This window comes from Mauremys mutica, chromosome 24 (assembly GCF_020497125.1).
Source record: "Mauremys mutica isolate MM-2020 ecotype Southern chromosome 24, ASM2049712v1, whole genome shotgun sequence".
In the NCBI taxonomy this organism is placed as follows: domain Eukaryota; kingdom Metazoa; phylum Chordata; order Testudines; family Geoemydidae; genus Mauremys; species Mauremys mutica.
In genome coordinates this window covers 6260539-6398515 of record NC_059095.1, presented here as the reverse complement: position 1 = coordinate 6398515, position 137977 = coordinate 6260539, and the positions used below count along the sequence as shown (strand labels likewise).

General features: G+C 57.3%; 4 protein-coding genes across 12 annotated transcripts in view; 2 read left to right on the top strand and 2 right to left on the bottom strand.

The window, feature by feature from the left end:
• Nucleotides 1-7572, top strand: part of TLE5 (TLE family member 5, transcriptional modulator) — a 20695-nt gene extending 13123 nt beyond the window's left edge. The window contains exons 6-7 of one of the 2 annotated variants that reach the window (XM_044998808.1): nucleotides 5225-5299; nucleotides 6292-7572. In XM_044998808.1, coding sequence (XP_044854743.1) covers nucleotides 5225-5299; nucleotides 6292-6510 — 294 coding nt within the window. In that variant the 3' untranslated portion in view covers nucleotides 6511-7572. Of the gene's footprint in view, nucleotides 1-5224; nucleotides 5300-6288 lie in introns of both variants that reach the window. The other variant, XM_044998807.1, reaches the window with a different exon arrangement.
• A 20916-nt stretch (nucleotides 7573-28488) lies between these two features.
• Nucleotides 28489-62339, top strand: LOC123355936 (transducin-like enhancer protein 2). 6 transcript variants are annotated; one of them, XM_044998804.1, is made up of 21 exons: nucleotides 28489-28629; nucleotides 29505-29882; nucleotides 30087-30172; nucleotides 30923-30986; nucleotides 32762-32806; nucleotides 36480-36542; nucleotides 36824-36898; nucleotides 37505-37691; nucleotides 41917-41933; nucleotides 48433-48534; nucleotides 50102-50146; nucleotides 51093-51233; nucleotides 53203-53344; nucleotides 55704-55864; nucleotides 57031-57107; nucleotides 57687-57936; nucleotides 59830-60077; nucleotides 60243-60390; nucleotides 60516-60666; nucleotides 61111-61187; nucleotides 61647-62339. In XM_044998804.1, exons 2-21 carry the CDS (start codon nucleotides 29859-29861, stop codon nucleotides 61752-61754), a joined length of 2211 nt encoding a protein of 736 aa, XP_044854739.1. In that variant the 5' UTR covers nucleotides 28489-28629; nucleotides 29505-29858; the 3' UTR covers nucleotides 61755-62339. The 6 variants fall into 6 exon arrangements, with proteins under 6 accessions (XP_044854739.1, XP_044854741.1, XP_044854740.1 ...); XM_044998806.1 differs by lacking the exon at nucleotides 28489-28629 and having other exon boundaries at nucleotides 29257-29882; nucleotides 37508-37691; XM_044998805.1 differs by lacking the exons at nucleotides 28489-28629; nucleotides 29505-29882; nucleotides 30087-30172 and having other exon boundaries at nucleotides 30729-30986; nucleotides 37514-37691.
• A 4768-nt stretch (nucleotides 62340-67107) lies between these two features.
• Nucleotides 67108-92600, bottom strand: LOC123355863 (transducin-like enhancer protein 1). Of its 2 annotated transcripts, none has more exons than XM_044998668.1 (21): nucleotides 92450-92600; nucleotides 91228-91354; nucleotides 90354-90493; nucleotides 89594-89657; nucleotides 88872-88916; nucleotides 82854-82916; nucleotides 82537-82611; nucleotides 79235-79421; nucleotides 78385-78401; nucleotides 76726-76830; nucleotides 76497-76541; nucleotides 75896-76051; nucleotides 74401-74539; nucleotides 73291-73475; nucleotides 73130-73206; nucleotides 72563-72812; nucleotides 69385-69632; nucleotides 69081-69228; nucleotides 68805-68955; nucleotides 68113-68189; nucleotides 67108-67838 (listed from the first exon to the last, which is right to left on the bottom strand). In XM_044998668.1, exons 2-21 carry the CDS (start codon nucleotides 91249-91251, stop codon nucleotides 67731-67733), a joined length of 2304 nt encoding a protein of 767 aa, XP_044854603.1. In that variant the 5' UTR covers nucleotides 91252-91354; nucleotides 92450-92600; the 3' UTR covers nucleotides 67108-67730. The 2 variants fall into 2 exon arrangements, with proteins under 2 accessions (XP_044854603.1, XP_044854604.1); XM_044998669.1 differs by having other exon boundaries at nucleotides 67110-67838; nucleotides 82570-82611; nucleotides 92450-92599.
• Nucleotides 92601-113789: 21189 nt separating this feature from the next.
• PLPP2 (phospholipid phosphatase 2) lies at nucleotides 113790-126735 on the bottom strand. Of its 2 annotated transcripts, none has more exons than XM_044998709.1 (6): nucleotides 126565-126735; nucleotides 118277-118428; nucleotides 117570-117847; nucleotides 117331-117388; nucleotides 116767-116943; nucleotides 113790-115878 (listed from the first exon to the last, which is right to left on the bottom strand). In XM_044998709.1, the coding sequence occupies exons 1-6, from the start codon at nucleotides 126614-126616 to the stop codon at nucleotides 115744-115746; spliced, it is 852 nt and encodes a 283-aa protein (XP_044854644.1). In that variant the 5' UTR covers nucleotides 126617-126735; the 3' UTR covers nucleotides 113790-115743. The 2 variants fall into 2 exon arrangements, with proteins under 2 accessions (XP_044854644.1, XP_044854643.1); XM_044998708.1 differs by lacking the exon at nucleotides 126565-126735 and adding an exon at nucleotides 118534-118859 and having other exon boundaries at nucleotides 118277-118447.
• Nucleotides 126736-137977: the final 11242 nt, after the last annotated feature.

The following is a 137977-nucleotide window of genomic DNA, read 5'->3' as shown; positions in this document are numbered from 1 at the left end:
TTGAGTGTTCTCTGCCTTCCTACATGTTAAGGCTAAAATACCTGTCCTTTGTGCAGCAGCCACAGACAAAGATGGTCTCTGTTCTCTCTCAGTGCATTTCCCATGATTGCTGTTTCTGTGAACTATGGTTGAGGCACGCTGGCAGCTAATTAGGAGGATGGAGTGTGCATTTTAAAAAAAACCCCTCCATGTGGCTGTTCCTTAATATTTTAGCTCCTTTGCTTCATTAATTAATATACTTGCTATCTTTAAAAAAAAAAAAAAAAAAAAGAGAGAGAGACATTAATCGGAGAGGGAGGAGGGCATTGGGAGAGAATCTGGCACCTCAATTTGATTCTGACTTAGCAGTCTTGGAGTGTTTTCCTTTGCAATACAAGTCTCATAAAATGATGCGACACGCAATGGAATTGTGTCAAATCTCAGAGGGGCAGCCGTGTTAGTCTGGATCTGTAACAGCGGCAAAGAGTCCTGTGGCACCTTATAGACTAACAGCATAAGCTTTCGTGGGTGAATACCCACTTCCTCGGATGCACCGACGAATGGAATTGTGGTCGGAATTAGCCATTGGGGTGGTCCGAGGGGGGGTTACTTTGTTCTCCTCTGGGGGAGAATTTAAGGAACTTTCAGATCAGAGCTCTCTAGTAACTTAGGCCCAGTGACACGTTCTCTGTCTGATGGCAGGGCTCTCCCCCTGGCGCTGTGCCAAGCTTGAGAAGAATCTACTGGCTGGAGATTATATTTGGAGTTGTTTTTCTTCCTCTTGCCTCCTCCATGGACCAATTACAATAGTACCTTTTCTGAATAGAGCGGTCGCTGTTCCTGTTAGCATTGGGGCCGGCCCTCCCAATGGCTCTCTAAGCCGCCTGTCACTCAGAATTTGTGCCCGGGTCACGTTCTAGGGCAGAGAGCGTTTGATCTCTGGAGAAAATATTGAGGTGCTTAAACTAACCAGTATTTCTTCCTTGCTGCTTTTCATGGGGGCTCTGAGGCCTCTAAGCCTGGAGTCTGCTGCATGGTCCAAGTAAAGGGTAAAACTCGCCCTGGTGTTGCACAGGGACCTGTGTCCAGTTGGAGCAAATTCTGACCCCTCTTCCGTGGTGCTTTCTTGCATTGGAAATGGGATTTGGGGGGGGGGTGCATGGGGCCTCCAGGTGGTAGAGTCCAGCTGTACTGGGGATCCAGGATGGATAAAAATCCATCATTTCTTTAATAAAAAAAAACAATTTTTTTTATTTCAATACAGTTTATTCAAAATTTAATTTAAATTAATTTAAATAAATTAACACTTTTGTCACAATGTCAAATTTAAGGCCTACATTTACTCTAGTCTTGTTAAAATAATTTAAATCGTATTAAGCAGTACATATTTGCACCTGAAGTCTTAAAGTCAAACCACTGAACTGGTAACAGGCACCAGCGAAGTACCTTTAACCAGGGTTTGTTGAAGTGCTAACTCAGCTTTTCACTGCTGTAGCATCTTCTGCAGGCTCGGGGGGAGCATTGGCTTCGTTTTAGTTTATTCAACTTATTCAGTTCGGTGACTAGCTGGTTCAAAATTGAGAATTGCAATTGGGAATTGGAAAAAGCAGGAATGTTTGTTGAGAACAGAAGAATGGTCCCAGGCTGTCAGACCAAAGGTCCATAAGCCCAGGGTCCTGTCTTCTGACAGTGGCCAGTGCCAGATGTTTTAGAGGGAATGAACAGAATAGGGAAATTACCAAGTGATCCATCCCCCCGTCGTCTGGCAATCAGAGGTTTAAGGACACCCAGAACATGGTGTTACATCCCCGACCATCTTGGCTAATAGCCATTGATAGATCTGTCCTCCAGGAACTTATCTAGTTCCTTTTTGAGCCCAGTTATTCTTTTGGCCTTCACAGCATCCCCTGGCAATGAGTTCCATAGGTTGACTGTGTTGTGTGAAGAAATACTTCCTTATCTTAATTTTAAGTCTGCTGCCTAATTAATTTCATTGGTTGCCCCTGGCTCTTGTTGTGTGAAAGTAAAGTGTTATTTATCCTTTCTCCACACCATTCATAATGTTATAGACCTCTAGCATATTCCCCCTTCATCATTTTCCAATCTGTGTATAAAAATGAGGTCTGAAAGGATGAGATCTGCTAGTTCTAATATCTTGAATGACATGGTGACCAGAAACAATCAGTTCAGTTCACTAACTACAGGTAATACTTCATTTGTTTAATAAATCCGTTAGTTTTAAATGCAAAACATGGTTTGATTAAACGTAATTTTTTCTCACATATCCTGCCCATTTAATGTATTTTTATTTAACTAATAATTTTTAAAATGTTTTTGTACTTTTTAAATTTTGTATTTCCACCCAAGTGGAAGAGCTTGACACACCACAGTTAAAAAATTAATCATCTAGTAAATAAGAAATGAGTCATTCACCATCTTCTAACATAATAGAATTGCTTAAATAAAGGTGAATAGATACAGTATATCATCCTGGGTGGCAAAAAGAAGCACCTAATTTAGGCTATGTTTAGTTGCAAATCAACTTGTTACCAGCCAATAAGAATCCACTTTCTTTAGGAAAATAACTTGAAAGTACAGATGCAAAACAAGATTAAAATGGATTATTGTAATCAAGGGTGCTGCTTGCTGATCTAAATCATGATTAAAATTGATGATTTTTAAATTGTTTTGGTTTAAATCGATCTACCCTACCAAGCCACGTGCTGGTAGGGGAGTTTGAGGTCGGGGCAGTGGAGACAACTAAGAAGGGATAAAATAGAGGTCTATAAAATCGTGAATGGGGAAGTGTTGTTTACCCCTTCACATAACACTAGAACCAGGGGTCACCCAATGAAATGACTAGGCAGCAGGTTTAAAACAAACATAAGGAAGGTACTGCTTCACACAACGCAGGGTCAACCTGTGGAACTCATTGCCAGGGGATGTTGTGAAGGTCAAAAGAATAACCGGGTTCAAAAAGGAGCTAGATGAGTTCATGGAGGATGGGTCCATCAACGCCGAGATGGTCATGGACACAACTCCATGATTTGGGTGTCCCTAAACCTCCCAACTGCCAGAAGCTGGGACTGGATGATGGGATGGGTCACTCGATAATTGATCTATCCTGTTAGTTCCCTCTGAGGCACCTGGCACCGGCCTCTGTCAGAAGAGACGCTACTGGGCTTGATGGACCATTGATCTGACTCAATATGGCCATTTTTATGAGTAGTCCGAGGCAACCTCTGTCACCATGTGTGGTGGGAAGGTGAGGGAGTGGAGAGCCCCATGCCCCTAACTATGCTAGTCAGAAGATGTTCCCCCAAGTAGTAACAGGCCTGAAACAATACATGGGCCTTTGAGTGGGTGCTCTGCATTGGCTGTGAAACATAACCCAGGAGTCCGTTCGTTGGCCTAGGCAGAACTCGGTTGGGAAAGTGTGGGCTCGTGGCTGTGTTATGGAGAGGAATGCCCTGCGGTGAAGGCCCTGGACTGGGATCCAGGAGCTCATGGCTCAGTTCCTGTCTCTGCTACAGACTTCTTGGGCCTTCCCTCTGGGTGCCTCTGTTCCCCAGCGGTGAAGAGGGGATAACACCTGCCTGTTCAGCTCGTGAGCTTCTAGGGACAGAGATTCTCTCACACCTATCTCCCTAGGGCCCTGGTTTGAGCTGGGATGCGTAGGTGCTCCCATAGTGTGAATAATAGCCATAAGAACGACTGGGTGTGTAGCTCTGTAGGGGAAGCCAGTGCTAAAGCGTTCAGGCTTGGGGAAGCTTCCCGCTCCTCCGTTCCCGCCAGGGACGGCATCGGTACTGGAGCGGAGAACCTGGAACTCTCTCACCAGGAAGCAGGACATTTGCAGCTTCCTGACCCAGTACAAGCCTGGGCCCCGGGTGCTGTGGCAGCATTTTGCCCTTGGATTCCCTTTCCGTAGCATGTGGGTGATCCTCTGGCTTTTAACTCTTTGTGTTGTGCTTATGCCATTTAACGGGCCCCTCTTTCTCTGGGGTCTGTAGGGGGCTGGACAACAGACCCGGGTTTGGTCTGTGGCTGCTGGATCTGTTTGTGTTGAGATGGGCTGGCGGGGGTAGGGGTGGAAAGTCTTGCAGAATGGTGCCTGCGTTCCTTGGAAATGCAGCTGAAGTGATTGGGGAGGGGGAGGGGAGCTGTTTCAGGGTGGGGGAGGGGAAGGCGGCCCACTGATCGGCAACTTCCCTCCCTGAGGCCTCGCGGGAATGTTGTGATAACCCGACAGCCGCCTGCCATCCGTGCGGCACGGGCAGTGGCCTCCCTTTGCCCCTCTACTGCTCCCGCCTTTGCCAGTCTCTCCCCCTTGATCTGGAGGGACTGTTACGTCTAGGGCTGGAGGCTCGCCTGCTCTCTGCTCTCCAGCCGTTGAGGTGCCAGTTAGTGCCCCCCCTTGTCTCTGGTTTGCCCACTCTCCTGCTGTGCACCTCCCCTGGGCAGTTCGTCTGGTGCTGCGGGCGGGGAGGGGTGTCACACAGCGGAGGGCTGCTCGCTGGCAGCCAGGCAGAGTCCTGGGGTCTGGGTCATCCAGGTGGGGCAGAAGAGGGGAATCGTGCCCTGCCAGTGCTGTGTGTTCTGTAGGTAATAGTTGGAGATGTGCCTATCTCCTAGAACTGGAAGGGACCCTGAAAGGTCAGTGAGTCCAGCCCCCTGCCTTCACTAGCAGGACCAAGCACTGATTTTTGCCCCGGATCCCTAGGTGGCCCCCTCAAGGATTGAACTCACAACCCTGGGTTTAGCAGCTCCGTGCTCAAACCACTGAGCTATCCCTCCCCGTGAAGGCCGTACGGCGCCAGGGCTGGCGAGCGGGTGCCTTGCCCTGGTTCGGAGTTCACATGTGCAGCTACAAGTAAACCCAGAGAGGAGCAGGGGCGTCCGGTAGGAAAGAAGCTCGGCTCCTGCAAGCAGAATCTCTCGGCTTGCTACCCCCAGCGGTGTCGGTGTGTGGGGACGCATCCTGCAGCGCACGCTCGGGGGAGCGTCTCTCCTGCCGTTCGTACACAGGGAGCATTGCAGGATCAGGCCCTTCTACAATCTCCCTCCTCACCTGAGCCTCTCTGAGGACAGGGATTAACCCAGGTCGGGATGAGTTTAACCTGCCTGGCAGTGCAACCTGCTGGGGGAACCTAGGGCTCACTGGCCAGGGCTGGACCCGAGTAACCCCCAGTGATTTTAAATGACTCAAAGGGTGTCTTGTTTTTCCCCTCTTCTCCCTCCCCAGCACCAACAGCAGGTCCTGGGAGCCATTGAACGAGCCAAGCAAGTGACCGCCCCAGAGCTGAATTCCATCATCCGTGTACGTGATGCGCGGTTAGGAGCGGCTGTGGGGAGGAGGGGAGCAGCGTGGGGAAGGGAAGGGGCGGGGGGGAGCGTGAACGCCAGGCTCAGATCCCTTTGGCTAAACGCGGCGCAGGAACCAAGTGACGCCGCCTGAATTCTTTAAAGCCGACAGGCCCTGGCATGCCGCAGGGTGTGGCCAGAGTGGAGAAGGTGTTAGCTCTTCTACAGGGGGACTGGTGGGGCTCTGAGCTCCGTCTCCCTGGCCTTTGCCCCCCTCCCCGCCCGAACCAGCGCAGGGTCTTTGCACACCCGTGTTGCCAGCAGCACGCCTCCCGTGCCCCCCCAGCCCCGCTCACCCAATCATACACAGACCCCACGCACACGTGTGCCCTCTGCAGCGCATTTCACCGCCGCTGAAGCCTGCTGGTTGCAGCTCTGCCCTGGCCAGGCTGGGGTGTAGGCGTGGCATCAGGCGGGCATGGCCCGGCCAGCGCATGGAATAACAGGGGCTGAGAAAAGACCAACCTGGGCTGTGTTGGGCCAGGCCATGTTCTAAGCTGCCTCAGCCATCAGCAGCGGAGCTGGGTTCGAGCACCGGGGATGGGAGCATCTGGCTTGGCTCCATCCACGCAGCGCAGGAACAGGGCTGGAGCCTGGCTCCCGCACAGGGTCAAAGCAGGAGGCAGAGGGGTGCGAGTCAGTTACAGGGCCCTACACGGCTGGAGCAGCCTCTGCTTTTAGTTCTGGAGGCCGCGGGTTCAGTCCCAGCTGTTGGCCAAGATGGCACTTTGGCCCTGCTTTGAGCAGGGGGTTGGACTGGATACCTCCTGAGGTCCCTTCCGGCCCTGAGGTTCTATGATGAAGCCCTGTTGTAGCTGGGTTACCCAGAGGCAGCGGCTTCCCCAGGGGCGAGGGGGCCCTTAGCGGGAGTGGGGGCCGCACGCTTTCCAAATGACACATGACCCTCTCTCGTCTGTCTGTCTGTCCGTCCATCATTCTCTACAGCAGCAGCTTCAAGCTCACCAGCTCTCGCAGCTCCAGGCTCTGGCACTCCCCCTGACTCCACTGCCTGTGGGCCTCCAGCCCCCTTCCCTCCCGGCTGTCAGCGCCGGCACCGGGCTCCTCTCGCTGTCCGCCCTGGGCTCCCAAGCTCACCTCTCCAAGGAGGACAAGAACGGTCACGATGGGGACACCCACCAAGATGACGACGGGGAGAAGTCGGATTAAAGTGAGGGGGTGGGGGGGGGGGGGAAGAGGGGTTCAGTAAAAGATGCAGTATCGCTCTGGTCAACGCTCCGCAGAACTGCAGTAGTCTGTACGGTGGCAGCCCGCCAGGCACACAACCCGGGTGGTTGCACCAACCCCCCCCCCCCATGCCCACGATGTATGGGGGGGGGGTCCAAGCATCCATCTCCTTTGAGAACGGAATAGAAATGGGGCAGCAATGAACGCCCCCGCTACGAACACGGGGCTGTTAAACTCCACTCTCCGCCAGCCCCCAGCTCCCTCGGGCCGGGCCGAGCGCTGCTGTCACCCGTTGATCTGACCCCGGGGTGTGCAGATGGGCCCAGCTGTGTCTGGACTCCGGGTACTGCATGCGAGCCCAGTGGTACCATTCCCCCTCTCCCCGGCCCCGGTGCGTATTCCCAGATACAAACCCGTTCTCCATCCCCGTGGTCCCTGCCCCTCCACGCCCCGACCTCTGTAGCTTTCGCGTGCGTCTCACTGGTTCGGGCTCTGTTCCGTCTCGGCACCCCCACCTGCACTAGTGCCAGTTCTGCACCTTGCTGTCCTGCATGTATCCCTGTTAAACCAGGCCTGGGAGCACAATACTAGTCCAGTGCTCTCAGGCGCCAGGTGTCTCTTTTCCTGCTGCTTCTCCACTTCTAGCTGGAGCCCCCCCCCGCCCGCTGGCCCTCCTCAGCATTGGACCTGGCTGTCTAAGATGGTGGGAGGAAGGGAGGAGCGGGGGGGAGGGGAGAAATCAGACCAGCTTAGAACCTCCCTCCGCTTCCCTGTCCCTCACCGTTTGGAAAAGGATACTGCAGCTTTCTCTGTTTCTATTTCAGTGCGCTAGCGTGTCTTTCTTTAAAAAAAAAAAACCACAAAAAACAAAATGGAATTAAAAAAAAAAAGAATCTCGTGTTTGTATATAGTCCTTTAGAGAGAAATCTTGTTTGGCTTTTTGTGTTTAATCACTCAACCTATACGAAGAGGAACTGAAAATGCTGTATTGAGGATGTTACTAGCTGTGCCTTTCAAATAAAGAAATAAGAAGGTTGGTTAAAACCACGACTCCGCTGCTGCTCTCTGGGCCCGTGGTAGATAGCAGGGGAGAGGGAGGGTTCTGTTCTACCCCCTCGGGCAGACGCAAAGGACCTGGGTTCTGTACCTGACTGGTTGTGTGGCAGTGAATGGCCCTGTTCTGTGCCTCAGTTTCCCCATCTATAAAAAGCGCGTGGGCCTTCATCTTATGGCTGACACAACTGAGATCACTGCCCTGCTGTGTATGTACAGCACCCAGCACCTAGTGAGAGGCGGGGTCTGTCCCAACGGGCTTAGACTTACACACAAGAGAGGGAGGATGGGAGGAGGAAACAAGGCGCAGAGAGAGGAGACGACTCACCTCGCAGGTCAACAGCAGACCTGGCACGAAACCCCAGACTCCTGTTCAGCGCTGGATTTGCTGGTCGGTGCTGCCTTTGCCGGGTGCTCGGAGTGGTGGGCGAAGAACACTCCGAAGGCCCCGATCCTGTGCACACCGCAGCGCTGTCACGTAGCGTCAGGCTGTGAGCGCTCGGTGTCACGTGAGCGGCCATAGGAGTCAGAGAGGCCACCTGCTCCATTACCCTGTCCTCAAGAGGGGCTTCTGCTGGGAGTCTCAGAGGCTGGGAAACCCTGCCCCAATTCTGCACCCGGCCACGTGTGCTCTTCCTGACCCCCCAAATCAGGGCGACAGCTGAAGTTGGCCTTCCAGTGGCAGTGAGATTTCCTTGTGTCTCTGAGAAGAGTCTCTGTGCCGTTAGGGTTTTCAGAGGCGGGTAGGGAGCCTGAATCCCCTTGATTTGGGTGGTTGTCACAGGAGTTAAATCTCACCAGCCGTGCGTGTGAAACCGAGCAAAGGGTTGATTGCAGTGCTTAGATGAACAGGCCGTGCAAGAATTTGCTTTCACAGGCTGGCACGCTTGGTTCGGCCAGGAACCGCGCTGGGCGCGCTCTGCTCTCCGGGCTTCAGGAAAACCTCCCCCGCTCTGCGCTCCCACTCACCAGGGCACAGCAGCCGCCATCTGGCCTCATACAAGCCATCAGCCCAGGGGCCTTTTCGCTGGCAGCGGGCGGAGTTCTGCAACTGCACCGCGTTGTCAGCGTTCACCCCGAGCCGCCACGCTGTGGGAGAGGCAGCTGCAGCTGTTGGTGCTTTGGGTGAAACAAATGTCCCCGACACAGGGATAAGCCGACAGCTTCCTGCAGGAGCAAGCCGAAAAGAAGATAAAGCGGGAGGAGCAGGCGACTTCCTGGGGAAAAGCAGCTGATGCTAGGGTTGGCCCTGACCAGGTTCTGTGATGAGTTTTCTTGAGGGCTGGATGTTACAGCGCTGGGCTGCTGGAAGGGGCTGGTGCAAATGATCTGTGCTGTCCTGCAGCTGTTTATAATATGACCTCTACAGCTTACGCACGACTAGTCCCCTCCATGAAATGCTGCAGGCCTACCTCCCCCTTACTCCCAAGAGGTGCTGAGCATCTCCTCACCTCTGGACAATCCAGACCCTCGCTGCCCTGGGGCTGGGATCACGCTAATGGAATTGGCTGCTAGCTCTTAATCGTAGCTGTCCTCTGGCTCCGATAACATCTCTCTGCTCTTGGTATCTCTTAGACCAGCTGGCTTGGGGAGAGTCCTGCTGCCTGGCGGCACAATCTCAAATCAATAGGGGAAAGCTGCCAGGCCGGGCAGCGGGGCAGGCTCAGGCCCTGGTAACGCCGTGTGCTGGCTGTCAGGGAGCGTGAGCCACCAGGCCTGCAAACCGATCGCATTTAGCAAAGATCATCCCCTTTTAAGAAGATTGGTCCCATTTGGCGAGGCAAATCCTGAGGTTCATCGAGTGCAATATCCTGCCTTGGGCTGCTTCAGAGAACGGTGTGTGCATGTGGTGGAGGGGTGTAGACCATAATCCACCTGGCAAATTGTGCAAGAGGCTGCATAGTAAACATGGGTCCCTCCCATCCCGTTCCCGTGGCGTTTGTTAGGCTCGGCCTGAAAAAACAAGGTAGGTTTAAAAGACCAGTTTGTGTCTCTGCTGCTCTAAAGGAGATTGTGCACTTAAAAATCCCACCACTGCCTGAAACAGTTTTTTCTCAATAACCTCAAGCTTCTCTGTCAGCGATTTCAGGGGAGGGTGGCTTTGTTTTTTCATTTACATGTACCCTGTGCATTCGACAGCAGTTTGCACCCGGAGCATTTCATCATTTCCCATGGAGTGTGTGACGGTCACATGTGGGGGGGGGGAGCTTTCACACGCCAACAGGGGAGAGAAAAAATGTTTTAAAATCTAGGGAAGTGGGTTTGTCAAATTGCAGTAACTGTCGAACCTGAGGCTGCTCTTGTCAGGTTCAGAAATGGGGTTTAGATGGCAGGTCCTCGCTGTCCCTTTCACAACTGCCTTGCAGGGCCTTATACTCCATCTGTGGGCAGAGCTCCCTGCACCGGGGGGGCAGCGTATGGCCCTGTATAATACTTGGTCCAGGGTCAATCAACCACATGCAGCTATTTTCTGTGGCCTCCTTTTTTTTTTAGTTTTTTGGAACTGTTTTTTGTTTCGTTTTATGTTACTAGAAAAAGCAGAAGGGAGATCACAGAACAGCTGAGGGTCCCCAGGAACTGAGTTTTAATCCCAGCTCTGACACAGTCTCTCTTTGTGGCCTTGGGTGGGTCACTTAACTGGTCTGCATATGTAAAATGAGGATGATACTTCTCCGTCCGGAGGACTAATTAGTTGGTGTTTGTAAAGATCTTGGGAGATACATGCTATATATGTGGTGTAATGAATGGCAAGTGTGTACACCGCCCTCTGCTGGAGGGAATCAGAACTGTTCCACTGTGCGTCCTAGGCCCTCTACAGCTAATGGCAATTCTCCTTTAGCTCAAGTGGCCAAGGCATCTGAGTTCTATTCCATCTGGCTGTGGTATATGGCACGGGAGCAGCTGTGCTCAGTAGCCAAGTGTCTGTTATTGCATTAATACCAGGGAATAAAAAGGGAGGGAGGTGCCTTTCCCAGCCACTAGTGGGTATACCCCTGAAACTGAACAGCAGAAGCAGAAAGGATTCCTGCGCTCTGGAGAATCTAATCTCTAATCCAGCAAATTGGTGCTTCCAAAATCAACAATTCCACCCATACAAGGAAGTGTTTCCTTGTTGGAACTGCCAGCTGCTGCAGCACTGGCTGGATCAGCCCCAGTGCATGGAGGCCTTCATCCGCCGGGGGCCTGTTTGCTGCCCCGGTGCATTAGATAGGAGCCACCGGCTGGGCACAGTTTAGGGACTGATGTGAAATGAGTTTTGAAGGGTCTCAGTTTGGCTCCCAGGGGACAGTCAAAGCACGTCACCAAAAAATCCCCATGCAAATTGTGCCTGCTTAGTCCTGTTGTCAGCAGCTTGAGTTGAAAAGCCAGGGGCTCTGTGGGCCATGGAGGCAAACCTGTGTCAGGTTCCGTTAAGCTGCAGCTCCGTCTGTATCTAGTCTGACAGCTGCGCCGTGGTCTTTGCTACATCCAGGAATCTAGGTTTATAACCAACTCGGCGGCTTCTGTTACAGCCACGTTTGCTAAAGCAGTTCCTCTAGAAATAGCTTTGGGGACTTAGCTGGCTTTGGGGATGGCTCGCACCAGGCAGAGTCTTTCACCGCTAGGTCGCGGGTTCAAATCCAGCCTGCGGGCAGGTGCGACCGGGTGTCATCACCTTCCAGTGGCTGATGGTGAAGTCAGCTTGGTATGTTTGCAACCCGGTTCCTTGGAGGGGGGTGGACAGGTGGCTCCATTACAAAACTCAGTGGCGTTGGGATGAATTTGCAGCCTCAGCAGGTCAGTCAAGGGTTGAATGAACAAGACAGTGTTTACTGTGATCTGCGGGATCCTGACAGCTCTGGGGGAAGGCATGTGGTGTTGCTACCTATGCTGTATATAGAGCGTCAGTCTCCAGGGGCCCCGGGCCCTAACCCACTTTAAAGAGAGAGCCATCTCTGGGCAGATGCTGTGCTCATCTGACATTTCTCTTCTCTTCTGAGCGTGATTTCTATGGGTGCCTATTGATTTCATGCCTCGGGCTTTCCCACCAGGGCATATGACTTCCCAGGCTGGTGCTAGCTAAGCACCGTGGGTCTCTCCGGTGTTTCTCTCTCTTTCTTTCTGGTCGGTTTTTGATCACTCAAAGAATGTTTGTCTTGGTGGCGTCTGAAGGCAGCTGGATTTTCTGAGGCATTTCTCAAAAAAATAAAAAAAAATTCACCCTAAAATCTCCCCCTTCGCTAGCTGAAACCAAGGAGACGTGTCACTCTGGTTCCAAATGAGCTCGTCCCTCTTGGCCTGTTCTCTCCTCAGTACATGCTCCTCTCCTGCCCTAGTGCAAGAGGCAAATGGCTGGATTTTTCCAGCGCCCTGTTAGTGTGATTTAAGACTAGCTCTTGGATTCAAGGCAGCTCTGCTTTCTGAGCAGGAGGTTAAAGCACGAGCCGCTTGTTAATGTTGAAAGAGGAACCCAGGCAGACAGGTTGATAAACAGCCCCTGGCACCAGGATCTTTAAATCCTGCAGAAATGCAGCTCTTAAAGGGACCCCCCCCACCCTTGTTTTTGCTTCGCTGGGCTGTCTGGCTCCCAGCACCTCACCTTTTGCTGTGTGTGTCTCACCTGGGATTTATTTGGCATGTCTGTAGTGCCTTTAAATGCAAAGGGCCTCGCAACCATTCTCCATAGCACCAGTGAAATGCAGCCACCTCTGGGGTGGAATGTGGGAGGAGGGGAAATTTTGGCTGGAGACACCCGGGTTGACCCTTGCTCTTAGGAAGAGCTCCCGGGGGATCTCTGACATGCAGGCAGCACTAACCAGTGCCCAGTTTATCTATCATAGGAGGACAAAAGTCTGAGCTGCTCCAGTCAGGATCGGAACCTGTCATTTCAGGGAATCCAAGTATGTCAAAACTGCTGCTTAGAGCTGGCTGGCTTTAGTGCTAGCTGCGTTTGAGGAAGGAAATGAAGCCAGGTGAGTACAGAACGGAGCCCGGGGCTTTTTGCTGGAGTTGATGTTTCTGATCCTAGTTAGGGGAAAGGAGGCAGAGCTGAGAATAGAATCCAGGGGTCTTGGCTCCAGTCCAGTCCAGGAGCCAGTGCTGTGAACACGGACAAAGCCGGTTTCACTGGGTGGGCGCTCAGAATTGCAAAGCAGAACGTTACCCAAGCTTAGGTGAAAAATACAGGGGCAAATTTTCCTTCTAAATGCCACAGTGAAGATCTGAAACTCCAGAGCTGTAGCTTGCAGGTAAATTTCTCTTCAGTGAAGAGAGGAAAAAAAGAATTTAACTCCTTCCCACCCGCTGCTTCCTGCAGTTGCTGCTGTCATGGGAGGCAGCATCCGGCATTCAGGGCATGGACATCAGAACACCTGGGTTCTCTGCCACTGACCTGCTGGGTGATCTTGGGCAAGTCACTTCCTCTCTGGGTTTCTAAGTGCCCTCCCATCCCTTTGTCTGGCTTGTCTACGTAGACGAGAAGCTGTTCAGGGCCAGGACTCTGTTTTGCCATGTGCCTAGCACAGTGGGGCCCTGCTCTCAGCTGGGGCCTCCAGACACTTCTATCATACCAATAAGTAATGCAGCCTCTGCTTCTCCAGGTGCCTCTTCTCAGAGCTGTCTCTGCTGCCCCTGGCTTTCCTACGAAGATCATACGGTAAGAGGTAAGAGTTTTAGAGGAGACGGTGCTGGTCTTGTTCACCACTGGTTGGAATGACCCATAGTCCTGTGCTGTTTGTATGGGGCTCATCCTATTGGTGGAACATACTTAATTGCTCCCTGGGATGGGCAGAGCACAGGGCTAGGGGCCAGGAACTCCTCAGTAGTTAATATTTGTATGGCCATAGTCCCTGGGGGCCTTAGTGCTAGGCACTGTACGTACATTGAAAGAGACAATAAGAATGGCCCTACTGGGTCAGACCAAGGGTCCATCCAGCTCAGTATCCTGTCTGCAGACAGTGGCCAGTGCCAGGTGCCCAAGAGGAAATGAACAGAACAGGGAATCATCAAGTGATCCATCCCCTGTCACCCATTCCCAGCTTCTGGCAAAATATAATCCCTGCCCCAAAGCGAACAAGCTACATAGACACAACAGACCCAGGATGGGAGGAGAAACAGGAACACCAGAGCGGGGAGGTGTCTTGCCCGAGCTCACCTGCTAGGTTAGTGACAGAGCCAGAAAAAGAAGCTGGTGTCCTGGTTCCCAGCCAAGTGTCCTCCCCTGGGACACACTGCCTCTTGGTACAGCACTACACCTGCAAGAGGGCGGTGGCGTAGAATCCAAGTCTTTGCTCAGCCTAGTGCCCTACCCACTGGCCAGCGCTGCCTGTTATCCTGGCTCTGACACTGACTCCTGCTTGCAGCCTTGGGTGAATCAATTAGACTCGGCTGCCTCGGTTTCCCCAGCACTGTGGCAGGGATAAAAGCGCCTCCCTGCCTCGTTAGGGGATTAACATGTGCAAGACGGAAGCAGCAGCAATTTGTTTGTTTTAGGAAGCAGCCTGGCCTAGTGGATAGAGCACTGGACTGGGATTCAGGAGACCTGGGTTTTATTCCTGGTTCTGCCAGGGCATGATAGGTGACCTAGTGCAAGTCATGGTCCCCTCTCTGTGCCTCAGTTTCCCTATCTGTAAAACAGGCATGATGAGACTGGCTTCCTTTGTAAAGCACTTTGAGGTTTATGGGTGGAAAGCGATATATAAGCAGTGCTTAATTTCTGCCAGGGCTGAGCCACAGCACCTCTGGGCCTGGCGGTTCATAGCCCCGGCACCTCTGGGCCTGGCGGTTCGTAGCCCCGGCATGTCTGGGCTGCCACGTCAGTTATGAAAGTAAAAAATTGCTTGAGCCCAGCACCTCTTTCATTACAAATTAAGCCCGGCATGTAAGTGCTAGGAAGTGGCAGCAGTTGGGTCTTGTGGGTTTTGTCACCATATTCCCTACTGTGGCCTCCCTCTCTAATGACTGAGCCTGCGAGATCCCTGTCACCTCTGCAGCAGCAGCTCCCCTGGGTGCCTGGGCTGGGGGGTGGGGGGGAGACATCACTTTGCTCTCAGCTGCCTTGAAACGGTGCCAGAGGCCACAAACCGGGAGTGCTTTGTAACGGCGGGAGCTGGCTGGGGGGGAACGGTTCCTCCTTCCCAATTCATCACTAATGCAGGAGCCGCCAGCCCCTCACGGCTGCGGCGAACACGAGATAAAAGCTAAAAGAGGCATCAATAATTAAAACCCACTCAGGAGCCGGTAAGTGCAACCAGGAGCAGATCGAAGGGAGCGCCGGAGGAGAGGCGCTGGCAGCTGCTGTGCTTCTTTAAGGACTCCGGGCTTTTTGCCTCCTGCCTCTGCCCCCCACCCCTGGAGTGACGTGGTGACAAGGTGTCCTGGAAGTGTGACAGCTTGGTGGCTGGGCCCTGCCTGTCTCCTCTGCAAGGAGGCAGCGAGCTCCTTGGCCAGCATGGCAGGAGCTGAGAATTTAGCTTCCTGGAAGTAAACAGCCTCCCGGGTCCTATTAGCAGCAGCAGCTGGTCTGCTGGAGCAGCCCTGGGCCCTCGGCATGGCCGCAGCCACAAATCCGAGCGCTGCGGGAGGAGGGAGCCTGTGGCATTAAAGATCAGGAAGAGGTTCCGAGGTCGAGGTTCTTTTCCCAGGCCTGCTGCTGATTACTTTAATGGGAGGCAGCGAAGTCCAATGGAGGGAGCCCTGGACTAGCACTCAGGAGACCTGGGTTCTAGTGCTGGCTCTGCCACTGACCTGCTGGGAGAGCTTGGGCGAGTCACATCACCACCCTGTGCCTCAGTTTCCCTTCCCATCCTGTGGTTGTCTTGTGTAAGCTCAGGGCAGGGCTGTGGAGGTCTCTAAGGGCTCTCAAAGTCAGTGTTGGCTGATTGCCATGGTGGAGAGGGCTGTGTGGGGCCCTTCCTGGGTTAGAGGGGAGTGCATGTTAACAGCCCCGGAGACAGATTGTTAGCAGATTGGGGGCAACGGGAACTCCTGTCTATTGGTATAACACAAGAACTAGGGGTCACCCAATGAAATGAATAGGCAGCAGGTTTAAAACAAACAAAAGGAAGTATTTCCTCTCACAACGCACAGTCAACCTGTGGAACTCCTTGCCAGAGGATGTTGTGAAGGCCAAGACTATAACAGGGTTCAAAAAGAACTAGATAAGTTCATGGAGAATAGGCCCATCAATGGCTATTAGCCAGGACGGGCAGGGAGGTGTCCCTAGCCTCCGTTTGCCAGAAGCTGGGAATGGGTGACAGGGGATGGATCGTTTGATGATCACCTGTTTTGTTAATTCCCTCTGGGGCACCTGGCATTGGCCACTGTCTGCAGACAGGATACTGGGCTGGCTGGATCCTTGGTCTGACCCAGTATGGCCGTTTTTATGGCATGTCTCTACCTTGCAAGGAGCAAGAAGGGAATCCCATCTCCACAGGGCATTGTGTCCTTGGCCCCTCTGCTCAGGCTGCCCACAAAGGGGTTCATTAGTGCCAGGAGAGCCGTGCCATGTGGATAGCCAGCTGCTGGGCTGAGACCCCCAAACTCATCTCACGCGGTCCTAGAAGCAAACTTCAGCCGCTGCCAGCCTGGGTGGAATTCGAGCCAGCAGCTTGGAGGCGAAAGGCTCTGTGGAGAGCGCGTACGTACAGTCAGAGAGAACTCGTTTGTCCCGTCTGCCATCTGCAGCAGGGAGCTGCCTCCCAGCAGCCGTCCAGGTGAGACATCTGCCGCAGGCGAAGGCCGCGGGTCCTGAGGTCTTGGTGCCGTGCTTACGGACCAGCCAGACCAGCCTGTAGGATGGGGTGTGGGGTTAGCACCTCCCCACTGATGAGTTTCAACAGCAAAGCATCTGTGAGTGCAGCATGGCTTGAGCATTGGCCTGCTAAACCCAGGGTTGTGAGTTCAATCCTTGAGGGGACCATTTGGGGATTGGCCCTGCTTTGAGCAGGGGGTTGGACTAGATACCTCCTGAGGTCCCTTCCCACTCTATGATTCTAACATGAAGCTACATTGAGAACAGGCCTGTCCCAGTGGCCAAGGAAGGACTGAATGGGGCAGGGTATGGGGAGTCTCTACAGGTGTCCTACAGCCCCTACTCGCATGGAGCACAATGCAACCAGCGCGCTGGATGCTTTGAGTCTAGCCAATGGCCAAGCACCCCCCCACCCCGGCAATGGCTCCATGGTGGGCAGGGAGAGAGGGCTTTGCAGCAGTCGCGGAGGCTACTGCAGCCACAGGATGGCGCCTCCACCCCCACACCTGCAGGCCACACCTGCCGGCTCTCATAAACTTTAAGGTCAGAAGGGACCACTATGATCATCTAGTCTGACCTGCACAACGCAGGCCAAAGAATCTCCCCACCCACTCCTGTAACGAACCCCTGAGCTATGTCTGAGCTATTGAAGTCCTCAACTTGTGGTTTAAAGACTTCAAGGTGCAGAGAATCCTCCAGCAAGTGACTCATGCCCTACGCTGCAGAGGAAGATGAAAACCCCCCATGGCCTCTGCCAATCTGCCCTGGAGGAAAATTCCTTCCTGACCCCAAATATGGCGATCAGCTAAACCCCGAGCATGTGGGCAAGACTCACCAGCCAGCACCCAGGAAAGAATTCTCTGTAGTAACTCAGTTCCCATCCCATCACAGACCATTGGGCATATTTACTGCTAATAGTCAAAGATCAGTTAATTGCCAGAATGAGGCAGTCCCATCATCCCAGCCCCTCCATAAACTTGTCATGCTTAGTCTTGAAGCCAGATATGTCTTTTGCCTCTGATTCCTTGGGCTGTGCACGCAGGTCCTGACCCAAAGCTCAGCTTCCCCTGGGCACCAGTGGCTCTGCAGCAAGCCCTGGCGAGATCATGCAGAGGAAAAAATCCCGAAGGAGCACGCTGGGCCCTAGGATCAGTGTCGAGGGACGCTTTGTACCCAAGTCGCCTGCAGGATGCTGGAGAGAAAAGCTTGTGTCCAACGTCATCAAACTGTATTTCTGTCCTGAAAAATTGTATGTATGGAGGCCCCAACCGAAATCAATGCCCTGTTGTTCTGGGCATCACAGACAGACAGACCCTGCCTCAGAGAGTTTACAGTTGAAATAGCCATGGGTGGGAGGGGAAACTGAGGCACAGAGCAGGCAAGTGACTTGCTTAAGGACACCCAGCAGGTCAGTGGCAGAGCTGAGAATAGAACCCAGGTCTCCTGGGTCCCAAGTCACTGCACTAGCCATTGCCGTTCGATAGCTGCTGGCCCCTCTACTACCGAACTGCTGCGACTGAGCCAGTGACCAGCCCCCCTGCAAGTGAAATCTTGCCTGCAAGTGGTTCAGCCTGGCTGTCAGGAAGCACGTCCGTGCCTCGACTCCCACATGCTTCTAAGCGAACAGGGCACTGAGCCATAGCTAACCATCGCTTAATCTGCCGGTGCCTGATCTGAGACCGCTCCTCAGCCGGACGCTCGGGAAGATTACGCAGTTATCTGATTTGGCTTTGAATAGAGTGGAGCCCCTGGCCTGTAATCGAAGTGAGTGCACGGTGGGTACCATACATCTAATATTCTGTTCCCACCAAATCTGCTGTGCTCAGGAATCTCCTGCCGACTCCCAAATGCAAATCAACTGAGACTCCGGAGATGATCGTTGTAAATCTGATTTCACGGACTTAGCAGAATTTTTCATTCCCTAATGGGGGGGAGGGGAGGGTGTTTACTGGTATTTTAACCATAACCCCTTCAGCCCCAGGATTACCTCCCGGCTCCAAAATCATCAGCAGAGGGAGGATTTTCCCACCAATTGGTTCCCTGTAAGTTATTTTTCTAAATGAATTTTCACCAGGGCAAATAACTGCGGGTATATCTGCTGACACGTCACGACCTCAAGCCACCCAATTTGCTATTGAATGCACCTGCCAAATTGCACTCACAGTTAATTTGCAAGCACAAAATCAAGGCCCTTAAGATCTTGCGCTTATTTATCACGCGTGGCTTTTTGCGAATGCTTGTGTTTGGATTCTCTTGGAAAGGTTGAGGGACAGCGAGGACACAGCTCTGGGTTCTGTTCCCAACTCGGCACTGACCAGCTGGGTCACATCTCCTCTCTGGCCTCAGTTTCCCCTCCCACCATAGGTCTGTCTTGTCTATATAGATTGGGAGCTCTCTGGGACAAGGTTTGTGTCTCCCTGTGTATTTGCACAATGGGGCCCTGATCCTGGCTGAGGCCTCCACGTGCTTGCGAAGAATAATAACGGGTGTTGAGTTACAATGAAAATGGGTTTGTGCAGCAGAGTTTAAACTCCCAGCCATAGTCTGGATGGCAACCAGAGTCACTTCCATTCCGGGCCGGCTCTAGGTTTTTTGCCGTCCCAAGCAAAAAAATTTTGGCTGCCCCCAACCCCAGCCCAGGGCTCTCCCCTCGCCATCACTGCCCCTCCCCCACCCCAGTGCTGGGCTCTCCACCCCACCCGCACCCCCTACCACCCCCCACCAGTGCTGACTCTGACCACTCCCCCCTTGCCGCCAGCTGGTCCGGCACTGGCAGGGTCGGGGTACGCAGCGGGGCTCCCGGGCGACACCTCATCCCAGGGTCCCTCCAGCCAGGGCTCCCGCCTCCAGGACCGGCCGGGACCCGGGAGGGCAGAGCCAGCCCTCCTTCCATTAAGGGATGCCCAAAGACCTGCCGAAAGGAGACCCCTTGTGTGTGGCCGTGAGGCCGTTCCCCCCGGCATAGGGACAGGCCCAGCACTGGAAATTTTCCCAGGTGGGCAAAGCCTAAGAAGAGAAGGTAGGTCTCTGCTGCAGGAAGCGTACGCTCATTATCCACTGGGATTTGCCCAGATCCCAGCCCTCGGCCGCCAGCTGCTTTCAAGCAGGGGAGAACTCTGGGTGAAGAGCAGCTTTGCAGGGCTGCGCTAGGGGTCGGTGCCAGCCGCTGGGGCTGTGTTGCGCAGGAGGTCTGAGCTGGAGAAAGGTAAGGAGGAAGGATGATGGATTTGGGGACGGGGAGGGTGTGTATGGCAGGGGATTTCTATTGCACCGGATCCGGTGTGAGAGGAGCTGGGAACTGGCACTGCAGGGGAGAGCCCGGGTGTGTGCGTCGGCCATTTCTATTCGTATTACAGCTGCCCCTAGAGACACCAGTTGAGATCAAGCCCCTGGTGTGCCAGGTGCTGCACAGACACACAAGACAGCCCTTGCCTCCAAGAACCTACAGCCTAAAGATGGGATGGGCAAAAGGTTGGGAGCGGAGACAGCAGCCCAGCAAGGGGAAGTGACTTGCCCAGGGTCTTCTAGCCGGTCAGTGGCGGAGGTGGGCGCAAAGCACAGGTCTCCTGCTTCCCAGCCCCATACCTTATCCACTGAATCTTAACAAGGGGCAGCCCTTACCGGCTCAGAATGGATGGGGCATCCAGCACCACCACGCTGCCTCCATGGCGGGGTGGGGAGGGTCGGCCCGTCGGGTCTCTCCAGCTGGCGTGCGCAAAGGGGGTTCGTGGTAGCTGACAGCAAACGTTCCTTCTGTCCAACGCTGTCACTGAGCCGCTGGCATGGCACAGAAGGAATCCTGCCAGCGCCCACCCAGCTTGGCACAGGCCCCAGCTCTCTGGCGCAGGCTCTCAGCAGGTTGAGCAACATCCGTGTTCTTGCAAGGGGGGCTTGGCTTGACTTTTGGCTTTCCTCTGGTTTTCCAGATGAGCTGCAATAAGCAAGGCTGGGTTTGGGGAGGGGGGAGTCTAGAGGGATGAAAGCCCAAGAGGGTGCCCTAATTTGAATAGCCCGTCACAGCTGGAGACCCTGACAGACCTTTTGTGCTAGGCGCTGTCCATCTGCACAGAGACGGTCCCTTCCCCAAAGAGTTTATACCCTAAGCAGAGAAAGAGTAGGAGGATTTGTTACAAATGGGGAAACTGAGGCACAGAGTGTGTGTGGGGAGGGGAGACTTGCCCAAGGTTATGCAGAGACTCAGAGCCAGGAATTGAGGCCAGATCTCCTGAGCCCTAGCGCAGGACCGTAACCCCCAGACCCCCCTTCCTTCCACTGTGGGGTGGAGCGGGGGCCAAGACAGAGCCTTCCCCAGCATCGCGTCTCCTGGCCCGGCTGTTTGAGAGCCAGCTAGGGTCCAGTCAGATTTCGAAAGCAGCAAACGAATCGTGTTGAATCAAGCAGGCTGGGCCGGGGATCCCGCCCCCCAGGGTCACCAGAGCTGGGGAGCAGAGAAGGGTTGAGCCTGGCTTGCCTGCAGCTAGGGGCTCACCTGGCTGACTCTTCAGCTGAGACGATGCGCAGGTACGTTTGGGAGATGCTGCAGCAACCGTTCCCTGCCAGGCGATGGTCATGGTGGCTGTTTGGTGGGGGCAACATTTCTTAAACTAACCCAGTTTTGTTTGGGTGGGATTCAGAGTGCAAAGCCCAGCTCAGGAATGCCCTAAAGGCCAGGCAGGGTGGTGGATCCGGCTTGTTGGGTTAGAGAAGGGCTGTTTTCAGCACAGGCCGCTGGATCCTGGCTTTGATTTCAAACACCCCCGTCGGTCGGACTCGTTGCTGACAGACAAACGGACATAGCTACATGCAGGAGGCCGCATGGCTAATGGACAGAGCACTGGACTGGGATCCAGGACATGGGGCATCTATTCCTGGCTCTGCCACTGGATGACCTTGGGCAAATCATTTACCCACCCCGTGCCTCAGTTTCCCCACCTGTAAAACAGAGCGAATGATAATGATGTCCGGGGAAAGGGTTCCCATATCTACCGATGATAAGCGCTAGGTGGTTTTTATAGTCTAGTTCCAGTGCACACTGGCCCAAATTACTTCTGGACTCTAAACTAACCTGCTTCAAGGGATGAACCAATCACTGCATCAGGGGTTTTCTTCCTCATCCTGGTTACTCTATAACTGCCTATTTCAGGGTTACTTGTAACTTCTTCTGAAGCATCTTGTACCAGCCAAGGTTGGAGACAGAATAGTGGCTAGAGCTGGGTTTAAAATGCTTTTGATTGGTTGGTTTGGTTTTAGAAAAAGGTTTTAGTTTTTGTCAAAATATCCCACAAAAATTGGTTTGACCACAAAATCCCAAACTGAAACATGTTCACCTCTCCAAAAACCAAAACAACCCCTCCTCCCCTTCAGATTTTTCGGTTAATTTTTTTTTCAGTTTATAAAAAATGAAAAAAGTTGACAAAAATCGGTTTGTGATTTTTTTGGGAGGGGGTCAAAAGCTGAAATTGTCCCGTGGAATTTTATTTTCAACAAAACGCCATTTTCTGTTAAAATGACGCAACACAAACATTTCTGCCAACTCTACCAGTGAGCTCTGCTTGGTACGAGGACGTCTTTGCCCCACTGAAGTCAACAGAGTTTTCATCTCTTATGCCGGCGGCAGTTAATTGTAGCTTATTGCTAGAGGTCGGTGCTGCCTTCGCTCCTGAGAAATGTCCAGGGGGGATTTTTTAATGAAGAAAAGGAAAAGCAGCACGAGGTAGGAGTTTGCTGGGCAGGCAGGCAGGTTGGAGCCACATCTAAGCATTTAACTGCTGCAAGGAGAGCCGCTGTGTTGCACTGGAGGGATGTACCTGGAGGTGAAGTGGGGGAAAATACCAACTGCTTTTTAGTAAGACAGATGGATTTAACGCAGTGTGTGAGCTGAAGAACTCCTGTGTACCTCTGCTGGTCCGATAGCCTCCATCATGCGTTCGACCAACCAGTTATGCCACAGATGCACTCTCGTGCCGCCTGGCAGCCCTCGTAGTCTGGGCAGGATGCAGTTACCCAGCGATTTTTCGGGGAGCCGATTAACCCTTTTGTGTCTGTGCCAGGCTACAGAAATGGGCCGGCTGGGCATGCAGGGAGGGGAGCTCCGCGAGAGAGGCAGGCTTTCCGTCCAGCAAGTGTGAAAGGACTTGTCCTCTTCTCTGCTAGGATCCCTCACAGGTTGTTGTAGGAGAACGGGCAGGGCCCAGGGGCGAGGGTGCATGGACACATAGTCCGACCCAGTCCCTGCCCTAAATTGACAAGCCTGACCCAGGGTGGGAGAAAGAAAGGAGCAGTCTCCCTATTTTACGTATGGGGAAACTGAGGCACGACAAGATGATGGGGCCAGATTCTGAAAAGCTCTTGGCACCAGAAGAATGGGGCAGCATTTAATAAACCCAGCGTACCAAGCTGTATTCAGTGACTTGACCAAGGTCACTGAGGGCCTCCGGGGCAGAGCTGGCAATCAAACCCAGATCTCCTGAGTCCCACCCCTGTGCCCTAACCCCCAAGCCCCCCCTCCCTCTGCTCTGTGTTCTGTGCACACCCATGCCAGGCCCCGGTGACCTCGCCCCCAACCAGCCTTGCTCTGAGCTGGGGCGGACGCCCGCGGCGGTGGAAACGCCAGCTCCCATCTACACTAACGCTCTGGCTGTTGCTGTTGCCGGGGCTGCTGCTCCGGCGGTAGCAACAGCGGGTGATTTTAGGGCTGGGGGTTTGGAGGAGTCTTAGCCTGTATGTTTGTCAGCTCTGCCTCCTCCGATAGCCTCCATCCTGCGGCAAGTAAATAACATAATTAATAAAAGATTAGGAAGAAATGTGGCACATTAAATATTTAACCTCCTGGCTGCCTGTGTGCGGAGGGCCAGGTACAGCTGGCTCCTGCAATATTTAAGGTCCCCTCCCGCCAAAAGTGGAAACTCTCCAGAAGCGTAGGCCAGCGCGGAGTGCAGCGCGGGCAGGGCGGCTGAACCCTTCCAGGCGTGGGGGTGCCCGGTGGGGGTGCATGGGGCTGGTGGGGGAGATACAGGCATCGGAGAGGGAGAAAAGACTCAAGGCGGCTCCAGCTGGGAACTCAGCTCCTTTCCACAGCCAGGAGCTCTCTCTCCCTTTGTGGCTGGCAGCAGAGCCCCTCTCCACGCCAGAAACCTCAGCTCCTGGGTGCCTGGGAAGGAACTCAGCCCTTTTCCACAGCCAAGAGCTGTCACCTCCCCCCAGGGTTCTGAAGGCGGGCACCCGTGGCAGCCAGCTTGTCTCTCCTGGGTGCGTAGCCACTCAGCCGGTGCCCATGGCTGGGAATATCTGCCCTTTCCAGGCCTGGGAACGACAGGCCCTCATCATAGCTGAGGCTGGCCACTCATTCCTTCTGGGACCTCTGCTCTCCGTGGCTAACAACGTCCCTTCACGGTACAGCCACACACCCACAGCAGGGCAGGGTCGTGCCCTGGCCAGAGCGATGGATTGGGTGCCACAACAGGTCTCTTCCAGCTCTAACGTTAAGGAGCTTTGATTAGGCGAGGAAATGTCTAGTGGGCAGAGGAGAGGGCTGGGAGCCAGAACTCCTGGGTTCTAGGCCCAGCTCTGGGAAAATGTGGGTCTAGAGGGGGGACTGGGAGCTGGAACTCCTGGGTTCTAGGCCCAGCTCTGGGAAGGAAGGGGTATCTAGTGGTTAGAGCATGGGGATTCTCAGGTTCTGGTCTGAGCGCTGCCCCTCACTCACTGCTGTGCCCCTTGGGAATAGCCCTTTGCCTCAGTTTCCCCTCATGTGACACAGTGAGAGAAATCCTTCCCTGCCTCCCAGGGGTGCTGCAACACTTAACTGATTTGAGTTCTCCCCTGCCGAAGGGCTTCAAGGCACAGCAAACTTTTGTTATTCCAGGAGCTGAGACTGGGGAGGGGAGCGGCCGGGCTTCGACAGCTCCGTGCATTTCAGGATCATCCCTGCTCTCGAGCCCTGAACACAGTTTTAATTGGACGGCAAGCCCCAAGAAATCAGCGGTCGGTTAGCAGTGGCAGTAAAAGGTTTGTTGCGTATTAGCCTGATGCCAAGCCAAGTGTGGTTAATACCCTGAAATCCTGGGAATTTACGGCGGTCAGGAGTGGTTGCTGGGGCGGTATTGATGCTACATCCCATGTGCTCGCTGGCTTTCCTAATTGCAGCTTTTCTGTTTACAGCGAAACATGCAGAATGGATGAAATCATCCCTTGGAATCTTTTTGGTAACAATTCTAGCACTTTGGGGTTTGTTTTTTTGGTTTTGTCTAGGTCTCCCTGCCCTCGTCTCTCTCCTCGGGGGGCGGGGCGGGGGGAAAGGCCTCCCCTAAACAGACACATAGCATCTTCCATCTGTCAATCTCTCAGTGGGTCTATATAGCATTATCGTCTTTTCAAAGCTGGGGAAACTGAGGCATGGGGACTCGCCAAAGGGGATGCAGCACATTGGCGGCAGAGTCTGGAATAGGACCCAGGCATCCTGGTTCCTGAACTTTTGATCTATCCACTGGTCCTTTCTGGCTTGATGGGGTGAGATGACTCAGTCCCTGTGCCTCAGTGGTTCTCAACCTTTTCCATGCTAGGACCCCTTTTCTGTCTGGACTGGGACTCAGGCAACCTGGGTTCTATGCTCAACTCTGCCACTGACCTGCTGGATGACCTTGGGCAAATCACTTCCCTGCTCGCTGCCTCAGTTTCCCCATTTGCAAAATGGGGATAATGATGCTAACCCCCTTTTGTAAAGCATGTTGAGACCTCCTGATGAACAGCATCAGCATGGTATAAAAGCTAGCTATGTTATCTAATCCAGGTTTCAGCAATATGGGAAGGGCCAGGTAGTGATCACCCCCTGGCCCCTGGGCATAACGGCCAGCATGGGAACCTCCGCTGTGTGTCCTTCCATCTGTGGTCTCTCTGATGAGGCTGAGAAGAAGGGAGCTAACAAGGGCTGACTGTGGTGGGGGGCTTTTCCCCATTAGAAATTGGTCTCAGAACCAACAACTTATTACATGTAAGCAAACCATCCAGCAGCCTGGGTTACACAGGAGGGCAGCTGCGGTGATCATGATGGGCCCTTCTGGCCTCAGAGTCTTTAAAACAGACATCAGCTGGTACCAGTTTTTGGTCATTGCCAACCAGTTCCCCTTTATATATTGATTGGAGTATTGCATAATAAGGCTGCACAGGACTCATGTATACAAGCCTTTTAATCGGCTCCCTGTGTGTTACAGGGGGTTTCAGATTGTCTGTGCAGGGGAGTCCCAGGAATTACATGAGACCCATGGCTACCTCCTAACAAGACCATCATAAAACGGTCACATTTCTGTAGCCATGGGGTCGGCAGCCTTTCAGAAGTGCTGTGCCGAATCTTCATTTATTCACTCTAATTTAAAGTTTCGCGTGCCAGTCATACACATTAACGTTTTTAGAAGGTCTCTTTCTATGTCTATAATATACAACTAAACTATTGTTGTATGTAAAGTAAATAAGGTTTTAAAAATGTTTAAGAAGCTTCATTTAAAATTAAATTAAAATGCAGAGCCCCCCGGACCGGTGGCCAGGACCCGCGCAGTGTGAGTGGCACTGAAAATCAGCTCGCGTGCTGCCTTCGGCATGCGTGCCATAGGTTGCCTACCCCTGCTATAGCCTTTTGCACTGCTAAGGCCCCCACCCCTACAACCATGCTTCACAACTACAGCCAGCCACACAAAAGCAGCCACTTCGTGGGTGGTGCCTGGCCGCTGGCCCATAGCACGCCACACAATACTGGGAGGAAAGTATCAGAGGGGGTAGCCGTGTTAGTCTGTATCCACGAAAGCAATGAGGAGTCCAGTGGCACCTTAAAGACTAACAGATTTATTTGGGCATAAGCTTTCGGGGGTTCTGGAGAAGTGGGTTTTTTACCCCCAAAAGCTTATGCCCAAATAAATCTGTTAGTCTTTAAGGTGCCACCGGACTCCGTTGTTTTCACTGGGAGGAAAGGACATTTGGTTTTTGGGCTGGGGGGCTGTTCTTATGATCCCAGCAACCTGAGGATCTTTAACATCCCTGCAGCTGGGACAAGACCTGTTTGTAAGGGGGGGCCGCGGAAGGGAACTCCAGGGCTGCGTCGACCCAGCTGTGGGTTGGAATTTTTAAGGTTCCAAGGGGTCGGATGCTCAGATCGCTCCCCAAAAAGGTGGTTCTGTCTTTGGGGCAGTGTGAAGGGAAGAGACAAAAGATCCGCTGGGTTTTTACTTTGCTTGTTTTCACTTTGCCAGGGAGGGAGACTGGCTCCGTTTGCTTCTCCTTCTGCTGCGGGTGCAGCCCAGTGGAGAGGGAGCTGGGATGTGTGTGTGTGTCTGCAGAGGCCCTATGGTGATGGAAGGTGCTGTGCTTAATGTTAAAGGGATGTGCTCCTCTCTGGAAAGCCTGATTCATGGCCAGCAGGAAAGCCTTGCTCAGTTAGATCAATGTGCTGTAATTATACCATCCAGCCACTTCGGGTGGGGATGCCGAGGAGGGAGCAGGGCCCACGTTACTTTGATTGACAGGGCGGAGGAACTAGTCGCAGGAGCTTGTGGGCAATGTAGTTTGCAGCTGCCCTGCGCTTTGGGGGTTGCTAGATCAGGGAGTTAATTTGTTTGCCAAGAGGGGGAGGGGGTGGAGCAGCTGGCTCAGGCACAGAGCGAGGACAGCCTTGGCCCTAAAGAACTGCCAGGCGGGGGCCAGCTAGGGAGGAGAAGGACCCTGTCAATAAATCATAATCCCTAGCTCTTATCAGCCGCAGCTCGCCCATCACTTTCCAAAGGGGCTCAGGCTCCTTCTCCCCCGTTTACAGCTGGGGAAACTGAGGCACGACCCAGCTGTTCTCAGTCTGTCCCCAAAAGGACACAGGCCCTATAGGCGCCGTTTGGGGGGACAATGCCCCCCCCCGGAATGCAAGCCTAGGGCCAGTGTGGAATTTGCTCCTCCGCGCATGGGCCCACTGGCTGGACAGGAGCGTCTTCCCCCAAATCTAGAAGTCAAACTACGCCTTCGATAGGCCCCCGCTGCTACCTCACCCTTAGCCCAAAGGCCAGGAAGCAGCGATCGATCCCCCTGCGTGTCTGGGTGTCTATCCAAGCAGGATGACATTGAGCAGGGAAGGATGCTTGAAAACTGAGACTCCCTCCTTCCCTCCCAGGAGCACACCAGCCCCCGGCCTGTACAGCCTCCAACAACTAACTCTGGGAGCTGCCCCAGCTGCAGCTGTGCCTTGGCAACTGGGGGAGGGGGGAGCAGAGAGAACTACAAATCCCAGCCTGCCCCGGGGCTGCTCCCTCCCCCACCCCCGGCTCACTCCTGTTTATCCTCCAGCTGCTCTCGCTCCTGATTAGCCTCTGAAGCCTTTGACATCAGAGACCCATGTGGGAACGGGCGGGGCCGATTGGCTGGCGCTCGCAGCCAATGGAAGCAGGGCCCCAGTAGCAGAGGCTGCAAAGCTGTTTAAGGTGGACCTAGGGGCTGGTTTTCTCACCAGCATGAAGGCTTGGGTGTAATAATAATAATTAATAATGATCCTGCAGGGAGTGGGGGGGCCCTTCTGGAGGATTCTGCTTCGGGAAGGAGAAGGCATCCATGGCCTGGCTTTTCGGGCGCCGGGAAAGCCAGGCTGCCTCCCTGCCTAATAGTCCGTGGTTGTCATTTAGGGGGACTCTCTCCTGTTGGAGTCACACACATGCATGTATGGAGAAATTGCTCCTTCCAGCGGTGCCAGCAGGAGGCGCTGTAGGGAATGCCGGCGGAGAGGCCGTTCACGCGTCTCCGGGCTCAGGCCCTGCCAGCAGGAGGCCTGGGAGGGAAGGGTGCAGGAGAGGTGGGTGTGGGGAACTTCCAAGTCCCACCTATGTCAGGTGTAGCTTCACTCAGTAAGAACCATGCTACAAAACCCTCCAGGGAGCCAGGCCAGTCTGCTCCCAGCAGGAGGCGCTGGACGGAACGGTGCAGATGGCGCAGCGGTGGAGTGGCTAACCGCCTGTGCCGTCCTACCGTGAAAACCAGCTCTGAATTTTTTCTTTGTCTCTCCAAGGAAACCTGTCCCAGCGGCCCAGGGAATGCCCCTAGACTGCAGCCTGGCTTGGCTCACTGGGTCAGACAGAGGCTTTAAAACCCTGAGTGTATTTTATGATTATATATTTATGATGCCTTTACTGCTGTGCGAACAGCACGTGCTATTTCCAGTGCCCAGTGTCAAGCCGTGGGCTGGCGAGATGCTGCTGCATAATGCCGGCAGACGGTTCTGCTGTCCAAAGGGCCAGGAAGAATGAAACCAGGCGGATGGAGGCAGCGTGGGCTCCCAGAGGGCAAAGTTTATTAAGGTTGGCTTCATTTGGGTCAGGGGGGCTTACACCCAGGCCCAGATCTGGGCCCACCTGTCTGAGGCACTGGCAGTGGGGCAGGATGGATCTCTGTGGGAGTGGAAGATCCCAGAGGCCAGTGGGGTGGGGGCCCTGTATGGAGGAGAGATCTGGGGGCAGAGGAGGGGAAAGGGGGATGGGCTGGGAGAGGCTGGTGTGTCTGGGGTGCGAGGGAGAGACTCTGCAAATGGGAGCGGCACTGGAGTGGGGGGACATTTGGGAGGGGTCCCCATCATTCTGGTTGAGGCAGCCCAGCCCCACACTTAAAGGGGGGCCCACGCAGGGATATAGCAGAGCCAGCTTGGAGCTGAACAGCCCAGGTGACGCAAAAGGCCAACGAGGAGGCCAAACACCCCCCCCCCCCAAATCTGGGGTCCTGTCCTCAAAGGCCAAGCAAGCAGGAGACTGAGTGGGGCAGGCAGCAAGCGACCTGTCCTCCCCCAGCCCAGCAGGATGTGGGGGAGCCGCTCGGGAAGTGGGAGCAGCTGCTTCCCTCGGTTCAGTTTTCCTTCCCACCACGAGGGCGAGGAGGGAGGCGGGCATGGAGCAGGGGCGTGTGGTGGGGGGAATCTCCCTCCCGGGCCTTGCTGCCCTCTGACACCTCTAGCGGGTGGGAAGCGTCCCTGGCATGGAGCCCAGAGCCAGCGGGCAAAGCCCCTGGTGCCACCTCCTACCGAGAAAGGACCACCTTAAGGATCCGGTTGGACAGACTCCCCTGCTCTGCCTTTGCCTTGCCAGGAGGCAGTTTTCATTCTAGCCAGGGACCGCTATTGAAATCCGGCCAGATTTTCTACTGACCTTCTGTTCCTGCCTTTTTTTTTTTCTGGTGCTTTAAGACAGATTATATTTCCCCCCAGCCCCGTGTCCGATGGGGGGGCCGAGGCGACCCGGCCAAGCACGACCCACTGGGGAGGAATTCTCTCTCCCCTTTCACCCGACGGAAATGTTCTTCGCCCCGGCTGAGCCGTACCCACAACAATAAATAATTGTATTTCAAAAAAAAAAACCCCATCAGAGGAAGATTCCAATATCCGTCCGTCCGTCCCTCCCGGAGACAGGATTCCTTCGCCCTCTGGTTCTCCCGGTGACCAGCGGCTGTTGGAGAAGTTAAAGAAGCAGCCAGGGTGGGGAGGTTAAAGAGGGTGTTCTCCCTCCTCCGGTGGGCATCAATTTTGGGCAAGTCCCCCAGGATGTACCCACAAGGACGGCACCCTGTAAGTACCATCCTGGGCTCCGGGTGTGCCGGACGGGCTGGGGGTGAGGAGAGGGGTTGGATTTTGGAATGGGAGGAGGGGGCTGAGGGAGAGGAGAGGATTGGGGTTGGAAGGTGGGTCAGGGCAGTGCGTTGGCGATGGGGTGGGCTGGGCTGGGCTGGCAGCAGCGTCGTTGTTACTGATCCACTCTCGGCTCCGCTTCAGTCTGGGCAGCCCTTCAAGTTCTCGATTTTGGAGATCTGCGACCGGATTAAGGAAGAATTCCAGTTCCTGCAGGCTCAGTATCACAGGTGAGGGGCAGGCCGTGTGGGGAGGAGCGGGCAGGCGTGGGGGCCACGGGGAAGGGACCGTCCTGGGGGCGGGTGAGAGATGCAGACAGACAAGTGTGTAGGATCACAGGGAAAAGGGGGTTGGGGTTGAGAGAGTGGTGCCCAGGGTTACAGGGAAGGCAGGGGGTGATCACAGAGGGGCGATTCTGAGGGTCCTAGGTAAGGAGTTTGAGGCAGGGCTGGGCTATGTTGCACTCGCTTGCCCTGCCTCAGAGGGGGAGCTCCGAGGGGTCTTGGGGTCACAGATCAGGGAGAGGGAGCCGGGGGGTGGGTGGGACAGGCAGTTCAGGGGATACACGTCAGGAGCGCGCCAGAGCTGCGCTCAGGGTCACAGGCAAAGTGGGAGGAGGCAGGTTCGTTTTCTCAAGCCCCAGCAAGGCCTTGCTGGACTCGGACGGTGTTACAAGGGGGACAGCGATGGGAGGGGAGCTGGGACCAGAGGGGAGCTCAGGGGAGTGGGGCTGGGTGGGTGACAGGCCAGGGGCCAGATTTATATCGTTCCAAGCCAGGCTCCAAGCCGCTGACCAGCTGGTGGAACGCCGCTGGGGACGTGAGTGGCACGGAGCGATGGCACCCGACTCCTGCTGCAGGCATGGCCCCTTCCCCCACAGCGGGGCTGGGTGGGAGGTGTGCAGGGTGGCCCCTGCAGCCAGCACCCCTGGGGGTGGAGGTGGATCCGGGGCCGCAAATGAAGACGGTTTCCCCTTGCAGTCTGAAGCTGGAATGTGAGAAGCTGGCGAGCGAGAAGACCGAGATGCAGAGACATTATGTCATGGTAAGAGACCCTCCAATGGCCCCAGGGGCCTCTAAGCCCCCGCCCCCCCTGGCCCTGTAATCATCCTACTGGAGCAGGTCAACAAGCCATTCAGCCTGAGAGCTGGCCTCCAAGGACCGCCACTCCTAGCTGGGTGATGTTGCACTCGCTTGCCTATGGGTGCTCTCCCAAGGGGGTGGGGGCGGGGAAGGGCACTGGTCAGGAAGGAGTTAACATCTATTCCTAGCAACGGTTGGTTCCTGCCGCGCCGTCTGCTGCCGCTGCCATGATGCCGTTAGATGCTGGGAACGATGCCATTTTTTCATTTGGCCTCGTAACTATTGACGTCCAACCCTTCCAGGTGGAGAGGGGGTGGCTGGAAGCAAAGCGAACCCCGGGGTCCTTTCGTACGACCCCTTCCAAAGTACTGCTGGAGGATGAACTCTGACGGGGGCTTCTTGAAACAGCCATCGCGGGGTTAATCAGAATGGCTACTTGCCACTGCCCATAATTCCAGCAAATTATAGGCCTCTGGCGATCGGCCCGGTGGGGTTAGGGCTGAGGTTGGAAACGGGATAGGGACACAGGAATTGCCGTGGTGAATTAAACCCAGGGTCTGATTCTAGCCCAGTATCTTGTCTCTGACATTACCGGCTGCTTCAGAGGAAGGTGCAAGAAACCCCTCAGTAGGCAGTGATGAGACAAGCTGCGTCCAGGGAAAACTTCCTCCTGACCCCAATAGCTCGGGGTTGTGCATGCCCTGAAGCATGAGGGTTTATTTCCTTTCCAGAACATTCATTGATTCTTTAATCTTTACTGTTGTCACTCTGGCTGTCCCTGTTCATACAAATGTATGATCCCTGTCCAAATCCTGCCAAGTTCTCAGCCTCAGTGACTTCTTGTGACAAGGAGTTCCACAGGCTAAACTGAGCTTTGTCTGGAGAAAAAAAAATCACTTCCTGTGATCAGTTTTGAATTTTCCCCCTTTCTGTTTCATTGACTGCTCCTTTGTCCTGGTATTATAACAACGGGGCAAATCAAAGATCCTGAGCTACCTTCTTTAAACCATAATATACCTTCTCCAGGTCACCATCCTGAACTCATGCTAGGTTGTAAGTGACTGAAAAATCATTTCCATTTGTGATATGAGTTTGGTGGGTCTCGGTCCAGTCCCTGGTGGGCAAGTGCCCCTCCCACCATCACGAAAACCCATTGTTGCCCTTGGTGTGCATTGCCAGAGGGAGTATTGCCCAATGGTTAGTGCTGGAGCCAGAGAAGTCAGCCCCTTAATCTCTGGGTGGCTCAGAGTCCAGCACTTAGTGGTGATTAGCTGTGGCAGGCCTGGATTAGCTTGGGGTGTGGAGACTGAGCTCCCCTCCAGGGACAATGCTGAGGAAGCTTGCCCAGGTGGCTACACACAGGCCTTCAATCTCCAGGGCTGGGGAACCATCCCCCTGTCCTCGTTTTCGTCCTCCCTGCTTAGCTGAATCCTGGTCCTGTGGCCCCTCCCTCATCTGAAGGGGCGGGCCTTCTGTGGGCCCCTCCCACCTTCCCAGAACTGAAAGAGGCCAGTGCCTATCCCCCGATCTGTCCCTCAGTCAATAAATCTGGGCCTGACCCTGGGAAAAGCGAAACCCATCCCTGTAATTGACGCTGATGAAGTTACACCAGGGCCAGTTTGGCCGGGGGGAGGGAGCCATGTGGAGTGGCTACCAAGCCCTGCTGGTAGCTGGTTTGTCATCTGGTGGCGAATGGGGAGTCCTCTTCTAACCAGCTGTGCTCTGCTTTGCTTTCAGTACTACGAAATGTCCTATGGGCTGAACATTGAAATGCACAAGCAGGTGAGTGAGGTGGGCTCTTGGTTAGCTGGGGGGAACTGGAATAAGGATACAGGAGCAACCCCCCACTATGGGTGCTCAGCATCTCTGAAAACTGTTCCCCAACCCCAGGCAGACCGTTCTGTGTCTTTGGGGTGGGGGCTGAACGCGGAGCTTAGACTCGGGGTGGGGGGGCGCTGGCAGAATTTGCTTAATCCCATAGGACTGCAGCCTGGTGATTGGAAACTGAGGTTCCCTTGGGGGCTGGACCTCCAGTCTGCACAGGGACTTGAATTCAATAGGCAGCCAGGTGAGGAGACCAGTGCAGGGCATTCCCAAGGCACTGTTAGCCGGCCAGCCACATACCTGATTCAGCGTGTCAGCTCCTGCCAGACCATGGACCCCTTCACCGCTGGCCTGTATGCCAACTTGGATGGGTTCCATTTGTATTGGTAAATGTCGGCAAGCGTCAATTTCACCCCGCGCACGCGCACACCCCAGCGAAAAGATTTCCGTCGCTGATCCTCTAAATTTACAGATGGACAAAGGAAGAAAAATTCAGCCTGAGAATTTTGGATTTAAGGCTGTTCCCTTTGTGGATTTTGACAGGTGGTGTTGACAGGTTTTGTGTTCGAACGGTTCTAAAGCTTTAACTTTCTGGATCTCAACATCTACCATCATTAAATATTGTCTGGTGCCCCCCCCCCCGCCACCTCCCCCACAATTTCCTGCAACTGTGAAAATGTAAATTGATAAAAACCAGGGGGTCTGGGGGTGCTTAAAACCCCTAATTTTGTGCAACTGTGAACATTTAAATCGATAACAAATGCAAAATGCACATGGCAGAACCTCTGGGTATGATTATGAATTACGGAGGACCCAGAGTAAGCTACTGCCCTTACCCTGAAACGCTTGCAATCCTAACAGATAAGACAGACCCAGGGGAAGGGATCGAAGACCTAAGCAGGATGATCAATGTGATGGCTGCAGGTAGCATGGTAGCGCCGTGATTTTTCTTTCGTTGAATAATGTTTGGGGGGGTTTAGTTAGGAGGGGATCAGCTAAAACAGAAAGACGAGGGAGGCTGCGAAGGAGAAAGGTGTGAGGGGCAGGTGTGGAACCAGGCTCAGGCGGAGAGTGTAAGCTGGTGGTTATCTGTGTGCTTAGGTGAAGAACCTAGAGATGGGCCGGTAGGTCGGCACTTGCTGTCTTTGGGTCTTAGCCAGTCTGAGGGGGGCTAAGGGGCAGATTTGTTAAGGTACTTCGGCATCTAAAGACGCAGCGCCATTGATTTCAAGGCATTTCTGCAAATCCCACTTGGGGCCAATTTTCATCTGCAGGCACCAAAAGACCTTTAAAAAATCTGGCCCGCGGCCCCCTAATTAGGCCTCAGCACAGTGGGCATTAGCACCGCTGCGCTCTTAGGCGGATGGTTTATCTGGCACCTCCGTTACAGGGAAAGCTGGGAGTGAACAGCAGGGAGCTGGAGAGAAGGCCGAGAGGAACTGAAAATCAAATGGATCTTTTTTTTCTTCCCTTCCCAAAGACGCTGGAGTGTTTTTCACCATCCCGGTCTCCTTTTGTTCCAGCTGTAATTTGCTTTCCTCTTCAGATTTATCAATCTAGTCATCGCAGGGCTCTCTGCCAGGGAAATTAGTTTGGAACGGTGCCTGACAAAGTGGCAAGTCGACTGCCATATTTCTCCAGCTGGCTCAGCCCTCCAAGTTTGCTCCTTTTGTTAGCAGGGTGGTGCGGGAGAGTCACTTTCATTCTCAGCTTCCTAATTTACTCCAAACTCTGGTGGGATCCCGAGATCCGGCAGGAGCCCCGGGAGCTGAACGAGAACAAACCATATTTGTTTGTTGCACAAGGCAACGAAGCTACAGCGAGATGGAAGGGAGTGTTGCCAAGTGGTTAGAACAAAGGAGCCTGGGAACATGGACTCCTGGGTTCTAATCCCAATCCTGCGAATGCATATGGGAGTGGGTCCCAGGACTCCTGGGTTCTATTCCCAGTTCTGAATGTGTGTGTGGTCTAGTGTTAAGAGCAGAAGACTGGGTCTGCGGACTCCTGGGCTCCAGTCTTTAGCGGCGGGGGGAAGTACGTGTTAGTGGTTAGAGCAGGGAGTGGGCGTCAGGACTAGAGCTGCAGGTGAGGAGTCGTGCTGCTTTTATTTCCACTGGACTGAATGAACCCCATTTGGTGTCTGGTTGCTGCAGCTCAGGTGCCCTGTCACTGGTGGGTGTCAGGAGGGAAGGCTGGGTGGAGTTGCCTGTGCTGTGTGCTGCCCTGGCTGTGGCAGACGATGGCCGGGGCTGTGTTACTTAAGGGGCCTGGCAGATTTCCTTTGTTCTTCGCTCGCGAGTTCTCTGCACCTCTCTCGGAGAGTCCTAGAAATCTGAGACGGAAAAATAGAGCAGACCAGCTTGTCTGTGTCCCCAGGCGAGTGCCAAGGTGGATTTGCTGCATGAGGCATGTGCTTTAAGTGTTATCGAGCTCTGAGGCTTTCACCGCTTCCCTTGGGAAACTGTTCTTGTGCAGGAGGCAGGGGGCTGGGCGCGAGGCTGGGAGACGGGAGACCTGGGTTCTACCCCTTTCCCTGCTACTGACGCCCTTGGAGACTGTGGGCAAGTAGCCGCCCCGCACGGTGCCTCGGTTTCCCCCTCTGTAAAACGGAGATGATTGTGTTGTCTCCTCTTCATAAAGGGCTCTGAGATCAGTACATGGAGGAGCCAGCTGAAGGGTGAAGTGTGATCATGCATCTAAATAAATACCAGGGCATAAATCATGTCTGGGCAGCCCACTGGTTTAGAGATTCCATGAGTGGGGGTGACCGATCCAGCCCAGTGCAGGGGGTGGAGCAGATGTTTATATCCCTCGCTACCGCCCTGTAGGGAAGAGCCCCAAATCTCTCAAGCAGCCTGCCAGGAAGAGCTCAGTGTCGGGTGGATGAACTGCTTTTCCCTTATTTTGAACCCACTCGAACTCACTGTGGGTTGGAAAGTTTGACTTCAGCTCCAACGCTCTTGGTATCACGTTCCACTTGGCAGGGAAGGGAGAGAAACATCATTCCGAGGAGCCAGGCCTCTCGAGGGCGGTCCCTCTGCTCTGGCCAGGGGCCAGCCAAGCTTCGGGGCTCTTCTGTGCCCCGCGCTGAGCACAGCCTGTCCTTTGGCTAGGAAGAGGTTTTCAGTTGACTCGGCCGTGAAAGAAAAGACAGGTGTTAGGAGAGCGAGGAGAGCCAGGGGCTCAGGAGATCAGGGTTAAATCGGGTCTTGTAAGGTACTTAGTCTCTCTGTCTGTTTCCCCATCTGTGCAACGGCAGTCGTAATGCTCCCCTCCTCCGAGGGGTGTCGTGAACTTCGTGTGTCTAGGGGGCAGACGAGAGACCCCCTAGGAAGTGTCCTGGGTGAAGCCTGTGAAATCCAGTGCATGTAATACCCCGGGGACGTGCCCTGCAAAGTCCCCACCAGGACTCAGAGCAGGGATCCCTCGAGAATCCATCCTGGTCCTTCCACCGAGCCCCGCTGCAGGCTGGGAGGGGAGTTTGGGACTTTATCCCAGGCTATCAACACAGCTCCTAGCCCTGAGCCTTCCTATGGAGCCTGGGCTGGGGGGGGCGCTTGATTTAAAGAGCCCCCGTTCTTCTAAGCAGCGCTAGCGCCTGGCATGACGGAGCTGCCTTTTGCCCTTTCAGGCTGAGATAGTGAAGAGGCTGAGTGCCATCTGTGCCCAGATCGTACCGTTCCTGACGCAGGAGGTAAGAGGGCGAGCACCGGGCTGCGTGCGGGATGGGTAGAGTCGTCGCACGGTGGAGGAGGAGGACACTAGGTTGCACTGGGTTAAAAAGTTGTGCTGTGTAAGAGGGAGATCCCCAGGAGGGTGAGCGCCTCTGGGGGTGTTCCCCCTGGGAGGGTCCCCTGGACCATAACCCGGGAGGGGGCAGCTCCGCCTCGTCCCCCGGAGGCTCGGTTGTCTTTTCGATGGGGCGTGAGCTCACACCCGGCCGGGCTCCTGACCTGCCGTGCCTTCCTTTCCCAGCACCAGCAGCAGGTGCTGCAAGCCGTGGAGCGGGCCAAGCAGGTGACCATGGGGGAACTGAACAGCATCATTGGGGTGAGTAGCCCTGTGATGGGGGAGGGGAAGGGAGTTCTGATCAGGGAATTTGGAGCCGGGATGCCCCTGGCAGGGTAACCCCAGACCACAGCTCCGGGCTGCCCCCACCCAGCTGGATGGATGCTCCCTTGTGTCTTCCTCCTTTGCAGCCACGTTGAGCAAGCCAGACAGTCGCCTCCCCAGTGCCCCACCGGCAGCAAAAGGCAGGAAAGCCGGGTGGAGGGGAGGGAACATCACGGCCTCAAGGCGGCATTGGGTGGAGACCAGGAGCCTTGTGTCAGCAATGGCCAAACTCCCACTGACCTAGGAGCTGCTCTGGGCCCATGGCAGGTCTCAAGGGGGGCTGCTGAAATCGCGCCGGGAGCCTTGGGGGTCATCCTGCAGCAGAGAGGCCTGATCACCCCCCACCTCCGAGAGGGGGTCCCTGTTTGTGCTCTGCCCGGGGCACCGTAGGCCCCAGCTGCTGTGGCTCGTGGCTGCAGCTGGGCAAAGGCTCTTGGGACCGCTTCGGGGCAGGTAGCGGGGCTAGGGGGGTTGGGTGAATCGGGGGGAAGGGGGCTTCCTGGGAAGGGCGTCTCCCCGCAGCCCTGGCTCTTTCTCCTTCAGCAGCAGCAGCTGCAGCACCTCTCCCACCATGCGCCTCCCATCCCGCTCACCCCGCACCCTTCGGGCATGCAGCCTTCCAGCCTGGCCGGCGCCTCGGGACTCGTGGCCCTGTCAGGGGCACTGGTGGCCCAGTCTCAGCTCGCTGCAAAGGAGGACAGGGGGGCTCAGGATGCTGAGAATAACAGAGGTAAAGGGCAAGGGCCTTGCATGGTGCGGGAGTGGGGAGGGACAAGGGGCAATTAGCCCTTGGAAGCCTGAAAGCTGCCCCTTCCTCCTGGGGGGCAGAGCCGGGCTGGCTAGGGTGTGGACTGGAGGGGAAGTGATTGGTCCCTAAGGAGCACTGCCATTTGGTGCCAGCCAACAGCCCCCCCACCAGGGGCCTTCTGCAAACCACAGCAGCGAGAGCAGACGTCGCCCCACTCTGCCCTTTACCCAGGGCTCGCTGGTGTGCGGCAGCTGCCGGCTCCGGCCAGGAACGCGCCGGGCGCGGCGAGTGACAGATAAAGCTAATTAAGTCTCTGGAGCCTCGCGAGGTTGGCGCTATTTTTGACGGAAGGAACAGCTGCGGCACCGAGTGGACCCCGGAAGGCGCGCGCGTGTGCAGGACGCGTGCCTGGTTGTGTCCGTGAAACCCGTGCACAGGACGCGTGTGTCTCTGTCGGTGTGGCCCATGCATGCAGGGGTGTATGTGCCACCGTACGTGCGTGGATTTGTGCACGCACGTGAGTGTGCGCTCGTGAACGCACACGCAAAGGCGTGTGTGACGGGCTCCACTGGAGCGATCGGCGGAGCTGCTGCTGTTTCTTTGACGCTTTGCTCCGTCCTGTTATCCAAACCGCTCCTTGGTCCTGTCTCCAAACGGTTTGGGGGGGACGATGCCATTAACAGCCTGCTCTGTGTGGCTGCAGCCTCTGCACGGCCACTCGGGGACCGGGGGGGGACCCCTATTGGCTAAAACCCAGCTCGTAGTCTCCTCTTGGGAAAGCCGCCAAGGTAGCACAATGGGCCCCTCCTGGATGGGGGAGGAGAGTGGGGGATGGAGCCAGGGGGTGCTGGGACCCTCGGGTACCAAACAAGGGCAGGGAAGATGCCTGAGAATCAGCTTCCCCGAGCCAGGTGGAAATCAGGAAGGAGGGTGGCCCTGCTACACTGTGTGTGACATCCACCCCCTGGGCATCTCTCTGGGCTCCAGCAGCGGCTGCGACCTCCAGCGTTGCCCCTTCCATCTTTCTCGGTCACGTCCTGTCATTGTTTTTTTTTTTTTTTTTTTTTTTACCCTTCTGGACTCAGCCCAGCTTGTTCTCTGGGTCCACCTGCTCCCTGGGCAGAAATTGCTTTGAAACTGAATGAAACAGCCACCTCCACCTCTCGCCTTCTATGGCTCTGGTCCTGTGTTCCTCCTCTCCCTGTCCTACGCTGGCGTTTATCTTAGACAAAGCAGGGATTTGAGCCTGGGTGTCTCGCCGTCCTGGTGAGTGCACCAGGCTGTTCTGGGGTGAAGGGAATCCATTTCCCCTGCCCCCCTTCTTGCATGTGTGTGCTTGTGCTGGCTTTCTCTCTTTTCTCATGACAAAATGTAGAAGGGTCTCGGTTTTGCTCTGGTAACAGAAGGAAACCGAAGGTTGAAATGGAGTTGTTGTTTTCCAACCAGCCCTAATTTTTATACCAGCATCACAAAATGCTTTACAACCCCTTACTTACTATCTTCATCATCATTAAATTAGCTAAAGGCTAATGTGGGTCATCACAGTATCTAGCTCCAAAGCGCTTCTTATCCATAGATCTCAAAGCACTTTGTGACGGAGGTCTCGCTACCCCCATTTTACGTATGGGGAAACTGAGGCATTGGGTAGTGAAGAGGATTGCCCAGAGTCACCTGGCAGCCTAGTAGAAGAGCCAGAAATAAAACCCAGGGCTCCACGCTGGTGCTCTATCCACTAGGCCATACTGCCTTCCAGTAGGGGCAGTGTATGTTAAACGTAGGTTGGGGATAGCTCAGTGCTTTGAGCATTGGCCTGCTAAACCCAGGGTTGTGAGTTCAATCCTTGAGGGGGCCATTTAGGGAACTGGGGTGAAAATCTGTCTGGGGATTGGTCCTGCTTTGAGCAGGGAGTTGGACTTAGATACCTCCTGAGGTCCCTTCCAACCCTGAGATTCTATGAGTGTGTTCTGAGCCCTGGGGGTACGAGAGATGTTGTTGTGATTGATTTAAAGGAAACAAAAAGGGTGATTCAACCATTTGTTTTGTTTCTCTACACACCGGTCCCCTGTAATGTTAGCAACCCAAACACAACAGCACTAGTCCGGTTTATGAGATGCCCGAAGCGAAACCAACCAGTCTAAGGTCGCTGCTCAATTGCAAACAAGGCCTTAGATTGCAAACTCTTTTTTGTCTTTTCAATAAGCGTTACGGTGCTTCGGCCCGTTCCCTGATGGAGAGCCCTCAGGTGCCGCGGCTATATAAATAAGAACAAAAAGGGTGAAAGGGAAACGATGTTTTTAACATTATTAAAAGCAAAACTAGACCATTGTCAGCGGCATGGGTGGCACCAGCAATCGGGGGTGAGTGTGTGTGTATACACCCTCTGCACACTGTCGGTGCACGCTTTTAATTTGGACAGTGTCTCTTTAAGGGTGCCCCTCCCCCCCCCCAAAGAAAGACAACAGTTGGGAGAGGAGAAAAGCAGGCTTTACGCTGTCTTGCTTAACCCTTTGAGAACCAGACAGGTAGGCCTATGGGTGCTTCAGGAGGAAGCTTGTCCTGTGGATTGCTGGGCTAGATGCAGGAGACAGTAGGTGTCCTCCTAGGGGGTGGGTTGTGCTGGATTAGAGGGTCCCTTTTGCCCTTAAAAACCCGTGCAATGCTACACACGTCGAAGGGGTAATCCTAGCATCTCGGGTGAATTCTGCAGGAGCTGGTATGATTAAATCCATCCTGCGTTATGAGATTGTAATCCCCACCCCCCCCACCCCTCTGTGCTGGCCAGTGAGTCCTGGAGCGGTTAAATATGTTCAGAAACCCCCATCTTTTCATTTCCGTCTGCTTCATCCCCGAGCATCTGTCCTCCTGCCAGAGAAGATTGGGACTCTGCTGGGAGAACCCATTTATCCTCTCCAAATGCTGATGCGATCATTACCAGCCAGGAGCTTCGGGGAGCAGGCAGCGTTGTGCAGACAACCTCCGGCTGAAATTTGCAGTCAGACCCCTGGTGATCTCGGCTCATTTGAGGAGATGGTGTTTGTGTCACATGCGTTGCATGCAAAAGAGGCCTGGCCGAAGCCTGGGAAGAGGGAAGGCACACACAGGGCCTGTGGGTATGGGGATGCACCTGGCTTTTTTCTGCAATTGTGTCCAGCATCTGTTAGCCTGTCTCCCTTTCGCCAAGGTATTGTGTATCTGCCTCCTGCACCCAACCTCCGTTTTCTCCTGCCCCCAGGCTGAGTATCCTCAAACTTTGGGGAAGTTCAGACCCTCCCCTTGTAGCTAACGGTCGCAGAAGGATGGTCCAGGGCAGTGGTTCTCAGCTGGGGGTTCGCAGACCCTGGGGGGGACGCAGGGATCTTCCGGGGGGTATTCACTTAGTTTCACAACAGGCTACATAAAAAGCAGTAGCGAAGTCAGGACAAAGTAAAATTGCACACAGACAACGCCTGGGTTATGCTGCTCTGTGTACTATACACGGAAATGTACGTACAATATTTCTATTGCAGTTGATTTATTTTATAATTATATGGTAAAAAGGAGAAAGTCAGCCGTTGTTCAGCACGAGTGAGCTGGGACGCTTCCCTGATAGAAAGTAGCAAATCCAGGCTCCATGGAGATTTTGCAGTTCCCGTATCGGTCACGAGTACGAGCAACATCAGCCCTGCAGCCCGGGCCAAGGATCAGGGGTTCACGTTGTCCTCCACCAGAGAACATTTGCTATTGTTTTACATGGACTGTTGCTCTTTGTGGTACAAGCTGCTACATCACAGCTCTCAGGCTTTGGGGTTCTCTGAATTCCTGCTTGGGAGCTGTGCATCAGACTCAGATGGGTGCGTCTCAGACGCTTACCTGTGATTATGTGGGGTGACCGGACCTAGTCCTCCCTCCAGGGTAACCCTTGATGCTGGAATGAAGCCCAGTGGGTGGAAGGATCTAATTCTATTCCCATGTGATCTGGATCATCCATTCACTAGTGCAAGGAAAGGATTGTGCCCCGTAGCCGGGTTGTCAGGAATGTCTCTGTCCAGCCTTTCCTGGCTGATAGAGAGCCCTGATTACTCTGGGGACGTACAACCCAAATCAGACCCCTGCGGCTTGGGCGTGGCCATGTGACATCAGAACTAAATGAATCTCTTTGTTCTCCCTTTGTGTTTTCCCGATCTGGGGCTCTCTACGCACCTGTGTCTGCCTGCTGGCCGGACCCCAGAGCGCACGCCAAGCCGGGTAAGCCATGGGCCGGAGGCCTGGAGGGGACCTGTCTGGGCGAGGGTGGATTTAGCTTAAGGGAAGCATGGACGAGGGCTCGTACTGAAACCACAGTCTTGGTGCTCTGGCAGGGGGGGCGCGTCTCATCCCCGCCCGGCCTGCAGTGATCGGGAGACGTGAGGTCAGCTGGGCCGTGCACAGGCCTGGAAGCTGAGTTTGGATCCCAGCTCTCAACCTGACTCCGGGCAAAGAGGCCCCTGGCTTTGGGTGCCCAGTGGGGCCCTGGAAAGCAGAGGCCAGCCACAGTGCAGGGTACTCTGGCCAGGCCACAGGTGGGAGGAGGTTTGGTGCATGGGCCGTACACCGGCAATGCCGCCGACGTGGCAGGTGGATTCCTGGGGGCCACCCTTTGAGGCCCCAGAGCAGCAGAGAGAATGGAGGGCTGAGGGGTCGCTCTGTTGGTGAGACAGGCTCAGGGCCACCCAGAGGATTCAGGGAGCCTGGGGTCTTTGGCGACAGGGAGCCCCTGCTGCCGAATTGCCGCCGAAGACCCGGCACTTCGGCGGCGGATCCCAGGGTGGAAGGACCCCCCTGCCACAGGTCTTCGGGGCACTTTGGTGGCGGGTCCCGGGGCACAAGGACCCCCCCGCAGTGGGTCTTCGGGGCACTTCGGTGGTGGGTCCCGGGGCAGAAGGACCCCCCCACCGAATTGCCGCCGAAGACCCGGAGTGAGTGAAGGACCCTGCTCCAGGGCCCCCGAAAAACTCTCGTGGGGGCCCCTGCGGGGCCTGGAGCTTGGGGCAAATTGCCCCACTTGCCTCCCCCTCTGGGCAGCCCTGGACAGGCTCAGCCAGACTCCGTCTTTTGGTGCTTTCAGGAAGAGCCGTGAGGGGCGTCTTTTCTCCAAGCCTTGCGCCCGGCTCCCTTCTCTTGTGGTTGCACCGGGATTCCCAGCAATGGTTTGTTGCCTGGACTTTTCAAAGCAAACAGCCCCGAGATACCGCTCCCGCTGCCCTTCGTTTTCAATGCCAGGGCTGGAGGCTGAGCCGGGGCTTGGGGGAGGATTCGCGGCTGGAGGGGAACCAGCGGGAGAGAATCCGGGATGTTTCTGCAGCGCTCGGGGTCCACGTTTAATTTGCTTCTGTGGACAGATTATTTCCAGGGGCTGGGGGTGGAGTTGTATTAAAGCCCTATTTGGAGCTGGTGTCAATTGGCATCACTCCGTTGACTCCACGGGAGCTGCTGCTGCCTCCGCCAGCTGGGGATCTGACTCCAGTGGGATGCTCCCCTGCCCCGGGGGGCGGACCCCAGGGACTTCAGCGGAGCTAGGCTGATTGACAGCAGCTGGGGATTGGGCCCCACTAACTTCAATGGAGCTATGTCGGTTTACACCATCCGGAGATCCGGACCCATTGTGGTAAATGTAGGTACAGCTGTTTGCACCCGCTGAGGATCTGGCCCAGAACTGGAATTTGCACCAAGGAAGCAAAGATCCTTGATGCATTCCCCAAAAAGCTTTGCTTTTCCCTCTCGGGGGTGAGGAGGGAATGGCTGGCTCGGGGAGGGGTGCACAGGGTGGGACTTGCACTCAGATCTAGCCTGTCTGATGGCCTTGCGGAGTGGGGGATGAGTCATGGGCCCGTGTTGGTGGAGAAGGATGATGGCCTTGTACTAGTTTGTGCCGGTGAGTCACTGCCCCGCTCGGTGCCTCAGTTTCCCCCAGCTGTCAAACAGGGACTGTGATCCTCACAGGGCCGGTCTGGAGGCTCAATTGTCTGTGATTTCCAGAAGGAAAGAGCCAGGGAAGCGCCAAGGGTGATTTGTCCTGGGAATGAAGGCGAAGGACCATAGAGGCTGAATTCCCCTCCCGTTCCGATCTCCAAGGCGGGTGCTCGCTGGCAGGAGCCGGGGGGCGTGGGGGAAGTTTGCCGGAGGGCTGCCCTGGGCTGTGGACAGAGGAATTGGATCTCCCAGCACTAAAGAGCTGAAGGCAGATCCCTTCCCCTCCTCTAGAAACCAGCCTCGCTCAGAGCTGGCCTGATGGAAGGGAGCCCGAACCGGCCAGGGGCACAGCGCCGGCCTCACCCTTGTTTGTTGTTCTGTGCAAAGTGTCTGGCGCTTCCGCTGACACCGCCGAGCTGGGAGCAGACGGGTCCCAGCTTGTCAGGCCAGCGCCCTCCTTCCTAGGCACAAAGGCTGTGTGCAGTGCTGCAGTGAGACGCACGCTTCCTGTCCCTCCCCCAACACACACACACACACACACACACACACACACACACACACACACACACACGCTGAGAGCCTTTACACACACACACACACACACGCTGAGAGCCTTTACACACACACACACACACACACACACACGTACACCCCGAGAGCCTTTACACACACACACACACACACACCAAGAGCCTTTACACACACACATTCACACACACGCGTGCACACCCCCGAGAGCCTTTATACACACACACGTACACCCCGAGAGCCTTTACTTACACACACACACACACACACACACACACACAGAGCTCATAATTCAAAGCTGCAGTGACTGTCAAGTACACACAGTAATAATCATGGCCAGGTGCCTGCAGGTTGCAATGTGTCAAACGGGGTGCATCCATTACACCCTTGTATCCACTGAGGGGGTTTCTGGGAATTGGGGGGCCTCCCCTCCCCCACAGCTGTACTGTCCGCTCGAGCCAGCCCCATAGGAAACAGGCATATTCCTATGGATCCTGACGTCAGAAAGTGTTACCTGGGGTATCTCCTACTGTCCTCTTCACCCTACTTAAAAGCGCTACAAAAAGCACACAGGAAACCCATTCACCCACCTCTAAAATGCAGCCACCTCTGGGGTGGAACGTGGCGGCCATTTAACAGCGCCCCAGCAATGCCACGCGGCAGCTCAGGATGGGAAGTGGATCCAGATGAAATCTATGGGGAGCTCTAAGCAGAGTTGGGGAGGGATCAGTGCTCGAGTCTGAGCTGGGAATGTGCCAGATAAAGGGGTTCCTTGCTGGGGGATAAAATAACCCCCTCACCGTGACAGGTGTGCACCTGTTGGGGGCAGTTTAATGATGGGGGTGCTCAGACCTGACTTGGCCCGTTTGCCTGCTTGCTGAGGCAAGTGTCTAAAGGTCGAGCTCATCCCAAAATAGCCTCTTACGTCCTTGCCGAGGAGAGAGCTGTTCTGCCCTGCTCTGGCAGCGATCGTCTGCGCGGTGTGCTGCCGTAATCCAGCCTTGCCTGCCAATGTTGTCGCATTCCTCCACACCACAGGCTGCACCCAGCCACGCGTGGGTTCGTGCGTGGCCCTCGAGGACTCCAGTTAAAGCCGCTCCCTTGCCTCTGTGCCTGGCATCAAACCCCCACTTAGCGCGTCCCTAGCTCTAGCCAGCCAAGGGTCACGGAGAGGGAAACTGAGGCACGGGGCAGGGATAGGACCCACGTGTCTGGAGCCCCCAGTTCTAGGCTTGAACCACTCCTCCTGCCTTTCAAGCTCTCTCTCCCTTTGCGTGGGCTCTGAGCGACAGCCCAGAGAACTGGTCTCTCGCCTGAGCCGTGTCCACCTGTGAAATCCAAGTGACTCCACAGGAGCCTGGTGGGAGGAGGTGTGTTCTGATCTCCCCAGTAGGGCCAAAAAGACCCTATTCAAATGTATCCCAGATTCAGGCATCTGTCCTGGTGGAATAGGAGGCTAGGGAATGCTTCAGGGCAGAGGGAGCAGGCACCGGCAGGGGCTGGCGGTGCCTTGGTGTTAAATTGCTTTGTGGTTCAGCCTTTTTGGTCTGTAGCGAACGGTGGAGGCAGGGCAAGGAAGGGTTAAAGATCTCGCTGTGCCCCTCAAGCTGTCCAGTCATTTGCATCGATCCACCGTGAAGGATGGTCTTGTAATTCCTCCGAGGATGAGCAATGGCGTGGGCTGGACCCGTGATGTGCTAGGCAGCCAGCGCGCAGCACCGTGGTTACTGTGCCACAGCAGGTGGATTGATCCAAAAAGGGTCGATTCCAGATCCTTAGGCGTAAGCTCTTTGGGGGCACGGACGATGTGTGTTCATACAGCACCTTGCACCGTGGGGTTCTGGGCCCTGGCTGGGGCTCCCAGGCATTACTGCAGTACGTAAGTGGGGTGGACTGGGGGAAATTCTGCCTGACCACAGCCACGGCTCTGCTTGTGCCCTGAAGCCTGAGGATTGATGGCCCTTTGTCCTTTTCATCTTGGCACGTTGCCACCGGAGAGGCCAGACAAGTGACTAATCCCTGGAAGCTGTTTGCATTCTCCGACAGCAGGGAGTCCCGTGCATTAACTGTCTCAGTTTACTAGTGGGAGATCTTTGCTCCAAACAAATGCCAATTCATGGAGAGGAGGGGGGTGGGGAATGACCAATCTTAGGCCAAAACTTTCCAGCCTGGCCACTGATTTTGTTTTCAGATCTAGGTGCCCCAGGGCCTTATTTTCATAGCTCCTGGGCACCTACAGCTTGTGGGGACCTCATGCCCCAGGATGTCTCTGGGGGAGCACCCCAAAGCCCAAGCACCCTGACGCCAGTGCCCACTTCGAAACCCCTGCAGACCAGGATCCTCTCAACCTAAGCGGGTAGATTAGATTCCCTGTAACGCCAGTGTCAATCCAGTGTCACTCCGGATTATACGCCAGTTCCACCGGGCTCAGAATCTGGCCAAAGCAGGTGCGTGGGGGTGGGGGGAGGAAAGAGTTGTGTTTATTATTATCGGAGGAAACCAAAAGACACGGTAGCAGGGGGAAAAGGGATTGAAGACGCCCACGCAGGTTTTGTTACAGTCAGATCCACACCAGGCCAGTGCCAATGGGGAAAGGGATGTACTAACTGATCTCCAGACCCCACCTCCCTTGTTCCAGCGGTGAAGGGGTTAAGGCGGGGCCGTGCCGAGTAAACAGGAGGCTGCTGATGGGGATTTTCCATTCCTGTCATGCCTCATTATCTCCCAAAGGGGCAAAACTTCTTTCAAGTCCAGGGACTAAGGGAGGCCGCTGTTATTGGACGGTGGTTTTCATTTAGCCAGTATACAAACATCTCTGTTAGAGCTGGTCTGCAGAGAGACCACAGCGCTTCCTCCAGTGGTGGGGGGGAGAGGGGTGGCCCAGCTGCCCCCCTCCCTTTGCTTCTGGAAAATGCTTCTTTAAGTAGGTCATTTACGAGGCCCACCTGCCGCACACAGATCTGTTTGCATGTGCCAGCTCCCAGCGGCTGGTATCTCTCCTTGAACTGACCCCCCCGTCCAGATGCACTGTGGAAAGGCATGTGGCCTTGTTGGGCTGGGTGGATTTTTTTTTTTTTTATTTCTCCGTCTTCCTTCAGTGCAAGCACAAAAATCCTGCCAGCCCAGCTGTGGAATGATTTACTGAAGAAGTGACATGCTGGCAGCTGAACAGTGTTCGTGCCCCAAGGTGGCTGAGCCCAGGAGAGGAGAGATGTTTGTTGTTGTTTTTTAAGGAAGGCGTGTGGGGAGCAGGCAGATCTCAGTCTGGGCAGTTTTACGGGCTCCCGGCCAGCGCTGGATGATTCTTGGCCGTGGGAGCTAAGGGCAGAACGTGAAACTGACAAAACTCAGCAGCTGCTCGGTGCCTTTTCAGGGAGATCTTTCATAAACATTCAGTGAATTAAGCCTCCTGGTCTTTGCCTCCCTCCTCGGGAGGCGAGTAAGGAGCATTATCCTGATTGTGCAGATGGGGAAACTAAGGTGCAGAGAAGCAGTTTGCCTGAGTGAGTCGGTGATAGGGAACCCAGGAGTCCTGGCTCCCAGTCCCTGCCACTCTGGTGCTCCTGGAGTGGGCAGTAGGACCCAGGAGTCGTGACTCCCTGATCCACGCTTGACCCTTAGACAAAATCCCCCCTCCCTAAACCAGAGGTAGCCCCGCGGAGTCCTGACTCCTAGTACCTCCCCCCCCCCGCTCTAACCCGCTAGACCCCACTCCCTCCCCAGAGACAGGACTCGTAATACTCGCTGGCTGCTCTAACTGGGAGAAAACCTGCCTCTGCCTTTGAACGTTTGGGGTGTGAGTTTGCACAGTGCCAATCTGAGAGTTTGGGGGTGCGTCCGGGTAGGGGCAGGGTCCCAGGGTGCTAGAAAGGCAGCTGGAGGGCGGGGGGACTGAAGGCATGAGCCGACCTCCCCTTTACATCCTGCTGCCAAGAGAGCGGATAGGATGGGGGTCTGGTGCCAAGCAATCCCTCCGCCCGCCGGCTAGCGAGGGAGATCGTGTGAGCGGCAGCATTTACGAGACCCAAAGCCTCCACCCTGGCCTTTGAAGGGGTTCAGATGCCAGAGGCCCATGATGTTAATTCCCCACTCTGAAAAGAGCGAGGCCACACAGGCTGCCGGCCAGCCGCAAAGCTGGCAGCTGCGGGCCGAGCCCCAGTCCCCTTGGCCTCCGGGGAGGAAGCTGTGGGAAATGGCTTGGCAGCTTCTGGGACTCTCCACCCTCGCTGTGCATTAACTCTGGTCTCCTCTCACTTCCCCTGTGCAGAGCATTTCTGCCTCCCCTCCGGAGAGCCTGCAGGGCGAGGAGCGCCCGGGCGGCACAGGGCTCAAACGGAAACGGGAGGAGAAGGACCTGCCGGGACATTATGTGAGTGCAGGCAGGGAGCGTGCGACACCCGGATCCCTGCCCCTGGGAGGATGGGCCGGGTATTGGTGCGGGGGCGGGGGGGCGGTTCTGGAGGTGGCAGAGGGCAAGGTCTGGGTTTGCCATGCAGTGATGTGAAAGGCAGATCCCGCTCCTCTGGGGCTGTTCGGAAGAACGGGTTAGACACACCCCTGTCCGGGATGGTCTTCAGTTTACTGGGTCCTGCTTCAGTGCAGAGGGCTGGACTTGTCGAGCACTCGGGGTCCCTTCCAGCCCTGCAGTTCTGTGATTCTGTAGCCAGGGCCGCCGAGAGCGGGCTCAGGCCCCGGTGAAAACATTTTTTCGGGCCCCCAGCAAGGGCGGACTGGCTAAACAGGGCCGATGAAGCCGGGAAAGCCAGGCCCCGGGCCCACTTCCGGACTGCTGGGCCCTGGTAATTTGTACCGACTTTCTCTCCGCCCCCCGGTCCATAGCAAACTCCAGCGGACCAATGTTCCACTGCACCAGGCCGGGGGGCTGCCCATGTGTGAAGCTTGAGGCCCCCCCTGAACCCCCAAAGGGTTTCCGAGAGCCCCAGGCGGGGGCGCTTTTCAGCCTGGCAGTGATGGCGTGGCAGGTGGCGTGTTCACTGAATTGGGGACCAGCATTCTTTTCCCAGCTCTGCCACTGACCTGCTGGGTGACCTTGAATAAGTCACAGCCCTCCCCCGTGCCTCAGTTTCCCCCTCTGACCTTTTTCTCTCGTGTCTAATCAGACTGCAATCTTGCTGTCTCTCCTTAGTTGTATGTACAGCACCTAGCGCATTGGAGCCCTGATCTCAGTTGAGAGCGTTCGCCTCTTTTCAGTACTACTAACAATTCTACACTTGCCCAGACTGTTGTTTTTAATGTTGCCCGGATGCTATGGGATTTTTCTTCCAGATTCTGCAGGAGATTTGGGGGCAAAATCTGGGGGATGATGATGATGACTTTAAAAAAGAAAATTCGGTCCGGACCCTATGGAGATTGGAAATGGCGACTCTGAAGAGGCTTTTTAACTAAAAGGGACCTTTCAATATTGCTTACTAGCTTTAAAGTGCTGCAGAAAAATATTTGGGAAAATACCTTATAAAAGAATTCCACAGGGAGCCCTTAAATCCGAGGCATTTCTGGGTCTCTGCTCTGTCTGACGCAGCCTTTGCTTGTGTGGGGTCTGATCCAAAGCCCATCGGAGTCACCAGGGAAATGTTCCACTCACTTCCTTGGGCTTTGGGTCAGGGAGACGAGCCAACAGAGTGGAGAGAGAATAATAATCCTTAGGGTTTATCTAGTGTTTTCCAGCCGTTCGCGTCAAACACTTTACAAAGGACATCCGTATCATTCTGCCCATTTTCCAGATGGGAAAACTGAGGCACAAAGAGGCGATGGAACTCTCCCATCCAGCAGGCCAGTGGCAGAGCTAGGAATAGACCCCAGGTCTTCTGAATCACAATCCAGTGCTTGAGCCACTAGGCAGCACTGCCTCGAAGATCTGCCCTGTGTCGGTATTTTGCTGTTTTAATTGTTCCTGGCTCTGTTTCTCCCCTCGGCAGGACAGCGACGGGGACAAGAGCGATTATAACCTAGTAGTGGATGAGGTGAGTGAGAAGTTTTTAATTAAATCTCTGAAGGCCTTGTTTAGACACACAATTCATATTACTTTACTGTTACAGCTGCAGCCTAGGATGGAGGCAGTTCTCTCAGCTGCGCAGAAAAGGGAATGAATTATGCTGGGGTAAAAAACACATTTGGAAACGTCTCTCCCCGAACTGGAATAATGATACTGGTCTGAAATCTGTGTATAGAGCAGGTCTAAGATGGTAACTGAAGGTGATTCTGTTAGAGAGAGTTGCGCCTCTGGTGGTTGTATCACAAGCCTCGTGATATTTGGTGTTTCGGGGGAAGCCCCAGTTCCGGAAGTCACGTGACTGTGTCAGAATCTCAGTTTTCTTTTTTAAAAAAAACCAAGTCGGTTTCTAGCCTTCCTGACTGTGGAGAGAAGCTGGGAAGCGTGACCTCGGAAAGACAAATAGAAAGACCCCCAGAGCTGTTATTTTAAAAGAAGGAGTCTCCCTGGTCGGCCAGGTCCATGGGTTGACAAGCTGGAGGCTCCTGTCCCTGAGTGGAGACTCGACTGATTTGCAAACAGTCGTTTTGTCCGGCTGGTTGATTATATTGCAGCAAATCGGCGGGTGTCCCCCAGTTCTTCCCAGTCGCTACCCAGCTGCCTGTTGCAGCCAGTTGGAAAGCACCCAAAGCATTAAAAGAGAGAGAATTAATATGGCTTGCAAAATTCCCAGTGCGTTCAAAAGCAGAGGCAATTTTCTCGTGTCCTCCTAGGCTACATCTGCAAAAGCAGGTCTGGATCCTGCTCCACCACCTGTGTGACTCTGGAGCGTCTGCATTCGGCTCTGCATTGACCCCGGGGTGTGGCACGAGGAGAGCTGTGCTGCTGGCCGTGCCGTCCCTGTGCAGTGGGCACATGCTGGGCCCCGGTTCCCTCCTCTCTGAAGGCCCTGTCTGCTTTTCTCTTCCCCGCTGCAGGACCCACCCTCTGAGCCCAGCAGCCCTGCCCATGCACCCAGCACTAAGCTCCCACCTGCCCGCAGGGACATGCCCGAGAGCCCAGCCTCCCTGGCCTCCAGCCGGAGCACAACGCCCCTCAAACTGAAGGACCAGAGCCTGGTAAAGCGATGGGCTGGCGAGCTGGAGAGAGGCCGTGGGATGGGGGCGGGGGTCAGCACCTACCTCTGTATCCCAGGGCACTGCCCCAGGGTGTCTGTCCCTGCTGCAGCACATGGGGTGGGGAGGGGGAGCCCGGAGATCCTGGCCAGTGGATCTGGGATTCTCTGTCCCTGCTTAGGGGGCATGTCGCAGGCAATCCAGCCTGGAGGATGCACAGGGGGCTGCCCCTGCTGGAGCTCTGGATTGGGGAAAGGGATGCTGCCCCCCCGCAATCCCCTCCCATGCGCCTTCCCCCATCACGCGCAATTCCTTGGGCTTCCCGTCTGGTCCTTAACCCCTCAAGCACTTAACGAGAGAGCTTCTCGCCACGCCCTCTCCCTGTCATCCTATTGCTCCCTGCTCGCCCCACGTCTTCCCCTGGCTGCCCCGTCCCTGCCCCCTCCAGAGGGGAAGAATTGCATTGCACTGCCTCCTATCCTGCTGCAACCCACGGCTGGTTCCAAGCCCTGGAGGGGTCATAGACTGGCAATGGGGTGAGAGGGATTGTGCCAGGTGGAGAGGTGGCAGTGGGAGCTGTGTGTGGGGGCACAACAGACTGGGGTTACTCCTCCTAACAATCCGCGTCTGCCAGGATCCCTCCCTCCTTCTCCACCACTGAGGGCCAGCCGGAAGCCTAGGAAGCAACCTGGTCCCCAAAGGGTTAACCCTCCAGACCACACTACGCTGGAGTCAAACCCAGGGTCCGTGTGGCCCCTGGAGGTTCTCCCGCACTCTAAGGGTTAACAGCAGCCCAGCGAGACAGAAGGGTTTGGGATGCAGGCAGTGTGTGGGCTTTGCCGTGCAATCAGCAGGCAGCCTGGCCTAGTGGTTGCAGCAGGGTGGGCTCTGGGAGCCAGGACGCCTGGGTTCTGTTCCCACCTCTGTACTGACTCGCTTCATGTCCTTGGGCCAGTCAGTTCCCCTCCCCGGGCCTTGCCTCATCCCATCTGTACAGCATGTCTAACGCGCCGTGGGAGCATGAGGAGGCTCTAATTAATGAGTGTGCATCAGGTGCTTGGAGATCCTTGGCATGCTGATTAATTAATTAATAACGAATCCCTGCTATCGCTAGCGGGTCTCCCGCACTGCCTTGCAAGGGGCGAGTGTCTTTGGAAGGGAGGTTAATACGCTGGTAACTGGAGCCTGGCTCTGCAGGTATTTTCCATCCGGCTGCCTGCAGAATTCCCCTGGGCTCCTCCGCGCGCTGTGCAATCTATCGATTTGCCCAGCATCAGCCTGATTCTCAGATTGAAACATCAGCGGGAGGGAAGCATGGGGAGGGAGGGTATTGATTGCGCTGTCATTCCCAGCCCAGCCATCAAGCGGAGGCCCGAGAGAGACTTACCAGATTCAGCGGGAGCAATCTGTCGGCTGCAGGGCTTTGGGAGCCCTCCGTAGGGTTGCTGGCGCTCGCTGGCATTTCTCCCCGGGACAGTCTGATTAGAGCAGCCGAAATGCCCTAAGTGATGTGAGATTCGCGGGCTCCGCATGGATTTCTGCCGGTCTCCACAAAATCCCAAGGAGAGCAAAAATGGACATCCCCTTCAGTGAAACACCGGGCAGGGTGGGCCTGATCCTGGGGCAGGGGCTGCAGACTCTCTGTGCAAGTATTAACCGGAAGGGGGTGTTCTCTAGGGGGTCAGAGCAGGGGGCTGCGAGTCAAGACTCCTGTGCTGTCTTCCCAGCTCTGGAAAGGGCTGGGGTCCAGTCTCAGGGGTTGAAGTAGCAAGAGGGGCTGGGAGCCAGGACTCCTAGGTTCTATACCAAACCCGGGCATGGAATCTCTCCAGGAGCTTGGGTGAATTACATCGCTGCCTCGGTTTCCCCACTGGGGTGTGTGAGGTTTCACGAATGTGCAGGTAGCGCTCTGGGGAGGCCTTGGCTGGGAGGCTCTAGAGCAGGGCAGGGCAACATCTCCTTTCCATTGCAGAATGATGTCTCAGCCAACACTCCCACCTCCAAGTCCTCCAGCTCCTCTCCTCCACGGGACTCCCTAACGCCCGGCCCCGGGCCAAGCTCGGCCTCCCATCTCCGGCAACTCTCCTCCAAGCCGCCTGCCACGGACACTATCAGTGAGTCTCTCTAAGGCATCCGCGTCCTTCTGAGAAACTGCCTGGCCTTGTAACACAGCATGTGTGTGTGCGGGGGTGCGTGGCAGCTGCTGCAGTTACCACGAAGCTCTGGGTCAGTGGTGGATTTCCACCCATATCACAGCCAATTTTATGGAAGCGCTTCTGCCGTGGTAATATGGCGAGTGGGTCAATTACACCAACAGGTCCACTGTGTTAAGCTGCTGAGAGCCTGCTGTGCAATGCAAGGCCCTCCTTGCTTCTCAGGTGTGGGTCCATAGTATGGTTTGTGTCAACCTGTGGAACTCACTGCTGCAGGAATTCAGTGTGACGAATACTGTGTCTGGCTTTTGGAAAGGGTTCTGCATTGTTTCTGACTCGTAATATTTCTGGCTATTCATGTGAAAACAAGAGTGATCAAAGCGCATGCTTCAAGACATTGGCTGAAGGGGTCAGGAAGGATCTGGCAGATGAAGGATGCTCTTGTAGGTACGGCGCTGACTGGACAGGGACTCAGATCTGGATTCAGTTCCCAGCTCTTCCACAGACTCCCTGGGTGGCCCTGAGCCAGTCATTTAGGCCCAGATCCTCAAAGGTACCTAACTCCCATTGATTCAGGTGTCTAAATACCTTTTGAGGATCTAAGCTTTACTCTCTCTCTGCCTCAATACTCCATCTGTGCAAAAGAAATCATCAGCTTTTCATCTCTTTTGATGTGTCTACACGGTGCCTAGTTACAAAGGGTCCCTGGTTTTGGGGGCGGTGAGTTATTTTGATCTAATGTATTTTCCTCCCCACCAAGGTGTGTATTGCTCTGTAGCCCAGGTGCCTTTGGAGAGTTTTCATCTCCTTCTGACGCATCAGATACTGGCCACTCCCAGAGACCAGGGCCCAGTGCTGGATTTTTCTGTGGGTGCTGGGCGTGTGTGTACCCTGAGGCTACGTCTACACTGCAGCTGAAAGGTGTCAGTCCCAACCCCGTCAGAGTTCCTCAGAACGTAGTAGGTGGCTAGACTGAGCCGCTGCGGCTACGTTGTGATTTTAGGAACCAGGAAAGACAGAGAGAAGCAGACGGAAAACAAGCAAACTCTTACACTGGACACTCTTGGGCTTGTGCTAGGAGACAGGACGGACGCTCCCGATCTCCCTTCTCAGGACCATTCAGTATTTTTGAGACTCCAGCCTGTGCCCTCCGTTCGTCTCCTCTCGCAGGTGATGCTCCCAGTCCGTTCAATCTCTCTTCCTAGGAGAGTTTTTCCAGGTCCTCCGGGCCCGCTCCAGTTCTGCAGTATCCCTTTGGAGATAGGTTGGCCGGTAGCCAGAAGAAGCCGCACCGTTGACGTATTACTCCCTTGAGTAAGCGGTGCAGGGTTGGGCCCTGCAAGAGTTTGTTGTTTGTTTCACAGTCGTGCCCAGAGGCCCCAACTGAGATCAGGGCCCCGTTGTGCTGGATGCTCCACAGACAGCAAGAGACACGGTCCCTGCCCTGAGCTGTATAAGTGGGGATCACTTGAAAGCCCCCAGGGGTGTGGCTCAATGTTAAAGGCCAGCTCTGCCTCTCTGGGTGATGCTGGGCGAGTTACTTTGCCGCTTGGTGCCTCAGTTTCCCCATCTGTAAACCGGGAGCATTACCCGTGAACTGGTGTTTGGAGAGCGCTTTGCAATCCTCCCGTGAGAGGAGCCGTGGAGCATCAGGGGGGGATTTCGGCTAATAGAAATGCGTCCCGGCTGAAAGCTGGGTAGAGGGGGCGGAAACGATTTGATCAAGACTGGCAGTTTTCGAAGTGGAAATAGAGCACGAATTTGAGAAATGAAGCCCTTGTCTGTGCTAGAAAATTACTCGGATGAGGGGATGGAAATCGATCTTGATAAACCAGGAGAACTTCTGAGATGAATGCACCAGGATCAGCTTAGAACTCACTTGCGCTGATTTAGCTTAATTCAGTATGAGCCCAGTTTAAAGGGATTTCGGGGCCTCTGCATCAAGGGTTTGAAAGGCAGCATGGCTAGGCCGCTGGCTCAGGACTCCGGAGACCTGGGTTCTATTCCTGGCTCTGCCGCTGATGCTCAAGGTCAGTTGTGCCTCAGTTTCCCCTTTGTCTGCCTTGACTAAGACATTTGAGGCAGCAGCTGATCTGATCTCAGCTGAGGCTTCGTGGTGCTACTGTGGTACAAATATTACCTACTCACAAGTTCCTGGCTTCCAGCCTTGGCTAGCAGAGCTGGCTCTTGGCACTCAGGCATTTAGATCCACTGGTCCCAGGTTCAGTGACCCACCCTGGGGCGTTACGCTGCCATCATGCAGGTAACCAGCGCCCAGGGGTGCTGCTCAGTGGCTGCGTCTCTTCTCTCGAACCCCCAGCTCTGCGCAGCCCCCTGAGTGTGCCCAGCACCTACGCGTCTTCGTTCGGGATGGTGCCCCATGCCGCCATCAACGGCGAGCTGGCGGCCCCCAGCTCCTACGTGAGCATCCACCTCTCTCCGCAAGTCAGCGGGACGGTGCTGTACGGACGGTCCCCTCTGGTGAGTTGCGCACGGGCCGGGGCGGAGGCCAGCTCAGCTCCAGCCGCCTCCTGCAAAGGCCCTTTTCCCGCCCCCGCTCCCCAAAATCCCATGTGTGCAGGGGATGGAGAGTAGCAGTGGTGACCTCAACAGGGGGCAGCTCAGTGCAGGGCATGGGCCAGTCACATACAGTGGGGCACCTTCAGGGCCGGATTAACCTTTTGTGGCCAAACGTATCTGTGGGCCCCCAGGGAGGCGATGGAGCATGGCACGAGGAGGTCCGTCCCCAGAGCGAGGGGCCGGCCAGGGGCAATGGGGCAGGGCATGGCAGGGGCGGCCCCACTCCGCCCAGCCCAGTGCGAGGGCACTATTTACAGACCGGCAGTTGCCAGGCGCATAGTGGCCCACCCGGCCCTGTGCTTCCAGCGTGCCCCTTGTCCTCGGGGGCAGGCCCGTGCCATGCCACACGGCTCCCTCACCCAACATCTCCCCCCCACTCCCAATGGCCAGAGCCCCCCTGGATCCACTATGGCCAGCACCCCTCCAACCCCCGCACAAATGCACAGCGCCCCACGCACCCCCCCACCCAGCGCCCCCCTGCCCACAGAACCCCCACTCCCTAGTGCCCCAATACACACATTTTCCCCTCTCACACCCCAGCGGCACTGGGCACCTTTCTAGTAGAGGGAGTGTGTGTGTGTGTGTGTGTGTGTGTGTGTGTGTGTGTGTGTGTGTGTGTGTGTGTGTGTGTGTGTGTGTGTGTGTGTGTGTGTGTGTGTGTGTGTGTGTGTGTGTGTGTGTGTGTGTGTGTGTGTGTGTGTGTGTGTGTGTTGCTGCCATCGTCAGCAGGAGCAGGTCTTGAGCATCGGCCTGCTAAACCCAGGGTTGTGAGTTCAATCCTTGAGGAGGCCACTTAGGGATCTGGGGCAAAAATTGGTCCTGCTAGTGAAGGCAGGGGGCTGGACTCGATGACCTTTCAAGGTCCCTTCCAGTTCTAGGAGGAGATTGGTTGTGGCCCCTGGTGTCAGCCGCTGCTCCCTCCCGTATATTCTTGGAGGAAACAGGCTGCAGAGATAGCCAGAGAGGTTGTCCTAAGCCAGGGCGGCCGGACGCTCGTCTGTAGGCCCAACTCCTGCGGCCCCTTCCCACCATGCCGCTTTGTGGACCAGATTCCCTTTGCTTTGCAGGTGGCGTTTGAGTCTCACCCTCACCTGAGGGCGGCCGCCGTCTCCTCCTCTCTGCCGGCCATCCCCGGTGGGAAACCGTAAGTGCAGCCAAATCTGTGCTGGGGGCTTGGGATGCCCCAGGGGGAGGTGGTGGGATGCAGGTCACCGAGCCAGGCTCCCACCGGCCCACGGCAGAGTTCTGCACAGGAGCTTCTGCGTGAAGCCGGTAATAAACAGGCTAAGGCCGTGCTGCAGCCGGGAGGAAGGATGGCCTAGTGGTTAGGGCTCTGCCGTGAGACTCCAGAGCCCTGGGTTCAATTCCCTGCTCTGGCTGTGACTGAGTCGCATCATCGCTCTGTGACTCAGTTTCCCATCTAGGCGCTGGGGTTTACAGCCCTTCCTCTTGGGGTGGGGGCTGTGAGGGCCAACCCAGTAAGGCTGGGAGTAGCTCAGCTACTACAGTAATGGGGCTGGGTACCTACCTGCCTGGAGAGGCCCCCTCCTTGTCTAGCGTGTGACCCCCACCCTCCCTGGCAGGGGGAATCCTCAGCACAGCCAGCCGGAAGCTCCGGGACAAAAGTGAGTGACGGAAGCCCAGCCACGGAGCGTAACGCCCAGGAGGGCTGCGTCCCTTTAAGGCTGCCAGCACTTACCTGCCTCTCCCCCTCCCCCTGCAGCGCCTATTCCTTCCACGTGAGCGCCGACGGGCAGATGCAGCCGGTCCCCTTCCCTCCCGACGCCCTCATCGGCACCGGCATCCCCCGGCACGCCCGCCAGCTCCACACCCTGACCCACGGCGAGGTGGTCTGCGCCGTCACCATCAGCAACTCCACCCAGCACGTCTACACAGGGGGCAAGGGCTGCGTGAAGGTGTGGGACGTGGGGCAGCCTGGGACCAAGACGCCCGTGGCGCAGCTGGACTGCCTGGTAAGGGGACGGGGCATGGGGATGAAAGAGCGTCCATTGGCTCCCACACAATTCCTTGCTACCCTTGAGGGCCAGATCCCTGGCTGGGGAAAATCGCTGAGGATCTGGCCCCGTATGCCGCAGCAGCCGAAGGCACCGGTCCCGTATCGCAGTCGATACGCACTGGAGATTGTCACTAGGTTTGTTGGAGTGGCACCTTTGCCAAGGCCCCTCTTGGCTGGTGGACTGGACCACAGAGTTTGGACTCAGGATCCCCGAGTTCTAGTTCTGGCTTTGCTGCTGTGTGCCCACCGTGGGCTGGGCTCTGTGTGTGTGAAGCCCTGCCTCAGTTTCCCCCGTCGAGCCGGCAAAGGAACCTTTCCCAGGTGGTGGTGGGAAATGATCTGTGTGTGCGTCGGCTGGGGCCGTCCCAGGCCTGCTTCCCCAGCACGTCGGGAGCATCGGCGGGGACTGGAATTGCTCCGTCGCTAGAAAACCCTCATCAAAAGGAAAAGCAATTAATAATTGAGCTGCCCCCCGGGGGCCCGGCTCATTAGCATGCCAGAGCCTCTGGCGCTCCTGCCATGACTGGAAGGTGCTGTGGAGCGTGGCAGGACGGCTCACGGCTGCAGCACTGGGGGGAGAGGGGGGGGCACTTGCTCTCCTCCCATCTCTGACCAGTTTTTGTCTCTCATGCCCCCCCACACACACACTGGGGCATTTCCGCTTCCGAGGCCCCCATGTGCAATGCCGTGACGGCGCCAGCAAGCGCAGGGGCGTACGCCAGCCTGCCAGCCAGGCCAGGGCAAGGGGCGCCCCCGAGGCTGCTTTGGAAGGCAGGGGCGATCGGGAAGAACTCAGGCGCAGAACCTCCAAGGTAGTTCGGCTCCTAACGCCCTGTGAGGAGGCCGCAGGCCGGGGGGGGAGCACGGCCTAGCGTGGAAGCTGGTGGCCTCAAATGCCTGTATCTGAAATGCCTAATCCCGGTGGAACTTCCTTAAGCCCCAAGCTCCCAGGCGGCGGGTCTGGGACTGAAGCAGCAGGAGCTTGGGGTCACTTCAGCGCTGGGCCGGATGCTGCGGTGCTGGAGGTGTTAGAGGGGGGCTGGGCAGGTTTGGCTGACTGTGGTATGTGCTGAGAGCTCCCTGTGCTTTGCACTGCTGTTCAGAGCCTGCGTGGGGCGCTCTCTGTCTCCCCCGGGCCTCAGAAGCCCTGACCGTCAATGGGGTGGAGGGTAAAACAGGCCAGTCTCTGTGACTGGGCACCGACACCCGGGACAACGAATGGGCTTGTGCGTAAGGCGTTGGCCGGGGCTTCAGGAGATCCGGGTTTAATTCCCGGCTCTGCCACTGATTCCCTGTGTGACCTCGGGCGAGTCATTTAATTGCCTGTGTTCCAGCTGTAAACCCCTGGGGTCAGAGCCCAGCCTTTGGGGGGGGTGTGTGTGTGTGTGTGTGTGCGCAGCACCTAGCACCATGGGGCCGCTAGGCAAAGAATAAAGCTCGTCGTCAATGGCTTGACGCTGAGACCGGACCCTGGGCTGCTTTGCCAAGGGCCCTAGACTCTTGGCAATGGGCAGGACACTGGGTGAGGTTGGGGGGAAGCAGAGGTGGGGAACTGGGCTGCTTTGGAGTAAGGTAGAAATTGCGTCAAGGCCTGGAGCGCTTTAGAGCCGGTGGCTGAGCCCTGCAGGGTGAATTCCATTGACCTCCACTGAGTCCCTGGCACAGGCGCCCCCCCGGCAGGACAGGCGGCACAGAGAGGCTGCAGGCCTGCAGCCGGCCTCGGGGGTCTGATCCAAAGCCTGCTGAAATCAGGGGAGACTTTCCACTGACCCTAAGGGGCGCTGGATCAGGGACCCCCCCACTCCGCAGTGACAGGTTTTAAGGCTGCTCCTCCCTCTCCCTTCCCCAGAACCGCGACAACTACATCCGCTCCTGCAAGCTCCTCCCGGACGGGCGCAGCCTCATTGTGGGCGGGGAGGCCAGCACCTTGTCCATCTGGGACCTGGCCGCGCCCACCCCCCGCATCAAGGCGGAGCTGACCTCCTCGGCGCCCGCCTGCTACGCCCTGGCCATCAGCCCCGACGCCAAGGTCTGCTTCTCCTGCTGCAGCGACGGCAACATCGTGGTGTGGGACCTGCAGAACCAGACGATGGTCAGGTGAGCCCCCCCCCCCATCTCGCAGGGCCTTCCCTGCACAGCCCCCCTGGGTCAGGATGCAATGCGGTGTGGCTGGCTAGCGCTGGAGAGGGGAGGTGCCCCCTGGCCACAGGACCCGAACCTGCCGCAGGCGACGGTGCCTGACGGCCGCGCTCTCCCCTCCAGGCAGTTCCAGGGCCACACGGACGGCGCCAGCTGCATCGACATCTCCAACTACGGCACCAAGCTGTGGACGGGGGGGCTGGATAACACGGTGCGGTGCTGGGACCTGCGGGAGGGGCGCCAGCTGCAGCAGCACGATTTCAGCTCCCAGGTAGGAGGGCGACGGGGCGCTGCAGAGCCCGAGCGGGTGGGGGCAGGCGCTGTGCTCTCCCCTCCCCCGGAGAGCCAGCCTGGCAGGGACCCGCTTCCTGGGGCCTGACTCTGCCTTCTCCCCAGATCTTCTCGCTGGGTTACTGTCCCTCGGGGGAGTGGCTTGCCGTCGGCATGGAGAGCAGCAACGTGGAGATCCTGCATGTGGCCAAGCCGGAGAAATACCAGCTCCACCTCCACGAGAGCTGCGTCCTCTCCCTCAAATTCGCCTCCTGCGGTAGGAGTGTGCGCGCAAGTGCAGACGCGGGCTCGGGCCGGCCGAGGGGGTTGCATGGCCTAGTGGGCAGAGCAGTGGCTTGGACTCAGGAAAAGGCGTCTGTTCCTGGCTCTGCCGCTGTCCTGCTGGGTGACTTTGGGTCAGTTACTGCCTCGCTTTGTGCCTCAGTTTCCCCTCCTGCCCCAGAACATGGAATGGAGCTGGGCAGAGCTTGGAAGGCTGCATGGATGGGACTCCACGTTTACAGGCAGGCTGACAGTTTATCCAGCCCGGGCTGTGCTTTGGATGCTCCCGGTGCATCGTCCTCTGCTCCCAGGGCAGGTGGTTGCTTGTGGGATGCTGCTGGAATCCCCCACGCCTATGGGCAGCGTCTCCCCTTTTGCTGAATCTCTCATCCGTGCACGTGACAGCCCCCCGCTGACCCGCTGGACTCTCCCGTTGCAGGTAAATGGTTCGTGAGCACAGGGAAGGACAATCTGCTGAACGCCTGGAGGACGCCCTACGGAGCCAGCATCTTCCAGGTGAGGAAGGGGCACTCTGCCGGGAGGCGCATTCCGGTTAAATCCCTCGCCCCCGGCAATGCGTAGGGTGGGAGCAACTGCCCAGCGCGTCAGCAACTGCCCCAAAGCCAGGTTCGTAGATTCCAAAGCCAGAACGGACCCTGGTCTGACCTCCTGCACGATGCAGAACAGGAGTGTCCTGAATTAATTCCTGATTGACACAGAGCATCAGTTGAATCAGTGGGAGGCTTTTCCCTTGGTTTTAATGACCGTTAGCCCCAGTGGCCCCCAGGTGGAGATCGGGGAGTGCTGAGAGAGAGAAAGTCGGGCTCCGATTTTAACTCCCTTCAGAACAAGGCCTGGGCCAGTCTTTGCCACTGGACTCCCTAGCCCTGATCTGAACTCCCCCCACCCTCGTTAAATCACTATCGAGGCCACCCAAGGGGCAGGCTCCCTCTCCTAACCTCCACCCCCTCTCAGTCCAAAGAGTCCTCGTCGGTGCTGAGCTGTGACATCTCGATCAACGACAAGTTCATCGTCACGGGCTCCGGCGACAAGAAAGCCACCGTCTACGAAGTGGTGTACTGAGGCGTGCGTGCGGGGGTGGGCCTCGCAGCTGCCGGGACCGAGCTGCACCGTGACCAAAACCCCGGCGCCACCCGGGGCAGCCTGGCCACCCGCCCACCGCAGCCTCAGGAGGCGGCGTGCGCCGGGAGTGGGGCCCCCTCCCCACCGCTTCAGCTGCCGAGCGGCCCGGGAGCCTCGCGCGGTCGTTCCCGGCCCGGAGACGGGCCCTGTCGGTGCTTCCTCAGGCCGAGTGCGACGCTTCTGCCACACGCAAACAGGTGCGGGCGGATGGAGACGCGAGACGCCTCGCTTCCTTTCTGCATCTTCCCCGCCTCCTCCCAGGGGCGGATGTGGGGGAATAAGGACTAGCCGGGATCTGACCGGCGTGGGGGTTTTGGAGGGAGAGGCCAGGCCCGAGGGGACTAGCAGTGGCCGGCTCCAAGGCACAGAGGGCTGTTGCTACAGGTGCAAGCGATGCTGTTATCACTCAGCGAGCGAAGGGGCTGGGTCCTGCCACTTCTCCCACATTATTGCTACTGATTTAATGATGCCAATTTTCTGTTGAGAAAACAGCTGTAACTTCTCCTTGGTAAATAAATGTATTTAACAGGCCGTGGGTTCAATCCCTGCGTAATGAAATGTGGGGCTTTTCCGCGTGGCGGGGGACAAGCACGAGGCCCAGTTCAGCACGTTGATTTGCCATGTCAAATGGAGCCTGGAAAAACACGGGGCGGGGGGGAGAAGACGGGCCCCGGGCTGCTAACGAGACACCTCCTCCGTGAGCGTTCTGCCTGGATTACAGCCAGAGCGCCCCCCCCCCCGAAACACACCTGCTGCTTCAGTGACTTGGTGGAAAAGGAGCCGGCGTCGTCCCTGGAGATGCTGATGTTGACTGCGTCCTCTTGCTGCGGGGGGGTTGGGGGCTAACCTGCTAGGCTGGACCTTGGGCGAGCTGGGTGAGTATCCTAGCTCTGCTACTGCCTCTCTGGGTGACCCTGGGCAAGTCACTTCCTCCCATGAGGCCTCTGTCCTTCAGCTGTAAAATGGGGATAATCCTTCCTGGCTCCCAGGCTTTTGGGGGTTTACTGTGAGGTCTTCAGTGCAGGGCCTCCCCCTTGGAGGATGCGCAGTGCCTAGGGTTGCCAATGCTCCCGCACTGAGGCCGATTTCAGGAGACTCGAGGCCGATCTCCTGCTTGCTATTGAAAGCAAGCCGGTAGATGTCAATAGGCCAAAAGTCTGGTTGGCGGGGGTGGTGCAGCGGGGCTAAGGCAGGCTGCCTGCCTACCCTGGCTGTGCGCAGCTCCCGGAAGGAGTGGCATGTCCTTGCAGCTCCTAGGCACAGGCAGGGGCAGCCGGTGGGCGGGGTCACTGTACACTGACTCCGTAGCTCCCATTGGCCAGGAACCGTGGCCAATGGAAGCTGTGGGGGCGGTGCCTGCAGGCAGGGGCAGTGCACAGAGCTACCGGGCTGCCCCTGCCCGTGCCTAGGAGCCACAGGGCCATGCCGCTGCTTCTGGGAGCTGCCGGAGATATGCGCCGCCTGGAGCCCCCTCCTACCCCCAAACTCCCTCCCAGAGCCTGCACCCCCCAACCCCCTGCACCCAAACTCCCTCCCAGAGCCCGCACCCCCCTCCTGCACCCCTGCCCCAGATGGGTGAAAGTGAGCAAGAGAGGGAGGGGGAATGTAGTGAGAAGGGGCGGGGCCTTAGCCCAGGGGGCGGGGCAAGTGTGTTTGGGTTTGTGCCATTAGCCACTTGGCAACTCCAGCAGTGCCTAGCCCCACTGTGGGCCCCACCCTGAGAAGCGGGAGGTGCTAATGAGGCGAAGAGGTGGGAAATGGTACAGCTGGCTGCAAAGCCTGAGCATTAAGAGCCTCTGGCAAAGCTCTATGGACTAATTAAAGCAGGAGTAGCACACCCCCCCCAATCCCCAGCTGGGAGGTGGGGGGATTGTCTGTTCTTCCAACGAGTGACACTGAGGAGCAGCAGGGGCTGCAGGCGACATGCTGGAGAGATGAGCAGTGGCTGAAGGGCTGCCTGCAGCCAGGGCAGCCGTGTTGGCTGCAGCCCCATGGGGCAGAGTGCGGGGCGGCTAGTAACGGCTGGAGGCGGTGATGCCCTGCGGACGAGGGCCTGCGACTGCCAGCCACCAGCCAGGCCCCTGACAAGGCTTAGGAGCCTGCGGCTGAGCGGCCGAGAGGCTGCCCGTCCATTGCACGGCAGCCGGTGGGGATGCAGCATTTGGTTTTCATGCTGCAGGGGAACAAACATGAGCCCGGTTCAAGGCCGTGCTCGGCCTGCTGCAGAAACTTTTGCAGCCCAGCTCTCTGAAAGTCAGGTAGAGGAGGGAATTCAACGTTGGGTCGGCCCCAGCTCCGGCCTGGCCACAGCGGTACAGTGCCTGCGGCCGCAACCCCACTACGATCCTGCTGCCAGCGGCCTGGAACCAGGTATTGCTTCAGCGTTGCCAAAAAGCCCCGGTTTCGTGCCAATGGCTGAGACCGGGGTTCCAAGCCCCAGCTTCGCCGTCAACAGGTTCAGGGAAGGCGGCTGCCGCCCAGCTGAAGTTGGAGCTAGAATACCAGGAACACTCCAGGAAACCTACCTGAGTTCAGAGCCCCCCCCCGGGTGCCTTCCCACCCCCAGCCCTTGCACCGGCTTCCTTGCCAAGGCCCCTTGCCCAGCAGAATACAGGCTGGAGCAGCCGAGCCCCAGGCCAGCCAGCTTGAGTCACTGGCAGCTTGAGCCCCGCAGCAGCCCCTGCCCCGTGAAGAGGAAAAACAGGTTTCGAGACAGCTGAATAGAGGGTGGATCCAGTCTGGGGCTGAGCTGCCACCCACCTCCTGCCAACAGCCTGGCCAGCCCTTGCCAGCTCAGCACCCCCTCGCTTAGCTTCGTGCTGAAATAGCAGCCCCCTTTCTGCACGGGGCTGCACCTGGTCCTGGGGGGAGTGGAATAGTTCGGGAGCGTCTCCCTCCCGTGCTCAGCTAGAACCTGGGCTTCTCCCGTCACCCCGAGCTGGGGCAACAGGCCACTGCACAGGAGCAGGGGGTGAGGGGCTGGATGGCCTCATCCTGGGCACGGGACGCTGCAGAGAGCAGGGGGCTCAGTGCGCACCCCCTGGGCTGTAGGTCATTGCACTGGGGCATATCTGACACCCATCCCTGCAGGACGTGGATACCACCAGCATTCACCACCCCCACCTGCTGCTTCTGTAGATTTGAGCAACTTCTACTCTCTCCCCCCTTGCTGGGGGCGACGCGCTGCCCGAGTCGGCCTCGGCGCTGGGTCTCAGCCTGAAGTCACACGGGGGGAAGCCCCAGCACAGCTGTCACCCTCCCCTTCCTTCTCCCAGCCCTGGCCTAAGGGCAAAGCGAGGCTGGTGCGATGCTGCCAGAGGGAGCAAAGCATGTGGGAAAACACCCACGAGTGCCGCACTGGATTGGAGTGAGTGTGTGCGCACAAGACCAAGGCACACGCCGTGTCGCTCCCTGGGCCGGAGAGAGAACGCGCCCGGGGGCCCCGCTCTCCCCACAGCTGCAGAAGGGCCCTCGCTCAGAGACGGGGCCGTAGCGGGGAATTCAGAGGGACGGATGCTCCTCGCCGCCCAGCCCTTGTAATCACAGTTCACCACGGAGACCACAACCGCAGCCCGAGCCTTCCAGTCTATGCCAAACGGGAGCATAAAGACAGAGGGCGGGAAGCCGGCACTGGAGCCAGCTGAAAGTCAGACAAATCCCCGCCCCATCCGAAACAAGAAAGGGCCATTTTGTTTTACCCAGTTTCCTGGAACCGTAGCCCCTGGCTGAGAATTTCAGCCGGAAGGTGGTGCAGGTTCAGGCTGGAATTTCTAGGCAGAGCCAGGGCTCCAGCCCTCCCCCGAGCCGTGGGAGTAAAGATGCTGTTTCGAAACCCCGCTCTGCCCCCGTCAGAGCTGGGCCGAGATCCTGGCGCGGCCAGGGAGTTGCCGCACCTCCTGGGCGAGTGGCTCTTCTGGCCAGCAAGGCCACTTCTAGCACAAAAGTTCCAAAGGTCACGGTTCTCCCCCTTCGCCCCCACCCACAGCACAACAAAAATCTTGAAAACATCCAGTGCTTCTCTCTCTCTCTCTCCCCCCCCCTCGCACCCCACCCGGGCCACAAACCAGAATAGCTGTTTTCTGGCCAGGCTGAGCCAGTGCTTCCAGCCCCAGCAGGGTAGAAAGCCAGAAGTCAGGGCAGGCAGCCAGCAGTTTGCTGACACACACCTGGAGGAGGGGGAAGGCAGGCAGGCAGGCATTGTAAATATAGGGCAGCAATTAGAAACCCTCCCCCCCCACTCCCTGAAGCAGAGAGCTCCCCCCCACACACAGAGGAAGTGATGGGGGGTGGGAAGGAGGGAGATGTTTTTGCTGAGGAAGCTGAACAATTGGGCCCAAGGAGGCAGCCTCAGTTCTCTCCCTGCTGTACACATGCAGGCAGCATCAGATGCCAGCTGGAAGGGTAAATCGCTGCAGCGAGCCGGGCGGGCAGTAGCTGCAGCTCCTCCTTGGCAGAAGGATCAGGGGGGTGGGGGTTATACACCTGGGCCCAGCTCCAGAGCTATACCTCCCCATAAGGCACGTGCACTTGGGGGAAGCAGGCTCTGCTCCTCGGTTCTTGCAGGTGACTGAAGAGGAGCAAGGGAGTTATGAGAGTTCGCCCCTGCCCCTGCCCCCAGGGACGGCTCCCATGCCCCTGCCCGCAGCGGCTAGGGATGGGGACTGCTTGCATGCCCCTAGATTTTGCTCCCACGCTCAGAGCATCGGGAGCTACGGACCCCAGGCAGCCAAACACAGACCCGACAAGCAGCCCTCTCCCCCCTGCACCTGTAGCAGCACAGGAACACAGGAGAGGCCTAGGGGACATTGGCACCAGCCCCTGGTGCCCACACATCTTTCTTCAGGAGAGAGAGAAAACCTGAAGCAGGACGGGGGGGGGGGCGCCCTTCCAGCTGGGGCACCATGTTCCCTACCTACGCCATGAAACCAGGGGATTTGCCTCCGGTCAGTTACACGGCTCCTGCCCAGAGCCCTTTCCTGGCTCCCAGGAGACCCAGAGCCAGCGACGTAAGCAGCAACCCCCACCCCTGGGAGCTCTCAACTCCGCGCAGACCAACCCTCCCAGCCCCTTTACAAGCACGAGGCCACGTACTCCACTGCACGAGGTAGAAAGGGGGTGGGGGTAGGAATTCCAGCAAATCCCAGCCTTTCACCCCCACCCCGTAACCGAGTAAGTGTCCGCCCAAGTGCGGGGTGATGGAAAACGAAGCCCATGCAGGAAAAATGACTCCAAAAATCGCTTAAGGCTCAACCTCTTGCTGCACACTGCCATTATCCCTGCTTCGAGGGGGTGGCGGCGGCACGGCCAAGGAAGGATCTCAATACACCATCACCCCCGCTCCACTAGGACCTGCTGGGGACTACCCAGGAGCTGTTCTGGTTTGCCAGCCCTCACTCAGGATTGTTTCGGGGCTCCGCTGCACCGTGGGCTGCAGCTCCTTGCGGACTCCGGGACTCACCGCTCTCACGGGGGATTGTTCAGGTGTTTGGGTTTTTTTATTAAATACAACCTAGAAGCCAGACAGCCAGGGGTGGAGGGGCCGCTTCCTTCCCAGCTCAGCCTGGAGCATTAAAAAGAGGAGGAAAAGTGTACAACTGTTTAAAAAAAAAAAAAAAAGTCCCCCAGTGTTCAGATCAAAAACCCAAAAGAATGAGAACGCCCAGGAAGTTAGATCTAGGCAGACGCTGTCCCTTCGGGCCGAGAGCGCTGATTTCCTCACTGGAAGGGGGCGCTGGCTGGAACTCCAAGGGTCCCCCACTTCGCTCTTCGCTCCAGCTTCGACGACGCACACACCCCCTCCCCCCGGCTCCCTTCCAGGGGTTCTTTGGAAAGTCACTGCTGTGGATATTTGTCCATAGGGCAGAGGGGGCGGGCTGGCAGGGACGCCCGGCCTGTTCGCCCACGTCCAGCCACCTTTCAGTAAATGACTTCGTAAACCGTGGCCTTCTTGTCTCCCGAGCCGGTCACGATAAACTGGTCGTCGGTGGAGATGTCGCAGCTCAGGACCGAGGAGGATTCCTTCGACTGCAAGGCAGAGCGGGGAGAGGAGACGTTGCAAAGCAGCTCATTTATAAGGCCGTGGAGTGGTGCAGTGATTTATACCAGCTGGCCTTGAACCACTTAGCAAGGCCTCCAGGGAGACACCAGGCTGCGCTAGTTCTGAGAGCCGCTTGCTTGAGGATAACGGATTAAGACAAATTTACTACTGGACTAAAAACTGGTCCCCCGCTGAGACGGCCTCTCCTGCTGCTGCCCCTAGTTTAACCCCTTGCCGGGGCAAGCAACCCCCTTTGCTCACCTGGAAGATGCTGGCTCCATAGGGCGTCCGCCAGGCGTTCAGCAGATTGTCCTTCCCTGTGCTCACGAACCATTTACCTGCGGCAGAATGTCAGCGCGTGAGCAGGACGGAGGGAGAGGGAGGGAGGGCCGGGTCAAGCATGTGGCCCCGTCCCCAGATGAGTCACAGGATAGCCCCAGGACAAAGAAGCAGGTGTGTGTGTGGGGGGGGGGGAAGATGTCTCCCCACCCCCTGCACAGAACCGGAGGCATGCACCAAAATTATACTCCAAAGCCAAACGAAGCGAAGGAAAAAGGGATCGCTCTGACTCAGGCAGAGCAATCGGTGGATTGATGCCAGTGGAGATACAAGTGAGGCACTCTCATGCTTCAGGGAATACCAGGCTCGCTGCAAAAGGTCAGGAAGGAAGGCTCCTCTGCTTCCTCCTACCCCCAACTGCAGAGCTGCTTAGGTGCACGGTGCAGAAGGGGCTGTTCGCCTTCCCCTAGGGGCTCAGACATGGGACTCTGCTGGCAAGAGGGTCCCAGAGCAGAGGGGATATGGGGCTGGGGCAGGCCAGCTCCTTCCCACTGCAGGTGGGACAGTGGCATGGCTCCAGAGGCAGGACGCAGGCCTTCGCATGGAACCCTGGTACAAAGGGGTTCACAGCTCCGCTTGGCCCAGGCGGCCCACAAGCGACTGTGCGTCCCTACCGCAGGAGGCGAATTTGAGGGAGAGGACGCAGCTCTCGTGGAGGTGGAGCTGGTACTTGTCCGGCTTGGCCACGTGCAGGATCTCCACGTTGCTGCTCTCCATGCCGACGGCCAGCCACTCCCCCGAGGGACAGTAACCCAGCGAGAAGATCTGGGGAGAAGGCAGAGTCAGGCCCCAGGAAGCGGGTCCCTGCCAGGCTGGCTCTCCGGGGGAGGGGAGAGCACAGCGCCCGCCCCCACCCGCTCGGGCTCTGCAGCGCCCCGTCGCCCCCCTACCTGGGAGCTGAAATCGTGCTGCTGCAGCTGGCGCCCCTCCCGCAGGTCCCAGCACCGCACCGTGTTATCCAGCCCCCCCGTCCACAGCCTGGTGCCGTCGTTGGAGATGTCGATGCAGCTGGCGCCGTCCGTGTGGCCCTGGAACTGCCTGGAGGGGAGAGCGCGGCCGTCAGGCACCGTCGCCTGCGGCAGGTTCGGGTCCTGTGGCCAGGGGGCACCTCCCCTCTCCAGCGCTAGCCAGCCGCACCGCATTGCATCCTGGGAAGGGATGCCCAGCAGGTGGCAGGCAAACCCCGGCGCTCACCTGACCAGAGTCTGGTTCTGCAGGTCCCACACCACGATGTTGCCGTCGCTGCAGCAGGAGAAGCAGACCTTGGCGTCAGGGCTGATGGCCAGCGCGTAGCAGGCGGGCGCCGAGGAGGTCAGCTCCGCCTTGATGCGGGGGGTGGGCGCGGCCAGGTCCCAGATGGACAAGGTGCTGGCCTCCCCGCCCACAATGAGGCTGCGCCCGTCCGGGAGGAGCTTGCAGGAGCGGATGTAGTTGTCGCGGTTCTGGGGAAGGGAGAGGAGGAGGAGCGGAGGGGTCAGCTATGGCCATGGCTCAGACATCCGCTCGAGTCCTAGCTAGTGGCCAGTCGCGGCCTCCCAGCTCCGGAGGGGACTCCCATGGGAGAAACCCCAGCGGATGGGCTGATGGGGGTGGTGGAGAGAGACCTGCAGCCCACACCCTCTGGAGCTTGGCTTCCAGCAGTGAACACATACACCCGGGGGCCCAAGAGGGGGGCCTTGACTTTACTAGCACGTGATTGTTAGTGCTTCATGCCCACAGCATCAGCTCTCCCCAGCAGCTGCTCGACAGACACGGCTGGTTCTGGCACACGAACAAGAGGAGCAACCATGCAAGAGCCTGTGGGATGGGGCTCATGGCCAGGAGCAGATTAGTCAGGAGGGACACAGGCCCTTTTCCCAGGTGGGAAGGGCTAGTGGTCAGGACATTGGCGGAGACTTGGAGTCTATTCCCAGCTCTGCCAGACTCCACGTCTGACCTTGGTCAAGTCACTTAGCCTTGCTGTGCCTCAGTTTCCTCACCTGTAAAACAGTGACAATGGCACTTCCCTGCCTCAAAGGTTGTCACAGATTTTTAAGGCCAGAATGGGCCACTATGTTCATCTACTCTAGCCTCCTTCCTACCACAGAACAGAGAACCTTTCCCAATAATTTATGTACCACCTACAAATTACTAAAATACAGATTTCCCCTCTCCTGAGTTTCCAGTGCAGCTTGAAGTGATCATGACTCATCCGCTTTCTTGTTTATGCATCAGTATCTTCAAGGTCAGCACAACTCCAGGGAGAAGATTTACCACCAGACTGCTGTCTTAGGGCCAGCAGGAAGAGAGTGCTCTGGATTTTGTTGTTAGAAAGGGAGGTACTTGAAATCTAGTCAACGTTAAAAAGAGTTCCAGGTACTGTCCCCGCCCCAGTGGCCCCAGAATCCCATTTTCCAGGATGTCTCATTAAACAAGGGACTAAAGACCCCACAAGCAAAAGCAGAAACTGACTACGGCCAATCCTGCAAACCCTTATGCAAATGCTTAGCTTTAAGCACGTGTGAGTATTTGCAGGATCAGGGCCTCAAGGACTATATCTAGGGGAAACAGTGAAACTGGTTACGCACATCGCTGGCAAAACAGACCGACTCATTTCCTGTCTGCAATAGTAATCAGTTCACCGTGTCCTAACATCTCAGCAAGGGAATAGTGCGGCTACATTTTCATTCTCATCAGATCATAATGAATCTGGACAGAGCTTTGAAAGCCATGTGCACCCACCCTGATGCACAGGTCTAAGCTGGACTGTGTGTGTGTGTGTGCCATAGTTGTGTGTGTTCACACAACCCTGGGCTTGTGTGTTCCTCAGTTGGGGTGCATGCTACTAAAGGATTTTTGCCCTTTGTACACGCATAGAAGCTTTTATCTAAGGATCTGAGTGGGCTTTATAATACCACTTTTCATCCAAAATCTTAAAGCATTTGACAAAGGAGGTCAGTATCATCACCCCTGTTTTACAGATGGGGAAACTGAGGCTTAGGGAGGCAGCATGACTTGCTTGCGGTGATCCAGCAGGCTAGTGGCAGAGCACGGAACAGAACCCAGCCCCCTCCCCAAGCCGCAATCCAGCACACAGCGCACTAAAGCCATACTGCTTGATTCAAGGCCCAGCTCTCAGTTATATTAGCCCCAATTTACAGATGGGTAAACTAAGGCACAAACATCAAGTCATTTGTGCAAGGTTTAAAGGGAGGTGAAATTTGCAGGCGGGGTCAGACATGGAGCAGGGTTTAAATCTATGTCCATTAATTTTTTTAACTGACTCACAGGGACACACAAACACCTACACGCTACTGCCAGAGGATGAAATGCACTGACGGGGAGAGACCAAGACATTCTGATGACAGGGGGCCAGGGAAGCACCTAGACAGAGATCCCCAGGCTGCTACTGGCCACCAGTGGTGACAAAATCCTTTGCACCCAGCACCGTATTGAAGTACCACGTGGCAAAGCTGCTGAGCCCAGATCCTCTTTGTGGAGTTTCTACTGAATTAACTTCCTGTCTTAAACTGTCGCATTAGCCCAGTGGCCACGCCCCACCCCAAAGGTGGCAGCCAGAAGCGATGGGATGAGGGGGAATATTCGGGCTAATTTGCAGACAACTTCCCATGTGTTTCTCTGGGTGGGAACTTTGCACCAATGATCATTGCACCTGCAGTTCACTGGGTCTCCAGGAGCACATCCCTTACTCATCTCAGGGAGCTGCTTAAATACAAGATGCCCATTGAAATGCCTCCCTAAACTGGACACACCCACGTGCACCCACAAACACTGGAGGCTGCATCCAGCCTGGCAGGGTCTGTCCCCTCCGAGGCTGCAGTGGAATTCCGAGGACATAAAGAACATAGACACACCAAACTGGGTCATTGAACCCAGTATCCCACAGCAGCCAGTACCAGAGCGTCAGGGGAGCGTGTCCAGAACAGGACAGCTGGAGTGATCCACCCCCGTCTTCCCCTCCTGGCCGTCAGGGGTTATGGGCTGACCTGAGCACGGGGTTGTATCCCTGGGTTATGGGCACCGGATTGTATCATCTTGGCTAATAGCCATTGATGGACTTAACCTCCATGAACTTAACCGGGTTCAAAAAAAGAACTAGACATTTGGCCAGAACAACAGCCCCTGGCAGTGAGTTCCACAGGTTGATTGTGCATTGCACTTCCTTCCATTTGTATTAAACCTGCTGCCTACTAATCCCATCAGGTGACTCCTGGGTTGTGTGTGTTATGTGAAGGGGTAAACACCACTTCTCCAAATCACTTTCTCTACACCAGTCACGATTTTATAGATCTCTCCCATATCCTCTTTCTAAGCTGACCTGCCCCAATCCATTTCTGCTTCTCTTCCTCTGCCTTCCAACCCTTCCCCTTACCAAGCAGTCCAGCTGCGCCACGGGCGTCTTGGTCCCAGGCTGCCCCACGTCCCACACCTTCACGCAGCCCTTGCCCCCCGTGTAGACGTGCCGGGTGGAGTTGCTGATGGTGACGGCGCAGACCACCTCGCCGTGGGTCAGGGTGTGGAGCTGGCGGGCGTGCCGGGGGATGCCGGTGCCGATGAGGGCGTCGGGAGGGAAGGGGACCGGCTGCATCTGCCCGTCGGCGCTCACGTGGAAGGAATAGGCGCTGCAGGGGGAGGGAAGCATCAGCAAGACCCAGTCCCCTGCGCAAACTGGGTCCGGTTCTCCCTCCACTCCCAGAGGACACATCGCATTAATAAAAGCCCAGCATCAAACCCTCGAAGCCGGGGGGCTGGGGGTGATTTAAAAGGAAGGAGCCTGCTCAGAGCCCGCTCAGCATCAGCAACTAGATCTGCTTTGCCATCCAATGCCCCAGACTCACACTTGGCCAGGGCTACGCCCAACATGGAGAGGTGGCACGCAAGGGGAATCCCCACCCCCGGCACAGCCCACATCAGCTCAGCTGGCATGTGCAGCACTTACGGTTTGCCTGAGGTCCCCGCCTGCATGCTGGCCGACAGCCCCGGGACACGCATATGGCAGTGCGGGTCGTAGCCGACCTAGCCAAGCAGAGAAGAGAATTCCCTTCAACCACCCGCAGGAGGAGGCCGGCCGCCGTCCCGCCACCCCGCCGGCGCACTCACCAGAGGGGAGCGGCCGTAGCCGGCGGCTCCCACGGCCGCCGCTGCCCCGTTGAGCTGAGAGGACACCAGGTGCAGCCCTGCGTAGGCCCCAGCCCCGGCCATGTCGCCGTTGACGGAGGGGTGCGCCATGCCGAAGGCGGCCGGGTAGGAGCTCTGCATGGCCAGCGGGTTCCTCAGGCCCAGAGCTGGGAAAGGAGAAAGTCACAGAGATAGAGGAGCAGCAGCAGCCAGGACCGGGGGCGGGAGGGAGCTGCTCAGGCCCAACCTCACTGCGGTGCCTGGAGCAGCATCGCTGGCCGCACGCGGGGCTAGGCACGAGCATGGCCTTGCTTGGGGCCCAAGGGAGAGCGGGGCCACCAGCCAGGGGCTGCTCTGGCCACCTGCCGCAGAGAACGGCCCCACCGTTTACAGGGGCCGCAGAGAACTGGCTCTCGCCGCCACACCTGTGCATCTTGGTCAGTCCTGCCTCCCGACGGCCGGATTGGCTGACGCGGCTGGCTCTGAAGCCCGGCCTTTGCCAGCGAGGCAGCATCCCCCGAGGGGTGCGCGTGGGCTCGTTCGCGGATCCTTCCGCTGTGCGCTCGCTGAAGCGCCCCCTGCACCTGGCAGGGCAGGCAACGTGCTCGAGGGGCACGGACGGGGGAGCTGCCTTGCTGACCGTCGGGCAGCCGGCTCGGCCTTCGGCTGCTCCCTCTTCAGCCCTCGCGCTCAGCGAGGCTCCATGGCTTTGGGAGCTGATTGCTGGGTACCTGAGCCAAGGTCTCATTCTCCCAGGACAAGGCCTCTTAGAGCCACCGGATTTGATATCGCAGAGGTGGAGGAGGCGGCTGCTGGAGCATCCTTTCCCCATCACACCACTCCACCCTAGCTGGGGTGCCCTGTCCCAGGAACGGCCCGTGGTGCCGCCTCTCCAAACATGGGAAGCATCAGACTGGGGTCTAGTCCCCTGCACTAGGGCAGAGCCAGAGCCAGCAGCCCGGGCAGCCCAAGCCCAGCCTCCTGGGTCACCAGAACGGGCTGATTTGCACCCAAGTGCCGAGTGAATGCGTCTCGCTGCCCCCTGCCCCACGGTCACCGTAACCTCCGTCCCCATCCCCAGCCTCCCACTACCTAACGAATCCACCGAGGGCTTTGCTGCCCCCGGGCGGAACTGCTGGGTGGCACTGCTGCTGCTGGAGCCTGGCACCGTGGCGTCTCCTTGGGAAGTCGGGGTGCTGGACTTCAAACCGGGAGTCGCGGCTTTCTCCACCTGCAAAGGAGAGAGACTCAAAACTCAGCTGCAGCAGCAGCCTGGAAACCCTCCGCCCTCATGGGCACCGCCTTCAGCCAAGGCTTTTCTGGGCACCGCGGGCTCCAAACTCCTCCCACCCACAGCGCTGCAGCCCCCAGCCCCAACCTGGCAGCCATCCAAGCCTCTGATTTACTGCCTGGTTGGGAGCAGAGAGCCCAGCCTGGCTTCCCCCCAGGCGCCCTGGCCCCAAACACCACTGGGAAATCGGGATGCTCCCCTGGGCACGAGAACGGGGAGACGGAGGGCTCTGTAGGGCGCTGGTGAGCCGAAAGCCTGGCATTGGTTTAATTCCGGGTAGCTGCATGTTACCGCCACGCTGCCCTGGCACCCCAGCAAGCCAAGCCGGCTACGTCCTTGCCCCCCATGCACAGGGGTTAGCACAGGAGCCTGGCGCAGTGGGGAGAAGGACCCCGCGACAGGCCAGCAAACCCACCTCACCCAGGGCAGAGGCCACTGCCAGAGGCCGCCGCGAGGACGGCGGCTGCATGAGATGCCCAGGAAACACTGCCCTACTCTCTCCTCCTGGAGCGGGCAGCCTGGATCTGCCCTTGCAATGCCCTGCGTGGCTGGTGGGGTGGACTCCTCTCCAGCAGAGCTCTCCGAGCACCGGCGGGCTGCACCCGGGGCTGGCGATAGGCAGAACAGCTCCGCTCCCACCAGCGGGGGCACGAACCGCTCCGCTAGCACGAGGCAACGCCTCCGAGCCAAGCCCAGCGCTTGCTTCTGCTGGCACTCAGTGCAGCGGCCACGTGGGGCTGCTTTTACACGGCCACTTCCTGACCATAATGCCCTGCCCGCTCCCGCCCCCAAGAGAGAACAGGCAGCCAGTTTCAGAGCCCTGAAGTCTGGGCAAAGCCAGACCAGCTGTGCCCAGGACACGCCCGCGTTGCAAGGGGGACAGCCCGCGTGGGCACACTGGGATTGCGCTAGCTCGCTACACGGAGCGGAGGAGCTGCAGCAGCACAGGGCAGCGGGGTCCATACCTAGGGGCCTGGGCAGGACCGTGCTGGGGGCGGCTCGCCCGTGCCGCTGCGGCCGCACTGCTATTGCTAACCCGCTCAGAGCCAGCTCGGATACACCGACGTGTGCTGTCGTCACCCCTCGGAGGCCCCCATTCTCAGCTCACTCCACCCCATGGGAAACCGAGGCCAGGACGAAACCCGCAGGGCGGCACCAATGTGAGATCAGACTCCGGCTCTCCCTTTTCGTGACGAGGGGAGTGTGCTTCCTCCCCACACCCTACTGCTCCCTGGATAGCAGGAAACCAATGAACCCCATCAAACACACACACACACACACACCCCCCGCACATACCGTGGGCTGGTCCTTGCTCCGGGATGGGGAGGTGCTGCTGGACGAGGCCATGGAGGTGGGACTGAGCGGCACAGCCTCCTTCCGCTGCAACGGGACCTTGTCCACCCCGTTCTCACGGGAGGAGTACGAGTGGACGCTGTGCGGGGAGGAGGGGTCCTGTAGGACAGAAAGATCAACCGGCCTCAGGTGGGGGGCTCCGGCTGCTGACGGGTACAGGAGCCAGGCACCTCCCACAAAGCCAGCAAGGAACTCCATACAACCGCCAGAGGCAGGGTGAGCTAGTGGTTAGAGCAGGGCTGGGCGGACTGGGCCTCTGAACTCCTGGGTTCTGCTCCCAGCTCCGGGAAGGAGTGGAGCCTCGCAGGTTAGAGAACTAGTCCAGACTCCGGGGTGCTCTTCCCAGCTCTAGCGATCCGATCAGGACTCCTGGGTTCCACTTCCAACCTCTGCTACACAATAGTGCGACCTTAACCTCTGAGGGCCAGTTTTGCCTTCAGTAACAGGGCCAGGCCCTGCCACAAGGAAGGTCTAGAGCCCACCAGACTGAACCGCAGCCCATCTAAACGCCGAACCGAGCCAAGGCGCGTGCCCGAGCACTGACCTCGTCCACCACCAGGTTGTCCTCGCTCTTGTCCGCATCGCTGCCCTGAAACGCAGAGAGAGGCGCGTTCACACCCAGCAGCCGGCACGGCCCCGCTGGAGGCCTGCTCACGGCTCGGCACACGCAAACCCAGCCTAGAAAAAGGAGCAGTAGAGGGGAGAGGCCCCCGACTACCTCCTCTGCCCCGGGAACACCCCCCCACCGTCAGCAGCTGCAAAGAACCACTCACGTAGTCCGTGACGAAGTCCTTCTCCTCGGCCTTCCTCTTCTTGCTGTTGCTCAGGTACTCCGAGATGGCTCGCACCCGCTCCCCGTTGGGCAGCGCCAGGGAGCTCTGGGGAACGAGAGGAGGAGCAGCTGGGTTACAAAGCTGATTCAGCAGGCCCAGGCTAACACCCCCCACCACCAAAGGGGGCTCTGCCCCCCGCCCTCCCAGCAGGATGGACAGGGATAACGGCAGAGCCCCCTACCCTCCACCCCATGGGGCACAGGAGACGTTCCCACGAGGCCGCCGCCTTAGCACAGCTGGACTCTGCTCTTCCCACGGGAGACCGAAGCCACTTCACCCCGCCCCGGCTGCATCTCTCGAGCAGCACGGGAGGAACTGAAGCTCCGTTCGCCTCCCCCACTAACCCCCAGGACAGCGATGGGGACAGAGCGTAAAGCCGGAAGGGGGATCCGGCCAGGAGGCGACCTCCTGACTCCGGGGCGTGCGCCTGCCCAGGGCAATGGGGGCCTCTAGCCACTGGGCAGTCGACAGGTCGTCCCCCACTGGAACGCGGCTCCTCCAGACCAAGCTTAGGTCCCAGCTCCAGTTCACAGCAGAACGTGGGGGTGGGGGCAGCGGCAAGAGACTGGGTCAGAAAGACACAGGAGTGAGCTGAGCTCCATGGCCCCCAGGGCTCCGCTGGCAGCTTGTGGCCACAGCCCCCCCCCCGGTTCCCACTAGGCAGGAGGCTGGGGCCCCAGAGGTTTGCGCAGGGCAGCAGAGCAGGCCGGCTCTGGGGACGCACACAGCAAGCTTTGCAATCTGGGAGATATCCCCCGCCCCCAGACGTGGGTACTGCCAAGGCTGCTGGACCAAATGCTGTCCTCTTTCCCCTACTGGCTTCCACTACTTGTATGGCATCCCTCTGCCTCAGTTTCCCCATCACTAAACCAGGCATAAGCTTCACCGGCCGCCCACACACCCGGGGCTGCTGTGGATCCAACACCGCCCTGGCATCAGAAGGGCAATACCAGCCCAACTGGAGTCAACGGGACCTGCACCCGTGGGGCTGAGCTGGGGCCCCACCCTCTGCACAGGGCATCAAGAGCTGCAGAAGGGGGAGCGCAGGGGTGGCGGGCGAAGGAAGAGGGAGATGAACCCGGCAGCCCAGGATGGGGAAAGTCTGGACTGGGGGGACCGGGCGGGTTGCCAGGGTCACAAGCTGCAGCAGCGCCAGCCCAAGCGGGAAGATTTTGCCCAGCTCTAGCCCTAGACATGAAGGGTGCGGCCCCTGCCCCCAGAACTGCGTTCCAAGGGGTGCGCCGCTTCCAGCCCCCATGGCGAGCTAGAGGGCGGGTTCACGCGAAGCCCCCTCTTCCCCCCATACGGGGGTGCCATGCACTGCCTCCCTCCCCGGGCAACACGGGCGGGGGAAAGAGATTCAATCCACCATGACCTTGGCCGCCTGCCAGCTGCACGCAGCGAGGATGCTGCGAGGTTGTAACCCCGCTTCCGCCAGACCCGCAACCTCCTCCCCCGCCCCGCCAGGAGGGAACCTTCCCCCCCCCACGGCTAAAAGGAGCTTTTAAAGGCTCCCCCAGCCCCCCCAGTCTCCCTGGCCAAAGCCTTTCGCAGCTGGAAGGAAACAATAAGCGGAGGAGGAGGAGGAGGAGTACTTACGGGACCCAGGTCTCGCTCTGTCTCCATGGCAACGCGGATCAGCAGCAGGGCAAGAAAGGGAGAGAGAAGAGGGTGCTGCTTTCATCTCCGAGCCCCCCCCAGCACGCACATGCTCTCCTGCCCTCCCTCCCCATTCCTCTCACGGGGAGGCAGCGTCTGCTGCCACCCACCTCTGCAGCTTGTGGACAGGACGGGCTGCTAAGCTGGTCCCCGAGAGCGCCCCAGTAACATGCCGGGTCACATGGGGTGGTGGGGGTCAGCTCCCAGGATTTGGAACCCAGGCAGCGGGGAGGGGACCTTCCCCTTCCTTGCTGGGGGCATATCCTGCGCCCTGCACCACAGTGTCCACCCCAGGACAGAGCCCTCCGCCCCAAACCCAAGTGCTCGTTGCACCCCCTGCTAGCAGCTGGGGAGTTCCCCCAGGGCGGAGGAGCCGGGCTGCTGCCTGAAAGGCCCTCGCTGTAAGAGACCCCCTGCTGGCAAGGACCCAAGGGAAACTCAAACCCCCTCCCCACCACCCAGCCTCTACCCAGAGGGCCCGATCCACCGATGCCCCACCCCGTGCCCAGTTGTGCTCTGGAATGACTGAGGCTGAATCTCTACCGTTTCCACCCGCAGCACTTCGCCCCGTCCAATCGCCAACCCCAGTGCAAGAGAGCAGGGTGCCCAGAGAGTGAGAACGGCCTTTACACTCCGTCCGAGGCTGGCCGGGATGGGGTTTAACCCCAGGGCTCTGCTCCCCGTGGCCAGCCATACCCCAGGCTCCCTACTCTGGAGCTCACCATCTCGACAACTGGGAAATCAAGGTTAAGATTCCCTGCTCTCCCAACCCCCTTTACCCCAGCCCTACCTCTGTGCTCGCTGTCGTGAAGTCCCCTGTCGTCCTTCGGGAGGAGCTGGCCCTGAGCTCCCAGGGCCCCGGACAGAGCCAACAGCCCAGAGGCTGCACCGATGCTGGCGGGCTGCATGCCGGAGGGGTGAGAGGTCAGCGGGATGGGAGGGGCGTGGTGCGACAGGTGCTGCGCCTGGAGCTGATGCTGCGGAGAGAGAGCGCGGAAAGCCGGGCGGATGAGACGCCAGCGCCTGCTTTTCCTCACCCTGCCTTCAAGGGCCAGGCCAGCCTCGCTGACTCAAGGCTGAGAACCCGTGCAAGCCAGGATCTCCAAGAAGCTGGCGGCAGTGAGACGGACAGAGCCTCACTCCAGCCGGGAAGGAACCAGAGGCCGCTGCCCGACAGCGGTCAGACGGCAGGCTGGCCGGGGCCCAGAGGAAGTTTGCCTGGCCACTGCCGCCCATGCGGTACCTGCACTATGGACAGAGGACGTCCGTCTCCAGAGCTCTCAGTCCAGCCCCTGGCACCGGCGCTACATCCGCTTTAAGAAATAAAGGGAGAGGTCAGAACTACAGCGGCGGAAGGACACGAGTCTGGGCCTTCCCTGAAGAGGGCTCCCAGGTAACATCCCAGACAGGGTAACAGTGGCCAAAATAACCTTCCGGCCTCCGCCGCAGCTGTCTTGGCTTCCCCCGGCCACCTAAGAGATCACAAGCCAGGAGCCAGGCTGGGCTAGCAGCGTGATTCACCATACACAACAATCCTCTGCTTCAGCCAAGCACCGCTTTCTCCCTTCGGTCACAAGCGAGTTTTGGATGGCTACTCTTGGGAAGATGGTGGCAAAAAAACATCTCTTCCCAATAGGGCCACTTGTCAATTTCGCTCGCAAACCAAAAAATAGACCCCAAACCCATCCCTTTCTCCAGCTGAGTCGCTAACGGCCCTTTATAAAGTTAATTACAATCCACTTTGCATTCTGCACACTTGACTTTCTACATTTCTCTCTGTGGGGCCAGAGGAGTCTGTTTCACTCCGGTTTGGAGTCCTGTTTCATCTGCATTTTTAGGGCTGAAAAACCCAGGTGGCAAACAGTAGGGAAAAGTCTGTTTACACTGCAACAGAAAGCTTGTCAGAGAAGCACCTTGCTTAGCGTTCCTTTTTTATAAGATTGTTGTGGGGGGTATTTCATTTATTATTTATTTATTTAAACCAACACAGTATGAATCTGGAGTCACAATATAGCTTGATTGTGTCCTCTCAACTAAAAATAGGCATGGAAGGATCAGATTTTTGTTGGTAAATATTATTGTGTCAATATACACACACATTTTCCATTAGTATCACTGGAAACACAAACAGGCCAAGTAAGAAAAATGCTCCTTGTGAACTCAGTGTTTAAGAGTTTTTAATTCGTATATTTTTGACATGGGAGGTGGTGTTGGTAGTTTGTGTTTTAATGGTTATAAAGCTTTAACTTTTTGATTCTCAGCATCTACTGCCAATTAATAAGTATTGGCTATTGCATCCATAATTTCCCACAACGGTGAAAATATAAATATATGTAAAAAAAAGGAAAAAATGCTTTAAAAGAATTGATATTAGTCATCAAAATGATATATAAAAATATTGAATTCTGCCAAGCCTTCCTAAGAAGCAGTGATGTCTGTGGCTCAGTAACCCCACACAGACATACCAGCCCACAGAATCCTCAGCACCCAAATCTATTGAGCAGCAGTAAAATAAATACACACGTCAATTATCCAGCCCTGCCATGATCCAGCTCCATCATTTTTAAAGTATTCCTCCTAAGCGGCGCTCCCCTGCCTCACCAAGGTATGCAAGCGCTAATGCTCTTAGATCCTCATTTGGGAGAGCCTCTTCCTTCCACCCCCTATTCTCCTGCGCCATTTGTCCTGCTTCTCTGTCACATCCAGGTCTCTAAGCCTCCAACTCTCAGCTGCGTTCAGCCTTCCCATCACAGCTTGTAAGAGCCAAGCTGCCAGCCCTCCCCGCTGCAAGGATCCATAATGCTGCCTCGTCTTCTGTGCCGCACGCTGGCCTCCGCGAACGCCACGTTTTGTTCCAGACGCTCTGCTCGGCGTCTCATGTCCCCAATCCTTGGCATGCCGTGCCAAATCCAATTACCCTGTTCCATTATCGTTTTCACGGCCCTACGTTTAAAGGCTCTCATAATCTGCTCATTAAGTGCGGCTATGGAGCAAGTTGTCACCGCTCCTTTACTGGGCCCTGCTTCCTTCCTCCTGTTTTATTTCTGCCAGCGTCTCACATGCTTCCCCAGGACGGGATTATGCTTCCCTTATCCTCCCACCACTCAGTACAAAATCCCCCCCGAAGTCCCCAAGAGGGTCGGCTGTGTGCCTCCATCCACCCACCCACCCACCTGGCTGGCAACTGGCCTGACAAAGACACAGCCATCCCAGCTCCCCCGCACGACACACATTCACCAATTTTCAAGGGGACTCGTCTTCACGCTCATCACCCCACATCCCTGACCAATAGCTCTTCTCCAGCCTTCGACACCTCACACGGTCCCCCACGGCCAAGAAGGGGGCAGCCCAACCTTAAAACAATTCTAGGGTCCGCGCCCAGTGGGGATTGAACGGGGCTGGGTTAACACACTAGCCCGTCCGTACTGGAGAGGGGGGCGGTTGACGCTCAGAGGGCATTTCCAGGGACTCTTTGGAGGCACGTGCTTTGCTGGCATCTCAGGAAGATGAGGAGAAAGAACCCTGCCCTCCAGTGAACGGCGCCGACCACCCCCCATCCTGCCTGAATGGTGCAACGCCGGCAGAACACAGGTATAGAGGACCTATGGAGTACCTACAGCACTGGCCCTTTAAGAAACAACCCCCCCACATGCCCTGCACAAGGTTCCCTGGAATTCAGAGACTCCGCTCCCCAGGGGGCAGGACAAATTTTAAAGGGCCAGTAACATCAATAAAGCAGCTCGGGATTCTACCCCCTGCGATGGGCAGGGAGGGAAAGGGGGAGAGCAGGAGCTGCAGCAAGTTAGGGAAGCTGCTTCCCACCTTGCTGTTAGATGCCAGAGCTAGTGGAGTGCTCCCCTCCCCCATCCTCCCACTGAGCTCATTATGGGATAGAAGCCACGCATCAGCCGAGGTCCCAGACAGGTGCTCCGAGATGTGGGAGAGGCACCACCCGGTGCCAGGAGAGCCCACATGGACCCCGCCTCGGACAGGCCAAGAGCCCCTCCCCACGGCCCCGGGGGCAGGAGACCGAGTTAAACCCCCGGAGGGGCGGTACACACTGTGGCCAGCAGCGGGGGACGGTCCACATACCCCGATTGCCGCGTTCAACTCTGCCATAGTCACCTGCTTGGCTCGCTCCACTGCCTGGACCACTTGCTGCTGATGCTGGGAGGAGACAAAAAATAAAATAAAATAAAAATAAAACTCCTCCTCTCCCCTTTAAAAAGGCAGGGAAAGGAAATGGCATGACCTGACCCTCCCCCACGTGCAGGCGGAGGTGCCTGGCTTTCCCAGAGATTGAGAACACAGCCTGGGATGTTCCAAGCCCTGGCTGGAGCCAGACCCGCCCAGACAGCCTGCACGAGCCCACACCCCCCCTGCCCGCAGAGACAACAGGTTCACCTCACCTCCTGGGACAGGAACGGGATGAGCTGGGCACAGATGACGTTGAGCCGCTTGGCGATCTCCGTCTGGAAGGAGAAAACGTGCAAACGTCAGCGGCACCTGTGAGCTGCTCCTGTTGCACGTCCGTTGCCCCACAGGCTCGGGCCCCTGGGCAGGGCTCACCACGGCGTGCAGAGACCTTCAAGAAACACCCCCCACCCCTTCCTGCCAAGGGCTGCCCGGTGGCCTAGCCTCCAAGCCAACAGTGATCTGGAGCTAGGCAGCACTGTGCCCATTAGAGAGTCCAGGAGGAGGAGCTCAAACCCCCGTGTCCTGACCCTATTCTAACACAGGGGTTACCTTCCGCCTCTGGGATCCCACTTCAGCCACCACACTTAAGCCCTGTTGTGCACCATCGAAAGCAGGGCCGCCCAGGGGGCCCCCACGAGAATATAATATTCTATAGTTTTGCAACTTTATGGAAGGGACCCCCCAAAATTGCTTTGCCCCAGGCCCCCTGAATCCTCTGGGCGGCCCTGATCAAAAGCTTTGAGCGTGTCACGTGCAGACCCCCCTCACTGCCAATGCAGCACGGCTGGTGCTAAGCAGTTACCACGTCCCATCCCAGATTTGGCTGCATTTCAAACCGAATTATACACAGATGGGTTCTCCCAGCGCCAATGAGCGCTCACATACACACACACCATCCGCAGCTGCGGCGGCCCCCTCGCCGGAGAGGTAGGTAGGTATCACCCCTGTTTACTGAGGGCAAAACAGAGAGTGCAGAGCAGGGCCGTGACTGGCTCATAGGGTGACCAGATGTCCTGATTTTATAGGGACAGTCCCGATATTTTGGGCTTTGTCTTATATAGGTGCCTATTACCCCTCGCCCCCAGCCAGATTTTTCACACTTGCTGTCTGGTCACCCTGCTTGCTCATGATCGCCGTGGCAGAGCTGTGAATAGAACCCCGGAGTCCTAGCCCCCCCACGGCCTCTTCTGCTGTCAATGTACATGCGTGATGCCCCACGCTCCCCATTTAGCGTTATGGGGGGGGAGCTCATGCAGCCACCACTCAGGGTGCCGCAGAAGCCAGTGCCACATGTGGATTCTCCCGCTCCGTGGAGCGAGCGGAGAGCCACAAGCCGGACAAGCGTGCAGGCTGCCGGGGCTCATTTCCTCCTCGGAGAGCTCCGTGGGAAAGGGGGAGGCAGGCTGTCAGCTCTCTGGGACAGGGCCCGTTGTTTGTGCAATGCCCGGCACAGAGGGGAGCTGCTCCCGGATGCTGCTGCCAGCCAAACACACACTAGTTCCCACCCCTGGCGGAAAGAGGACTCCCCAGAAGCCACTGACACATCAAAGCCCGTCTAGATGGAGGATGTGACCCCCGAGTGAGCTCTTCATTCTTTGCTGCATCTGCGGCCCCCGGGGTAGGAGACACACTTAGCTGCTTAAATACCCAGCTCTGCCCCCTCCCTTGACAGCCACTCTCCGTCCTGCGGGCTCCTTCCAACCCAGGCCCTCCAGACCCAGCAGGAGTCCTGCCGCCCAGCTACAATGAATGGGGGAAGGCAGAGGAACCCCTTCCTGAAAGGGCACCGTGTGATCCTGAGAGCACCTGAAGGGGACGGGGCGGGGGGCGGTCCTTACTGCAGGGGACGCCACTCAGCTTCCCTGGGAAACCAAGCAACGGTCACCCCTGGAGAGGTGAGGAACAGAGCCCCCTGCACCCCAAGGCTGATCCAAGCCAGTCCCTGCAGACTCAGCCTGCTCCATGTTCAGTGCTCCTCCGGCCTTGGGGCGGGAAGCCCACAGCATCTCAGAAGCCAGAGCCGAGCATCCAGACCAGGTGCTGACATGCCTGCTATGTCCTACCCCAGAGAAAGCTTCCCCCGGATCCTGAGTGCAACCATCTCCCCATGACGGGCAGCTAATGAGCCATGCACCACCAAATTTCGGTGATAGCATCCTGCCCCCTCCCATGTCCTGTCAAGATGCCCCCGCCCCAAACGTCTCCAAATCCTTCTCCAGCCCTGCCGAGTGCTAATTGATGCTCTCGGTGGTTTGCCAGGAAGCCCTGGAGAGGTGCTCTCGTTACAGCTGCTGTTTTTCTGCAACACTTGAGTGCCACAAGCAATCAGACGGCCTGAACGCAGGAAGAGAGCGAGGGAGGGAGAGAGGACCGCACTGCACTTCAATCAATGCCCCAGCTACCACGCTGGGCAAGGCCAGACAAAGCCTCCCCCGCCAACGATCCAGCTTCAAGCAGCTGAAGAAAGCGGTGAATTAAAAGGGACAGGGATCCCCTCAAACACAGGAGGGAAGCCAGGCTGGGGTGACCCTCACAGCCCCCCCCCCCCCGCGAATCAGCTGGGGGGAGGGCATTCCAGCTGAGGAACCCCTTCCCAGGGCTGGTTCATTCACACTGCCCTGAGGCCTCTTTCTAGCACGACCCAGCTGTGGGGGAAGGGAAGGGTACCTGGTGCCCCAACGCTCACCAGCTTTGGGCCCGAAGCAGCTCTGCCCTTCCCAACGCTGGAGTGAAGGCAGCTGCTTCTAAGAAGCCACCAGAGGCAGCGCAGGATGGGAGACAAGCAGCCTCTGGATTTGACTCCCAAATCAAGAGACCCGCAGGACCCTGGTGGGGGCATATGCCCGAGAAAATGACCCACGACAGCCCACTCAGAGCACGCCGGGCAGACAGAGAAGAGAACATCAGACCCACCCACAGGTGGCCAGAAAAGGGTCCCCACATCTGCAGCCGTCACACACGGGATGCACCCGTGGGAGTCATATGGGCCCAAAGAGATGCTCGGTACCTCCCCCTTTATCGCTATCTAATGGGGTGACCCTCATTCGAGCCACGTGCCGAGGGGGGCTACTGGAGATCAGGCAGAGGCCATGCAGCCTAGCAGATAGGGCACCAGATTGGGAGTCAGGCCAGTGACCTGGGAAAGTCACCTCCCCTCTCTGGACCTCCATTTAGACTGCAAGCTCTTCTGGGGAGGACTGTGTGTGTCCATCCAGCATCTAGCAAAGTGGAGCCCTGATCTCAGCTGGAGCCTGTAAAGCTGATGATCCTGTCCTAGATCTTTCTCACCCATGAAAAACAAAGCCAATAGCCATGTGCTCTCTGCATTCCCCCTCCCCTCCCAGCACCAAAAAGGAAACAGCCCCTCCCCTCCCCCTGATACACACCAGCCCCCAGAAAAAAAAAATTGGCAGCAGGTAGTTTCTGGGAAGGATTTAGCCATCTCCTGGGGCCAGCAGTGATGGATTCTCCTTCCTAATGCACTGATGGGCAGCCAGCTCCTCGGGGAACGCTGCCTCCAATTCGCTCCCGCTCGTTAATGTGCAATTTACTGGCACTTTAACGCTCTCAGCATGAAAAATGATCATGCTGTTTTCAGGGCTTTTTCTCTCCCCCATCTCCTTCGCTCGCTAGTTTGGGTGGAAAAGTCCAAATCCAGGCAGGTTTGAGGGTTTTTCCTGGTACAAATAACATGCCAAAAATATCATCTCGCCGGGATCCGCCTGCATCTTCTCCCGCCTGGACCACAGCAGGGTTTATGGTGCTACATGGAGCAGCCGTTAAAAGACAATCCAGCTCCTCCAGCCGCAGTGCAATGAATCCCCTGTTGAATGCTTAGGGACCAGGGCTTCCTTCCCAGTCCGGGAGCCGGCCAGAGAGAAGAAATCCATTCCAGCAGAGCTTGGCCCGCTCACCCACCGGCCTCTTCAAAGCTCCGACACAAGAAAGCGGCACACGACACGAGAGGGAAACCAGGCGGCCTGGGGAGAAGTAACGGCTTAAGTAGAGCGTCGCGCCCGGTACCGAAGAGTGGCCAGGGTTAAAAGGGATTGGACGGGTCGGTTGAGAGCTGGCGGGACACGGAGCCTTTTGACCGGGTCGCCGGTTCGAAGTCAGCCGGAGGGCAGCGGCGAATCCCAGCACGCCATGGCGACGCCAGAAGCAGCGGATCGCCCTCGTCTCGTTCCGAACGGGCGGCTGTAGCCAACGCGGCTAACCCCAGCTTCTTGGCGGTCTCAGCGGAGGGGCTAAGGACGGAGCAGCACCAGTCCCTTGCAACTCAGAGGACTTTCGGCCCCAGCCCCTGAAGACTCCACCTGGCCAGCCCCACAGTAACCACCCGCTGGGCGCTCGAGACAACGGGGTTTTGGGCTCCTTCTCTGAGCTTATTGAGAGCAGGGCAGGAGACCCGGCTCAGCGAGACGCGCTTTGGGTGGCCTCCTCCTTTGGCCGGCCCATTCAGCCGCTCATCCTTTTTATTAACGAGACTCCTGATTGAGCATTAAGTTAACGACGCGCTCTTTATGCCAGCAGCTAGCGGCGCGCGATAAAGCAAAATAAAATAGGGCTTGTGCGGGCTGGCAGAGGCAGCGGGCCAGGGAGGTGGGAGCGGGCAGCGGGCCCGGGGCATTAGGTTGCCTGCTGGAGAGGCAGGGTGGGAACGGGACAAGACCCAGAGGAAGGCTCCACTTGGGACGACGAGGCGGGCGTGCAAAGGAGAGGTTCCGTCTCCCCGCAGCACCGATAACCTGCGGCCTTCGGCGCGGGCAGCTCCCATTTCTCACACGAGGGCCATTGGCTGTCAGAGCGCAGACTTACGGGCCCTCGTTAAAAGTGCAGACAGCACGCTGGCAGGCGGCCAGCGGCACCTGGAATCGGCAGTAAATACTGCTGTCTGCGCAGCGCTGCGAGCGAGCAGCCAGATGAAATGGGGGAGAACGGGGGGGGGGGGGGGCAGAGCTGTGTCCGTTTCCCTTCAGCTCTCAGTCTCCTGGTTGTGCTTCCCTTAAGTCCCTGGCTTTACCAGGTGGCCTTTTCCTTCTGCTGGGAAGGCAGCGGAGAAGCAAGCCGGCTCCGCAAAGCCAGGGAGCAGGGCAGCCGTCAGTGCAACCCGGAGCTAAGGCTGCCCCACCACATCCCCCAGTGCTCCCGAGCTGAGGGGGGGGGACAGCCCAGCCTTGGCTGCAGCCGGGTCTCCAAAAAGAGAGACACCCGCGGAACAGCTGGCCGGGCCGGGGGACGCGAGTCCACCCGGGTCGGGGGCGAGGCGGAAGGGATGTGCCGGCAAAGGCACACGCTGCCAGACTCCTATGCAGCCTCTTTAAAAATAGATGAGAAGAAACCTTCTGTCTCAGAGCAGCTGGTAACCCAGTGCGCAGTGCAGCCGGGGTGGGGGGGGAGGGGAAAGCCTGATGGCTTCCGAGGCCCTGGAGTCCCCTCCCCACACCCACCTCTGCTCCCACACGGGCTCCCTGATACAGACGCCGCATGGCCACTGCGGGTAGCAGGGCAGATCTGGTAGCAATGGGAGAAGATCCAACACTTGGCCCGTCCTGGGCACCACAGGGCCTCAGGACACTTGCCAGGAACCCCAGGCAGCCCCGGCGTAGCCGCTCACCAGAGCTCACCAAGAGGCTGGTAATGAATTATCTGACAGCTTCCACCCCAGTTCTCACCCCTCTTCCATTCCCTAGCTGAGTGCCCAAGGGCTGCCGGGCTTAGCTCAGGGGTCCCAGGGCGCCAGGTCCCCGGACTGGACAAGCGGGATGGCAGCGAAAGTCAAAACCCGCCTCCCACAAGTGCTTGAGCGCGCAGGCCCAAAGCTCATCTTCGCCGCGTGCTCGCTGAGTTTCCCCAGCACCAGGCAAAGGCTCAGCGGAAGCCCCTGCCGCAGGGGCGCACGAAGACCACCTCTGTCGGCCAGAACTATTCCCACATCGCAGGGGGGAGGCGACACCGAGGGACCATCCCAAGGGCACTAGGCAAGTCAGTAGCAGAGGTGGAAATGGACTCCTCCACTCACTCTGCAACAGTGGAGCTGCCCCCATCCCGTGCAACATGGGAAAGGCAGGGGGGAACCCACACCCCAAGCTGTGTTTTGCATAAGGAGAAAAGCGACAGGGTTGGGTTTATCTGGGACGGGGATGGGCTACGAAGCAGGAAGCAAGGGTGAGCCCACCGGGGGCTACCACAGGCAGCTGGCAGGAAGACCAGGCCTGCCGGAGACTCACCTGTTTGTGCATTTCGATGTTCAGGCCGTAGGACATTTCATAGTACTGCAAGGGAAAGAACACGGCGTCACTAAGGGAGATGCACGGCTAATGGACAAACCAGACACTGCAAAGTCCTCTCCAGCACAGGCGTGCGAGGTCAGCCTGACCCCGAATTCCTGCATTATCGGGACCTGCTGGGATCAGAAGATACTGCCCCAAATCTCTCTGCCAGGCACGGGGCGAGCTCTCCCCAGCACCCCACCCCCTGGAACAGAGAAACAATATAGCAACCAGGACGGTCGTCTTCAAACACAAGCCCCACGTGCTAGGCAATCTCTGCTGCTCACCGTCTGGCTCGATTTCTCTTCCAGCAGAGAGGAGAGAGATGGAAAAGGGAAACTAACGAGCAGATTCCAACCCCTTCCCCTCCCAACTCCAGCAATAAGAGCCGAGATGGGGCTGTACCCGCCTGTCAATTCCCTCCCCGCACAGCTCGGGGCCCAGTAAATCATCAGACCAGCGCTCCCTCCCACCCTCTCCGGCAGCAATAACACGCGGCTGAAAGCCATCAAAGCAGAGCTCAGCCGCACTCATCTCACGAGTGAGGTCACCCAGCCAGATCTCCGGGGGCAGGAGCAGCAGCCCAAGTACAAGCCGGTAGCCAAGGAAACCCAACCCGGCTGGTCTTTCGCTTGCTCCGAACGCTGGGAAAGGGGAGCGCCACCCCACACCCCGCTCACCATGACATAATGTCGCTGGATTTCTGTTTTTTCTGTTGCCAGTTTTTCACATTCTAACTTCAAGCTGTAAAAATAAAGAGAGAGAGACCCCCCCATCCACCGCCCCCCACCAAGCGAACAAGGGTTAGTCGGCGGCACAGAAGCCTAAAGCTTGAGTTTAAGATTTATGCAAAACTTTAGTCTGCCAACCCCTAGCTCAGAAAAAAGAGCGACTGGGCAGAATCCATTCCAGTCCCATCTGCCAAGAGGTAGGGAACTGGAAAAGGGGGTGGGGGGGGGAGGGGATTCAGGCAGGCGCACAGGAAGGAGTGTGTGTCATGGGCTTCCGTGCTCCAAGGAAACAGGTTGCAGGAAGTTTGAATGTTCCCGCATCTGCTTTCCAAATGTAGCAGGCTACAGAGCAGGGGCAGGGGGTGCATTTAGGGATTGCTCAGCCTGGCAACAGAACAGGCAGGAATCTGGACCCGGATTACCAGACACGCAGGGGGAAAGCCCAGGCCCGTGTTGGGACAGAGCCGACAGCACAGGAGCACTAGACAGGCTTTTGGTCAGTGCTGCTCAAGAGCAGCGTTTCAAGGAACCGAGGTGGCTTCTTACACTCTTGCTACACGTATGGCTCAGTGCCCGTGCTGGCGTGGCGTGCCACTTCCCGCCCACCTAGACCTAATGCCCAGCGTGGAGATAGAGGAGTATTTTGTTGCCAGCCCAGATAAAGTGGCGCCGCTTCTCGCTGGCGCGGCGGGGCTTGGCGGCACGTTACCTGTGGTATTGGTTTTGCAGGAACTGGAATTCCTCCTTGATCCGGTCCAAGGTCTCCGGATAGGTCAGTTTCAGGGACTGAGGGGTTGCGGAAACCGTGCCAGCAGCTGCCGAAGCCACAGCGGGTGCCTGGAGATGAGCCTACGGCGGAGGGCATGGAAGGAAGAGGGCAGTCACTGCAACGTGGCCGCGCTATTCACGCAGCCTGCAAGAACCAGGCTCTCGGGAGGGGGACAACGACCGCAGAATCCCCAGTCCCAATTCCTGGGGCCACCGGCCCCACACCTGACTGTCACAAGGCAGAGACAGAGAGCAGGCACTCGTGGGAAGGGGACAGCTGAGGGAGAACGGACACAAAGGAAATCAGCTCCTCGAAGGGCGATCCTTTGCCACCTTTGGTCCCAGCTCGACAGCCAGGGTTTAATAGCCAAGCCGGAGAAGACCAGCACTAAGACGAATGCCGGCCGTACCGTCAGAGAGGTCTAAACCCAAGCTCCATCTAAGCCCTCGCACATACGCAGAAGTTGCACCAGTTTTAAGCGGATTTAGCTAAATCAGCGCAACCCTCCAGTGTAAACACTGGTCATTCAGTTTATCTTAGATCCTCTTCCTAAAAGAAACCGGAATAAGAGTGTCCACGCCGCCTTTCGCACCGGTTTAAATTCACACTTTAAGCTATACCAGCGAGACTCTCACGCAAAGGCAGAAGCACAGATACTTGCAACAACCGCTTCCTCCCTCTCCTAGGTGGGGCAATCCAGACAGGGCGGCCTGCAGGGATGTGGCGGGGAGAGGGTCAATTTAGCGCAAGTAAGGAACACCCCAATGCTGCTCCACACTGGGCCATGGGAACGGAGTCTAACCGGGGCACTCACCGGGGGGCGGTTTTGGGGGAACATCTTCGGAGCAAAGCAGGCCTGTAATCCCAGCCTTATCTCACTCCACCACTCTCTCAGGGCCCGGGCCCAAGGAAGCCGGCCAGCTCCAGCACGGCTACGGACTCTGAAAGAGACAGGGACAGTCACGTTCCAGCCAAGGAAACTCAAAGGAGGAGGATCCTCTTCATTCCTTCCCCGCCAAACCCCCACTACCACCAGTCCTACTACAGCCGGCCACATCTCATCTTCCCTCAACCCGTGGGAGAAGGTGAGATCCAACCAGGAAACGCTTCTTAAATTTCAATAGGAAGGTCTCTGCCTTACATGCATCCCAGTACAGCAGTGCTCTGAGCCAGAGGCCCCTTCCTCAGCCCCCGACAAATATCTCACCCATTGGCCCACCTTTTCAACAAGCCCACACTCACTCAGCCACAACCTCTCAGGATCCAGCTCACCCTGATCTAAATTCCAGCACCACCAACCCAGACGCTCCTCGCCCAGCTTTGTCATTAAGATCCCACCTGCCACCCTGCACCCCAAGCACCTGGCTGGCCCATCACTGAAATGGCTAGGCCCACCGGGCTTGGCTCCCTATGCATCCCCTCAGTGCCTATGTCCCATCTAGGCACCCGGCCTGCGAGCACCTCTGCCCGCCCTGCCCAGGGGAGGAACTCAACCCTCTTTATGTAGGTCAGGCCCTTGACACAGGCTGCAAGGCACTCCCCGGCAATGCCTCTCCCTAGCCCAGACCCATGCAACACCGCCGCGAGGATATGTCCCTGCACGGCTATGAGCAGGCAAGGAATACAGCCCCCCAGCCCCAACCCCAACCGTGCAGGCTCCCCTGCGCCTACAGGAAAAACCCAGCAACCTGGGCATCCTCCCTCCAGTGCCCCCTCCACGGCCACCCGAGACGCTAGTCCCCACTTACGGCCGCCCCGGAAAAAGCGCTCCACCAACCGGCCTGCCCTGCCCCCCAGCCAGCACCCCTCCCTGGCGAGCCAGCCAGCACCCCCTCCCTGGCCCCTCCAAAGAGTGCCCCCTCCCTCGCCCCCAACTCTCTCTCCTGCCCCCCCCCCGGGAACGTGCCCCCACTCACCAGCTCCCCCCCTCCGTCCAAACAATGGGCCCTGCCCCTCCGCAGCAGGTAGAGCCCGGCGGGCGGGCAGGGAGCGGCCCCCGCCGCCCAGCTCCAGCTCCCGCCCCCCGGGGGACTCACCGCGCCGCTGGCCCCGGGCGGCTGCACCCAGCGCGGAGCGGGCGGCCGGAGTCCGGGGCTGCCCGCGCGCTCGCTCCCGGCCGGCCTCGGCCCCCGCCGCGGCGGCAGCAGCAGCAGCTTTGCGGGGGGAGCGCGATCAATGAACTAGCGCCAGCTCCACGTGGGGCCTGGCTCGTGCGGGCAATCGCCGAGCCGGCTGGCCAATGGGAGCGCGGCGGGAGCGGCCCGCCCCCACGTGGGGCACGGCTCGGCGGCCGCCGATTGGGCGGCCGGGACCTGCCGCCAGTAGGATGTGTCAATCTGTGGAACGCGATGTAGCGGAGAGGAAGGTTAACCCTTAAAGGGGCAGGAGCGCCCAGTTAGGGAGAGAAAGAGAGATTTTGTGTGTGTGTGTGTGTGTGTGTGTGTGTGATGTGCAAAGAGAGTGAGGGTGCGTGTGAAAAGATGAGAGAATGAGTGTGCGAGAGAAACTGAAAGAGTAAAGTGCAAGAGCGCACAGGCGAGGTTCCATGTGCAAGAGTGTGCAGGCTAGACTGTGTGCACAAGAGCACGCGGGCACTATTGCATGTGCAGCAGTTATTGGTTGGCTGAAGAGCAGCATGCTGTAGAAGGGAGTTGTGTGCGGAAGGAATCTGGCCTGTGTTGTGTGGAGGCTAACATGTCAAGTGACTGATCTGGGTTGTGTAAGTGCACTGTGCGTATGCTAATCATTGACACTGGGTACAAGCCTTTGGGCTGTATGAATGAACAAGACTAGGCTCCTATTACCCCCCACCCCGTCCCTATTTTTCACATGTGGTGCCTGGTCACCCTAAACAAGACAGACAAAGATGAGAGAATGACCATGAGAATCCGCATAGAGGGGATTTTCAGAGCTGTATAGGGGATGGCTGCATGTTGGGTGCACGACATGATGTGCGGCGTGTGTATGTCATAACACAAATGAGTTATGTACCCAGGGGTTTTATCTCTGAGTGAGCGATGAGCAAGCAGGAGGTGTGTTGAGTAGAAAGGTTAAAGCAAGTGTGTTGTGGGTCAGGCTGCTTAGTTGTGTGTGAGGTTATACAATATTATCACCCCCAAGCTCTCAGGGCCTCCAAAAATCACGAGACTGGCTTAAAATTCGAGAGAGAGAGAGAAATCAATCGTATTCTTTTCCTGTTGCCTTCTGGTTTCTGAGCCCATAGGTCATCCTTTCAGGCTTTTCTCCATAACCACAAGAACTAGAAACCAGTGGTGTGGGAACAATTTCTCTAGTGTGGCTGGGTGCTGAAGGTTGAAACCATCTATTTGGGTTGTTATTACTACTTCAAGCCAGTGGGTCCAGCAGCACTCCCAGAAACCCTCGTTCCAGCGCCTATCCTAGCCAGCTGAAATTCACTCCATGGGACTCCAGGTTTTAGACCATCGCTGAAGACTCTTGCAGTAAGATTGTGAGAGCTGGTAACACTTCCTGGTGTGTTGTGAGCACGTACAGAGTAGGAGGGAGGAATTGATATTAACAGATTTTAGGGAGAGGATTAAAATAAGAGAGAGATCCCACAGCTCCTTGGAAAGGTGGTTGCACTTTTAGATACATGTCTTGCAACATTGGTCCACCTGCTGGCCAAAAGGATCCAGTTGTGGGATCAGGGCCTTAGACATCGATTCTCCATTACGTTATTTTCTTTCCTTCAACTTTTAAATGACTATGAAAAACGTAAGAATGGCCACACTGGGTCAGACCAATGGTCTGTCTAGCCCAGTATCCTGTCCTCTGATAGCGGCTGGTGCCAGACGCTTCAGAGGGAATGAACAGAACAGTGGAGTTATTGAGTGATCCATCTCCTGTCGTCTAGTCCAGAGGTTTTCAAATGCTGGGTCGCACCCCAGTACTGGGCCGCGGAATGTCAGGCACTGGGTCGCAGCGGCTCTGGTCAGCACCGCCGACCGGGCCATTAAAAGTCCCATCAGCAGTGCTGCCCTGCTAACGCAGGCTAGTCCCTACCTATTCTGACACTGCGCTGGAAATGGCCAGCAGCAGGTCTGGCTCCTAAGCAGGGGGGCCACGGGGCTCCACGCGCTGCCCCCATCCCGAGCACCGGCTCCGCACTCCCATTGGCCAGGAACTGGCCAATGGGAGCTGGGGTGGGGGGCGGTGCCTGCAGGTGAGAGCCGCATGGAACTGCTTGCGCACCTCCATCTAGGAACTGGACCTGTTCAATATCTTCATTAACGATCTGGAGGATGGTGTGGACTGCACCCTTAGCAAGTTTGCAGATGACACTAAACTGGGAGGAGTGGTTGATACGCTGGAGGGTAGGGATAGGATACAGAGGGACCTAGATACACTAGAGGATTGGGCCAAAAGAAATATGATGAGGTTCAACAAGGACAAGTGCAGAGTCCTGCACTTAGGACGGAAGAATCCCATGCACTGCTACAGACTAGGGACCGAATGGCTGGGCAGCAGTTCTGCAGAAAAGGACCTAGGGGTTATGGTGGACGAAAAGCTGAATATGAGTCGACAGTGTGCCCTTGTTGCCAAGAAGGCTAATGGCATTTTGGGTTGTATAAGTAGGGGCATTTCCAGCAGATCGAGGGATGTGATCATTCCCCTCTACTCAGCACTGGTGAGGCCTCATTTGGAGTACTGTGTCCAGTTTTGGGCCCCACACTACAAGAAGGATGTGGATAAATTGGAGAGAGTCCAGCGGAGGGCAACAAAAATGATTAGGGGGCTGGAGCACATGACTTATGAGGAGAGGCTGAGGGAACTGAGATTGTTTAGCCTGCAGAAGAGAAGAATGAGGGGGGATTTGATAGCTGCTTTCAACTACCTGAAAGGGGGTTCCAAAGAGGATGGATCTAGACTGTTCTCAGTGGTAGAAGATGACAGAACAAGGAGTAATGGTCTCAAGTTGCAGAGGGGGAGGTTTAGGTTGGACATTAGGAAAAACTTTTTCACTAGTAGGGTGGTGAAGAACTGGAATGCGTTACCTTGGGAGGTGGTGGAATCTCCTTCCTTAGAGGTTTTTAAGGCCCGGCTTGACAAAGCCCTGGCTGGGATGATTTAGTTGGGTTTGGTCCTGCTTTGAGCAGGGGGTTGGACTAGGTACCTCCTGAGGTCCCTTCCAACCCTGAGATTCTATGATTCTATGATTCTTCCGGGGCACAGCCCAGTCTGTGGTGCCAGGACAGGCAGGAAGCCTGCCTTAGCCACCCTGCTGCACCATTGACCAGGAGCTGCCCGAGGTAAGCCCACGCCCCAATCCCGCACCTCAATCCCCTGCTCCAGCCCTGAGCCCCCCCAAACCCAGAACCCCTTCCTGCACCCCAAACCCCTCATCCCCGGCTCCATTGAGTCATGGGCATCAACAATTTTTTTCAACTGGGTCCCCAGAGAAAAAGTTTGAAAACCATTGGTCTAGTCCCCACTCCTGGCAGTCAGAAGTTTAGGGACACCCAGAGCACGTGCTTGTGCCCCTGACCATCTTGGCTAATAGCTATTGACGGACCTACCCTCCATGAACTTATCCAGTCCTTTTTTGACTCTAGATCTACTTTTGGCCATCACAACATCCCCTGGCAAGGAGTTCCACAGGTTGACTGTGCGCTGTGTGAAGAAACACTTCCTTTTGTTTGGTTTAAACCTGCTGCCTATTAATGTCTTTGGGTGATCCCTGGTTCTTGTGCGATGTGAAGGGGTAAGTAACACTTACTTTCACTTTCTCCAGGCCACTCATGATTTTATAGACCTCGATCATATGATGCCCCCTTCGTCATCTCTTTTCCAGGCTGAACAGCCCCAGTCTTTTTAATCTCTCCTCACATGGAAACTGACGAACAACGTTTTATACCCCAAAGGATCCCTCCTTGCCTCACCCAATGGGCACCTCTATGCTTGAAGGTGGCAACCAACCGGCACACAGCAACCAACATAATGGCAGGGGGCTGGGTGGAGAGTGTGAAATTTTGGCCAAGGGCATCAGAGTAAGCCTAGCTTCTTATGAACAGGCCCTGCAGAGTGCATAGACTCGAAACGCACACACACGCACAGGGGAAACGGCAGGACATTAAATTTGACTTCCACAGAAGGTTGCACTGGCACAGCCGAGCTTTGAGCCACGGACATATTTCATGCCCGAAGCTTAAGACTAACGGAGCCGGCCTCGCCAGTGTAAGGAGCAACGCTGTCTGGTGTTTTCATCTTGATTACAATCCTTTTGTTTCCTAAAGGCGGCCCTGGTCTGTGACATGCTAGATCCGAGCAATGCAAGGATCTCCGAGCTCTTTGCTAGCAAACCTCCCAGACCACTTCAGGGAATGACGCAAGCTCATTTTGCAGCTAGAGACGCAAGCGCAGGGAGGTGAAATCAAGGCAGGAGTAGAACCCAGGCATCCTGACTCCAGTCCCTGCTCTAACCCCTTCCCGCTCCCCGCATGCTCCATAGCAAAGGAAAGAACGGGATTGCAAGCGTACAGGCAGGTGTGTTTTAAAAGCTTTTCCTGTTTAAATTTAGGGAAGGGGTGGGAGGATGGAGGAAAGTGACGCCTCTCAGCTGACAATCCCCCCCACCCCCCGCCAACCCTTATGAATCTTCAATTCCTCCTGGACACAACATCATGCACTAGCAGGAATCACTTAATAGGCAGGTGGAAGGAGAGCCTGAATTAGTGGATCTGCTTCCAGCTAGGCCATCTCCCTCCCCCCCCTCCCCCCCCCCAGTTCCCATGCCCTCCCACACACCCAGGCCTGATGAGGAAAGGCCAGGCTCCCAATTAATATTCCACTGGGCCGGGGCCAGGTCTGAGCAGTGATCAGGCCGAGAGCTAACAGAAGCGTAATCTGGTGCGACCAGCAGGGAAGGGGTTTTGGAGTAGCTGGGAGCAGTGGGTGGGGATCCTCCAAGGAGCAGGGTTTGTGTGTCGACGCACTGCAAAATACGGAGTCTCCTCCAGCAAAGCAGCGGGTGTTGCTCCCTTTCATTCATCCTCCCTAATCCAGAGGCTCCAGCTACATCTCCCTGCTCTTGGCTTTCAGCGCACGTCTGGTCCCCTTTTTCCTGGCAGACAAACACCCCGAGGCAGGAGCCGGGATTCTGGGCAGTTGCACCCTGCTGCTTCTCTCTAGCCCGCTCCCCTCAGGGCACCCTTCCCTCTGCCTTCCACGGTCCCTTTTCAGTAGCTGCTTGGCCAGCCGGGTTCCTCCGCAGGATCCCCATGCCCGACGCCAGTTCAGAAGGTGCAGCTCCCTCTGCACCATCGGCATGGCCTGCCGCGCTCCCTCTCTTCCACCGCCCAAACATTCGCAAGAGCGTGAGAGGCTGAAGCAAAGAACTTTCTGTAAAAGGACCCTGGAGCTGTCAGCTTGTCCTGCTGCAGGATCTCTGGGGCAGGGATATAGGGTGATGAGATCAGGGTGGCATGAATTTTCAACCTGGAGGCCACGATCCCTCACCCATCCTGTGGGGATGGGGGTCGTGCAGACTGGTTTCATTATACCCCTTTGCCCCACTGCAAGGGCTCACAGCATTTGCCAATGTAAAGCCTCACACCCATTCCTCTGAGGTAGGTGCCTCTCGAGATGCCCGTTTTATATGAGGGGAAACTGAGGCACGGGGCAGGGCGGCAGGTTTTGTGGCACAGTTGGGAATAGAACGCAGATCTTCTGGCTGGTAGTCCCCATCCCCAACCACTGTTTCGATCACTAGTGCAGCGAGTGGCAGAGCCCAATGTACACCACTGTTCTTTGTACGTTTCTTCCACCCCTGCCCTGTTTCCGGTTACCGTTTTCCTAAACTAGGCCAAACGGTTCTCTCTCCCCAGCCACACACATCCCCCGACGCCCCCACTACCTGAACAGGCTTTTCCATCCAGACATTTCCCCCGCTGTGATCGACAAGATCCACTGAATTTTTCTTCTTTTGTGTGTTAGCTAGTTGGTTCAACGTTTCACAATGGCTGCAGGTCAATCCAGGTTTACAGAGCGAGGAATAAGACGTTTCAACAATGGTAGCTGCCAGTTCTGTATCTTCTGAGTGGCCATGGCCCTGTACTCCTATTACGCTAATAGCCACAATCCTCCAAGTCTCTGGGCTTAGCTCTTTTTTTATAACTTTGCACACGGTCTCAGAGCTGCATGTGAAATCCAAACTGCATTTCCAGGCACAGCAGGTCAAGTCACAACCGAACGAAACCTTTGCATTCTGCCTCCCCTATAGTAACGTACACAGATCAACATTTTTGAAGGTAACGCCTTTCAAATTCTGGATGCCTACCCCAAAAGGTGCCTTAAAGAGATCGGATGGCAGCTCAGCTTTTCCTGAACATCAGGCTCCTTTAAGGGGTTCCAGGCCAGACTTCCAAAATCACTAGCCACTGATGAAAGTCTCAGGCGCAGCGTAGACAAGACCCCGGAAGGAACAGCTTGATAGACAATTAAACAGCTTTTTTAGCTACGATTGCTAACAGAGGAATCATTAAAGCTGATCCATTAAAGGCTGAGATGTAGGGCTTGTCTACATTTAAAACGTTGCAACTGTGGCACTGCAGTGAAGATGCAGGCAGGTTCTCCCGTCGGCATAGATAATCCCCCTCTCCGCTAGGTCGACAGGAGAATTCTCCCATTGATCTAGTGCTGTCTGCACCGGGCCGGGGGGGTGGGGGCTTAGGTCGGTTTAACTGCATCTCTGGGGGGGCGTGGATCGCTGTCCACGTCACGCTCCCCGGCAGCACCCGGCCTGGCCCGGGGAAGCTAATGGTCCAACCAGCGGACCAAATTCAGTGATGAATCCTGGTCACATGCCACTTGAGGCACATTGCGCAGATGCTAGGAAGACAACAGCGTTGCTCAGGGGTATGGATTTTTCACACCCCTGAGCAACGTAGTTAGACTGACCTAATTTCTTAGCGTCGACCAGGCCTTAGAGAAAAAAACCCTAAGGGAGTAAGGAGCCTGTTTCTGAAAGAATTAACCCCTTCAGGCCCCCTTGAAAACCTCAGTTGAACTATGGTTTTAAAAATGACTAACTATGGCTCCAATCCTTCAAACACCGATACACTTGTTCAGCCTTGAGCGCTTGGGTGGTTCCAATGGCGTCTGTGGGACCACTCACATTCTTTAACTACGTGAGTCCTTTCTGGAGCTGGTCATTTACCATGTCTGCACTGCACCTCGCTCAGCTGGTTTCCTGGCACTACTGCGATATAAGCATCGCGTCGGAATATAGACACACTTTTTCGTACTGACCCGGCTCCACGGAGTGGTGCGAGTGTGTCTCCCTCTCACTGTGTCGTGGTCTTTATTGGCCTCATATTCCCGTCCAAGGAGGGTTGCTTCAGGCCCACAACCTTACTAGAAACACAGGCAACCAATGCTCAATGAGAGGCTTTCACGGGGATGCCACCAGATCAAATTCGGGCCTAAACGGAAGTTAAAAAAAAATTACAAACCGTAAGAGCAACAGAACATTTTCCCATGTATTTCCCCTAGCAGCGTTTGCAGCCCAGAAAGGGCAGCCTTGTATGAGAGCATGGGAACATGAAAGTGAAATTGACTAGACACACAGGGGAAACTGACGAATGGATTATCATGCTGAATGAAATGCAGAAGGGAAACCAAAAGCGGCAGTTTGATTTTATTTTGTTTTACAGTCACTCAGCAAGGCCCGTTTACGGTGCTGGGCCAGGCCAGGAGAGTTCGTCTCTGGGACAACTACCTTAGGAGCCCGAGCCAAACCAACCAAATCTTCCCACAGGTCAGAGGATTTCAAACAGAAGTTCAGAAAGGCGCCGCACAGCCGGGGCTCTAACCTCAGCCAGGGTAATGGCCGTAGTTCTTTATGCTAGCCAAGCATGACTCCTCACAACACCGCTCTCCGTGTGTGCTAAGGGGATTACTTAACCCACCATGGCTAGGCCAGCTCCAATGCCTTGGCAATCCATGCACGTACAGCATGCAGCTCTCCCTGCTCAAGGGAAAGATTCGCTCTCTCCCCATCCACCATAGGTGTCTACACCCATCACGTAACAAAGGTAAGGCGTCCCCTCTTCCTCCCCCTTTAAATACACAACTTTTAGCCTGTCCGTTTCCCTTTTCCTGTGACGGTTCCCTTAACCCAACAGTTGTCTATAATGTACGTTTCCGGTGCATTCAGACATACAGCTGCATTTTTGCTACTACGTGGTGCTTTCGGGAGGAGGGTGCGTATCGCTGAGCCAGCGCCTCCCATTGTGCGCCTCAGCTGCCCTTATTATATTTTAAAATGTAATAATGGCGATATTTCTATTTTTGTAGATGGTGCTGATAATTTCTGGAGTTGGGCCATAAATCTCAAGGCACAGGGAGATGAAATTACTTGCCCAAGGTCACAGCGAATCAGCGACAGAGTGGCGGAAAAGATGTGAGCAGCCCTGACACGCAGGTCTTTGCACCAACCACTAGGCAACCCTTTTCTCCCAGAACCAAGAGGAAAACCCAGGAGTCCTGACTCCCAAGTCCCTGCACTGGCCACTAGACCACACTCCCTTTCTGAGGCCTTTTGATGCGTATCCTGAGATACAAAGAAATATTCAGCAATGGACCAGGGAACCTGGGTTTGGGGTTTTTTCAAAACCTGGTGAGTTACATTGTTGGGTTTACAAAACCTGGACCAGGAGGGTTTGAGGCTGGGATAGATTCTATTCACGCCACCAAATTCATGATGTGTGTGTGTGTGTGAGAGAGAGAGAAAGAGAGGACATGGAACCTCAGACTCAAAACTCTAGACCTAAATTTTACCCCCTTTTCCTACTCAAGTCTTCCCCCCATCCACCAAAAAATTACAGTATCTGCAACAATAGCCTTTTGTAAACCTGCAATGCCCAGATGGCAAACTGTAGCGTTTGGACTGTTTCTCTGTTGAGCAGAGACAGAGCTGGAGAAGTGTCTTAGTGATAGGGAAATCTCTATGTGATACATTATTGTGGCAGCCTCTAGAGGCCCTTACTGAGATCAAGGCCCTTTTGCGCTAGGTGCTGTACACACACATAGCAAGACCCAGCCTGCAAACAGTTTTCCGTCTACATAGACGAGAGAGACAAAGGGTGGGGAAACAGACGGTGAAGTGACTTGCCCAAGGTCACACAGCTGATCAGTGGCAGAGCCAGGGACAGACACTCCCCGGCCCTCCAGGTATTCTGAATCCCAGTCCAGAGCGCTACCTCTGGGAAAGTCACTCATCTTGCTATAGGGATATCCATAGGATTAAAGAAAGGGTGAAAAGATGTGCCCATAATGTGTCTGTCTAATCCCAGCTGAGACCTCCGATCCCCCCCGCGACTGCATCCTTCTGGGAAAGAGCACACAGACTTCAGCTGCTGAGACAGGCTCCGGTGTTGAACCGGACAGAGCGCGGACAGTGTTATCCATCATGGTGGCACAGCTTTCTGCTTCCACCTGGCTGCCTGATGTCATCCTGGCTCGAAGGAGGGTGGCCCAAAGACCCCTTATGACACCGCTGGAGGGCTGACGCTTGAATCAGTAAACCCAGGGGGGAAGAGAGCCCGGGCAGCAAGCAGGGGAACAGCTGGGGCTCACTGCATCGCAAGCAGCATGTGTACCAGGTTAAATAAAAACATCCCCAAGCCATGCCTGCAGCTGTGAGCTAGTCATTGCTCGCTTGCTAAGTCTGGCTGGGAGGCCTTCCATTCAGATGCAGGAATTGGTGAATAGGGGGGGTGGTCTCTCCTCTGAGTCACCGACCCTGCTATCCCAGTGAGTTAGGGATGGCTGTGAGACAAGAACCTGGGGGTGACAACGTGGGGGCGATTCTCCCCTTTGAATCAGAACAGTACTGAGTCCAGTGCGCCCCAGCATGGTACGAGGGACTGCGGTGGGCACCTCAGCTGGGGGATGCTCTTTCCTTGGAGTCAGTGCTCCAGCACAGAGCGATGCTGAGATCCCAGGCGGCTCTGGGCGCCTGGCCTCTGATGATCATTAAAGACAGCACAGCCCTGGTGCGAACAGCCGGGAGGTCAATGAATTCCCCCTCAATCCCACCCCGGCCATTTCAACGGGGATCCCGTGTTTCTCCTCCGCTGGTGCGTAGCCTATGGCTCACCCCAGAGGCAGGCGTGAGATGTGCTCAGAGCAGGTTGCTGCTCAGCGGACGCCATTTGCAGGCCACTACGGGGTTTATGGGCCTTATCAAGCCCTGGCCTCATGCTGTATGTTCTCAAGCGCCACCTACTGGCAGTTGCTCTGGTAGCACCCTGTTTACATCCAGAGCTGTCAGCAGAAGATTGGGCCGCAGACCCTGATTTAATAAACGTCAGATCTCACATGGGGGCAACTCTAGGCTAGGGAAAGAGATGCTAGCAGGTGAGGGTGAACCCCAGGGGCAGCTTTTCGTACACGAGGCTTTGAAGTGGGTCATTTCTTGTTTCCGCCTCCAGCTCTCTTCTGTAGAAACACAGCCCCAGCAACGCACCCGCTGACGACCAAAGGAACCGTTTCCCACGATTCCAGCACCGGAGAGGCCGAATGGTTCTGCGGCCCTTCCTGTTGTCTGTCACGTGCAATCCCTTTCAAACTGCTTCTCTGCACAGGACCCGTCTAGGGTGAGGAGATCTGGCGGTTAGAGCCCCGTGCTCGCCTCACGAGGGCTAGATCTAAATTGGCTTTATCACAGTCTTCCTACGTCACCATGGGCAAGTCGGAAAAGGCCACGTTTTCAAAAGAACCCAGCCTGCCAAGAGATTGCATTAAAAACTGGCCCCTTGTGTCTCTGTGCCTCAACTGTCCATCTGTAAAATGGGGTTAAGCATCCTTCCTTTCTCCTGCCCTTTGGCTGCCTTCTCTAGTTAGATCTGGGGGGCAGGGACTATCCTTCATTTTGTGTCTGGGCAGCAACTGGCACAATAGGGGCTGGAGCTCAGCTGGGCCTTCTTGGCTCTGCTGTATAATTATAATGATAAAAACCTCCAGGGGTGTGTGTGTGTGTGTGGGGGGTTCCTCCTTATTTCCTACCTGCTTTTTCTAACAAGACCCCTTGATTTCCCAGTATTGCTGCTGCCAGGCCTGAGCTCAGGGAGGCGTGCGTGGCTGATGGCGTCTTTCAGAGCATCTTGGTTTAATTGGGGAGATGTGGGAGCCCGTGCCGCTAAGGAAAACTTCCTGTTGAGCAAGGAAGCATCTGTGTAACACTCTGTCCCCAGAGGAGAAGGCAGAGTGAGGCAGCAATTCCAAATAGATTCACGGGGCTAGTTATTTATTTATTTTACACCTTATGGCCAGGCAAAACAAACAAAAAAAAATGACAAGAAGCGATGAGATCCTGCCGTGTCCCGACGGGCATCTCTCGAACGCACACCCCAGCGCCTGCTCTGGAAGCCAGCAGCAGCTGCCACGGACAAGGCATGGCTGGCCCCAAGTGCCCACCGCTGGCGGCACTGACTGGCACGGCCAAGGTTAGTGGTGGGAGGGACCCGCCAGGGTTTGAATTTGCTCTGGCACTGACAAGCAGATCACGCTTGGAGGAAACGAGCATTAGAGGCAGAACCAGCGCCAGGCACGGCGCTGGGACATGGCACTGCTGGGAGGAAGCTCACAGCACATGGGGGAGGAAGCTCCCACCAATGGAGTTCTAAGACAGGGCACTGCTGGGAGGAAGTTCACGGCACACGGGATCCTAACCAGCCAGGCACAAGGACACCAAGTAGACTTGATCAGGTTGGAGCTGGCAAAGCTCCTCAGAGGGCAGCCAGCCAATCCCCTCGGCCAGAGCGTGTCCCTCCCTGGAAGGAGCTCCGCCGGCCAATGGGCAGCTCAGATCAACCCCAGCCCAGTGCCAGGTGGGCTCCTCCAGCTGCCAAAAGGAAGCAGAGCCCCTGGGGGGAGCGACTGGTGCCAGGCAGCCCTGCCCCCCATGCGCTCAGGTGCAGATGCAGAGAGCCCGAGGGCTCCCTGCCAGCCACAGGAAGCGGAAGGGGCTGCAGGGATGCTGGTCGCCCCTCCTCCTCCACTCCATCCTAGGCTGGGTTAAATCTGCTCCGGTGCTGCCCTCTCCTGCCCACCTCAGCCCTTTGCAGGCAGGCCAGGCCTGGCTCGGGCAGCTGCTCACCTTTGGTCTTCCTGTGCGGATCCAGATTGCCTGGCGTGGCCCACTGAGCCACCCTCCCCTTTCTCCCCCTCTCACCCGGCCTTGGATGAAATCCCACTGATCCACCTTCAATAGAAACGCCCCGGTGTGTTGCCCCCTGCCAAGGCACCGAGAGCTGCAGCGTGGGAGCGACAAAAAACCAGCCCCACACATCTCCCCTCCGCAAGGGAAAATAACAGGCCAGATCCTCAATCAGCATCGCTTCATTGACTTTCAGGGATCTAGGCTGATTGATGCCAGCTGAGGAGCCGGGCCAGGAATCCACCTCCCAGCTGGTCGCAGGAGCGAGGGATTCGTCAAGGAAACTAGCAGCCAATAAGCCAGGAGAGTTAGCCCCGGATTTCAGCTCCAAAAAGGACATTCAAAGCAGAGTTGGTATTCCCAAGGAAGAACAACTCCCCGGGATCAGGCTGGCTGCAATTACCGTAGTGACACAGTCACAAAGGGAAACTAGAAATCGACCCAGATAATTATAGAGGGAGCGCAGGGCTGGAAAGGAAACCAGCTGGGAACACGCTGTGCAAGGGGCACCGTGTTATGTGTGTGACAGCAGGAGCCAGAGGCCTCAGCCGAGATCAGGGCCCTGGCGCCAGGCGCTGCACAGACACAGCACGAGAGCCAGCCCCTGCCCCAAAGAGCCTGCGGTATAAATAGGTAACAAAGGGTGAGGTCGAGGGGACAGTATTATCCCCATTTTACAGGTGGGGAATGGAGGCCACAGAGTGGCAGCCGGCCTCACACAGAGTCAGTGGTGGAGCTGGGAATCGAACCTGGGTCTCCTGAGTTCTGCGGAAAGATCAGAGAAAAGCGGGGGTCTCTAACAGCGCCGCGAGGGGCGGCCGCTGTGACAGGCCCCACTGGCCTGTAGTCGGCTGCCCGACGAGCTGCACCGCTTGCGTAGCTGGAAGGCCCAGCAAGCCGGCTCTTAAGCCCAGCAGGTGCTCCAAGCATTTGCCTGCAGCTGTGGTAGTGCCCGTGCCTGCCTGTTCCCAGCCGGGCCTCACTCCAGAGACCCCAGTGCTGACCCTCGGCTCCGCTTCCTCAGCTCCGGGCTCTGGTTCCCGGCTTCTGCGCTGACCATTAGGCTTGGCTGCTTTGACCGTCATTCCTCTCTCCCTGATTTATCATTTGTTGTCCCCAGAATTTACTAGTGGCCTGGGTTCAATGGCCTTTAGCTGTGGGTGGGCTTACACCTGCCATCGCCTGGCAACCACCAGCGGTAGGCCTGGCTCCTGCTCTGACCACTAGGCCGAGCTGCCCACAGCCCCACTCCCATTCATATCAGCCTCCGTGTCTCACTTCGATTGTAAGCGCCTTGGGGCAGTGACTGTGTCTTTGTTCTGAGCTTGCCCAGCGCCTCGCACAATGGGGTCCTGACCCATGACTAACTAAGAAGCAGGGCCTGTGCTCAGCGGCGCTGGCCTCCCAAGCGGTGGAGCAAACCGCCCCTCCTAGAAACACAAAATGCCCCCAGTGCTGAGCCAAGATCAACCCCTCCCCTCCCCACAGCGCAAGGAAGAACCAATGAACAAAATCAGACTTGGCGACTATACGCTAGAGTGGAACCTGGCTGATCCAAAGCACTGGCCCAAGCCAGGGACCCGTCCAGCCGATACAACACACAGCGCGGTGCCTCCCACTGCAACGTCCAAGCGAGGGTGAGAAAGATCTGTCCTCCGACGGGCAGGACTTTTCCAGTGGCGCATAACCCTTGGGGGGAAGGAGGCAGGACAGCAGAGGGGCCATGGTGCAAATCCTGCATCTTGGCAGGGGGTTAGACTAGCCGACCCTTGCGGCCCCTATGGGTCAATCATTTTATCCAGCAGCCGGCCACTGGGGCAGGGCAGTAAAGCCACCTGGGCTGAGCCGAGGGAGCATCCTGAGTCTCACGCCTCGCCCTCAGCTGGAGACGGGGTGGGGGTGGGGAAGAGGGCTGCCTCGTCTACACTTCACCAGCACGGGGTGGTTGATCCGCAGTGGGGGTGGGAGGCGGATTGTGTCTGGGAGACAGAGGGGAGGTTGGAGGGCGCTGTGACAACACTGGTCCCCACACGTCCCCTCCCTGGCCTCGGCTCTCGAAGGGCTGAGGCACCGGCGCCCTGCTCCTCAAATGTATTTGAAAAACCAATGGGAGTTGGGCACCTCTGAAGGTCTGGAGGGTTGGCTGCAGTGGACTTTGGATCAGGGTCTCAAGGCACTCGAGGTACAGGTGCAGGATACCTGCTGAGCACCATCCTCAGCACCTCCGCTACAATGGCATAAGGCGATGCAGGTTAGTACAGGAGATGGGGGGGGCGGTACCAGGGCCTGGTGAAGGAGAGTGGGACTCACTCCCACTCCCCTTCGAGCTGCAAGGAGCCCTGCCCACCTGAGATCACATCAGCGAACAAGCCCCCCCGCCCGCCCCCCCAAGGAACAGAGACGGACCCGGGAGTGGCCCATGCCAATCACGTGACTCGGTGCTTTGCCGAAAGGCACTCTGGCCCCAGCTCCTCCAAAGGGCTTTAGGCGCCTAGCGTCCCTAAATATCTTTGCGGCTCTGGGGCTCAGATGCCACGGTGACGGGCGTCGCGTGCGAGCCAGGGTAGAATCATGCTGCAGAGCCAGGGCTGAGAACCCTGAGCCTGCTCTCCTTGGTCAGGTTACGTTCCCCTTGAAGCAAAGAAGGCAGGATCCGGCCCTTTCTGGAGCCATGGTCCCTAGCGCCCTGGGGGCGCCGCAGGCCCAGGCTACAAGGCGTTTGGAGACGGGCTGGCAGGGCCGGAGCCCGAAGCACGGGCGAGGGTTTGGCTGCACTGACTCTGCAGGGGCTGGCAGGGCTGGGGCACAGCAAGGGTCATGCCCACTCCGTGTCAGCTGGCCCCCCAGAGCGGAGTGAGGGACCCCCAACCAGCAGTCACCGGTGCTCTGGGAAAAGCGGCCCGTGGGCCTCAGGGAGGGCACTGGCCACCAGGGGGCGCAGGTGCCCCTCTGGAGTGATGGGTATAGGGCCATTGACAGCAGGGGAGAGCAGCCCCTGGCCCCCGGCAGCCGGGCACAGCAGCTGTACCCACACTCACTGCCCCCCTCTTCGGAGCTGCTCCGTTGGGCTGGAGACAGCCCCTGCCAGCACAGGGGCCAGTATAAACACAGGCCGAGCTGCGGCCTCTCCCTCCCTGGAACAAAATACTTTTTGGGGGGGATTCGGGGGGAAGCTGATCCACAGCCACCGGAGTCCCGGGGAGTCTTTCTGCCGGCGCTAGCGGGCTCTGGCTGGGGCTGGCAGAGCACAAGGCCAGCGGGCAGCAGGCTGGCCAGAGCCCAGGCCTGGGGCACAGGGCCGTGTTCTTTGCGGGCTCTGGACACTCCAGTCAATTCCTCCCCGTGGACCCCACCCCTGGTTTTTCATTTAGTCCTGGCCTGGGTTCAGTGGCCCCTCCCCCTTGGTTAAGCCTTTAGCTTGGGGTGGGCTTAGGCCTGCCGTCTCCCGGCAACCACAACAGGTACTCACCTCAGTGCCTCAGTTTCCCCTCCTGGGGATAACGACACCCGCCTGCCTCCCCGAGGCTCAGGCTAACTGGCCACTTCTGAGGAGGCTACAGGGAGTGCGGAGCAAAAGGGTGTGATGGATGGGGCAGGGGAGGGGCTGTTTGTGGGGGGGAGGATGGAGAGCATTGCTTGTGGGGGAAGGGGCAGAGATGGTGCCACTCAGGCTAACATGCCCATGGAGCAATCCCACTCCCTCTCAAGCCCGTGGCACTGATCAAAGCCCACGCGGGGGAGCGTGTGGGTCCTGCACGTCCCAGTGACCCCAGGAGTCCCTCTGCTCCTGGAGGCTGCAAACTGGGCCCACTGGAGCCGGCGGGGGGAGCCGTGCTGGCAGGGCGGCTGGACCTGGCCTGGGGGATCGCAGGCAGGCAGGGCTGGAAGCCGGCGAGGGAGCAGGTCGGAGCATGTTCTCTCCCCCAGACGAGAGCGGGCGAGGCGGGAGGAGAGAGAGAGCCGAGGAGGAAACAGAAAAATCCCAGCTGGAAGATGGGAGACGCCACCCCACTGTCATCTCCTCTCCAGCCGGGATCCACCCCCCAGCTTGTCTGCGAACTTGCTATTAAACTTCCTCCTCTCCCCCTCCCCGGCCGGTCCTACCTTGTGCCCCCCCATCTCTCCTCCCACCCCCAGGACTTCAGCCCACAAGCTCCTCTCCCCGCAGGCTCCACCCTTTGGGCTGCCGGCCAGGTTGGAGGGGGATGCTTGGGAGCTGAGTAATATCCTCCGCTGGCAGCTCCTGGACATGGAGGGGAAGCAGCAATGCGTGTGTGTGCAAGCACAGGGAGGGTGGGGTGGGGGGGGCGATGCTGGCGGAAAGGCCAGACTTTCTCCGGCCGCTTGCCCCCAGGAGTGTGGGAGGCAGCTCAGGACACTCCCTGCCAGGGCAGAGGGGCCTGAGCAGAGCCCCCAGGGAGGGTAAGGCTGGGGAAACAGTGCTAGGGAGTCTGTCCCTGGATAGGTGGGGGGGCTGAGCATGCTCCCCCCTTTCCTTGGCATCCTCCTGAACCGCCCAGTAAACCGGATTCTTGCCTACTTACCTAGCAGGGGTGCACTGCCTCCCTCCGCCACCAGGGGACGCCCCACTTCCCTTGCCCACCACTGGAGGCGCTACCTGGTTCACCCTGCCCCTTTGCAGGGTGGGCCCTGCCTCCCCTGCCCAGCTGGAGCTGCACTGCCGCCTTCAGCCTGCAGGGGCGCCCTGCCGAAAGATTTTGGAAGCATTGGAGCAGCTGCAAGCAGGGCCGGGCCTGAGACTCAACAGGGGGCGCCCCACAGCGGGGGGGGGGGGGACTCCCGATCCCCTGGAGCAGGGTGGTGGGAGGGAGTCGGGGGGCAGGTGAGTGGGGGAGGGGCAGGGAGGCGGGAGAGCGACACGTAAAAGGTCGGGGGGGACTCTCCACTGGCCCGGAGCCCTGGTTCCTGCATGGGGCTGGAGGCAGGATCCCTGCCAGGCGCTGCTGAAAGCGGCTTGTTTTGGAAAGAGGGAGAGCTGGCCGGGCGCCTCGGAGCCCAGAGTTTCCGACAGCGTTCGCTCGGGGGGAAGGGAACGGTTTCAAAGTGGAATTTCCATGCAGGGCTCCCAGCGCTGAGCGCTCTCCCTTGGCCTGGCAAACCAGAGCGAAGGCAGGACCGCAGGGCCCGGGTCTGCCCTGGCTGCCAGTGGTGCAAAACACCAGGGAGCCTGATCCATCCCTCCTGCTTCCCCCAGTGGAACTCCAACGAGCCCGATCCAGGCACTCCGGATTCACTCCAGCATCAGGCTCTAAATCCGACATGAGCTGCCCCTGCACCTTCCATTAAACAGGCTCCTAGTTCTCTGCAAGCACCAAGCCTTGCACGCCCCATATGGCCAGGATCAATCCCACTTCACACCCAGGGAAACTGAGGCACGGATCTAGAGGAAGGCACCTGCCCAAAGTCATTGGCAGAGCCAAGAATAGTCCTGACGTCCCAGCACCACCCCTCTCTAACCCCTAGACACTGCTCCCATTTCTCTATGGCTCCCTTCAGGCCTAAGGATCCCAAGGTGCTTTACAAACCCACATGCAGTTAGACGGCCTGTGGGGACGCTGGGGGGATCCAGGGTTAACCCTTGAGAGAGAGAGAGAGGCTTCAGCCACCGAGCTGGGATCTGGACTTTCCCCTGTATCAGGAGCCAGGATTCTGGGCGGGATCCTTGCTTAGCCCCCTGTGCTCCTAAGCCCAGCCTGGCTCCACTGTGATAACAGAGGGAGGAGATCCCAGCGCCGACTTCAGGTTCAGTGCTCCAGCCTGTCACCACTGACGTCAAGCCCCGGTTCCCTGCTTTTTTATTTTTATTTTTTCCCAGCAGGCTGGACTCATATTTTTTCAGTGATCGCAGCAAGACCATGGCTCCAGCTTCCCCCCAACCCCACACTCCAGGCCTCGGCTCCTGCTTACTGTTGGTATCCCCATCCCAGTCCCACTGTTAGCACCGCCAGGTATTGTTATCTTCCCAGTCATGGAGGGGGCCAGCTTTCAGCAGCGGAAGAGGATGCAGTGATTGAAATGCCAGCAGCTGCCCTGCTCCAGTGCAGATCCAGCCTCAAACTGCTCCTCTGCAGCCTCCTGCCTGCAATCCGCCTTCTGCAGCTGCAGGCACTAGGGGCTTCTCTCTCTCTCTCTCTCTGTGCAATGGGGCTGCTCCCTTCCCCCAGGAAAGGATCTGGCTGTTTGGATGGATCTCTGGAAAAACCAGCTGGGCCACAATCTGGCTCTTAAAGGGCCAGGGCCGCCCTGCCTGGGCTCGTGTGCACTGCTGTGAGTGCAGGGGAAACAGGGCAAAATACTGAGGGGGGGGGGTGCGATTACAGCTGCACTGGAGCCCCTGCCGAAGGCTGGGAGGGTGGCCCTGCCCCACCCCCCGGGAGCTGGGTTCTCCCCTATTCCAGTACGGAGGGGGTGGCGTGTTGCACCTTCCATCTATTTCTCCCCCAAGGGCCAGCTGTGGGGTTCTGGCCCACGGGCTTTCCAGTAGGGAGGGAAGGAGCCAGCTGAGTTTTGGGCCTGGCCCAGTCAAAATGTTCCTGGTGGTTTTGTGCAAAGCTGCATAAAAAACCCTCACAAAACTGCTGGGGTGGGGGCAGCCTGGCACGAGCAGAAGCCCGAGTCTGCAGCAGGCCTGGAACGAGCACTCAAGAGACGCAATGGAGTGTGGACACTCCAGCATGATGACAATTGTTACGTGCCCGCTTAGGGAACTGTTTCACTGAGGCTCACATCCAGTTAAGGGGCTTACCCCCAAATCCTGCATGACTGACTGGTCCCTGCCCAGCTGCCACTCCCTCCACCGGAGGGGGTCGTCCACTGGTAATGCTCAGAGCCGAAGCGTATGGAAAACCACGTGAAACAAATTGCATGCAACTTCAGAGCTGCTACAGCTGTGGCATCATTCGTTCACAGCCAGCATCTCGCGTCTGCTGCAGAATCAGGAGTCTCGGAGAGACAGTTTAGATCCAACTGGCCACAGCCCTTTGCTTGTAAAGGTAAAGCTAGTTTTGTTCCAGCAGGAGGCAGGATTCCCCATTCTGGCCCCTCCTCGTGAGAGGCGCTGTGCACCAACAGCTACTGCGGTCAGGAGCAGCTGCAGGCACGGGGCCACTTTGCCACCAACTGGGTGAACTTCGGTAAGTTGCAGCCCCGCTCTCTGCCTCAGTTTCCCCACCTGAAAACGGGGCTGATACCAACCTGCCGACGTCACGGTGCTTTGAGCTCGTCCCAGGGCAAAGGCCACAGAAACGCCGACCATGCTGTAAATGGGCAATGCGGGCACGAGGGGTCCGGCCGGACTCGCCAGCACATCGACGAGTCCCAGCTCCCTGCTCCTCTCAGCATTGGCACCACATCCGCCCTGCCCTCCTGCTGCTGAGGTTTTGGGGCAGAGAGCCCCACCTTGCCCAACGCTGTGGATGAGGGGAGCGACAGGCAGCCCCCCCACCCTCCAATTACTGATAACCTAGGCCACCTCCCCCCAGCAAGCCACTGTTATCCCAGCTCCCCCCAGCCCCTTTACTCTCCCCCCTCCTCCCCCAGCTGCTCTGAACCTCCGCTCACCATGTCCAACATGGAGAGAAGGATTTGTCTGGTCAATTTCCACTGGGCAGAATCCCCTCCCTTGGTTTCGTGCAGCACCTCGTGCCAGGCCTGGCTCTCAGAGGAGGGCCAGGATCCGTTTGTAATACAGACAACAGAAGCTGGGCAGAGCGAGGAGCATCCCCGGCCGATGCAGACGCCATCCTTCAAAAAGGGGACCAGACCTGAGCAAATGGCTCTTCCCAGAGATGGGCAATAAAGAATCACAAGAGGCCATGACTAGTGCTCAGTCCCTCTCTCTATTATTAAAAAAGGCTAATGGGAAATCTGGAAGATAATAAATCACCACGTGAGATCCTGGTTTTACAGGGTTTTTTTTTTTGCAGCTGGCCGGGCAGCAGAAACATCTGGAAATATCAGGCAGACGCCTCTGCGCCTCTTTTTGTTTTGCGCTTAGTTTTACAGAGTTGGGCAGGTCAGACGAGCGCCTGAAGCGAAACACGAAGAGCTCCGCTTTGCTGCTGGTTGCAGAGGGCTCCGGGGGGAGTGGTTTGCACAGCTGAGCCCTGCCCACATGCCCTGTTCTGATCTCACACCCGGAGACGGCCTGAACTCCTGATTTGTGCCGGCATAACAGAGCTCCAAATCAGGCTCTCATGTCCCATAAGCCAAGTCCCATCTCAGCCTCCCCTCCAAGGGTGAATGTCACGCCTGCCCCAAGCTGTCATCTGTGGCATCCCAGCTGTGAAGCGAGGAAGGCTTTAGACAGGGGATTTGTTCACTTTCCTGAAGCCCAGCTCCACAGGGGTGGACGTGCAAGGATCAGGCCCAGAGGATCATGTCCAGCTAAGGACAGGCTTACACACCATTCCATACACAATCCTGCATTCCTTGAACTCCTGGGTGTGCACAAGTAACGCACCCGAGGGTCTCGTCAGCATTCCCAGTGCCAGCCAAGCCATCACCATCTATCCCTCCTATGATCTCACCTGGCCCAGGCACCTATCATTCAAGGACCAACAATTTGGCTGCTGGAAGGCACCACCGGGATCTCCACGCTCTTTGCAAGCGCTAATTAAGCGGCTGCACCTTTACGATGTAGGTGAGTAGCATCATCTCTGGTTTATAGACGGGCAAAACTCAACGCATGGTTATTCAGGTCCGGTTTTTCCAAGACAGCTAAAAGCACCTCTCCCCTCATTGACGAGAGCTGCTCCATACTGAACGCTTGGGCTTAAACTGCCGTGACCGTGGTAACACGGCAAATCAGTGGCAGGGCTGGAAATTGAACTGGCTTCTCAACGCCCCAGTGCGCGAACCATTACTCAGCGCTGCTTTCCACCACTCCAAGTTTATCGTCTGAGGAGCAGTTTTATGCGTGTTGCCCTATGCATTTCAAACCTCTTCCAAGTGTCCATCCTCTCACCCCCTTCTGTTTCTAAACCACCGATTGCCTTGCCAATTACAACACACTAAGAAACCCGACAGCAAGCCCTACTTTCCGTCCCTGACCACAGCTTTTGGACTGAGATTTTTTTTCCATGGCAGGCCTGAATGCCAAAGGGAAAGATTGCTTGGAAAGAGTCACTCAGCTCCGACTTACAGGGGAATGCAAGAAAAACAGTTCTCATTCAGCAAGCTTTTAGGCCTTTTTTTAATGTCGATATAAAATAATAATCCTACCCTGGCCCCGTTACACAGAGCCAAGAAACTTGCATAGTTACCACCTCTGCCTAGCAAGGGGCCGGCGGCACTTCCTTGCTCTAGCAACTTTTAAGGCACAAGAAATTAACAGCCATCTAGAAACCTGCTAAACTTCCCTGATCTCTCTTAGGTACATGATCCCCCATCACTGCAGTATCTGAGCACCTCACCATTTTTAATGTATTGGTCCCCACAACACCCCTGTGAGGGAGGCTAGTACTATTATTGCCATTGTACAGATGGAAGTCCAGAGAGGTTAAGTGACTTGACCAAGGCTGCACAGGAAGTCAGTTGCAGAGCAGGGGATTTAACTCAGGTCCAAGTCTCAGACTAGGGCACTAACCACTGGCCCATGCTTCCTCTCAGTGATGGTGGCGGTTTCCCCATTGGGCCACCTCCTGGTTAAAAAGGCAGCCAGGTTAAAAATCCTAATTAGAAAAAGAAAACTGATAAGAGAGCGAATGAAGTTTACAGGATCTGAGGCATGAATTGTGCAATCCGAGCCACTAGCACATAACACAGAGCCAGCCGCAGGACCCGTGCCCATGTTCGCTTTCCATCACTCCTCCCGTTTGTTTCCCTTTCACATGTCATTCCTCTAGGATCTGCTGAAAGTCAGAACTGGTCGGTTTCACTCTTGTTTCTAGTCATTTTCATATAGCCGAGCCCAATTTCCTGGCGCTTGCCTCACAAAGCCAGCAAAGAAAGGGCTGTGGGGGGAGGGTATCGATGTTAAGAACCCAAAACCCATTCCCACTGAAATGTTAAAAATCTATAATTTGAGGCAAACATTTCTATTAATTTGGGGTTTCATAAAAATCCCCCGTTTTTGAAAACAAAAACAAACAACATTTAAACCCATGTATTTCGAGGCCACAAACATCTGTGGAGTAAAAGAATAGACCTGACACTGCCATTCTTTCAGGATGATCTAATTTAAAAATAAAAACACACTGAATAACAAAAAACGCATCATCATGAAAATTTATGTAGTTTAAAAGGAGGCCCAAGTATCCTTGGTGCCAGAGGCAGCTGAGCGGTAGAGGCGAGGTTGTTAGCAGGAGCTGGACCAGGTAACGTGCTCTCTCAAAGGGCCAGAATCCGTGTCCATCTCCAGACTGCAATTTATTCCCTTTACCACAGAAGATTCCCCCCCCTCCCCATCTCCATCCCTCCCCCCATTAAAGAATCAGCTGAGACGGCTGCAGAGAGAGTTTCCTATGGAGCGTCCAGGGCACCTCACAAACTCAGGTGGCAGTTCACTCCGGCGCGGCGGGGTCAGGGGTGATGGGAGCGGACCCTCCCCAGGCATCGATCATTTGCATCGGCTGCTGAGTACTGGGAATATTTTAAGGTGACCAAGCTGCAGAGAAGAACTGGGGTTCAAATCGTTAGCCCAGCAATGTTCCGGTGGCATTGGCCTCTTGGTGGTGTCCCAGCGAGGATCTGGAGTCATCAACACGAATATAATTTGACGCTCTTGGCACCACACCACCTCAGGCTTCATATGGAGTTTACTCTTCGCTTCACAAGCAGTCCCACCCCTGTGTCTCCTCCACGCAGAGGGCTCGAAAGCCACCCTCGGAAGCACGAGACGCACCCACCCACTCATTGAGGGATCCAAGCCCCTGGAGCGGAGAGGCAGGAGGGCTGGTTACCGCACAGCGCTCCATATGAGCATTAAAAGTCTTGGCTTGGTTCCCCCTGGGGGGTCCCTCGGGTGCCGTGGCACCGTGCAGTAAAAAGGAACTCATTAGCCGTGGAACCAATTAACAAGATAAGCTGCTCTTCCCGGTTTCCCCCCCCCCAAAGCCCTGGCAGGCAGTCTGGTGGGGCCTGGGATTTGCCATCAGCTGTTCAGCAGCACGGACCCCCAGCTCCCGCGGCTCAGGGAGCTCCCGGATAGCTGTAGTGGTTGCGATCGGGCTCACTCCTGGTCAGCGGTAAGCTGGGCTTGTGCTCCGGGTCCTTCTCACACTGCAGAGGCGGACGCTGCTTGAAGAAGTCAGAGACGTAGCGGACCTGGGGCGGGAGGAAGAAAGAAAAGAAAAGAATGAGGCTTTAGGGGATAATTCCATCAAGGGAACATCTCTCAGTGGATCCTGCAGCCAGGCCAGGGCTCAGGGAGATCCTGTGTGGCGACGCCGGCCCAGAAGGGGCCACGGGGTCTGGCTGCGTCCAGCAGCCTCCATAAAGTTTTGGTCTGAGTGACTTGCCCAAGGTCACGCAGCAAGTCAGTGGCAGAACTGGGAACAGTTCCCGACTCCTTGTGCTTGGGGACCGTGACGCCCTGCTCTGCTGCACGGGGCGAGGGAGGAGGAGGAGGGTGTGAAGCAATGTCACAGAGCATCCCAAACAGCTGCTGCTAGCTTAGCCCGATAGCTCCTCCTCGGCGGCCTCTGCTAGGGAGTCAAGCAGCACCCGAGACCCTGATCTGCGGCGAGCAGGAGTCAGAGCCCGGGGCAGGAATTCAGAGCTCGTGCTGCTGCTGGAGGTCACGACCCTGCTGAGACCGGGGATAATCCAACCCAGATGTTTAGGCCGTTCCCGCTGACCCCTGGGGCGATCGGCGGAGAGGGACACAACAGACCAGGTGCTAATGCGATGGCAGAGCGGGTGGGTCGCCTCCCTCAAGCATCAGGCACCTGCAGTTACCTGGATTTGGGCAGGGCCGATACAGAGGGAGGAGGCTGAATCGACACGCCCTGTTTCTGGCCTGGATGAGGTTGAAACCACCATCCAGAGCAAAGCTGCCAGGCGTGCAAGATTGTGAGGACGGGGGGGTGGGCACAGGGCTGCAAGGGGGGGTGCTAGGATCCATCCGCCAGCAGGCGGTGCCCAGGGCAGAGCCAGAGAGCCCACGGCGAGCCTGGAGGGAGGGGTGGGGATGCCCCCCCCCCGTGTGCTTACGATGAGGATGGCAACGAGCGCCCCCTGGAGGAGCCCCACCAGCACATCACTCCAGTGGTGCTTGTAGTCGGAGACCCGGGTGTAGCCCACGAAGATGGCGAAGGCGATCAGGAAGAACTGGATCGTGGGGCGCAGGAGCCGGGCCCATTTCCCGATCAGCCGGGCCTGGACGTACAGCTAGGGAGAGAGGGGACGGTCGGTCAGTCGCCCCGACGCCGCCCCCAGCCCAGTGCCGGCAGGGTCGCTTCACCCAGATGTTCCCGCCCCGGGCTCGCCCCGCGGACCACGCGCAGGGACCCAAAACCACGTGGGGTCGCACGACGATGCTAGCGGGGGCATGGGTGGTGGTGGCCATGCCGCTGGATTCTGCCCCCAGCAGGCGGGGGGGACACTGCAGCTCAGCCTGGCAAAGGGATTAACCCAAGTTCACACAATCAGGGGCACAACTGGGAACAGAACCCAGGAGTCCTGACCCCCACCTCCCCTCAGCTCTACCCACTAGACCCCACTCCCCCCTTCCTCCGCTGTGACACAGCGCACGCACACCCAGAGAGAGCTACTCACTGCCAGGAACACCATGCAGTACATCCCGAAGGAGGAGTGTCCGGAATAGAAGGATAACCTGGAAGGACAAAGACCGGGATCAGGATGAGAGACCCCACTCCCTCCATCCTGCTCTCAAATAAGCCCCCCACGGGACCCCCCCCACGGTGGATATCAGTCTGGTGGGGCGTTTCTCAGGTTCTGGTCTGGTCTCAAGCTGCCCTCCCCCACCCCCACCCTCGTGAAGCCCCTCGTGTCACCTGGACTCGGTGATGTTCCTGGGGTCCCCCTGGCACACGTTCTCCAGCTGCTTGTAGACGGAGCAGTTCACCTTGGACCAGTCGGGCCTGCAGACCTCCAAGAAGTTGGGCCGGAGCCGGCCGATCATGTACTTGGCCAGGTCGGTCAGGGACTGGCTGACGGCCGCGCCGAAGAGGAACGTCCCCACTACCTTGTAGAGGGCGGCGAGGTAGTTGTTGTACTTGGACTTGGAGTGGAGCTGCTCAGCGTACACCAGGTAGGCCTCGCCTGCCGAGATCTGCGGAAGCCAAGGGAGAGCCAGTGAGCAGCCGCCCAGGAGCCGGGGCCGGCTCTGCTCTCCAAGTCCTGGGCAGCAAGGACGGCAGAGCCAATCCCAGCCGGAGCGGCCAGGAGCACCGCTGTGGGGTGGTGGTGAAGGGAGCTGCTGGCTCTGGGGGAAGCTCCCAGCAGGGGACAGAGAGGCCCGGAGAGTTATCCCTGCCCTAGCCTCTCCCCGCAGGGAGCCGGCCACACGGGCAGATCGACGGGACCAGAGATGCCCTTCGAGCCCCGGCAGGGCCGGCTGGGCAGTGCGGGAGTCAGCTAAGGGATCTGCTGCCCAGATCAGCCAGGTCGTGGTGTTTTGGGATGGGGTGGAGCAAGGCCGTCTAAGAGGGTGCTCAGGAAGGGGGGGAGAATGAAAGGGGGAGCCCCCCAGTTTCCTTACAATGAGGACGGTGCAGGTGATGGTGACTCCCGCCATCAGCCCGTGGGTGATGGTGTCTGGCCTGGCGGGGTAGCGGATGGAGACATCGTTGCAGTAGAATCCGCGCTCGTACGGAGAGTTCACCAGCGTGAGGATGACGAAGGGCAGGGAAGCTGAAGGCAGAGCAGGGAGGGGAGTCAGGGAGGTTCTCTCTGTAGGAGGGGGCACAGTCCCCCCCCAGGGTACATTTCCCTTGCTCCCCTCCAGAGAGCAGGGAGATACCCAGCAATGGGCTCCGTGTCCCGTCCTGGCTGGCACGGGTGGAACCACAGTCCCTTTTGCTGGTTCAGAGATTTGCCGGCTCCCGGCCCAGCCACCCCCATTCGCCCAGGCCTAGCTGAGCTCGGAGCGCCACAGACCAAACCCAGACAGCACCGGACCCAGCAGAGCCGCCACCGGCCTGGATCCGCGGTGGGATTCGGAGCGTCCTCACCCCTGGGTGGCCCGGTCCTGGTTGGAAGGAACCAGACATGGGGCCCATCACAATCTCTGTGAAAGGAGCTGGCGGTTCCCTGCTCAGTGGGCAGGTGCCCACGACACCGCCACTGGCATGAACGCCCCCCCCCCTGCCCCCGGTTCAGTCCTTACCTGTGTGCTGAGCCTGGGGGGCACCGGCAGAGGGCAGCACACGGGGGAAGGCTGCTCCGTCACTGCCCACATGGCACCTACTCTCCAGCTAGAGGGGGCTCCCGAATCCAGAGGGGACAAGGCAGCCCCTCTGGCTGGCACTAGAGTCTGCCCCACGCCCCCCCCCCATGCCCACGCGCCACTCACAGAGGGGGGTAGCTGGGGTCTAATTCAATGCAGACACCTCTGGGCTGGGGTAGATCCCAGGGAAGGATCCCAAACTATCCAGCCTCTGGGCAAGTTGGGAGACAGGATCCCAGGCCAGATGGACCGTCGGTCCGACCCAGCACAGCTGTTCTAACGGGTCTCTCTAGCCCTGGGTCGGGGTCACCGGCAGGATGGGCCCAATCACTCCCAGGCACCCACCTCCCCCCGGGGAGGCCACGACCTCAGTCACAGCTGCCCTGATTCACAGGACTCTGCCTTCCAGGGATGCCAAGGCAACTGGCGGAGGAGCTGGCACCCCCTGGGCCCTCTTGTCTGCTCCCTGGCTGCTGCCGATTAGCAGAGCCCCGTTATCAGGCCTTGGCAGCTGCGAGGCTGCTGTAAACACAACCACCTGCAGAGCGGAAATTGCAACTTGGCTGCAAGGAGCGTCTCTCCCATCTGCCGCTCGGCACTAGCCCCCCTCCCACGGGCCCGTGTGTCCCTCACCTGCGGCTCCGCATTCAGCCACCGCAGCAGAACCGGAGAGACCCACCAAGCCCGGGTCAGTGCGAAAGTCAACAGCCATATTTAGGTAGGAAGAGTGGTCCTGTGACTAAGGCCCCCGCACTGGCACTCAGGAGATCTGGGTCCAGCCCTGCCACAGATGCCCTGCATGGCCCTGGGCAAGTCACTTTGGTTCTGCCTCAGTTTCCCCATCTATAAAAATCAGGGTCCTGCTTTTCTCCCAATCGTTACCTGTCTTGCCTCCTTGGATTGCAAGGTCTTTGGGGCAGGAGCGGTCTTCTACTCTGTGTACGTACAGCACCTCGCACAATGGGGCCCTGATCTGCACTGGGGCCTTTAGGTGCTACTGGAGTACACAGAAAGACATCGAACACCTGCCATTCTCCACATGCTCCACAGACAGTAGTAAATCCTCACAGCTCCCCCTGTGAATTTCTCCTCTTTACAGATGGGGAAACTGAGGCACAGAACAGGGAAGTGGCTGGCCCATGGTCACCCAGCCCTGTGTTTATATCACAGCCCCAACCACGTCCTAGCTGCGCTGCACAGACCCAGTGCAGAGAGGGGGTGATATGCCGGGGGGGGGGGAAGCTTTACAGTAGTGCCTCCAGCCAGGAACGAGGTCCCCATGTGCTCGGTGCTGCACACAGCAAAATGTGGCTTCTGCCCCGGAAAGCTTCTAATGTAACTTCCCAGAGTCACGCAGAGCCAAGAGTCACAGCCCCATGCTCTAACCACCAGACTATACTGCCCCACGACCTACAATACTACAGGGGGGTGGCAGCTCTTCCTCAACCCACCACTACAGCATCCAGTGGGACGAGGCATCCACGGGTCTCCAGCCCCCTCGCTGGGGAGTCGAGGCGATGACTAAGGACAGGCCGATGCCGGCGGGCCGGGCACAGAGTCCGAGGAGGTTGGGGCCGGTGATTTCAAAACTCAGCCATCCCCAGGGCCAACCTGCTGCCAGCTTCCCTGGCGCCCAGGAGGCCTCGGAGAAACCTTCCTCTGCACCTTCCTGCTACACCATCTAGACCCACCCAGGCCGGGCTGACGAGAGGGGAGGACAATCATCCTAGGGCCTCTGACATGCAGGCAGCCCGGACTCAGGCTCCTCCATGCAGGGCCAGGTCTCTGGGGGACCCCCCCGCCCCAACCCCTCTCAATCAACAGAGCAGGTCCCCTGTATCTTTGCCTTCCTCAATCTTCCAGCTGCCCCCGTCCCTCTGTCTCCCGGCCACCGCCAGTCGAGCAGGGCAGTGACCCTCTCTCCTGGCCAGTCGACTTGTGTCTCTTCAGCCCAGTGCTTAGAAATGGGGCCCCAGACCCACCCCACTCCCGGGGCAGACAGCACATCCCCGGGGCCGCCCCCCCGAAGACCCCGTCGCTCTTCCCAGGATCCGATCGCTCTTCACCACCGACAGGGAGCGGAGGCTCCCAGCCTCACTCTGTGCTCTTCCAACGCCAAAGGCAGACCACTTCCCCTGCCTGCAACGGCACCACGCCACCGGGGACCAGCCCCTGGGTCAGGAGGAAGGTCTCTGTCCCCACGCAGAGGCTCCACCCCACCCCGTCCCCTCGGCCAGCTGGCTCATTCACGTCAATTAAGATGGCAATTTTCAGCCCCAGAGGTTTTACCCAAAATAGCAGCCCCGGCGCCTGCGCTCGCCGGATGGATAAGTGGTCGTTAGCGTGATGGCTTGCAGCCTCTCAGCAATTACCTGTGGCTGCCGGAGTCTGGAGGGGGCTAAGGAATGTGTGCTAAGGAGCCGTGCTCTGCCTTAGAGATGGTGCCACGGTGAGTGCCCCGAGGGCCAGCGCCAGTAACATCACTCAGCCCCATCCTGTCCCATGCTGTCTATCCCCTGCACGCCGTCGCCCGGCTCAGGCCGAGCCCCACAGATCCGACCTGCTTCTCCCTGCATCGCCCCAAATCCCCTCCCTGCGGCAGAGCCGTTCCCCACGGAGATCATGCTCCGCGCTTGCTTCCCTCCCAGCAAGGCCGGGCGGATATTTACACAGTCCGCGTCACAGGTACAAGGCCACCGCTCCCCCACCTTCCCGCGCACGACACGCCGCCCGTGCCAGCTCCCGGACAGAATCGGCAGCAGGGCAGGTCTCGTTCTGTGCCAGCTCCGGCGGAGCGGAGGCCTGGCAGTCAGTGCCAGGGTGGGGCAGGAAGAGACGGTCACCCCACCCAAACGGTCTGAACCCTGCCTGCTGCTGCCATTGGAACAACTCGCCAGGCTGCAGCAGGGCACGCGGACCGAGATACAACGGCCCTGGTGCGATGGAGCCGGGGCAGGGGCAGGACACGAGCCCAGCAGACGTGCTCCAGGGCTGGCTGGGACGCAGCAGTACTAGCCCTAGCCAGGCAGTCGTGGGTACACACATCCCCCTGCCTGGTACACTGGGGGATCCCCCCCCGCCCCATGACTCCTCAAGGGGCTTGAACCTCAGTCTCCAAACAGCTCCAGCCCTGCAGAAATGCCTGGAAGATGGGACTCTCCTGCACCCCCCTTTACTCTGCGGACGCCGTGCTTTGCCCCACAAGGGACAGCACTTTCCCAATGGTGACCCTATGGCAACACGGGGGAGGAAGCCGGCAGCGCTGGGAGGTAACCGGGAAAGGAAGGATTCAGCGACAGGACCGGACCAAGGGCAGTTTTCTGTTCGACGAGGCCTTGCATGTGCTGGAGCCCACCCAGCCCCACCCTCCACTGCGACAGGGTCCCACAGCCGCCTTCGCGGACCCAAGTGCTGTTCTGGGAGCCAGGCACCCCGGTGCATTCCCACTTGTGGGAGTGGCGCCCCCTGGTGTCATGCTCCTATAGCCACACAGGCAATTTAACCCCTTGAGGATGCACCCCACCATCACCACCTTCTGTAACTGATCTAAGAGACGCTCTGGGAACTGGCATCTCTCCTCCATGACCCCTGGGGGAAGCCAGCCAGGAGCTCAGTGTCTGCTGTCATCTAGGGGAGACTGCAGGGGCTGTGGCGAATGGGTTGGTTCTATCCGTGGGCACTGCCATGCACAGAGCCCAGTTAATAGAGCTGGTCAGACAAAATTCCATTGCAGGGTGGTTTATAAGCACTTGGAAAGCAAGGAGATTTCTCTGTCCAAGCACAGATGGCAGAGCAACCATCAGCCACCTGGAGGCGGCAAGCTAGGCCTTGTCAGCACTAGGATTTCTGTCAATGGTGCAGTGCAAACCCCTCGTGAAAACACAGTTTGCACCAGTAGAGTTTACATTGGTTTAAGACAAGGATAAGTGGCTCTGGTGTAAGTAGCATCTTCACTAGCGGTTTCCACTGATGGACCTATGCTGGTGGCTGAGATCCCAGTGTAGACAAGGCCGCAGTATCCATCTGGTTTAACACTAGGGATCGGTCTATACTGGGGCGGGTGGCTCATTTGTGCTTTCACCAGTGCAACCCCCCAAAGTGGATGTGCTGCCCTGGTGCAAGATGGGGCTTGCACTAGTGAGATTTACTCTGTAAATTACCAGCATACATTGCACTTGTGCAAGCGCCATTTTGCACCAGGGCAGTCTCCACATTAGGGGCTTGCACTGGTGAAGTTACACCAGTGCAAATTACCCTAGTGTAGACAGGCTGCAGGCTCAGCCACACGCCTCTTCAGCTGCAGGACCCTTCCAGGCCACAGGACCCAGCACCAGGTGCATCCGAGGCAGAGCTGGGGAGCCGCAGGAGGCAAGAGGTTAAGCAGGTTTGTTTTACAGCATTGCAGAGGCTGCATTCTGATCGGCAGCCTCCCCTCGAGTCAGTTCTAATCCGCCCCAGGCCATGGGCCCTCAAGGGTTGGTGCAAGGCCAGCGCTGGAGGAAGGGGAGCGGGTCAACTGGACAGAGAACGGACTTCAGGGGACTGGATGGCTCAGTTACTGAACAGGGAGCTTTTCCCATCTAGGCCTCTGGAGTTCAACTCCTCAACCAGGCTGGATGCGGCCTAAAGCAGTTACCATCCCACGGCTGTGGGGGTTTGGTGGAGAGGGGTTCTACCCAGCCCCCAGCAGGGCAGGCAATCCCACCGCCGAACCACCACCAGACAGTCATTTGCCTCCTGGTTAGCACTCCCGGCAGAGAATCCCAGTGCGCCGCTCCCGCTTCCAGCCCAGCCCAAGGCAGCCGGCAGTAATCTGCTTGTGCCGCGTCTGAACAGAGGATCCCAGCCCAACACCAACGCTTGAGCGCCAGCAAGCCAAGGTGCCTGCGTGAGTAACCGAGGCCAGGGGCGCTGGGCTGCCTTAAAAGGGACGCAACTCCCAAGTTCCACCTTTAAAACAATTTCCATCCAGTCCATTGTTTCATAGGCCTCTGTGGGTAAACAGGCCACCTTTGTCTTCTCCCTGCTGCACAAAAGCAAAATATCAAGGAGGTGGGGAAAAGTCACCTCCACCTTTCTTGTGCAGCCTCCTGCCCGGGTGAAAAAAAACTCACCCTGCTGGTTCCAGCAACATGCAAAATTCTCCCTTGCAACTTTCTCTGGCGGAAACAATGGCAAAGGAAAAAAACAACAACACAAAAATAGCAACAGGCCTGTTGCTCCTTTCACACGCCCCAGCTGTACAGGGCTTCCAGGTGAAACGCAAACACAGCAGGCGTCTTAAAAATATACCCAAAGACGTTCATTTGCAGCTCAAATTAGGCACCAATTTTCCTCGCAGGATAATTTAATCCACAGCCACTAAAAATAAAAGAGCCACGCAAGAGAGAAACCTAAACAAAACCCGGAACCTCGGTTCCTTCCACCTGTGGTTTACACGGATCCCAGAGGAGGTCCAAGCTGAAATGAAGACCTGTGCCTTTATTTTAAGGGTATTTTAATTACGGGCTCGTAGGTGGCTATTTTAGAGGCAGCATTTGTCTGCTCAGGGAGCGAAGAGGGCATGGGAGGTAGCTAAAACCAGCTTGTGCACATTCAATATTTTTAACCCACTGGTTAACCCATTGCCCAATGGGGACATCAGCACCAAGACCAGGCTGGTAGCAAAGAGAAGTTACCACCATCCAATGGCCATTGGGTGACATGAGATTGGTGGGTCTCTATTCAGTTCTTCACAGGGTCCGGGTCACCAGAGGAGCTGCCAGGGAAGGTAGCTGATCCCTTTCCCTCCAGGGCCCGGCTGAGATGCACTGGCAGGGCAGCGTGCCAGTGCTGTAGCTGGTCTGAGGATAAGGTGTCTATGATCCAACACCAGATTCTCATGAGAGACCTGGGAGAAGACGCGTGCACTGGGGGAAATGCCTCAAAACCCAGAGCGATGCCGCCCTATTCCAGACCCGGCTCTTGCTTGCATCCGCCAGCGTGCAAGTCACAGCGAGAAGGCTACTAGCCAGTGGCCCACCATTCTGAGCCACCATGGGCTAGGGACACAGAGCAAGGCGGGTGGTTCAGCCAGGGCAAGCCGGCTCCTGGCAGCACTCAAAGGGGAGACTCTCCCGCACCAATGCGCTGGCTGACGGTGCCAGCTTTACGCTGGGAAAGAGTGAGGGCGAAGGAGAAAGTCAACTGCTCTGCAGCCCCCCAGCTGCACGCTCCCCGCACCTCTCCTGAGACCCATTCTCAGGCCCTTGGCAGGGCTGGGGAAGTTAGACAGGACCCCAGCGCCGATGCCATTTTGCCGCTCTGCATTGGCCGAGCTGCCCCCTGGTGCCGCTGTGGCCACAGCAGAAGTTTGGATGGGCCTGACTTTGTTGTTTACAGACAAAACGGCTCCCAGCTTTGCGCTAATTTAACCCAATATTTGCTGGCAAGTCAGCAGCTTGCAGTAGAAAACCACTTCCCTGGTTAACCCCCCCAAAGAACACGCGTTTAAAGACAGAATTTGTGGCTGGCATCTGCCTGAATCAAGGCCTGCACCTTTGGCCTTTCCCCTCCAGATGGGATTTCTTAAACGGCCCAGCTGTCCAGGATCCACAGCCGTCCCTCCCCACCCCCCCTGCAAGTGCACAGAGGGCGAGCCAGAAACATACGCTGCCCGCTTCCCCCAGCACCGAAAACGCTCTCTGGGTGGCAGGGTGCCAACGCTGCCCACCTGTGCAACGGCTCCTTGCGGAGGCAAAGGCCAAAGCCGTTCATTCTTATCGTCCCTTCCCTGCACAGCGGCTCCAGGCTGGCAGATCTGAGGGAAACCACTTCCTCATTGAGCCATAAACTCAGGACTGTGCCCTTATGAGCTGGCTAATGGCCTTTGGGAACAAAGGGTACCTGGGTGGCAGCTCAGGGTGCTCGCTCACCCAGCAAAGCGCCAGCTCACATCCTCCAACACAGCTGGCGGCTGGCTTCCACCCCCCACCCCCCCAGCAGGGGAGCTGCTTCCATTAGGGTCACACCCCCCCCCATTAGGGGGGCAGCAGGGCTCCCTCCTGCAATGCAGGTTCACCCACTGGGCATGGGGCAGCCCCCTAGCCCCGGGGAGTGACATGGCTCTGCTCTGGGGAACCAGGGACAGGTCCAGCCATAGGGGGTCGAAAGGAGAAGAGACACAAGCACATGAGGGGTTAACGGAGTCTCTCTTCACCAGCCCCCCCGCACTTAACCTCCCATGCCAGCCCCCCCGCCCCCCACCCCCGTCCCCCAGCCCTGCCCAGGCTGGAGCTGGGCCGGGAGGGGGAGCAGCTCGTTCCTCTCTCCGCTGGAGCTGGACCCTGGCTCGGAAAGCTGCGGGCAATGCACAGCTGGAGCGGGGGGGGCGGGGGGGTTGGGGACCCGCTGCACAGCTGGAGCCGGGGGGGGGGGTTGGGGACCCGCTGCACAGCTGGAGCCGGGGGGGGGGGGTTGGGGACCCGCTGCACAGCTGGCGCTGGGGAAGGGGGGGGGGCGCACAGCTGGTACCAGGACCGGACGGGGGTAGTTTCCCAACCGGCTCCGAACCGGGCAGCTGGCGCCAGGACCGGACCGGGGGGGTGGGGGGGTTTCCTTACCGACCACCACGCAGAGCACATCGAGCACCACGAAGACTTTCCTGCGCTCCATGCCGGCTGCAGCTCCGCTCCCGGCCCCCCGTGCGCTGCCCTCCGCTCGGCCCCAGCCGGCTCACATGGCCCCCGGCAGCAGGAGAAGGGCGAGCGAGCGAGCGAGCGACCAGCCGCCTGGCGAGGAGTTAAAGTCCGGGGCTCGGGGGGGGCGGGGCCGGGGGCGGGCTGGGAGCGGACCGCCCTCCGCAGCCGCCTGCAGCCGCCAGGGGGCAGCGCCGCCGCCTGGGGAGCAGCACGGGGAGAGATGGGGGCAGGGAGCGATGGGGCAGGAGAGGGGAGGGGTTTATGGGGCAGGGATGAGAGGTGGGGGCTATAGGGTAGGAGATGGGGATGGGGAGAGGGGAGTTATGGGGCAGGGATGAGGGGGGGTTATAGGATAGGAGATGGGGTCAGGAAGCGATGGGGAGGGGGTTATGGGGCAGGGATAAGAGGTGGGAGTTATAGGGTAGGAGATGGGAGTAGGGAGTGGTGGGGCAAGAGAGGGGAGGGGTTTATGGGGCAGGGATGAGAGGTGCGGGTTATAGGGTAGGAGATGGGGATGGGGAGAGGGGAGTTATGGGGCAGGGATAAGAGGGGGGGTTATGGGTTAGGAGATGGGGCAGGAGGTGATGGGGAGGGGTTTATGGGGCAGGGATGAGAGGTGCGGGTTATAGGGTAGGAGATGGGCATGGGGAGAGGGGAGTTATGGGGCAGGGATAAGAGGTGGGCGTTATGGGTTAGGAGATGGGGATGGGGAGAGGGGAGTTATGGGGCAGGGATGGGGGGGTTATAGGGTAGGAGATGGGGCAGGGAAAATGGCACAGGAGAGGGGAGGGGTTATGGGGCAGGGATAAGAGGTGGGGGGTTATGAGGCAGGAGATGGGGAAGTGGGGGTTATGATGTCGAAGATAGGGCAGGAGATGAGATGGGGGTTATGGGGTGGGGTTGGGAGCAGGGACTGAAGACAGGGCACAGGCATGTTATGAGGCTGGAGATGGGGGGCAGGGAGTGATGGGGCAGGAGATGAGGGGTAGAGGCTTTTAGGACTGGAGATAGGAGGCAGGGGGTTTATGGGGCAGAAGATGGGGGCCGGGGGAGGAGAGAATATTTCTGGTCACATGAGGAAGGAGAAAGCTTCAGAAGACCAGTTACTCAATGCTCCTGAGTTGTAATCCCAGCTCTGCTTTCTGAGTGTCGGGGCCCTGCTTAGCACCCGCTCTTCCCTGGCTGCCCATCACCGTGGTTCTAAATCCCTCCTCTCCTGATCTAGGCTGGCTCCCATTCCCACCTCCCCTGCTGTGCTGTGCGGGACACACCCCTGGCCCCTCACTCTGGTATCCTGCCCCCGAGAGTGCCCTGTACCTGCGGCAAAGCAAACTCTCCTGCCCCCTGGCCAGTTGTGCAAGGCTGGACCCCGGCAGGGAGGAACCAAACCAGCCAGGCAGGTAGTGGGGCCTTCAACCCGAGGCCCGGAGAGACACAACCTCCATTGCGCCAGAGAAAGGGAACTGTTTGTTTAAACTTTCCCGTGTCCCTGCCAGGGCCTGTGAAAGGGAGGACGAGATGACCTCATAGAAACTGGAGATGGAAAAGAAGCATCACAAATACACAAGATCCTGGACTTGATGGGCCATCGGCTTGATGTGGAAGGGCAAATCCCATCATGCCCGACCCCTGGGTCTGTGCAGGACCGTTCCCTCCAGAGTACTGTATTCCAGAGCGCCCTGTCCAGAGAAATGTTAAATGACTCCAGCAATGGGACTCTTGACGCTTCCCTTGGGAGATGATTCTGCTGCCTGATAGATTTCAGCATTAGGAGATTTTTTTCCCCTGTGGCTTATCCTCAGTTTCCCCTGTGCTCAATTTCATCCCATGACTTCTGGTGGCACCCGTTTGGCTGGTGTGCCTGGCCTGGTTGCCGGAAGCTGGGAATCGGTACGGTGACCTGACAGCAAGTGTGAAAAATCGGGACGGGGGTGGGGTGTAATAGGAGCCTATATAAGAAAAAGACCCTAAAATCCCTAGGAATAGGCGACAGGAGATGGATCACTTGGTGATTCCCTGTTCTGTCCATTCCCTCTGGGGCATCTGGCACAGGCCACTGTAGGAAGACAGGACACTGGGCTAGATGGACCCTTGGTCTGAGCCAGTGTGGCCGCTCTTATGTTCCTTTAATAGGTCTTTTCCTGCTCTAAATTGCTGTGGCTAAAAGAGCTCCTGCCATCCTTGGAGGGATAAAGACGGGAGGCGGGAGCAGGGCCGGTGCAACCATTTAGGTGACCTAGGTGGTTGCCTAGGGCACTAGGATTTGGAGGGCACCATTTTCTTCGGCAGCGACCGCGGTGGCCGGATCTTCGGCCACCCCGGTCGCTGCCGGCATTTAGGTGGAGGGAGCTGGGGCAGGGGGGCGCGGGGAGGGCCGCCTGCAGCAAGTAAGGGGCGGGGAGCGGCACGCAGGGGAACTCCCCGGCCGCAAGCCTGGGAGGCAGGAGAAGTGAAGCAGCCACGTTGTGCTTGGGGTGCTCGTGCACGGAGCAGGGGTGAGCTGGGGCGGGGGGGTGCCTCAGGGCACAGGGTGGGAGCTGCCACGAGGGGGGGCGCCTCACTGCAGGGGCACGGGGGGTTGCAAGGTGGAAGTTTTGCCTAGGGCGTGAAACATCCTTGCACCGGCCCTGGGTGGGAGGGGATTTGCCCTTTGTACACAGCGCTGGTGAGACCGAGCCAGGAATGCTGTATCCAGCTCTGGTCTGCTCAGTTTGAAACAGAGGTTGAAAAATTGGAGAGGGGGCAGAGAAGAGCCACAGAAATGATCCAAGGGCTGGAGCAAACGTCTGACGTGGAGAGATTCAAGGAGCTCAGTCTGCTTAGCTTGCCACAAAGATGATGGAGAAGTGACTTGCTTACCGAGTCCAAGTACCGCCGGGGGAGAAAACTGCTGGATACTCAAGGGCTCTTTCACCTAGCAGAGAAAGGCAGAACAAGAAGCAAGGGCTGGAAGTTAAAGGCAGGAGATTCAGATCAGAACTGAGGCATGAACTGTGAACAGTTTGGGCGGCTAACCACCGGAACAAACTTTCAAGGGAAGTGATGGATTCGCCGCCTCTTGATGTCGTCAGATCAAGACTGGATGCCAGGACGAGACGTTAGGGGTCAGTGCAGGGATAACTGGGAGAAAATCTCTGGCCTGTGGGGTACAAGATTAGATGATCTAACGTCTCTTCTGGCCCTAAAATCTATGACTCTAGACTCTTTGAATCTAGGTAGCAGGGCACAGACGTTAGCCTAGAAATGGGGACAAAGCCGGCAATGGAAAACGCAAACGAGGCAAACGATAAAACAGCAAAGGCGAAAGTCCAGCATGCCAGGCCTCCATAAAACATTCGATTCTCACGGTGATGGTTGTCTATATTGCATTTATCGTGTCAGCTGCATTTTGTTTGCTTCAGCTTTGGAGGAAAGGCCCAGACTGAAGGAAATGTAATAATAATGTAGACACCACCCAGATGATAGCTACCAAGCCAGTCTGTTTACACACTTCATGGCTGGCTTGTAAAGGATGCTTGTGGGAAGCCAGCAGGCCTGGAAACTCTTGCAGGATGCCTCGGGGTTTAAGGAGAGAAATATAACTGCTCCCTGCCATCCTGGAAGGTCCCATTCACTCGACATGCGCTCCGGGGCCCGGCTTTTACAATGTGATCCACCAGGGCGGAAGGAGCCCCATTGATTATAGTGCAAACCCAACGGGGGGTGCAAGGGGCTGGTTGCAGGATCCATTGACTCAGGTTGCAGGCTTGAGGCCTAAAGGGAGGGGGCCTGATTCTGCAGTGCCCTGCACCCTGCGCAGTCATTCCCGCCGGGCAAAGTGGGTGCGCAGCAGGTGTAAGACGTGCCCATTGCATTTTGCACCCATGTTGCACTAGTGGGAATGGCCACACAAGGTGCAGAGCCAGGCCCGTGAAGTCCTATACATGTCCTCCCTCTGCCCCCATGCGCACACCTCTTTAAGCCCCACGTCCTGCAATGAGCGCCAAGCAGGCGTGGCCCCACCCCGATGTCCTGGGCAGAGACCGGCTTGTCTGGAGGCCACTGCAGGATGAGGGCCTGGGATTCAGCCTCCGATGGCTTCCCCAGCCAGCAGGTCAGCCAAGTATTCAGCTGCGCGCTCTGCGGCCCTGCTGCCGGGGGGTGGCACAAAACAGGAGTGCCACAGAGGACTTTGCACTTCCAGCCGTTTGTTCTGTAGTGCCGCAACCCTCGCTAGTAACCAAGTCGAGAGCAGCGCCTCCCTTTCCCTGGAGACCCCCTGCTGCCCCTCCCAGGGCATGGACCCCCATCGGCAAAGCCCCTCTAGGTGTTTAACTGCCCCCTTGCCAGCTGCTGAGCACTTAGATTCTTGCCTATTTCCTTTCCTCGCGTGAGGTCTTTCTGTGGGAGGAGCTGATCCATAGAGCTCCTGGGAGAGCTTGCAGCCGGCCCTGGGCGTTGGTTAGGTAACCAGGCCGCGTTTCTTTCCTTGGTGGGGTGTAATGTGTGCTACCATGCGTGTGACAGCCGTGCCGCGTAGCTCAGCACACGGCACAGGGCGGGGTGGTTACCCAGGTGCCTCTGGGGATGTCTACACTGCGTCTAGGAGCCGGCGGTGGGGTGGCTGGAGCTGAGGCTTGCTCCCAGCTGCGGTGTAGCCATCCCTGGGTGCTGGCGGTGGGCAGCCAGGTCTCCCCCCTCCCACCCAGAGAAGGGCAGTGATTGCAGCATGGCCGCTCTCCTCGCCTTGTCTGTAAAGGGCAGTTTCTCCGCTGGCCTGGTGACCCCGGGGTCAGTGCTTTGTCCAGCCCCGATCCAGCTCCGGCTGCCCAGGCATGGCCTAGGGGAAGGGAGGGTGAAAAGGAGACGTGGGTTCAATAGGGAGGCATTTGGGGGCGGCAGGGGAATGTTTCCTGGGTATTTAAACTAACCCTTTGTCTCCCACGCATCTGGCACTAAGCTCCCCGAGATCTCTCTGGCGGCTCGGCTAGCCCTTAGTCTCTCGACTCCCTGGAAAGACAGGATCGAACCCCACCAGACTCACCCAGCTGATCCCGCCAAGGCTGGTAAAGTGAGTGTCACGCCCCTTAATTCTAGGTGGCCGCTGAGCCCTCGGCCTGCTCTGTGCAGACACTGAAGATCCAAGATCACTTTCCCTAAGGACAGGGGGTTTCCCCTGCTCTCCTCGGCCCAAACCTTTCCCCACACCCACGGCTGGTGCAATGTGCAAGTTGGTGGCGTCTGTCCGGAGCTGGCACAGCTGAGCAGCACTTGTCTCTTTGCAGGGCATGGTGAGCAGGCCTCCAGCGGGAGCTCTGCCCGCAAAGGGGCTTGCGGGGCAGGGTCCTTCGGCAGAAAAGGCGCCGTATATACATCAAATATTACTAAGCCACCTAGCAGCCTGAACTGGCATCAGAACTGCTAACAGCCCCCTTGCGCCGAGCAGAAACGCGGCTGTAATACCACGATCTACTGCAGCCTCCTTGCAGGAAACCTGACGTGCTCCTGCTAAATTCTCTAGCCAGCCCTGTGTTCCACGGGCAAGGAAGTGGCTCCTGCCATCTCCCTGGCTTGTTTGCTTAGCCTGGGTGCAGTTAAACAAACAAAAGAGCGCAGCTTTTCCAGCTAATTTGCCTGGAGGGAGGTGGTGCAGCTGAGAACCACGAACGTGGTGCTCACAGGTTGCAACTCAGGCGGGTGGCGGGGTGGGTGGAGAGTTGCAAAGAGCGGACGAGCCATGCAAGGCCCTGCCTGTAGATCTGTTCCTCCAATCAGGATGTTGCCGGGTGAGTCCCACGGGGCCTTGGAGAACCCCAGCCTTAGTTCCAAGGGGTGGTTCCAGTCGCGTGACTCAGGCCCCAGCTAGGGCTGCCAATTTTCTAATCCTACAAAACCGAACGCCCCTGCCCCGCCCCTTCCCTGAGGCCCCACCCCCACTTGCTCCATCCCCCCTCCCTCCATCGCTCGCTCTCCCCCACCTTCACTCACTTTCACTGCGCTGGGGCAGGGGGGTGGGGTCTGGGGGCGGTGAGGGCTCCAGCTGGCAGTTTGGGTTCTGGGGTGGGGCCGGGGATGAGGGGTTTGGGGTGAAGGAGGGGGCTCTGGGCTGGGGCAGGGTGCAGGCTTCGGGAGAGGACTCCAGGCTGGGACGGGAGTTGGGGTGTGGAAGTGAGGGGTGAGGGCTCCGGCTGGGGGTGAGGGCTCTGGGAGGGAGTTTGGGTGCGGGAAAGGGCAGTGGATTGGGGTGCGGGGTCCCAGCGGCGCTTACTGTGGCTCCCGGGACGCGGACGCCAGGTCCCTGCAGCCCCTAGACACATGGGCGGCCAGGGAGGCTCTGCGCACTGCCCTCGTGCCCGCAGGCACCGCCCCCGCAGCTCCCATTGGTTGCTGTTCCCGGCCAATGGGAGCTGCGGAGCCGGCATTCGGAGCAAGGGCAGCGCGTGGAATCTCTGTGGCCGCCCATGTGCCTAGGGGCTGCAGGAACATGGTGGCTGCTTCCGGGAGCCACTTGGAGCTAGGGCAGGCAGTTGAAAACCGGACGCCTGGCAACCCTAGCCCCAGGCCTGCAATGAGCTCTGCACTGGCAGCCCACTGCCCTCACCTGGAGCCCGTTGCAAGCAGTGGGACTTGGCAGAGAGCTCATTGCAGGAGCAGGGTCTTAAATATTTGCCCTATCAGGGCATTTAAAATCCAAGGGAGCCCCACAGGTACTGAGCATTATTTGTTGATGCAGAGAGAGGGGCCGTGAGTTGGGATCTGTAACAGATCCTGAAACAGACCCCATCATCCTAGAGTGGCCACATCATATTACCCGGCAGCTGGCTACAACAGCCCAGCGAAGGCGGCGGCAGCTGCTCGGAAATGCAGCACTTAATAAGCCAAATGCATCCCTGCTGTAGAGCCAGTTACGCCTTTGATTGACACCGGGGAGGACTTTGCCCCAGGATGTTTTCTTTCCTGCCTTGTCCATTTCAATTAATAATTAAGCGGACAGGGCTGTGTGGCCCAGGGGTCTGCCCCGGGGGAGTCCATGACAAAGCTGGGGCTGCTGAAAACGTGAATCTCTCCTGGCTAAGCTACAGATCCAGCCTCTGGCTGCAGCTGGAATAGGGGGTGGGGGACCCCTAACACACACCGGCCAGTGGTTGACACTCCCACGTGCGTGGAACGCTCCCATTCTGTCCCGGAGGCCGCCTACCATTTCTGGTGGTTCTACAGCCACAGTCTCCTATTTTCAATCAAGATTTTGCTCCTCCTGTTGCTCCGTGAACCCACCCCCCTCCCTCCCTCCCAGGAGAGAGGGGAACCCGAGGAACTAAGCACCTCTCCTGGAGATTCAGTGAAACTGACGCTACGCAAAGGGCTCTCAGACGCACAAAGCAAAGGGCGAGAAATCAGTATTTATGTTGGAATCGAATTCCTTCCCCTTAGCGTCGTCTTCCGTGGTTCTTGTAACAGCAGGTAAAAAAGCTCAGGTGCGTCTGGCCTTAATACTTCAATCGAACCGGGGTACTGGGGCGGAGGGGCAGGTGTCCGGGGAGCGAGACCGTTAAATAATCCCTATGATTTAATGACGTGAAATCCCATTAACAGGGGGAAACTCGGGCTTTTTTGAGACAGGTCCTAGCACAGGCGCTGTGGACCCCAGGCAGGGCTTTAATTGCTGGATGGGAAGAGGCAGAAAAGCCCAGGAAAGGAGCAGAACTAGCAGGACTAGTCAGGGTCACTTTGGGGTTTGGAGTTGAGAACAATGAGAAGCTGAAGCGCTGTTGCCCTCCGGTGTCAGAACAGCAGAACTGCAGCGGCAGAAACCAGTCCAGGATTGGCATCAAACCATTGGCCTTCCCATTTGCCTGACTGGCAAGGCAAGGCCCTATGAAAGAAAGCATGAGCCCCCCTCTCCCCTCCGCGTCACCTCTGCTCACCTGTCCGCCAGCTATCAGCATGACAGGACGCGCTCTGCTGTATTGCTGACTTATGATCGTAGTAGGAGCAGGGCCGGTGCCACCCATTAGGTGACCTTGGCGGTCGCCTAGGGCGCTAGCATTTGGGGGGCGGCATTTTGGGTCCTTCGGTGGCAACCGCGGTGGCCGGAACTTCGGCCGCCCCGGTCGTCGTCGGCATTTAGGTGGAGGGACCTGGGGCAGGGGGGTGCGGGGAGGGCTGCCTGCAGCAAGTAAGGGGGTTGTGGCACACAGGGGAACCGCTCCCCGCCCCAGCTCACCTCTGCTCCGCCTCCTCCCCTGAGCACGCCGCCCCGCTCTGCTTCTCTCCCTCCCAGGCTTGCGGCGCCAAACAGCTGATTGGCACCGCAAGCCTGGGAGGTGGGAGAAGTGGAGCGGCGACGGCTGCTCGGGGGAGGAGGCGGAGCAGAGGTGAGCTGGGGTGAGGAGCTGTCACACGGCTCCCCGGGCCGGGGGGAGCTGCTGAGGGGGGGGTGCCTCAGGGCGGAGGGGGGGAGCTGCCACGGGGGGGACGCCTCAGGATGGAGGGGGGTGGGGAGCTGCCACGGGGGGGCGCCTTAGGGCGGGGGGGGCTGCCGCAGGGGGTGGTGCCTTAGGGCGGGGGGGGGAGCTGCCACAGGGGGTGGCGCCTTAGGGCGGGGGGGGTGGAGAGCTGCCACAGGGCTGGAGGGGGCGCAAGGTAGAAGTTTTGCCTAGGGTGTGAAACATCCTTGCATCCGCCCTGAGTAGGAGAGGGCGTGTGTTTTGGCTAGCGGGTGTGTGATGGCTGTAGCCAAGGCTAACTGGGCTGTATGGCGGGCCCGCAGTTGGACGTGATAGCCTTTGCATTCTTCGCTGTCTGTCTTGCGTGGTGGCTATGTGCCCTGTTCTGCCCCAGCGGTGGCCGGATTTGACAGGCACAGGGGATCCTTGCATTGCAGAAACAGTTTGCCAGTTGCGAGTTAGCTGAGCAGTTTGGTATCTCCAAATGAAAGGCATTATGGGGAACATTTGCAAAAGCCTTTCAGTGACTTGGGAGGCGAAGTCCCAGTCGGGGACCTCGACACAGCACACACCCAAAAAGACCCGCAGTCATGAGTCTCAGAGCCTCAGCTCACACCCTGGAGGAGTGTAGCTCTTCGGGCTCCGGCTGGAGCCTGGGTTCTGAAACCCAGTGAGGGTGGAGGGTCTTGGTGCCCAGAATCCAGCCCAAGCCCGAACGTCTATACTGCTGTTGTCCTTCCCAGAGCGCAAGCCCCGCGAGCCCAAATCAGTTGACCCGAGCTCTGACTTGCTGCCACGGCTGGTGTTTTTGCAGCGTTCGATGGACCCTGTGGCTCTCTGAAATCTAAATCCCATTTCAATGAGACTCAGGAACGTTGGCAAGGCTGCCCTCTGGCACTGAATGGCTGCGTAAAGCCGGGGTTCATTGGGGCACTGAATGAAACAGGATACAAAAAACTGACCTGGTGACTAGAGCATAGTGAGCTAATGCTGCTGCGGTTGCATTTTGGCTACAAACCTCTCCGGCCGTGCATGAAATCTAGGCCAGGCTGACATACGGCCGATGCAGGGCTGGAAACAATTTGTGTGTGTAAAGTGGTCTAGGTCCATTTCATCCTTATTGTGTGTAGTGGAGTAGCTTCTAGAGCAGAGGCTCTCAACCTTTCCAGACGACCGTCCCCCTTTCAGGAGGCTGATTCGTCTCGCGTTGCTCCAGTCCCACCTCACTTCCAAATGACTTGCTGACAAAATCAGACTTAAGACGAAAAAGTGCCCCAGCCACACTAGCGCCGAACAAGGGCCGACTTTCTCCTTTTCACCGTCTCATTGGAAAAGCAATCGACTGGGATACAAATATTGTGCTTGCAAGTTGCATTTCAGCGGGAGACTTCAGCCGGTTTTCCACTTGTGAGCCTTGTCCAAAGCCTGAGCTGCCCGGGGCTGAAGCGTGTAACTTCGCTTCGGGGGGCCTCTTGGTCTGTGGGGCCTTGAGCAATGGCCCTGCTGGCCACCCCCTAATGCCGGCCCCGCACTTGCGACCCCCCTACACCTGTTGCAAAACCCCCAGGTTGAGAAACACTGATCTAGACGAGTTGATCTACCCCCCGGGAGACCTCTGCACACCCCCAGGCGTACGCTTAGCCCCGGTTGAGAACCACTGCTCCGTAGGGCCACACCAATCTCAGGGCCCCACAGGCAGAAGCAGCGCCAGGGTTTTTGCCGCCCTAGGCGGCAGTGCTCCTCCTCTGAGCATTCGGCGGCGGGGGGTCCTTCCGCTCCACGTCTTCGGGGCACTTCGGCGGTGAGTCCTGGAGTGAGTGAAGGACCCGCCGCTGAATTTCTGCTGAAGACCCGGAACGGAAAGACCCCCTGCTGCCGAATTTCCACCAAGGGCAGCAAAATGCCGCCCTGCAAATCCGCGCCGGCCCTGCCCCCAGAGCTCTTACTGTTAAAGTACACAAGGAATGTTAGGACCCTTTCCTGCAGGCTGGCATGCCAGAGGCCCTTAGATACAAAGCCGTAAGCCAGGCCCAGCCAGGACCCACAGACCTCGGGGGAGGTTAAGAACCAAAAACTGCAGGCAATTTCTTTCTACACAAAATGTCTCTGGTTCCCTAGGCTGAGAATTTCTCCACCACGTTCTCCTAGCAGCCACCATGACAGCTGCTGCGTACGGACGCATCCCTCCCCTTCCCACTAGCAGCGGCTCGCAAGCTGTTCTCTAGAATAACCAGCCACACGTGCAGCCCGGAACGTTCGCCGGAACAACGTGTCGGGTTTTGTCTGGTTCCGCGGGACTGCGCCGAGAAAGGCAGCCGGCGCCCGTGGAGCAAACGGGCCCTCGTGATTAACCCCTTTGGTCGCTGGATTAAAAACAATACAACAAAGCCGATATCCAAGCACATCCGGTCAGGAAAGGCCGTGTAATGTTGCTAAGTACTGCTGTTTTTTTTTTTAAAGACATGCAAAATGGCCTCAGCCCTGCACCCTGCATGAAGCAGGTATCCAGTTGGCATGCAAATCAGCTCTTCCCATACCGTGCCTGTGGACATGATGGCATTTAACAGGACCACGAAAAGTTAGGTCTTAAAGCAGGGCCACGATTTTCAAACGAGACTAGTGATTTTGAGTTCCCGGCGTGAGCCACCTGCCAGGGGCCTGATTTTCAGAAAGTGCCACGCACCCACTCCTCTGAAAAATCAAGCCCATTAAAAGGTCTCCAGGCATTAATGCCTTTTGAAAACGTAGGCCGGCCGGCCCCATTCTAACCAGACAGTGACAGTCAAAGCCAGTCCCAGCTCTTCGGTAAACACCCCGGACTGAGCCAGCGTTCGGTCCAACGGCCGGCATGGAGAGAGAATGGAAAAGCAGCTTCCAGATTGTGCTGAGCTCCTGGAAAACACCCATCT

Coding starts and splice junctions, on each gene's coding strand:
- LOC123355936 (XM_044998801.1), top strand. CDS start 30,804: ATGGCCCCTTCCCCCACAGCGGGGCTGGGTGGGAGGTGTGCAGGGTGG. Junction 32,807..36,479: donor ACATTGAAATGCACAAGCAG/GTGAGTGAGGTG, acceptor TTGCCCTTTCAG/GCTGAGATAGTGAAGAGGCT. Junction 60,391..60,515: donor AGCACGATTTCAGCTCCCAG/GTAGGAGGGCGA, acceptor CCTTCTCCCCAG/ATCTTCTCGCTGGGTTACTG.
- LOC123355863 (XM_044998668.1), bottom strand. CDS start 91,251: ATGTTCCCCCAAAACCGCCCCCCG. Junction 82,917..88,871: donor ACATCGAAATGCACAAACAG/GTGAGTCTCCGG, acceptor TTCTCCTTCCAG/ACGGAGATCGCCAAGCGGCT. Junction 73,476..74,400: donor GCCCTCGGTGGATTCGTTAG/GTAGTGGGAGGC, acceptor CTCCTTTCCCAG/CTCTGGGCCTGAGGAACCCG.
- PLPP2 (XM_044998708.1), bottom strand. CDS start 118,638: ATGGGGGTGGCTGGGCCGGGAGCCGGCAAATCTCTGAACCAGCAAAAG. Junction 117,848..118,276: donor TCACCTGCACCGTCCTCATT/GTAAGGAAACTG, acceptor TGGCTTCCGCAG/ATCTCGGCAGGCGAGGCCTA. Junction 115,879..116,766: donor CGCTCGTTGCCATCCTCATC/GTAAGCACACGG, acceptor CTCCCGCCCCAG/GTCCGCTACGTCTCTGACTT.